This window comes from Cupressus sempervirens, chromosome 5 (genome assembly GCF_028749045.1).
Source record: "Cupressus sempervirens isolate cs-2001-9-10 chromosome 5, ASM2874904v1, whole genome shotgun sequence".
In the NCBI taxonomy this organism is placed as follows: Eukaryota; Viridiplantae; Streptophyta; class Pinopsida; order Cupressales; family Cupressaceae; genus Cupressus; species Cupressus sempervirens.
In genome coordinates, this window is record NC_143122.1 from 211,329,774 (window position 1) to 211,473,952 (window position 144,179).

The window sequence follows — 144,179 nt, forward strand, 5'->3', positions numbered from 1 at the left end:
AAGTAGTGATGAAAAGAAGAGTATCTATATGGTAAATGATTCATCTCACCAAAGTGCATTGGTTTCTAGCCACTGCATCCACCTAGTATATAGAAATAAATATTGAATACATAGCTCACTCCATCAAGACAAGGAAACATGAGAAACAATAGAAGAACCCCCCATAATATATACAAGGGTGAGGTGATATGCGATTAAAAAAGTGGTCCAAAAGAACTGCATGTCAAGGAACCACAATCAACATGTACAAAATAGTACATATGTGTGTATTGAGGTGATCAATCTATCATGAGCCTAATGTCAGGGAAGGGAAACTAACTAGATAAAGGAAGATGGCAAACAAAGGAAAAAAAATTAACTCCCCATGACACTTTAATTAGAGTAGTGCATGTACAATAAGGCATAAGATATGGTGAATCAAAAGAATACAATAATATGTATGAGTGTCCTCAAATAACACTACTCAAATCAAAAGGCAAAACAAGGCAAAAATAACTAAAACAAAAATACAGACGCAATATGATAGTTTATTTCTGTACATTTGAAAGAGTGCATACAAATGATGTCTAAACAAACTATGAGAGACATAAGGCTGATATAGTAGATAGTACAACCCATGAAAAATCATTTAAAACAACAAAATTAATCCTTGGACATGAAATAACCAAGATATCCACTAGAATGCATAAATGGACAAAACTAAATAGAATGTGCCTAGAGCAGAATCTGGGAAAACAACATCTTTGGAAAGAGCTTTAAAAGACCTTTCCAATGATATAAATAATTCTCAAATCGGAGATTTGATGCTCAAGATATGTCTTTTGAAGTGCAAAAGCTAACCCACAAATTTGACAATAGAAAAAATGTTAAAAAAACATCAAAACTAAAAATTACATATACCATTATGACAGGCTTGGAACCATCTTTCTAGCGATATCTTGCTTGTGGAAAGTAGAGTTTTTATACCCAAGATGTGAGGAAAAAACCAAAGTTAGGTCCAAACAAAGCCCAAAGAGGTGATAGGATATGTTGATGCAATGTTGATGTCAGATATCTATTGTTGGTAACAAGACAAAAATGTCTAAAATTATTGATAAAGAGCTGATGCTGAAGAAAAAATCTAGTGGCCAATAAAGATGTATGGAAAAAGCTCACTAGAATATTTGAACACCGCTCATGGAAGGAAAAAATATTTCATGGGAAAAAATACCCATAAAAAACTACTGATTTCAAAAAAGATACAACCAAACCACTTTAAAAGGTATACATCAGCATGTGGGATAAAACAAGTGACTTTAGACATAATGGACCCATAAGAAAAAAATATGCTTCCAAAAAAGCATGGAGTCTCCATAAATTTAGATGCATGATCTAAAACAAAAAATTTTCTGCTCCAAAATTCCTTTGTAAGCAAGGTCAAAGGGAACCTTCTTTCTGTGAGAAATTGCCAAAACAAGCTACATGTTCCATGAAACAAGCATGTGATGGAAAGAACCGGCCAAAATAAATGGAAAATGTTTCACAATAGATGACATGTAAACTAGGCTGAGTGATCAATTTGGGTCCATGCAAGCACATATCAGAACAAAATGTAGAACAAATTGGGTTTTTGTTACCAAAACAAAAGGCCAAGATGAGCTCCAATAACTCTTCACCATCGACATGCATGTCAATTACATGGGGACTATGCTTGAGGTTTGTGCCCAAAATCATGCCCACCAAACAATAACATGAGCATGTTGTAGATAAAAATTTTGAGCTCATGCCTATCAAAAAAATGAGCCATGAGTTCATAGAAAAGAAACTCACAATCCATGTGCTTTGAGCACTTTGGCCTCCCAAAATGGGCTTTCCCAAAGTAAGATCCAAAGTGGAAAACCCAAGCACCATGCACATGTAGAAGGTTTTTTAATGTCCACCAAAGAAAATGTGACATGGCTCCAAAGAACATGGTAAGGGCTAGTTTGGACATGAATGTGGTCCCAAAAAATATCAATCCCCAAAATCCATGGTGTAGTCTCCAAAATCCATGGTGCAGTGTGTGATGAACACAAACTTCAATCTCAAGCATGGAGTCCAAGAAGAATGTAGCATGCCAATAAAGAGGAACAAGCCTAGGGAAAATTGCCAAAAGATTTTATAAGGCTGAAACAACCAAACAAATATTGAAAAATGTTGATCATGGTGTTGAAATCCCAAAAATGCTGTCACAATCCATGTGACATGGTCCAAGGTGATTGTTGGTGGTGTGAATAATAGAAAATAGTGCAAAACACAAGACACTTTGACCTAGCATGCAACACCTTGATTTGCATGTTGAGGTCAAAATGACCTAGGTGCAAAAAAAAGATTCCTTAAATTTCAACAACATCTAAACTAGATGTATTTTATATGAAAATGGGGGTTTCTAGGTGCTCTAAGCTCAACATTGATTTCTATTCGAGATCAAACTGCTCTAAAAATAGGACCTCCATAAATCTAATGCAAAATCCTTTGAAAGCCACATATCTAAAAATGATGCCAAATCTATCACAAATAAAACATGACATGAAGATCTCAGGTTTTGATACCATGTTGAGGTTGATGAAAGATTAACCCCATAGCTCTCAAGGATCACTTGCATGCAAACACTTATCATAGAAAGAGAGAAGCAAAAACTATGGAGGCTAAAATTTCCATATCCATAGACGAGACATTCTTGATGAGGAAAAAAGAGATTTCTATTATCAAATGTGAATGAATGTTATAATTACAAAGAGAGATTGTCCTTATAAAGGAGATCAAAACCCTAATAGGTAACTAACCTAGGTTGCATGATAATAATTTCCCAAAGTTTAGCTTAAGTAAACTAGAGATAATAAGTGACTTAATAATTAATCAAAATGATTTAGTTAATAAGAAAAAACTTTATTACTCTAAAATTAACATGTGAATCTATACAAATGAACACATTTTTAGCTTATCATATTAGTTCAAAAGTGCAAAAATGTTCAATATGACCATTGAATTCCAAATCTGCACCATTACACTTATATTTCAATCAGCTATATAGTCAACACCATTTCGTGATTCCATATGTATACAAGTTAACTAATTATAGTTATTTTCCTATCTTCTAAGTAATAATAATACATTTTTATCCATTATATACATAAGAGTTTAAAAGTGTTCATTTCAAGTCTTGCTTGACACTACTTAAAGATGCACCAATATTTGGGGATTATAAGAACCTCATAAAATTCCACTACTTGAGGAAAAATGTCTACATATTCATAAATTTTTATCAATATTTATACACAAATATTATAGTTAGTAGAGAAAGTCCCCATGTGTCAACTTATTTTGGCTAGTAGTCACTCAAAACTTTTTAGGAGAAAATTGTGGAGCTAATGGCCCCATGACCAATTGCATTTTTCTTCTTTTTTAGTAGCCATTAAATAACTTGTTTGAATGAAATTATTGATAGTAAATTTTAAATTTTAAATTTACAAAAAAATAGTGGGAGAAATAATAAGGAGGAAATCAATTTGTGAAGCCATGTGTGATTTTGTGCTACTTCTTCTCAATCGGAAGCTTCTACTTATTTCAACCTCTCTTTTTTTCCCATTTTATTTTTTGTTTTAAAGTAGTAATTACTCCAATAAAATATGAAAATATCCTAATTTATCATTTTTGACCAATTAAATATTTGTGTGGAAACACTCCTATTACTTAAAATTAATTAGAATTTTCCTTTAAGCAACCATATGGGAACATGAGGTTGCTCAATTGATGGTACAAGTGGGTGATTTTTGGTTCAAGATACAATTATTAATGGGCTTTTAAATACATTTGTTTGATTTCTCTAAATTTATTGATCGGAGAGCTAGGTAAAAAAGAAGTGAATTGTAATTGGAACTTGAGTGGTAGTTGGTGCTCTTCCATTGTATCTTCATGAACTAATTCATATAAGATAGATCTATAGACATTAGGAAGGACTATCAAACACTCTTAATTTTTAATTATCCATATCATTCTTGTTTAATAATCCTCCTCAAATTGATTTAAATGCATATTCTTATTATTCCCTAAAGACATCCACACACATTAGAAAGTCTAGTTGACTTCGATTAAAATTATTATTATCCACATACACACTTTTAAATTATTTACATCTCCTTCAATTAATTTTTATTTCTATTCCCTAGAGAAATCCATACCAACAAGTATTCCCTGGACTTCATAGTATTAAATCATCCATTTTAGGATAATTTTTAGGTATATAAGGCTTGAAGGGGACTCGAAACCTCAAACAAAAAGGAACAAAAGTCAAGACCTAGTTTTATAGGGATCGACAACCTAGAATATCAAAGTAAAATTCAAAGGCTAGTTTTACAAGGACCAACAACCAACATAAGTTAACAAAATAGCAAGGACCAAAAGTCCAGAAAAAACCTAGATAGAAAACTTAGATTAGGTGATTTAAAGCACTAGTAATATAAGTGCCTAAGACAACAAACTCTTTGAGAGAATAATGAATATTCTTCATAGGAAGCTGAAGGTCATCTTTCTTAGTGCTCTACCTAGTTCTTTGGCTTGGACCAATTGTTAGTAATGGAGCATGACTGATCAAATTGGCTTCATCTAGAGAAACTTTCCCAATAGAGGTAGCAACAACTAGGATGGATGAAGTAACATCTTGCATACCCATCTCACTATCCTTAATCAATTTTTTAAGGGAAGCTTCATACTCTTGGAGTTTGGTTGGGATGTTCCCAACCAAAGATTTCCAGCTCCCTCCACTTCTTACATTCCTCATCTAGCTTCACTTGTAAAAAAAGGGACTTTTCCTACAAGGAAGAAATATATAAGTGAGATTTTTTAATTTCATTGTACACCTAGTTGTCCATCTCCAACCTAATATTATCTTTGTCTTTGGCTTTATTTAAAGTGATGTTAATTATCTTATGGTTTGCATTTCATCACAAAGTTTCCTTTATTTGTAAATATTTTTTATTTTCATTAACATTGATATTATTTATTGTACCTTTATTTAACATTTTTACACAAATCATGGTTTTGTAAAACTATTAAAGATGTATGTACTAAATACATTTTTTTTCCTATCACAAAATAGTTTTACAATTCATAAAGGTTGTTTTGTGGATATTTATGTAATTTCATAATGTGAGATATATTTTCTGTTAACAAAATACAAGGGAAATCTCACATTAAAAGCCTATTAGTTAACAATATCTCAAAGCATTGGACAAAAAATATAAATGAATAAAGTTATTCATGCATGCTTAACAATTTCTATGATTTAGTTTTTGTTTCAATTTGGAGAGTTGTTCATTAACCTTTTCTTATATTGTACTAGTATGTTTCTGGATTCGATTGTGTTAAGATTTTTACCATCAACGTTTCGAATCACACTACGTGATCCATCATCAGGATGAAGAGAAAGAGAAGCACAAAAGTATATTGCAGATAATGGATGACTCAAGAAAGATATAAAGGGAATAGGCCAAGAAAGATAGCACACACTCCGAGGTTGAAGAAAGAAAATAAATAAAATATAAATATAAATAAAATAAACATTAAAAAGGGGGGGGGGGGGGAAGGACCGAAGGACAAGGGGGTCAATAAGGGAAGACTCCCGAGGACAGATTAGAAGATAAATAAAGGCGACAAAAGAATAAAGGGAAGAATGATGAGAAAAGACACGGGAAGAAATAAGAATATAGAGGAACCACCAAATATGAAATGACTGAGAGCGTGCCTCAAAATTTTTACTAGGACTCAATATGACGGGAATAAAAAGAAGAGAACAATCAGAATAACATAAGCAAGAGACAAGCAATGGTCGAGGAAGAAATACGCTCTAGCTGATAACTATGCGACAAAATGTATAGAAGAGAGGCCAAACCAATAGGAGTGTGTAAGATTTATTGTGCCAATGTGTGTGTTTGAATATTGAAAGGGTCGAATATATATATATAAACAATGCATTATTATATAACTATGAGTGTGTGCGAAAGAGTATGTGAATATATATACATATACGAGAATCAATATAAAGCAAAAAAATATAAATAAACCAACTAAAAAATATAAATGAGGAATAAATATGTGCGGGAGTGGATATATATATATATATATATATATATATATGGTATCTACGAAAGTAAAAGAATAAACTAAATAAATTAGGTAAGAGATAGGAAAAAAATGTGCAAGCATGGATATATATATAAGACTGCATATATGCAAGTGAACGCCACTATAGACAACAAAACCCAAGCTGAAAAAAGAACCACCACAAAGGGACAAGGACGAGGAAAGAGACCAGGAGGACATGAAAAGAAAGAAACAAGCCAGAAGGGAACACAAACAAAAGAGACCAAGACCCCAGGAGAGTATAGTGATCTCATACTCAGCAAGTCAATATTCAACAAGACAAAAAAATGAGAATTATATTCAACAAGACAAAAAAATGAGAATTATATTCAACAAGTCAATATGAACTACATGTCAAATTTGTTCTCATGTAAGGAATTTCTAAGCACCGGAGCTCTATAAGAATACATCATGTAAGTTCCTTATTATATTCTATTTTAAATTTTGAAATAAAACCTATTAGCTCACTATTGCACCTATGAAAGAGTGCAACTATTAATTTAACCTATGAAGTCATCTTTGCTATAATATGACTATAAGACTAAATGCTTTACATAAGTGAAGCATTTAAAAAAGATCACATATCTATGTACAAACCTAACTAAATTAGACTCAATTATGAATTTTCTTTCAATTTTAAGTCTACTTAACTTGTTACCCTCCTTATATGTTAATAAAAACCTTTTAGATGTGCCAATGTTTTGAGTATAGTGATCTCATTTTGTTTTAATTTTACATTTCATTAGTGCATGCATGAATTCATTTGGATTAATTTTAACCAAGTTCTTAAGGATTCAATTTTTTGGGTTATGAAAATCATATTATTATAATAAATTGTGTTAAATTATACTAGTATTACCCTATTGGATTTACAATTAAATCTTATGAGCTTGTATTCTTAGTGTTTTCCATAAATTGACACTAATTCTAAAATTAATGTCAATTAAAATCTAGGTCTAGTTGTATTATTCTATGATTGTACAGTTCAATTTGGGTAAAAAAATTGTTGAGGATTAAAAAAAAAATCTTATCTTAAAAGTGATTTTGATTTCATCTTTAGTTTGATTGCAAATTAAACTAAAAAATATGGAATTCAATAATTTCTTTCCATTGATTTAAAACCAAAATTTGGATAATGATTTTTTCGGTCTTCCATGTTGTCTAATGTGATGATGCACCATCAACCTTTGAATAAGGTGTACAAAAAGAACAACCTCAACTTTAATTTAACATTCATATCCAACAACCGTAGGTAATGAAACCCTACAAGTTGCAACATATTTTTGATACAAATTTTACAACTTTCATCAAACTAGAAGGATACCAGTCGTACTAGGAATGTTATTAATCACAAGAAAAATGAGAATTATATTCAACAAGTCAATATGAACTACATGTCAAATTTGTTCTCATGTAAGGAATTTCTAAGCACCGGAGCTCTATAAGAAAACATCATGTAAGTTCCTTATTATATTCTATTTTAAATTTTGAAATAAAACCTATTAGCTCACTATTGCACCTATGAAAGAGTGCAACTATTAATTTAACCTATGAAGTCATCTTTGCTATAATATGACTATAAGACTAAATGCTTTACATAAGTGAAGAATTTAAAAAAGATCACATATCTATGTACAAACCTAACTAAATTAGACTTAATTATGAATTTTCTTTCAATTTTAAGTCTACTTAACTTGTTACCCTATCTACAAAATCATCAAGAAATATCATTTTATGAGTCATTCATTATAGATATACTTGAGCCTAGTAATTGATAAGTAGGAGATATTTTCCCATAGTAAGTCAAATTTTTGTATTGATCTCGAGATTCAAATGTGTAGTTTTAAAGTTGAAAACTCATTGACTTGTGTTTTCCAAATGAGGTAGCAAGCTAAGGAGACTTAACTGTGGAGGACACTTCTCGGTGAACCATGCCTAAGTTTGATGCAGGAGTTTTTGGAGTTAATGTTCCAATGGTAGTCAATAATACATGTGCCAAGCCTTGTTGAGTTGCTGGCAACAAAAGTTTAGTTTAGGATTGAGTCAAAGAGTTTTAGTTTGAATAAAGTTCTTACTATAGATGTGTTTGAGTTAGGTGTCCATAAGTTTCAGTTAGTGTCAAGTTTATGTGTGTGTTGTCAATCATGAAGTAGTTTGCTGATAATCTAATTAGCACTCATTTAGGAATATTTTTGAGTCAAGCTATTGTATAAATTGGCACCTATTAATCAATAAAAACAAGCTAGAAGTTATTTCTTTCTCTATTATGTTTCTTTTGTTCTATTTTTCCAATATGGTATTAGAACTATCTTCCTATTAAGTTCTATCTATTAGATAAGTTGTTAAGAAGATGAGGCCAGGAGAAGAACCACCAGATGATTATGATTTAATTGAAGACTTTTTTTATTTTGAAGAGATCAATGCTTTGAAAATAAGGAAAATATGTGGTAGAGTCTATATGAATGCTTGAATAGTTTGAGGTGCTATAGGATCAAAGAAGCTATACCTTTATGAGGGTTATGAGACATTCTACATCGAGATGGTGTATCTAATAGTTCGAGGCATTTTCATATAACAATTCTATCAATAGGACTAATAGTAAATTACCATTCCAAATTGTATATGGAAGTAGTCCTAGAAATGCTTTTGAATTGAGGTAGTTAGAAAAATGAGAGATAAGTAGTGCTGAAGAAGAAGAATTTGCTGAACATTTGAAGAAAATCCATGAGGAGGTGATGAAGCACATTATAAAGATGAATACATAGTATAAGGTTAAGGTAGATGTGAAAAGGAACTATAAGGAATTTTAAATTGGAGATAAAGTCATGGTTCATTTGAGAAAGGAGCATTTTCTAGTGGGTACATAGAATAAGTTGAAGATGAAGAAGTTTGGAGTGTATAAGATAGTGAAAAGGCATGATTCTAGAAATGCTCTTTTTGTGGAGTTTCCTATTGAATTGAATATTTCACCAATATTTAATATTTTAAATTTGACAGAGTATTATGAAGGAGATGATGGAGATGAAGTTGCTGAAGCATAGTGTAGTATTCCAATAGCTAATTTGGGTACAAAGGAGATTGAGGAGATACTTGACAATAGTGTTGGTAAAAGTAAAAGGAACAAAACTTATGAGGTATATTGGTCAAAAAGAAAGGGAGGCCAGTAGAGCATTCATCATGACTAGTAAGGGAGGAAGTTAACCATCTTGGTTTTCCTCTAAACACCTAAGATGTAAAGAGTCACTTCTCAAATTATCGTGAGTGTCTAATGTAGGAGCATCCTAGGTGTAAGAGCAATCTTTCTTCATCCAAAAATATTTTATTTTCAATCTTTTCTATTTTAATAAGGACTAGTAGACAGGGTGGTTATTATTTATGAAAACTTTCTTTTTTTAGTAAGTTTTTCATATAAGCTAAGAATGTTCTCATTTTCTATATGAAGGTTCATTTAAGAATTATAAGCCTACCATAAAAATCTCATTGCTCCAGCTTAAGTATTAGAGAAGTTATTGCAGATTTTTGGTAAAAAAATTTGCAAAAAAAGTTCATGCTCACCACTGGAGGTCTTAGAGTGCACAGATGAGGTCTAAAAACTCAATGAAAGGGAACTTGTGCAGTTCCAAGCCTATAGATTGCACATTGGCATTTTTCAAAAGTGTTACAATAGTCAATCGGAGCAACGGTTTGAGAGTTATGGCCTTTCAAAAATGGGCTACCCAAAATTTCTAAAATAATTGTCAAAGATATATTTGGCTGACTCTATATTTTTTGTTAGGGTCTGTTAACCCTAGATATTAATTTTCAACAACTAGAACCTTCTCGGGTGGCATAAAATTGCATATTTAACAAAAGGCCCAAACATTGTTTGTAGTGCCTGCCCTCATTCACATTTTTCTAGATACATTGTTGCTATCATGGTTGAACTTTATTAGACTAGTTTTATGTTGATGGTTAGTAGCATTATTTTGAGACTATCAGATATTGTGTTACAAATTCAGTTGATGTGTGATGATATTACTTAGACTCTACATTTCATATATGCATGATGATTATTACATTATTTCCATTTATTGATAATGATTAGTTAGATGGTTTATTATCACATGTGTTTTCTCATGGATACTTACCCCATACTTGCATGTGTATGGTGATCATGTTTGTTCTCTATGTATGGCATCTCTGATGTGGTTAAGGAAGGGAGTCATAGTCATCTGCTAGTCAGGATCTACATGATGCACCACTTCCTGCAATTTCTTGTTTAGGTTAGCATATATATATATATATATATATATACATTGTATGTACATGCATGGATTTTATGTAGGTTGCAGGTACCGAGTATTGAATTCCCTGAATTGCCAGGATGAGCATACCCTATTGCACTATCTCAATGGTCAGAGAGGAGAGATAAATTCTCAAGTCCAAGTCCTAAACCCTTAAACCAATTATCCTAGAAAGGTAGGACAACTATCTGAGATATTTTACCTTCCGAATGTGTCGGATGACATAATTCATGATTTTAACCTTTTAGACTAATTTTGTGTGGATTGTTTCTTGATGGGTTTTCATATTTTATTTTGGAAGTCTATGGTGAATTTTTTATTAATTAAGTCTAAAATTAAAAGATTTAATTAATAATTTAATCATTTTGGAGAAAATTAATATAATATCATGATCTTTTGATATTTTGATTTTAATTAATTAAATGGGAATTAATTGAGAAAAGAATCAAATAAAATAAATTAAAATTAATAATAATAAAAATAATAAATAAATAATAATAATAGAAAAGATAAAAGAATAAAAATAAAACTTATAAGTCTACCTAGGATTAAGCACACCTTTGTTATGCACATATGTTAGCACACAAATTAAGCACATGGTGTCTACAACCTTGTGACTCATCTAGAAGGTTGGAAAACTTGTACTTAGTTGTCAATGCTTATCTCATCTTCTAGTTATTTTTAGAGACATTCTAGGTGCTTCCTGAGAGTTCTTTATATTCAAGAACTCCTAGAAGCTCAGGGAGCGTGTGTGGAGGACTTGGGAATGTTGGAGAAGGAAGGAGCTTGCTCTACGGATTCTGAGGAGAAGTGATCTAGCATTAGTGTCCAGGTAGACACTTGTGAATTTTGCATACGATATTTCACTTCTTACACTTCCTATCTTCTTTGTGTCTTCTGAATGCTTTCTGAGGATTTTCATATGTTGAATATTTTGGTTGTTTGCATTTTGTCATGGGTAGTTAAATTCTATAAGAAAAAATTCATATATGTAGATCTAAGGAAACTATGGGGCTAGGGTTTTTAGATGTTTATGGACAAACCTATTTAAAGGGATTAAAAGGTAAATTTAGAGAACAATTATTTTAAAGGGAAATTTTTAACTTATAGAATTGGAAAGCCCTTCTTGTTTAAAAAACATATACAAATATGTTACAAATTTGCATATATATATAAAAAATGTTGTAGTGCTGATTGATAATCTACATATATATACATATACATATATACATATACACATATATATACACAAAAAACACACACACACACACACACAAACATATATATATATATATATATATATATATATATATATATATATATATATATAAATGCTGCTTATTAAATCGCAGAGGAAAAACATTTATAAAAATCTAAATTGTGAATCGCATATGAGAAAAGTGTTTCTTTTTGAAAACTATTTATAAAAAAAATAATTTGATTATATTGGGGAGGGGCAGGATTACCCACCCGGTACCCCCACCATTCATTATAAATGTTATGGCCGGTGGTCACGTGTACTGCTGTCACAGGCCCTATGACAGGGTACTGGGCTGCATGACCCTTTTTAAAAAGGGAGCCGACAGTGATTAAAAAATCACTTTAAAAACTATTTTTAAAAAAGTTGCCTCCATTTTTTATATATATATATTGCGTTGTTTAAAAAATTTAATAAGTTATTATAATATGTACAATCTGCGAACAATACAGACGACGGTACACATACTGAATGCAAGCGATTAGTATAATTCTGTTTAAGGTTATAATATTTGATATTAGAATGTATTAATATATAATATTAATATTATGTTTTATTAAAACATATATGCTATTATTATATATAGATTCTAATAATTTTTTTTTTTAATAATAATTAGTAAAATATTAATATATGTGTATATTTATCATTATGTTTTATTAAAAACATAAATGTGTTATGATTATATAAGTTTTTAATAATAGATTTTAACTAATAATAATTAATTATATCATAATGAATTTTAATTGTTAATAAATTCAATTTAATTAGATTTCAATTGCGTTAAAATTAGGGATAGATTATTATAAGGTTAAATTGTAGTCATGGAACTCGATGGGGAAATATTGTCCAAATACTTATTTATCCTATAGGCACTTTAGAAAACTGAATTCTAAGAGTCATGAGAAAATCTTTAACTTATTAAAACAAATACTTGGGTTAGAGAAGAATGTATAAACATTCCCTCACTTGATATCTAAATTTGAAATGAAAACTGGAAGCCCACATTTAGTTCAACTATGTAATTTTAGAAAACCAAAACATGTGCTTGTATTTTGTGCTTTCTCTATGCTTCTTGTTTTGGGTTTGGGTTGACAAGTTGGTTGACCAATTATATGACATCCACTAGAGGCTTGAGGGTTATGATTATGTGATGGCATGATGATTGATATTGTCTTCAGTCTTCATTGTGTAAGCTATGATATATGTAACCTTTTTATGAGTTATTGATTAGTTGTATTTGGATTACTTTGCAGTCACTTTGATGGAATTGAATTATTTATCTGATCTTGTTGATGTCACGTCATGACATGTTTTGACTCGACCATTTTGGAGTCTCAATCAATATTACTTTGAGATACTTTTTGGTTGCTTGTTGAGAACCAATGGATATTGTGATTATTATTGACATTTTTAGTGGCTAATAAAGAACTGTTGTGGTCATGATTATCTATGGATGCTTTTTAGTTCTCATGGAAATTTGATGCTCTTTTGTGTATTATCTTTTGCTATTTTTCTAGTCGCTTGTGTAGGAATGTGATGATTTTGTGATTTATGCTTCCATGAGCTTAGGGTAGGTTATCTACTTGTAGTATCAGGAAGTGGCTTGCAATGGGGGCCAGGACCCTAAGAGGCTGCCAGGGTAACTCATTGTAAGTTGTTTTCATTACACCTAATACTGACTTAAATGAACCTAATAAGATAATTTTTTGTTCTCTCCCATGCCTTGAGTGCTAGTATAGACTAGGATGGGAGTAGAGAGAATGCTTGGTTGCGAACTTGCACTTTGTAGTATAACTCGTTAGTATGCAAGGATACTAGTGGCCACATAGGGATCACTAGGGGGTTGGGGTCTATTGAGAGACTACCAAGGTAACTCTATCATGATCCGTGTGATGACACTTTCCCTCTTGCATAGTAGGTTCCCTACATGTCTTTGTCATGCCTCTGGGATTAGATGTCAGTTTGTGATTGGAACCTTTGAGTTTGTAAACTTTTAGGATTCCTAGACTTAGAAAGTAATTGTGCTATGTGTTTTGATGACCTGTTTGGAACTTGAGATTAATTCCTCAGCACAGTGGGAGTGGACCATTTAGGTTCCACGTGATCAAGTGGTAGTGCTTTTTCACTCTTATCATTTGAAATCCATCTATGACATCATAGTTGATGCATTCTTTGTTGGCATCTATCTTCATTATGTTCATGGATTATGATGGTGGACACATATCCTTGCAATGATGATTAGTATATTTTAGATGATGTTGTTTACTTATCTTATGCTTTATTTTGCATGATTAGGTTTCTTTCTGCATATGAAGTAGTATGTTTTAGAAGTGACATTCCTACTATGATAATATCGATGATCTCTTTGGTGATTTGGGATGTTATGTACAGAGGGATGGCTAGGGCCCACAATGGTCTAATGATGCTATTTACAGTTGGGAGGAATGGTGCACTTAGTCAATTATGTTTGATGATATATGGTTATCTTTTATGATGGATGTTTATATCTTCTATGATGATGTATCATGTATGACATGTGGTTTCATTTACTTTATTGCACTTGCATCATGGATTAGAATAGGATGATGTACTTTATTTTGCACATGTATATTCTTTTATGTCATTCATACCCTATGGCACATACAATGGATGATTGAGCATCCTAAAATGTAATTTATTAATGGACATTTAGAACCAGGTTTATTGTTTAAGAACATTAGAATTTTCATTATTATTTCATGAGGATGTGATGTTAGATAGAATCATTAATAGTTAATTCAATGTTAAGGAATCCTTGAAGAATGTAACCTGTTATGTATGTTTATGTTTACTTTTAGTTAAATGTTTGTTATTTCTTCCATTACTATATGTATGTTGTGAATGGTTTGACTTTCATGTTTTGAAAAAAAAATGCTACCAAACTTGGTTAAACTTTAGGTTATTTCTTTGGATCCCTTGGTGGGGTGTTACATTTGGTATTAGAGCTTGAGTTTCTACATTGGGAGCTCTGGGTATTTTGGAACAAAACAAGGAATTTGAACTATTATGTGTATCTCCTTCAAGCTTGAAAACTAGGTGAACTGAAACAGAATCTAAAAACCATTACTTGCATATGTATCACACTGCAACACTTAGCTTTCAAAACTAAAAATCCTACTTAAACCTAAAAATAGGAAAAACTAAAAATTGAACTTTGTCTAATTGCAAAACTTGTGCCTTTTATGCTATACAGTAGCATGCCTTATGGTTTTATTAGTACTTTGTATCTTGGATATTGTTGTAGGATCATATCTAGGACAAGGTCTTATATTAGAGGCCATGGTAGAGGACATGGAAAAGGTCATGGATGTGGCAGAGCTATCAGTGTCCATGAGTTTGTCCGTGGAGGGCCTTCTCATGAATAGAGCGGGGGAGAGCACGTTAGTGAGCAACAGGAAGAGACCATAGGGGTGACCAAGCTGAGTCTAAAGAGTTTAACTTAAGATAGATGATGCAGACCATTCTTGATCACCTACCTCCTATTCATGATCAACATAAACCACATTAGTTAGAACATGAACATAGATCTAGGTCTAGGAGCCCCCAAAAGGATCGATAGAGATCCATTATATCTACTCAAATGAAGGACCTTTCAAGATCCAAGGTCAAGCCCTTTAACAGAAAGGGTTCTAGATATGTGGCCGAATAGTGGCTTATTGCCTTTGACAGGATTTTTACCATGCAAGACTTTGATATTAATGTTAGGGAAAGATTTACGATTACCAATCTGGAGAATTTTGGGGCCACTTGGAGGAAAATTGAGGAAAAGAAGCTAGGCATAGATATGAATAGTGTCACTTGGGAGCTATTCTTAGAGAGTTTCTACAAGTGATTCCTACCAGAGGAATGGAAGTAGCAAAGGTCAGATGAGTTCCATAATCTTATGCAGTATTCTATGACTGTGATAGTGTATGAGCGCAAATTCTATGAGCTCATGTCCTTTTTGAGATTTAGTGACAACTTAGCTCAATTGACACAAAACTTTATTAGAGGATTGAACAATCATATAATTTGGGGTGTCAAGGTATTTGAGTGAAAAATGCTCAAGAATGTGGTATGAAAAGCCATCCTTGTAGAACAAAGTGTCAACCTTGGTCAGGGAGGTTTTGTGGGAGTGACTACAACATTAGGATCTAAGGGTAACTACAAATCAGGTGGAAATAGGAAGCCTCCTTTTTCAAAGGGGAAATAGTACCAGTAGCAGTCTTAGTAGATAGAGCAGTAGAAGGAATCATACCCTCAGGATCAAGGTGGTGGTAGAGGTTCTAACTCAAAGAACAACCACAATACTCAACGTAATAAAAGAAATCAACTAGCTCAAAGTAGTCAGTCTTTTGTTAGTAGAGATAGCCATCAGTAGTCAAATGCACCACCTATAGGGAGAAGATCTGGTAGAAGTACAAGATATTTTACATGTGGGAAGGTTGGACATTTTGTATCCCACTATGCACAACAAGCACCTCAATATTTAGGACCTAGGCCAACACATCAGAGCCTATAGTTGGAGATGTAGGTAGAGCTCATAGAGTGTTTGCAGTGGTAGATCACCATCAGGGAATTGTGGCTGAAACCACAGGAGCTATTCAAGGTACACCTCTTTTAGTGTTGCTTGATTTAGGTGCTATAGATTCATTTATTTCTCTATCTATAGTTGTTAAGTGTAAGCTGGATGCGGTGAACCAAGATCTTGGTTGGTGAGTGGAACTAGCCTCAGTCATTAAGGTCTCCACAGATTCAGTAATTCATAAATGTGGGCTTAACTTAGGGGGATTTGGTACTATAGTTGACCTTTGGGTTATTCTTGGTTCCTACGATGTGGTCTTAGGCATGGAATGGCTTGGATCTCATATAGCTAGTATAGATTGTGGGAAGAAGATTATTATGTGTCAGGATCATAGAGGGAATGATGTGAAGATTGTTGGGATACTGAGGCCTATATTTGTACGGATGATTTCTGCTATGCAATTGAAGTGAAGTTTTCGTAAGGTATTTCAGATATTTTCTATCATGGTAAATGAGCTAGATGAGTAAGATCCTATGAGGAAGTCTTTAGATCACCTAATTTAACAAGAGTATGTAGATGTTTTTCTGAGTGAGATTCTGGGAATGCCTCCAAAAAGGGACATCAATTTCAGCATTGACCTCATTCTAGGAGTAGAACCTATCTCTAAAGTTCCTTATCATATGACTACTCAGGAATTTGGTGAGCGGCATCTTTAGCTAGAGGAACTTTTGGTCAAAGAAAGCATTCGACCTAGTGTGTCACCATGGGGAGTTCTAGTGCTCTTTGTGAAAAAGAAAGATGGTTCTTTGTGCCTTTGTACTGATTACAGACAGTTGAATAAGGTGACAATAAAGAACAGGTATCCTCTAGCAAGGATCGATGACTTATTTGATCATATCAAGGGAGCTATAGTATTCTCCAAGATTGACCTTAAGTTAGGATACCACTAGCTACACATTAAGGAAGCTGACATTCACAAGAATGCCTTCCAAACTTGCTATGGGCATTATGAGTTCACAGTGTTACCTTTTGGGCTGACTAATCCTCCATCAATTTTCATGAGTTTAATGAATGGGGTGTTTTGATCTTATCTTGACAGGTTTGTACTTTTGTTTCTTGATGATATATTGATATATTCTCAGTCTCAGAAGGAGCATGAGGAACACCTACGACTGGTTTTGTAGTGCTTGAGAGAAAATTAGCTTTATGACAATGCAACTAAGTGTGAATTCTTCAAATCAGAGATTCGGTATTTAGGGCATGTGATTTTAGGTGATGGTATTTCTATAGACCCTACAGAGATCTAGGCAATAGTAGATTGGCCTACACCAACTAATGTGTCAGAGATTCATAGTTTCATGGGTTTGGCTAGTTATTATCGCAGATTTGTTCAAAAATTCTCTAGAATAGTGCATCCGATCACTTCCCTTTAGAGGAAAGGAAAGAAGTTTATATGGACAAAGAAATACGAGGAAGCATTCGAAAGCTCAAGGAGCTTTTGACTAGTGCACTGATCTTAGTAGTACTTGATCTAGAAGGTGATTTCATGGTGTGTATAGATGCTTCCCTTGAGGGGATTAGAGTGGTTTTGATGCAAAATGGATGGGTGATTGCATATGAATCACACAAGCTCAAGGATCACGAGCTAAATTATCCTACTCATGATCTTGAGTTAGCAGTAGTGGTTCATGCTTTGACAAGGTGGAGACATTTCTTGTTGGGGCACAGATTCAAGCTACATAGTGGTCATCATAGTCTTCAGTACATTTTCACTCAGCCTAATTTGAATGCTTGCCAAAGGCGATGGATGGAATTTTTATGTGAGTCTAACTTTGAGGTAAAGTAAATTCAAGGAAAGGAGAATGTGGTGGTAGACACTTTGAGTCGCAAGAGACATGTGATATCATCTATGACTCTTAGTGTTAATTTGAGGAGTCAAATTCTTCAGGCACTTCCTACAGTTTCTTGGTACCAGGAGGTGTGTAGAGAAATAGATTCAGGAAGGCCTTTGGAGGGTAAGTTTGTAGGCTATGTCCTTGAGCCAAATGGTCTTCTCAGACATTCAGGAAGGATTTATGTACTTCTATAAGATGAGCTTCACACCTTGAACCTAGTAAAGGCCCATTGTGCACCTTACTCGGCACATCTAGGTGTCAAGAAGATGCATGCTGATTTGTGATGCTTATTCTACTAGTCTGAGATGTAGCAAGACATTCTTGATTATGTGGCTAGGTGTCTTGAGTGTCAGAGAGTCAAGGAAGAACATCAACACCCAGTAGGATTCTTGCAACCAAATCTCATTCCTTCATGGAAGTGGGACATCATCTCTATGGACTTCATAGTAGGATTACCTATGACTTCTCATCATCATGATGCTATCATGGTCACCATTGATCAATTGTCTTCATGCGTGACATTTTGAGACTACATGGTATTCACTGAAAGATCATTTCAGATAGGGATCCTGTATTCACATCCATATTTTGGACATCCCTACAACATGAGCTTGGAGAAAAATTGAATTTTAGTTTGACATATCCCCTAGAGACAGATGGTTAGACAAAGAGGGTGAATCAAGTTTTGGAAGATATGTTAAGGATGTATGTGATGGATAGGAAGACACATTGGGAGGACTATCTTTACCCAGTGGAGTTTGGATACAATAATGGGTATCACAGTTCTATTGACATGGCACTATTTTAGGCTTTATATGGATGAACTTGTCATACACCTTTGAGTTGGGATAGTCTTCAAGATTGCATCTTATTGGGTCCTTAGATGCTTCATGATATGGAACAATAGGTAGTGCGTATTTGCGAACACTTGACTACGACACAGGATAGGCAGAAAAAGTACATTGATGCTCATAAGAAACATAAGTATTTTGCTGTGGGAGAAAAGGTATTCTTTAGAGTGCATCTGTGAAAGAGTCCAATCCAATACGAAAAGGGTTTAAAGCTAGCACCTCGCTTTGTGGGACCATTCGAGATTCTTGAGAGGATTGGCCTAGTTTCTTATCGCCTTACTTTACTGCCCAGCCTAGCTTGCATTCATAATGTTTTCCATGTTTCAGTACTTAGGAAGTATATTCCTTATGTAGTACATGTTCTTGATTGGAATGCATTGCAGGTAGAGGATGGGCAGCTGGCTTTGGAGCCAGTTCATATTTTGGAGCAATGAGAGTTGACCCTCAGGGGTCGAATCATAGAGCAAGTAAGGGTCCAATGGATCCTACTAATGACTCTTTAGCTACATGGGAGGATATACCTAGATTACGGGAGTTATATCCCTTCTTATTTGTAGGCTTCTAGGAGTAAGCCTAATCTTGGGGGGTGGATCTAGTGCCTGCCCTCGGTCACATTTTTCTAGATACATTGTTGCTACCATGGTTGAACTTTATTAGACTAGTTTTATGTTGATGGTTAGTAGCATTGTTTTGAGACTATCAAATATTGTGTTATAGATTCAGTTAATGTGTGATGAGATTACTTAGACTCTACATTTCATATATGCATGATGATTATTACATTATTTCTAGTTATTGATGATGATTAGTTAGATGGTTTATTATCACACATGTTTTCTTATGGATACTTACCCCATACTTGCATGTGTATGGTGTGTATGTTTGTTCTCTATGTATGGTGTCTCTGATGTGGTTAAGGAAGAGAGTCCTAGTCACCTGCTAGTCAGGATCTACAAGATGTACCACTTCCTACCATTTCCTATTTAGCTTAGCATATATATATATATATTGTATGTACATGCATGAATTTATGCAGGTTACAGGTATTGGGTATCGACTTCTCTGAATTGCCAGGATGAGTGTACCCTATTGCACTATCTCAAAGTCAAGAGAGGGGAGATATATTCTCAAGTCTGAGTCCTAAACCCTTAAACCAATTTTCCTAGAAAGGTAGGACAAGTATTAAAGATATTTTACCTTCCGAATGTGTCGGATTCATAATTCGCGATTTTAATGTTTTAGACTGATTTTGTGTGGATTGTTTCTTGATGGGTTTTCATATTTTATTTTGGAAGTCTATGGTGAATTTTCTATTAATTAAGTCTAAAATTAAAAGATTTAATTAATAATTTAATCATTTTGGAGAAAATTAATATAATATCATGATCTTTTGATATTTTGATTTTAATTAATTAAATGGGAATTAATTGAGAAAAAGAATCAAATAAAATAAATTAAAATTCATAATAATAAAAATAGTAATAAAATAATAATAAAATAAAAATAATAGAAAAGATAAAAGAATAAAAATAAAAGTTATAAGTCTACCTAGGAGTAAGCGCACCTTAGTTATGCACGTATGTCTACAACACATGAGTTAGCACACAAATTAAGCACATGGTGTCTACAACCTTGTGACTCATCTAGAAGGTTGGAAAAACTCATGCTTAGTTGTTAATGCTTATCTCATCTTTTGGTTGTTTCTAGAGATATTTTAGGTGCTTCCTGAGAGTTCTTTATATTCAGGCACTCCTAGAAGCTCAGGGAGCGTGTTTGGAGGACCCGAGAACATTGGAGAAGGAAGGAAATTGCTTAGCAGATTCTGAGGAGAAGTGATCTAGCATCACTGTCTAGGTAGACACTTGTGAATTTTGCATATGATATTTCACTTCTTGCACTTCCTATCTTCTGAATGCTTTCTGAGCATTTTCATATGTTGAATATTTTGGTTTGCATTTTGTCATGGGTAGTTAAAGTATATAAGAGCAAACCTCATATGCTTAGATCTGAGGAAACTATGGGGCTAGGGTTTTTAGATGTTTATGGACAAACCTATTTGAAGGGATTAATAAGTAAATTTAGAGAACAATTATTTTAAAGGGAAATTTTTAACTTATAGAATTCGAAATCCCTTCTTGTTTAAAAAAAAAAAACATATATACATATATATTTAAAATGTTGTAGTGTTGATTGACAATCTACGTATATATATATATATATATATACACTTATACACACACACAAACACACACACACAGACACACACACACAAACACACACATTAAAACGCTTCTTATTAAATCGCAGAGGAAAAATATTTATAAAAATTTGAATTGTGAATCGCATATGAGAAAATCATTTTTAAAAAAAATGTTTATAAAAAAAAATTTGATTATATTAGGGAGGGGCGGGATTACCCACCTCGTACCCCCACCATTCATTATAAGCTTTACGGCTAGCAGTCACCTGTACCACTATCCTAGGTACTACGACTGCCATTGCAGGCCCTGTGACAAGGTATAGGGTTGCACGACCCTTTTTAAAAGTGAGCCGATAGTGATTAAAAAATCACTTTATTTATTTTTTTTAAAAAGTCGCCTCCATTTTTTAAAAATATATATATATTACGTTGTTTAAAAAATTTAATAAGTTATTATAATATGTATGGTCTGCGAACAATATAGATGATAGTACACATACTGAATGTAGGTGATTAGTATAATTCTGTTTAAGGTTATAATATTTGATATTGGAATGTATTAATATATAATATTAACATTATGTTTTATTAAAACATATATGTTATTATCATATATAGATTCTAATAATTTTTTAAAAATAATAATTAGTAATATATTAATATATGTGTATATTTAAAATTATGTTTTATTGAAAACATAAATGTGTTATGATTATATAAGTTTTTAATAATAGATTTTAACTAATAATAATTAATTATATCATAATGAATTTTAAAATTGAATAAATTCAATTTAATTAGATTTCAATTGTGTTAAAATTAGGGATAGATTATTATAAGGATAAATTGTAGTCATGGAACTCGATGGGGAAATATTGTCCAAATACGTATTTATCCTATAGGCACTTTAGAAAACTGAATTCTAAGAGTCATGGGAAAATTTTTAACTTATTAAAACAAATACTTGGGTTAGAGAAGAATGTATAAATATTCCCTCACTTGATATCTAAATCTGAAATGAAAACTGGAACCCCACATTTAGTTCAACTATGTAATTTTAGCAAACCAAAACATGTGCTTGTATTTTGTGCTTTCTCTATGTTTCTTGTTTTGAGTTTGGGTTGACTAGTTGGTTGACTAGTTATAAGATGTCTACCAAAGGCTTGGGGGTTATGATTGTGATGTCATGATGATGTCTTTTGATCTCGATCTTTTAAACTCAACCATGGTTATGTGATGGCATCCTGATTGATATTGTCTTCAGTCTTCATTGTGTAAGCTGTGATATATGTAACCTTTTTATGAGTTATTGATCAGTTGTATTTGGATTACTTTGCAGTCACTTTGATGGAATTGAATTGTTTATCTAATCTTGTTGATGTCACGTCATTACATGTTTTGACTCGACCATTTTGGAGTCTCGATCAATATTACTTTGAGATACTTTTTGGTTGCTTGTTGAGAACCAATGGATATTGTGATTATCATTGACATTTTTAGTTGCCAATAGAGAACTGTTGTGGTCATGATTATCTATGGATACTTTTCAGTTGCTCATGGAGATTTGATACTCTTTTGTGGATTATCTTTTGCTATTTTTCCAGTCGCTTGTGTAGGAATGTGATGATTTTGTGATTTATGCTTCCATGAACTTAGGGTAGGTTATCTACTTGTTGTATCGGGAAGTGGCTTGCAATGTTGGCCAGGACCCTAAGAGGCTACCAGGGTAACTCATTGTAAGTTGTTTTAATCAGTGAAAACATTACACCTAATACTGACTTAAATGAACCTAATAAGATAATTGTTTGTTCTTGCCCATGCCTCGAGTGCTTGTACAAACTAGAATGGGAGTAGAGAGAATTCTTGGTTGCAACCTTGCACTCTGTAGTATGCTTTGTCAGTATGAGAGGATACTAGTGGCCACATAGGGATCACTAGGGGGCTGGGGTATATTGAGAGACTACTAGGGTAACTCTAGCATGATCCGTGTGATGACACTTTCCCGCTCGCATAGTAGGTTCCCTACATGTCTTTGTTGTGCCTCTGGGATTAGATATTAGTTTGTGATTGGAACCTTTGAGTTAGTAAACTTTTAGGATTCCTGGACTTAGAAAGTAATTGTGCTATGTGTTTTTATAACATATTTGGGACTTGAGATTATCTCCTCAGCATAGTGGGAGTGGACCATTTAGGTTCCACGTAGTTAGGTGGTAGTGCTTTTTCACTCTTACCATTTGAGATCCGTCTGTGACACTACAGTTGATGCATTCTTTGTTGGCATCTATCATCATTTTGTTCATGGATTATGATGGTGGACACGTATCCTTATATTGATGATTAGTATATGATAGATGATGTTGTTTACTTATCTTATGCTTTATTTTGCATGATTAGATTTCTTTTTGCATATGAAGTAGTATGTTTTAGAAGTGACATTCCTACTATGATAATACTGATGATCTCTTCGATGACTTGGGATGTTATGCATAGAGGGATGGCTAGGGCCCATGATGGTCTAATGATGCTATTTATGATTGGGAGGAACTGTGCACTTAGTCAATTATGTTTGATGATATATGGTTATCTTTTTTGATGGATGTTTATATCTTCTTGTGAGGTCCCTCCTCGCACGTATTTTTTAAATATGAATTTCTCTGTCAAATCTGTTGTAGGAGATTTGAATGGATATGGAGTAATGTTGTAGGTTTTTAGATTTCCTAATGAAAATTGAGAACAAAAGATACATCCATGCTTAAATACTTAAAGATTAGAGAATGACTATGTTGTCTCGACTGTTTAAACATTAAATTTGCACTAACAATAATACAAGGTGTTTCACTTAACGATGATGTTATTGATTTTGTTACCTCAATGATTATTCTTGTATTTAATCTGAATTAATGAATAAGTTATATGTCACATTGATTATGTAATGAATTAAATAGTTAAGTAATTGAAGCATTATGTTCTGAGTTTGCCCTGATCCATCGTAGCATAGTGATACATTACTATTATTTTGATACTCATGACTCGAGATGTTGAGACATTATATGTTGCTAGAACATATCATATTATTTCATGTTGTGTGATGTTATTTTCAGAGATTTGATGTCCATCATTTAATGCTTTTTGTATATGTATGTTGATGAATTAAGTAAAATGTAAGATTTACACATTTATTTTGGAATCTTTATGATTAAGGATATAAGTAGGATGCAAGAAATCCTGATTGATGTATGTTTCAATTTATGTGAATTTCTAACACGTATATATGTACATGTGATTTTCAAGACTACTAATGTGTGCAATGAGTGTGCAGATATTTTAGCCGAGAAAATCGACGGAGGAACAGAACTGATCTCTATGTGTTAATTTTGAAAACCTTGTTGTTCATAATTCAAGTATTTTAACTGTGAGATGTATGTATGTATCTGTAGACACCTAAAAATCCTTTAGAAAATAAAGTATTTTTATTTTCTGAAAAATTCCCGATGACATCATCATTTATTAATTAATTAATTAATTAATTTTTATGCCATTAAATCCTTTTATCTTAATTAAAAATATTTAATTAAGGAATCCCTCCCAAAAATGTTTAAATCTTATTTAAACATTATTTCCTTATTTATTAATTATTTAATTAATAAATTGACCAAAAATCCTAAAATAAATAAAAAATTTATTTTTTTCCCAAAAGTTGGCCAATTTCCTTATGACCAATAACCTCTTCCAAAATCTTCTAATCCTTCTTTAATTTTGATTAAAGGTTAATCCCATCATTTCCTACCCCTAATCCCAACTCAAAATATTTAATTAAAATTAAATATTAATCCTCATGTTTATTAAAAAAGTTTTAATAAATATCTCCTCAACCCAAACCCTTGAAATAAATAAAACTTTATTTATTTCCTAAAAATCTAATTTATCCTCATCCTAAGAAGTTCTAGACTCTTCTAGAAAGTCTTCATCCTCATCCTAGGAAATTCTAGACTATTCTAGAAAGTCTTTATCCTCCTCCAAAATCTAGACTCTTCTAGAAGATGTCTTTAAACCTAATCCTAATCCCCTCCTAACCTTGTCACATTCCCTAAACATGGGTTAAGACTTACTAACCCAAGCCAAAGTTAACAAATATCTCCTCCTTCACCCACCCTCATTAAATGCCATCCACTTGCCTATCCCTAAGCTAATCCTAAACCATCCTAATCCATCCTCTAATCATTTGCACAAGCCTAAGCAAGCTTAAAACCTTCCTAATCAAGTCCAAGTCGAATTTTCTCTCATCACCCTCAAAATATCTCAACCATAAAACTTTATGAAGTCCACTAGGTCATAAATGACTCTTACAAGCCCTTTTATTGCTCTTACAAGTCATTATGAGGGTCTTTATGAAGATTTTATCTCTTGAGCCTCCTTTGTTGACTCATCCTTGCCCTTTCCTCCATCCTCTCACCATGTGACATGTGTCACTCCTTGATTGGCTATAAGGAAGCACAATCCATGTGCTCTCCTCTCATGCAATCTGAGCCTTCCATAAGCTTTTTCCCATCCTTGCATCTTAGCCCTCAATCCCTCAAGCCTCTTGCCTATAAATTGGATCCTTCCCCTTTACAAAATAACACAATCCATGAAGTAAAGTTATAATGCTATTTTGAGAGCCAAATCCATACTAAAGCCATCTATCCACACCAAAAATCCACAATCATCCATTGAAGCCTTTGGAAGCATATTGAGCATACATCCTATCCATTTAGATAAAGCTACTCAACAAGAGAGCTTCTTATTGAGAGAGTCCATTAATGGCTCATATTCTCAATTGAGAGCTCATCTTAGTCTATCTTGAAGTTTATGAATTTTGTTTAGTTTGTAGAAGCTTTATTTAAATTTGGTTTCTATTAGCATACTAACATTTTCTCATATACATTTTGGCACGCCCGATGGGACCCCGCATGGGTCATCTTCATTAGCTTTTTTAGTCAAGTTTTGTATGTTATTTGCTGATTTTGGCTAATTTTTCTTGTTTTTTTGATTGGTAGGATTGTATAAATTGGTTTTGTAGGTCCACATGAGCATGAAGAAGACAAAGGAACTCATAATCTATCTCATAGTGTTTGCAGATTTTTCAAGCTTATAGGTGGACAAAGAACTTGAAATTCTTCTTCCTCTTCTTGTCTATATTCTTCTTATTCCATCTATTTCTTCTTCTTCTTCTTGTGGGAGATCTTGGCCATTTTTTTTTTAAGGAAGCAAAATCATTAACACTTCTTTTTAGTGCTTAAAATGAACCCCCAAATCATACTTAAATCCATTGAAAAATTAAAAATTTGCAAGAAAGAAAAAATCTTTTAACAAGTGAAACTAAACCAATCTAATCATTTGAATCCTTGCAACATCAAGGTTTTAGATGAATTCATGCAAAATTAGGAACACTTAATTTTTGGGAATTTAAAAAGAACTTCAAGTTTCCATTTCAAAAGGTTCAAAATCAACACTAAGTGCACACTAAAGTTCTTTAAAAAAATCTCATGAAAACTAGGAGTCCTAAATGGTTGCTAAAAATTGTCCTAAAAACTTTGTTATTTGTTCCAAACAAATGTCTTGTTGCAAAATCTTGAATGTTTCTTAGGTTTTTTATGCATCAAAACAATCTAGGAATATCGTTTTTGGGCTTAAAACATGCAAACTAGAACACAAAATCTTGAATGAAAAGCAAATTCCAAAGAGTCATTTTCACTTTTGAGTCCAAAAACAATCTTGAATGATCTAAGGTTAAAACAAAGCACTTCAAAGTTCTTAAAACAACACACAAAATCTCAATCTTGAATGCTCAAAGGAAAAAACTTGAATGTTTAATCACTTGTCTTTGAATGCATGTTGCTAAAATCAAACTCCACTCACTTGGGTTTTTAGTGGTTTTTCTAAGTTAGAAAATTCCTTGAATGCGCATTAATCTCACTCACACTTCATTTGGGCATAAAAATTGGACAAATCTTGACATGGAGGGCCTTCGGGCGCGCGCTTGAAATCGAATCTCACACATCTTTATTTTGGTCTTAAAATAAACTCACACTCAATCTTGAATGCCTAAAAATCAATGAACATCGTATGGTTTTGACGCATTTTCAATGGCGCTCGCATTTCTTATGTTGATGATCTCTCGACTTTCATTATGCTAATGATGCTGTCAAATTGGAATGAACATTGTATGCCATAATCACAAGTGTCTTCAATCATAGCTTACAAAATTTAAATCATCAATTGGAATGAACGCGTGTCTTTTAAAGCCCAAGATCATGTGTGTGGTCTTGTTTTACACTTTTTAGGAGACCTTCTTGGGGATTTCATCACCCCTTGGGACGACCTCAACTCCAGCGTTCCGGCGGAGTATAAAGATTGGGAGGTGAATCCAAAGACACCTCTCTTGGGATCAAAATTTTGTCACTCGGGCTAAGCCTCAAGGAACTTTATACCCTTGAGAAGTGAAAGAGGAGAAGTGGGTTACCGCTCCTCTCGGCTGTGTGACATCTTTTTGGTCTCATCTACGGATTTGGGCCTCACGTACCTTGGGTATATCGAGGACTCCTTAGCTAAACCAACTGTCAGCCTTGTAGACAACCATCTATGATGTTAATGTGTTTGAGGTGACTGATCGAAACATTTGTAGAACATACACACTCCTTGGCGCAAGTATCACTTTCTGAGAATCAAAAACTTCTATCTGGTTGTTTCTATCTATTGCTTGATCTTTTATTTGTTGAATGAATGTTTGCCAAACTTGGTCAATCCTAGCTTAGGGCATACTTAGCGTAGTCACTACCTATTCCAGAAGTTGAATGAGTTGAAGCAAAACAACCAAGATCTCTCAAAGCCAAGCAAATTCAGAAATTGATGTCAGAGCAACCCAAACCCAAACAGAAGTTCCACAAAGTTAAACTCAAACCATCTCTAGCATACCAAGAACTTTCAGCCAAGAGAAAAGAAATAACACCAAGCCCATGAATTGCCAAACTCCACAAAGTAGAGGCAAAAGCTACCGACGAAGCACTTCAAGAGGCCTGGTTAGAGCACACCATCAAATTTAGCCAACATCCAGGAGTTAATCCTGCTTATGCCTTACCAACTAGGCATGATTTCTATGATTAGACACCCTTGTTTCTCCACATCTTCTTGGATAAGCTTCACTTTAGTGTCATTTTTGTAGAAAAGCCAGCCATCTTAGGTTATCCCCTTAAGCATTATTAGCTCATCCATCTCATTTAGAATCAAACCATCTAGCCAGCAATCAAAACCTCACATCCAAGCCTTCACAATTGTTGTCACTTTTGCCAAAAGTTTGCCACTCCTAAAATCTTCCAAATCCATCAATCTCACCAAGGTTATCCCTTTGACAGAGCTTTGTCTAGGGTGATCCAGCTTTGTCACTTGTTATCCCTCATCACCTTGAGCTAAAGGTTGGGATCCACAAGTGGTCAATCTCGTGTTCTTCCTAAAGGATCATCAGTCTATCCTTAAGTTGACACAATCACCACCAAGCTTACACATAGGAAAGCAGACCTTTTGTGCTTTGGCAACATATCTTTGAAGTTAGAATCTCCAACCCAATCCTCCTTAGGTTTTTTCGTATAGCTTTGCCTTAACCTAGGAAATCATTTGCATAGAGAAGCCTTCCCCCTTTTGCATCCATCAGCATTATTGCATCTCATCCCTAAGAGCATTTTTCATGCCACCCGTCACTCGCTTAGCCAAGAAGAAAGAAACAATGGAGCCCTATCATTTGGATCGAACAGCCTCACCCCCCTTGAGCACTCAGCCATCCTTCAGCGCAGAGAAAGCTATGCCATCACGTACTGACATTGAAGCTTTCATGAACCAACCAGGAAATGCAGTATTGGTAAATGCCATTATAGACAAGAACAAAGAGACAATCATGGCTAATTTTCGAAGGGAAAATGTAGGAACCTTTGACTTTGGAAGACCCCCTCCATTATCAGATCCATCTCACCCATTGTTTGGGCAGCTACCACCACCCATAGGCTCTTATGATCCAAATTATCCTCAATATATGCCAAAAGAAGAGCCTCCAGCCAATCCATATGATCCAATAGACCCAAACATACCATCATCCACCCAAGTTGAAATCTCCATGCCACAAGCCAACCCAGCCACCACCACTCCATCCTTGGTTCATACCTCTCCGCTCCAAACCCCCTTTACCCAAAACAGCTCACCGTTCACCCCCTTCACTATTGCTGCTACTGCTCCCCAACCCAGCCTTCCAAATCCACCCATCTCCCAAATCAGTGCTAGCATCTTTGGCCAACCTCAGCAATATACAACAGGGATGCCACCCATGGGGCCAAGTAATCAACCTTTCATCACCCCCAGCTTGTTCACTGCAGCCCAACACACAATCCCATCATTTCCATTAGGTCTTGGGAGCTCAATACCATTAACCACAAATCTACAAGCTACTACCCTCACTCTACAAAGCTATCAAATCCCACAAGCTACTACCAATTTTCTACCAAGCTCCCAAGTGACCCCAGCCCCTGCCACCACTCTACCAAGCTTCCAAATCCAACCACAAAGCTATCAAACCCCATCAGTTCCATTCCCAAGCTTTCAATTCCCACCACCTCCACCACCAACTAATCCATTACCTCCAATTACCAACTACTTTTCAATGCCACTTCTAGGAGGTAATCCACCACCCCAGCCAACCACCAATTATTTGCAGATACCATCCCAAATGGGGGCACAACCCACATATATTGGTCAAACCCCACAAGCCCCCCGATCCTTTCCCCAAGCCTCTCAACCATCTTATACCTTACCTCCACAAAGCAATCCATTTATCCCACAACCAACTTATGTTCCTCAATCCCAACCTCAAATCCCATATCAACAGCAAGCCTCGCAGCACATGCAGCAATATGCGCCACCTCTCCCTCAGCAACCTGTCATCCACCATGTAGCTGCCCAAACAATGTACAATCCCTATCAGAAAATCCCTCATAGCCATCCATATTTAGTGGCCCCATCCAGTACATACCTACCTCAAGGCACTCCTACATTGGGGGCACCCCAGCCATCACCTATCAATTCAGAATGGGAGAAAATGAAGATAGCTCTGAAAGCCATCCAAGAAGGGAATGATCCGAAGACATTCAAGTTTGAGAATGTGTGTCCTTACCCATTTAACAGAGCCATTACCATGACACCATTTCCAAAACACTTTGAGGTACCCAAATTTGACAAATTCAGAGGAAAAGGAGACCCTGTCACACATATCAAAGAATTTTACATGCACTGCCAGGATGTAGCATACAATGATGTCTTCCTCTTGCGCCTTTTTCCCAAAAGCTTAGCTGGACCAGCTCTTGAATGGTTTTATAGAATCCCCTATGGTACAATTAAAAACTTTGCTGAATTATCTGAGGCATTTGTAGCCCAATATGCCCATCTTGTTGAAACAGAGCTATCAATAGTTGATCTTGTCCACACCAAGCAAAAAGGTGGAGAAAGCCTTGCCGAATACCTGCAAAGATGGCAAACCCTTACCACCCGCATATCCTGCACCTTGCCAGAATGCCATGTTGTGAAAATGTTTATTGATAATGCCCATCCTAGCTTGGCTCACCACATGACCATGAACTGTTTGCAAACCTACAAAGATATCAAAGAGAAAGGAATGATCCTTGAGTAAGGACTCATTAAAGATGGTGTGGTCAAGCTTTACAAGGAAGCCAACCAAAATCAATCACATTCCAATGACAAGTCTAGGTATTGGAACAAAAATAAGCACGTTACAATAGATGGCGTCACTGACACCAGTCATGTGAATATTGTTGGTCCTTCTCACAACCAGTCCAACCCACCATATCAACCAAAAAATCAACAAGCTATCAACTACCAACAACAGAATAACCAAAGCTATCAAAACCACACTCCAAGACCCAACTTTCAAGGGTCTAGCAATCAAGCTAATGCCATCAATGTAGCTGCAGGACAAAAGCCTAGATTCCAACCTACACCTAGAAACTATACACCCCTTGGTGAGCCATTGGATGTCATTTTTGAGAAATTAGTCAAAGAAAACCTCATCAAGTTTCCTCCTACCCAGCAAATTGACCCAAGCCAATCCAAAGCTGCATGGTACAAAGATAATGAGTACTGCAAATTTCATAGGGTAAAAGGTCACACTACCCTCAGATGCATGAAACTGAAAGACTATGTGCAGGACCTCATTGATCGGAAGGAAATCACTGTTGGTGCCCAAACCTCTCCCAATGCAGGCTTACAGATCTATCAAAATGCTTTTCCTCCACACCACAACCAAAATCCTGGAAAAGCACCTATCCAAACCAACAACAACAACACCAACAACCGTCAGCCAAACCAACAGCATGGGAAGAACAATGACCACACTTCATCCTATATAGACTATGGTAGCCTTATAGGTTGTATATCCGAGAAAGAGCCTTCTATCAATGTTATCAATATCCAAGGACCAAACAATGAGTGTGCAGTCACCACTCGAAGAGCGCGATTTAACATCGCAGGCCCACCTATTACACCAACACCATCAGCTCCATCAAAAAGCCAGTACAATATCTTGGAACACCTTGGGAACATGCCAACCCAAATCTCCATTTTAGACCTTCTTCGCACTAGTCCTGTGTACAAGAACATCCTTGATAGTGCTCTCATAGAATCTCGTGTCCCTTCTGATATCAATGCTACTGATTTTCGTAATCTTGTTGGACACCTCTCATCCTCATGTGCCCTATCGTTCAAATCCACCGACATACCCGTGGTCGACCCAGATCACACCCTTCCGCTTTGCATAGCCATCATGGTATCCAACTTTGCTGTAAAAAGAGTAATGATAGATAATGGATCAGCCCTGAATATTTGCACCCTAAAATTCATAAAACAAGCTGGGTATACTGAGGCAGATATCATCAGTGAGGTTATCACCATCAAAGCTTATGACAACTTGGAAAGAACCACAGAAGGAACTATTTTGCTGCCAATCAAGGTTGGGCCAGTCATCCAAGAGACACTCTGCCATGTTATTGATCTAAACCTACCATTTAACATCCTCCTCGGTCGCCCATGGATTCATGCCATGAAAGCCGTTCCATCCACTTACCATCAGTGCATCAAATTTCTGCATCAAGGCACTGAGGTAACCATCCATGCCGATCCAGAACCCTTTGCTTACTGCAATGCGGTTGAAGCTTCATATACAAACCATTTCCCTGGAATTGATATCGGCACATCCATCACCAGCTCATCCCACACTTATAATGACCGAGAAACCATCCTTGCCTCTACCCTGTCTACCGTGAAGATCAATAACAAAGGTTGTGGAGAGTATAGTCTGTCAGATGCATTTTCTGTCGGGGCACTCCCACTTGATCCACATGCCCATGGACGACCGACATATCACAAAGCTAAGGAAATTCCACCTCCTCGATACAAACAGTTTGGCCCAACAACCTTTGTATCCTCGAAAATCCCTCTTCATGAGGAGCTCACTCCAAATATCAACAAATGGTTACATAAGGATGCACCTCAAAGAAATCAAGCACGCCTTGATCACTTCAGCCAAAAGTATCCCCAAGAACATAAGCTCATCACTGACAAATGGAACTATCAAGGTGGTGGTCTAGGACTAGAAGAAAGAGGCATGCAGTGCCCCATCGACGCACACAAGTGGGAATCGAAGTCAGGTCTTGGCTTTGGCATACCCACAATTGGGGGCACCAATGAGAACGGTCATGCTTTTTCAAATATTCACCGCAACCTTGTTGAAATTGAAGACATTCTCGAGGAAGTTGAAAAGAGAGCCTACGACGATATCCTAGACCAAATCTCCCTCGGAGACTCTGTTCTCCAAGAACTATCCATCCACCTCATTGACCTACCACTCGCCCATCCACAACTCATAGATTGGGACCAACCAAGTGTCATACACATCAATGAGTTCACATCAGAGGAGGCACTTCTAAGATTCATGGGAGCTGAAACTCCTCACAAGAAAACAAAGCCAGATTCTGCCTATATCTACAAGATAGATCCCAAGGGGTATTTTGGAGAAAATCCTCAACCTAGTTCCGATACACCCAAAACTGGAACTAAGGTGAATCTGAGACTAGCTAAGGCAACAAAGAGAACCCCTCAGCAAGAAAATCCAGAGCCACAAGAAGAACATGAGGATTTAGCATTGCCTCCTAAAGATAATCGACCAGAGGTGTCTTCTATTCTAATTGAGGATACTCGAGAAGTCAACATTGGTTCTTCAAAGATCCCCAGACTTGTTCACATTGCTGCATCCCTATCACAAGACCAAGCTGACCTCCTCTTTGAGGTCTTAAGAGAGAATATTGGCTGATTTGCATGGTCATATCAGGACATGCCAGGACTTGATCCAAAGCTTGTAGTTCATCATCTTGCAGTTGATCCAAAGATCAAGCCCGCCAGACAAAAGCTTAGAAAAATGCACCCCAAGGTGGCATTATTGGTCAAAGCTGAATTAGAAAGAATGTTAGCTGCTAAGGTTATCCGACCTATCGACTACTCAGAGTGGATCTCCAACATGGTCCCTGTCACTAAACCTTCCGGTGACATCAGAATCTGCACTGATTTTAGAGATCTTAACAAAGCTTGTCCAAAAGATGATTTTCCCTTGCCCAACATAGATATGATTGTAGATCTTACAGCTGGACATGAAATTTTGTCCCTCATGGATGTATTTTCTGGGTATAATCAAATCAAGATTGCATAAGAGGATCAGCATAAGACAACATTCACTACCCCTTGGGGAACCTTTTGCTACAACATGATGCCTTTTGGCCTAAAGAATGCTGGGGCTACCTATCAAAGAGCTATGACAACCATTTTTCATGATATCATCCATAGCATTTTGGAGGATTATGTGGATGATATCTTGGTCAAGTCTCATACCTTCATGGATCATCTTGCTGACTTGGAGAAAGTCTTTGATAGGTTAGCCAAATATCATCTCATGCTGAATCCCAAGAAATGTGTCTTTGGGGTCACATCTGGCAAGCTTCTAGGCTTCATAGTTTCTAAAAGAGGTATAGAGATCGACCCCAAGAAGGTCAAGGCTATCTTAGACATGCCTCCTCCCCAGACACTACGACAACTTCGCTCTCTTCAAGGAAAGCTCCAATCTGTTCGGCGCTTCATCTCCCAGCTTGCAGATAAGTGTACACCATTCTCACATTTACTAAAGAAGGATGAGAACTTCAAGTGGGATCCTTTATGTCAGCGCAGCTTCGACCATCTCAAGCAGTATCTCATCAATCCCCCTATCTTGGTTCCACCAATTCCTGGTCGTCCCCTAATTTTGTACATATCAGCAACACCTACTGCTCTAGGGGCACTTCTAGCACAGCTTGATGACTACAAAAGAGAAAGAGCCATCTACTACATCAGTAGAACCCTAGTTGGTTATGAACTCAATTACACTCCTATGGAAAAAGCTTGTTTGGCAGTTGTCTTCTCAACTCAAAAGCTTCGCCATTACATGCTAAGTCATACCATCCAACTAGTCTCCAAGATTGACCCTCTCAAGTATATGCTCTCTAGAACAGCACTTACAGGCCGTTTAGCCAAATGGGTTATGCTCCTTAGTGAATTTGACATCCAGTATGTGGATAGAAAGGAAATCAAAGGGCAAGCTATAGCAGATCACCTAGCTGATGCACCTCTAATAGATGCTTATCCGTTGATCACAGAATTTCCAGATGAGCATATCTGTCTAATTGAAGAACAACCCCCATGGAAACTTTATTTTGATGGCTCATACACATCTCATGGATCAGGGGCAGGAATATTGTTGGTCACACCTCAAGGAGATTACATTCCAAAAGCCTTCAAGCTACAATTCCCTAGCACCAACAATATAGCTGAATATGAGGCCCTCATAGCAGGATTAAAGATAGCTGTAGAATGGAACATTGTTGAGCTACAAATCTTTGGCGATTCTCAGCTCATCATCAAGCAAGCCCTAAATGAATATCAAACCAAAGATGAAAAGCTATTACCCTACAAAGAGCTAGTTGATCAGCTAACCCAACATTTTACAAAGCTTCAGTTTACACAAGTGCCTCGAATACAGAACAAAGTGGTAGATGCTATGGCTACTATAGGCTCGCTCTTGGAAATTCCCCAAGCAGCTACACAGTATGAGTTTTTAGTGGAGTAGCTCCTCACACCTGCCTATGCGAATGAGGATTCAAACCGTGTTTGTATCTTGGTTGGTTCCCAATCCCCTTGGTACCATGAGTTTCATGCTTACCTTAACGATGGTATCATATCCCCTCACCTCACACGTACCCAACGCCAGAACCTCATTCGAAAATCATCCCGCTATGTTATCATAGCCAATACCCTATATCGTCGGGGTTATCACGATACTCTCTCTCGATGTTTAGACCAAAATGAGGCCGCGATGGTGTTAAAGGAAGTACACTCTGGACTTTGCAGTGCCCACACGAGTGGTATTGTCCTAGCGCGACAAATCCTTAGAGCAGGCTACTATTGGCCTACCATTGAAGAAGACTCCTGTGACTTTCTCAGAAAGTGTCTCCCATGTCAGCAACATGCAAATCTTGTGCACGCTCCAGCACAGGATCTACAACCTATTGCACCACCTTGGCCTTTCGCTTGTTGGGGCCTTGATCTAGTTGGAACTATCACACCCCTCTCATTTGATGGACATAAATGGATAATAACAGCTACAGACTATTTCACTAAATGGGTGGAAGCAGTCCCCCTAGTCTCAGCTACAGGAGTTTAGGTCTCCAAGTTCATCTTGTACCACATTGTTTGCCGCTTCGACATCCCATCCACCATCTTCACTGACCACGGAGGTAACTTTGAAAATCTCAACATGGAAGAATTATGCACTTCCCTCCGCATCCATCACCGCTTTTCTAGCCCATATTTCCCACAAGGTAACGGCCAGGCAGAGGCAACTAACAAAACCCTCCTCAAAATTCTAAAGAAAGTTGTCAATGATTCCGGCCGTGATTGGCACCTACAAATAAATCCAGCCCTATGGGCCTATCGAACTTCCTTCCGTACATCCACAGGCACAACTCCATACTCCCTAGTCTATGGTGCCGAAGCAGTACTACCTATAGAGGTTGAACTTCCCTCCTTGTGCATATCTTTGCAAGGGCAAATATCAGATGAAGAATATAGAGTAGCTCGGCTCACCCAGCTAGATCTCTTAGACGAGAAGCGACAACAAGCCTATGATCATCTCACAGTCTATCAAACTCGTCTCAAAAGGAATTTCAACAAGAAGGTGCTTCCATGACACTTTCAGCCAGGTGACATGGTCCTTAAAGAAAACATGAAAGTCCAAGCAGATTGAGAAAAGAAAGGCAAGTTTGAACCTACATGGCTTGGTCCTTATGTTGTCACTGCTTCCTTTGGCTCTGGAGCTTATCAGCTATCTACACCAGAAGGAGAACTCTTGAATGATCCTACTAACATCATTCATCTCAAGAAGTTCTATGCTTGAAGATCCTTGGTATACCAGGCTTTTGAAAAATACAAAAAAAAAAAAAAAAAAAAAAAAAAAAAAAAAATAGTAAAGAGAAACAAGCGTCCAATGGTGAAAACTTGGCAATTCAAGCACCTTGGATAGGTACCTTGGTGAAAACCTGGTAATTCAGGCGCCTTGTGTACTAAAGACTAATCCATTATCTATCACTATCCTATCCCTCATCCATTTACCCACCATCCCATAAGACACACTTGCTTGTTCCCTTGGTGTTTCAACCAAATATCCAAAATCTGATGAAGCTTGTAAATACCTCCTGTACAGCTTGTAAATCTTGTACCAAAGCTTGTATTATACCTTGTAAATCTTGTACCATACCTTGTATATCCAAATCTTGTCCAAAGCTTGTACCATACTCCAAATTGTAGATAATCTTGTATCCTAGCTTGTATCCTATCACATGCACCCAAAGAATTCCATTTTCCTTAAGCTTTTCGCAAACCATCTACCTATCCACCTATCACCTATTATAGACATCCCATCCTTCACAAACATTTCCATCTCACAAAAACCAAAACATGAACAAACTTGTACATTTGTAACATATCTTGGTCCATCAGCTTGTACATCCTCTTTAACTTAGTACCATTGTATCTATCCAGCATTCATGTCAGTTCGTCCTTGATCAGCATCTTACACCCATCACACATCTTGGTTAGCTATTCCAACGCATCCTTTAGCTAGATTTCCTGTCACCAAAGTGTTATCTTTGTTAGTTCAGCTTGCCAGATGCATCACTCATCCAAATCCACCAGCTTCGGTGCTCTCCAATAGGTCCTTGCAGGATATAGCTTTCCTCATGTCTGATCTTGGTCCGTTAGTGCCTTGTCCTACCCATCTCGTTGGCAAACGACTCTCTTGGATTTTCACTTTCTTTTGATTTGGGATCTTCCCTTTTGGGTCTTGAAGTGTCTTTTCCAAGCAATCTCCTTGTTCCCTCCTCAAGGTTGCCACGATCTTCCATATCATGGTATGCTGCGAATGGGGCAATTAGAGCGTAAGGTCTTGATCAGGTCTTTCGTTTGTTTTTCTTTTCTGCTTGTGGGTTCTCCAGTGTCGTTTCCACGCTGCTTCCTCTAGGATTCATGTGTGATGCTGGGGCAATCCTTGTGTGTTTGTTTTGAGTTAGTTTGTCAGTCCTTTGGACGGTTGGTGAAAAGGCCTTGATGTTCTTGGTAACCTTGGCAATTAACCAATAGTCCTATAGCAAATCTAGTGCTCAACTACATGGTGGTACGTCTCTTTGAAGTATCCCCCCGCTCAAAAAGCTTCAATGGTTTTCCTTCATCTCCATTATCCCCCATCCATATCCAGCATCCGTCTCTCCTACCCCAGCTGATGCATCAGTATCTCTTTGAATCACTCATCACTCTTAGCTTTATTGATCCACAATCCTAGTCTTAGGGATCCACCAATCCAAATCAACCCACCAAGCCTCATCTTTCGAGATCCACAATCCTAGTCCTAGGGATCTCTGAAACCCATCTTCCACCAATCTAACTCTTTGAAATCCTATTGCATCAGCTTTATAATCCCCTCATCCATCTCCCTATCCTGGATTCTTTTTTATAGCGCTCCGCTCCTTCATCCTCTACAATCCCTAAGATCTTAAGCTTTCTTCCTCTTGTGCCTCTGATTCTCCCTTTATCATTCTCTCATAGTAAGAGTTTGAGCTAACTAAACCTCTTCTCTTAATCCAATTTGAGTCTCCTTGCTCATCCCAGATTCTTGTATTTTTCAAGAAGCCACCAAGCCTCGCTTTCTCTCCCCGTTGCCTTCTTGAGGGGGCATCTCATAGTCCATTCTCTCCTCTTCTGCTCCAGCCTTGGGCATCTTATTTTCTTATCTTTGATGTCATGCCACTTGCGGCATCACATCAAAGAGGGGCAAAATGTAGACACCTAAAAATCCTTTAGAAAATAAAGTATTTTTATTTTCTGAAAAATTCCCGATGACATCATCATTAATTAATTAATTAATTAATTAATTTTTATGCCATTAAATCCTTTTATCTTAATTAAAAATATTTAATTAAGGAATCCCTCCCAAAAATGTTTAAATCTTATTTAAACATTATTTCCTTATTTATTAATTATTTAATTAATAAATTGACCAAAAATCCTAAAATAAATAAAAAATTTATTTTTTTTCCAAAAGTTGGCCAATTTCCTTATGACCAATAACCTCTTCCAAAATCTTCTAATCCTTCTTTAATTTTGATTAAAGGTTAATCCCATCATTTCCTACCCCTAATCCCAACTCAAAATATTTAATTAAAATTAAATATTAATCCTCATGTTTATTAAAAAAGTTTTAATAAATATCTCCTCAACCCAAACCCTTGAAATAAATAAAACTTTATTTATTTCCTAAAAATCTAATTTATCCTCATCCTAAGAAGTTCTAGACTCTTCTAGAAAGTCTTCATCCTCATCCTAGGAAATTCTAGACTATTCTAGAAAGTCTTTATCCTCCTCCAAAATCTAGACTCTTCTAGAAGATGTCTTTAAACCTAATCCTAATCCCCTCCTAACCTTGTCACATTCCCTAAACATGGGTTAAGACTTACTAACCCAAGCCAAAGTTAACAAATATCTCCTCCTTCACCCACCCTCATTAAATGCCATCCACTTGCCTATCCTTAAGCTAATCCTAAACCATCCTAATCCATCCTCTAATCATTTGCACAAGCCTAAGCAAGCTTAAAACCTTCCTAATCAAGTCCAAGTCGAATTTGCTCTCATCACCCTCAAAATATCTCAACCATAAAACTTTATGAAGTCCACTAGGTCATAAATGACTCTTACAAGCCCTTTTATTGCTCTTACAAGTCATTATGAGGGTCTTTATGAAGATTTTATCTCTTGAGCCTCCTTTGTTGACTCATCCTTGCCCTTTCCTCCATCCTCTCACCATGTGACATGTGTCACTCCTTGATTGGCTATAAGGAAGCACAATCCATGTGCTCTCCTCTCATGCAATCTGAGCCTTCCATAAGCTTTTTCCCATCCTTGCATCTTAGCCCTCAATCCCTCAAGCCTCTTGCCTATAAATTGGATCCTTCCCCTTTACAAAATAACACAATCCATGAAGTAAAGTTATAATGCTATTTTGAGAGCCAAATCCATACTAAAGCCATCTATCCACACCAAAAATCCACAATCATCCATTGAAGCCTTTGGAAGCATATTGAGCATACATCCTATCCATTTAGATAAAGCTACTCAACAAGAGAGCTTCTTATTGAGAGAGTCCATTAATGGCTCATATTCTCAATTGAGAGCTCATCTTAGTCTATCTTGAAGTTTATGAATTTTGTTTAGTTTGTAGAAGCTTTATTTAAATTTGGTTTCTATTAGCATACTAACATTTTCTCATATACAGTATCCTTATGTGATCAGTAAATGTTAATGTTCGTGACTGTGTTCTTGTGGTGTCGCTTGACACTCGTGAATTGTTTATGTTCTTCAGTGTGCTGATTAGGATAAGCTGTGTAACCTTTGGACCTATGTTGGTTTAAGTTAGTGTCAGTTGCTAATTGGGTTCTTAATCAAGTTTAGTCACCCTTAATTTGGATTAGTGCTTAATCTGCATTTTAGAGTTGTTAGTTGGTCCTAATTATTTCCTAGGTTTTGTTTGGTTCCAAACCTATTTCTAAGGCTTTAAAACACGAAATAATTATGCCCAAGGGGTATGGGTATGGGTTGCGGGTCTTTTCCAACCCCTAAGCCCCTTTTGTTGACTTTGGAGATCACTCAAAAAGTCTCATTTTACCTTTGTGCGAAAATTGCAAGTGGCTATCTTGAGTTACCTCACCTCACCTCCACTTAGTGTTTAACCATGGTGTGGGTTGAGTTAGGAGCTTCTAGATTTGTAGGTGGGTGGGTGTAGTTATTGTTCCTTTTGGGTGGTTGAGTTTGAGGCTTATTTAGAGGCCTTCCTTGGACTAGTGGAGGTTGTTACCCAATCTCTACATTTAGAGAGGAGTTCTTGAAGATTGAAGCAAGGAAAGGGAAACTCTACTCAAACTTGTTCATGACCATTACCTCTTTGTGAAGGTTGGAATTCTCATCTCTCTTGTTCAGATTTCATCCTTGTTTCATGCTTATGCTACCTTGTTGTTGTTTCAATGGTTATATGTTTGTGGGTATGTTGGGAAGCTTTGAAAACTATGTTATTTTTTGGATGATTTCCTTTCATGTTTATGTTGCAATTTTGAGATTTTTCTTGCATGGGTGTTTTGGTATTACTCACCCTTGGAGAGGGCAGAAGTGACCAATTTTTAGAAAGGTCTGTTTAGTCGGACTCCAACCAGTGTAGAGTCTCTTCTCAGGATGAGAAGAGGGAGAAAGGGTAGGGTGTTATGTGCCCCTACCTATCAACACAAACCTTGTATGATTATGGTATGTTGAAATGGAAGAATGGAAGTTCTTGGTATATAGCCCCGATTGGGCATCTATTTGGTATTGTGCTTGACTTCTCCTGGTTGGAAGAATCCACCTTTCCCTAGTTTTGATTCATTGTGAATCCTATTGTGTAAACCATGTATGAATATGCATGTTTGATTGTCTCTTGGTTATGCTTGGTTGTCACCTGATCAGATTTTGTTCTCTCCACGGTTTTTAGAAATGTGTTGCAGAAAATGATGTTGATCCCTTGATAAGGGACTTGAAGGAAATTTATTTGATTGTTGTAAATTTTGGGATTGGAATCCTATGTAATTTGTATTTCAAAACCTTGTTGTAATGGCAATGACACCAGGATTTCTTCCTGGTTCTTTCCCGACTGAGCCTTTGAATCAGGTTTGCCAATAAAATGGTGTTTGAGTATATATTCTTGCATTGAGTCTTATAGATTTGTTTTTAATTTTTCATATGTAAATTAAAAAAATTAGATGTAATGGTGTTACCTTACTACACATTTTTATGATTGGTAATCACATTCGTTTAAATTAGATTAATCAGATAACATGTTGATATATACTTAGCTATGCAATTTTAAGTTTAAAATATGTTAAGAAAATTTGCATTTGAGTTGTGCTTCAATTTTATAATTATACATGTGCATGAGGAAGTTAAGTGAATTTATTTGAATACTTGTTTATTACATTTAATCCTATTATCACTTTTAAATATTAAAACATAACTGGTTGGTGTTTTGGGCATGACACTTCTATGATGATGTATCATTTATGACATGTGGTTTGGATTAGAATAGGATGATGTACTTTATTTTGCACATGTATATTCTTTTATGTCTTTCATACCCTGTGGCATGTACAATGGATGATTGGGCATCCTAAAATGTAATTTATTAATGGATATTTGGAACCAGGTTTATTGGTTAAGAACATTAGACTTTTCATTATTATTTCACGAGGATGTGATGTTAGATAAAATCATTAATAGTTAATTCAATGTTAAGGGATTCTTGAAGAATGTAACCTGTAATGTATGTTAATGTTTACTTTTAGTTGAATGTTTGTTATTTTTTCCGTTACTATATGTATGTTGTGAATGGTTTAACTTTCATGTTTAAAAAAAAAATGCTGCCAAACTTAGTGAAAATTTAGGTTAATTCTTTAGATCCCTTGGTGGGGCACTACATTTTGTATCAGAGCCCAAGTTTCTACATTGGGAGCTCTGGGTATTTCAGAACAAAACAAGGACTTTGAACTATTATGTGTATCTCTTTCAAACTTGAAAACTAGGTGAACCGAAAGAGAATCTAAAAATTGTTATTTGCATATGTATCACACTGCAACACTTAGCTTTCAAAACTGAAAATCCTACTTAAACCTAAACATAGGCAAAATTGAAAATTGAACTTAGTCCAATTGTAAAACTTGTGCCTTTTATGCTATATAATAGCATGCCTTATGGTTGTACTATTACTTTGTATGTTGGATATTGTTGTAGGATTGTATCTGGGACAAGGTCTTCTGTTAGAGGTCGTGGTAGAGGCCATGGAAAAGGCTGTGGACATTGTAGAGCTATTAGTGTCCATGAGTCTATCCATGGAGGGCCTACTCATTAAGAGAGCGGGGGAGAGCATGTTAGTGAGAAGCAAGAAGAGAGCCATAGGAGTGACCAAGCTGAGTTTGAAGAGGTTAACTTGAGACAAATGATGCAGACCATTCTTGATTGCCTACCTCCTATTCATTATCAACATAAAGCACATCAGTCAGAACATGAGCATAGATCTAGGTCTAGGAGCCCTCGAAAGGATCAACAGAGATCCATTTTATCTACTCAAATGAAGGACCTTTCGAGATCCAAGGTCAAGCCCTTTAATAGATAGGGTTCTGGATATGTGGCCAAATAGTGGCTTATTGCCCTTCACGAGATTTTTTCCATGCAAGACTTTGATAGTAATGTTAAGGCAAGATTTGCAATTACCAATTTGGAGAATTTTTGGGCCACTTGGAGGATAATTGAGGAAAATAAGCTGGGCATAGATATGAATAGTGTCACTTGAGAGCTATTCTTAAAGAGTTTTTCTGAGCGATTCCTACTAGAGGAATGGAAGCAGCAAAGGGTAGATGAGTTCCATAATCTCAGGTAGTATTCTATGACTATGACAGAGTATGAGTGCAAATTCTATGAACTCATGTCCTTTTCGAGATTCAGTAACAACTTGGCTCAGTTGACACAACACTTTACTAGAGTATTGAACAATCGTATAATTGGGTGTATCAAGGTATTTGAGCTAAAAACCCTCAAGGATGTAGTACAACAAGCCATACTTGTAGAACAAAGTGTTAACCTTGGTCAGGGAGGTTTTGTGGGAGTGCCTACAACATCAGGATCTAAGGGCAACTACAACACAGGTGGAAACATGAAGCCTCTTTTTGCTAAGGGGAAATAGTACTACCAACAATCTCAACAAGCATAGTAGTAGAAGGGATCGTACCCTCAGGCTCAAGGTGGTTGCAGAGGTTCTAACTCTAAGAAGAATTGCAATACTCGACACAATAAATGAAATCAGCCAACTCAGAGTAGTCAGTCTTTTGTTATAAGAGATACCATCAGCAGTCAAATGCACCACCTATAAGGAGAGGATCTGGAAAAAGTATAGGATGTTTTACATGTGGGCAGGTTGGACATTTTGCAGCCCACCATCCATAGGAAGAACCTCAGTATTCAGGACCTAGCCCAATAGCATTAGAGCCTACAGTTGGAGATGTAGGTAGAGCTCATAGAGTGTTTACAATGGTAGATCACTGTCAAGTAGACCATGAGGGAATAGTGGTTGAAACCACATGAGCTTTTTGTGGTACACCTTTTTTAGGGTTGTTTGATTTAGGTGCTATAGATTCATTTATTTCTCTGTGTATAGTTGTCAAGTGTAAGCTAGATGCGGTGAAGCAAGATCTTGGTTTGCAAGTGGAACTAGCTTCAGGCATTAAGATCTCCATAGATTCTGTAGTTCATAAGTGTGGGCTTAACTTAGGAGGATTTGATACTGCAGTTGACCGTTGGGTTATATCTCTTGGTTCCTATGATGTGGTTTTAGGCATGGACTGGCTTGGATCTCATAGAGCTAGTATAGACTGCAAGAAGAAGATTATTGTGTCTGGATGATCAAGGGAATGATGTGAAGATTGTTGGGATATCAAGGCCTATATCTCTATGGATGATTTTTGCTATGCAATTGAAGCAGAGTTTCTGTAAGGGATGTCATATATTTTTTGTCATGGTAAATGGGATAGATGAGGAAGATCCTGTGAGGAAGCCTTTAGATCACCCAATTTTATAGGAGTATGCAAATGTTTTTTCGAGTGAGATTTTGAGCATGCCTCCAAAAAGGGACATCCATTTCAGCATTGACCTCATTTGAGGAGCAGAGCCTATCTCTAAAGCTCGTTATCATATGACTACTCAAGAATTGGGTGAGTTGCGTCTTTAGCTAGAGGAAATTTTGGCCAAAGGAAGCATTCGACCTAGTGTGTCACCATGGGGAGATCTAGTGCTCTTTGCAAAAAAGAAAGATGGTTCTTTGCACCTTTGTATTGATTACAGATAGTTGAATAAGGTGACAATAAAGAACAAGTATCCTCTACCAAGGATCGATGACTTATTTGATCAGAACAAGGGAGCTATAGTATTCTCCAAGATCAACCTTAAGTCAGGATACCACCAGCTTTGCGTTAAGTAAGCTGACATTGACAAGACCGCCTTTCAAACTCACTATGTGCATTATAAATTCATAGTGTTACCTTTTGGGCTGACTAATGCTACATTAGTTTTCATGAGTTTGATGAATGGGGTGTTTTGATCTTATCTTGATAGGTTTGTACTTGTGTTTCTTGATGATATATTGATATATTCTAAGTCTTAGGAGCATGAAGAATACCTATGACTGGTTTTATAGTGCTTGAGAGACAGTCAACTTTGTGCCAATGCAGCTAAGTGTGAATTCTTCAAATTAGAGATTCAATATTTAGGGCATATCATTTTAGGTGATGGTATTTTTATGGATGCTGCGAAGATCCAGACAATAGTAGATTGGCCTACACCGACTAATGTGCCAGAGATTCATAGTTTCATGGGTCTGGTTGGTTATTATTGCAAATTTGTCCAAAAATTCTCCAGAATAGTGCATCCTATCACTTCCCTTCAGAGGAAAGGAAAGAAGTTTATATGGATAGACAAATGCAAGGAAGCATTTCGGAAGCTCAAGGAGCTTTTTACTAGTGCATCAATCTTAGCAATACTTGATCTAGAAGGTGATTTCATGGTGTGTACAGATGCTTCCCTTGAGGGGATTGGAGCAATTTTGATACAAAATGGATGGGTCATTGCATATGAATCATGCAAGCTCAAGGATCATGAGCTAAATTATCCTACTCATAATCTTGAGTTAAGAGCAGTGGTTCATGCTTTGACACGGTGGAGACATTTCTTGTTGGGGCACAGATTTGAGCTACATAGTGATCATCACAGTCTTCAATACATTTTCACTCAGCCTAATTTGAATGCTCACCAAAGGTGATGGATGGAATTTTTATGTGAGTATGACTTTGAGGTAAAGTAAATTCAAGGAAAGGAGAATGTGGTGGTAGATGCTTTGAGTCATAGGAGACATGTGATATCATTTATGAGTCTTAGTGTTGATTTGAGGAGTATATTCCTGATGTAGTACATGTTCTTGATTGGAATGCATTGCAAGTAGAGGATGAGCAGCTAGATTTGGAGCCATTTCATATTCTGGAGTGAGAGAGTTGACACTCAAGTATTGAGCCATAGAGCAGGTAAGGGTCCAATGGGATCCTACTGATGACTCTTCAGCTACATGGGTGGATACAGCTAGATTATGGGAGTTATATCCCTACTTGTTTTTAGGCTTCCAAGAGTAAGCCTAATGCTAGGGGGGGTGGATGTACTACCTTCCCTCTTTCACATTTTTCTAAATACATTGTTGCTGTCATGTTGAAACTTTATTATACTAGTTTTATTTTGATGGTTAGTAGCATTTTTTTGAGACTATCAGATATTCTATTACAGATTCAGTTGATGTGTGATGAGATTACTTAGACTCTACATTTCATATATGCATGATAATTATTACATTATTTCTAGTTATTGATGATGATTAGTTAGATGGTTTATTATCACATGTTTTCTTATGGATACTTACCCCATACTTGCATGTGTATGGTGTGCGTGTTTGTTCTCTATGTATGGCATCTCTGATGTGGTTAAGGAAGGGAGTCATAGTCACTTGCTAGTCAAGATCTACACAATGCATCACTTTCTACCATTGCCTATTTAGCTTAGCCTAAAGCTTCAACTGTGTGAGAATTTTGTAGATGCAATATGTGTTAAGTGATCCATTCATCTACTCACACTCATGAAACATGATCCAATTATCTTAAATCAAAAATTGCATAGTCAAATTTTGATAATAATATCACAACTTAACTTTCTATTAAAAATATTTCTTATCAATTCAAAATATATATAAAAAATTTGTTAGATATTAAATTAAAATTATTATAAATTATTTTTAAATTTAATTCACTATTATATATAAATATATAGAAAATAAAAATTTATGTCTTGATTCCTCCTACTTGAACTCTACTAAAAATAATATTTGAAAAAAAAGTTAAGATTTTTCTATTAAACTATTTTTTTTTATAAAGGTGGCAAAGCCACTTGATATATATATATATATATATATATATATATATATATATATATATATATATATATATAGACACACGCGCGCACGCGCGCGCGTGCACACACACACACACACACACACACAAATACACTAATTCTAACATAAGGATCTCCTGAAGAAAAGAACTAGGAAGAAAAATGCATTCTTTACCCCATCAAGAAAAAGCATAAAAGAAATGAAGGACTACTAATGCAAGTAATAAAAAATCCCAAGATTAGTTCCTCCAATCTATAACTGATAGAAGAAAGAAGAGAAGAAACCTAACACTACCAATTTAATAAACTATAAAAATATCCCAATAAAAACATTTCCCCATACTTTGTCTCCTAGTACATATTATATCTAGATATGAAACCATAAAGCTGCATAAAAAGGAAGATACTGCAAAAATAATGATTATCCTTCATCATTGACTAGATCCAAATGCTAAAGAAATCCCACATGGTAACCTGCGCATATAAAAAAAATAAAAACATGCATAGGAAAAATCCATAGCATAATAAAATGCCTTTTTCCCCCATAAAACCTACTGTAGGATCTAATTGTCCAAGCTTAAGGGTAAGATCGAGAATGGGAAGGGGAGGGGCTGAAATTTGTTGGGATATGGGTGCCTAAGAATAGTCATGCTCTAAGAGATCCAAGATGGAAAAAACAATTTGATGTACACTGTTAACACAATCTCTTAACAAATGCACACCATATTGTTACAAAGCATCCTTAACTTGTCGAAAGTACTACCTCTCGAGATCCTTTTTAATACTGTCAAAAACCACATAAACGCCATGATTTTTGAGAAGTGCATGATGGTGAAATAAACCACCTATGAGAGTGGCACCACTCCAAAGACCATATTTCTAACAAGCTTTTACAAGCTTACCTCCCTACAAAAAACTAGGCTTGATAAATCTTCCAACTATCAATTCAAGATGAAATGGAGATTGCAACAAGTCTAAAGCATTTGACAAGAAAACCGATAAAATATGAGAAGTGTAAATTATTCTTTTTCCTAGAGGGAAAAGAATGTCATGCCCAATGATTCTTTTTATTCCTCTTCAAATATGCAGACATTCGTAGAAGAATATAGTTGCCAACATATGATCTTTGATACAACCCATAAGTGGTAGCTCCTAGTCTTCAATTTCCAAATAGACTATGTAGTTTCTAGGATAATAATCCATGTGTAATGCTAAATAGATTGAGCAGAGCTCAATTGGATAATTAAACCCTACCAAAGAGCTAGGATGGCCTAACACAGTGTTGACCACAAAGAAGACTAGAACACAAAACCATGGACAATACCCTCAATAATTCAAAGTAATAAAACATCAAACCTACAATACCAAAGCTAATCCTACTCATGACACTATAAAATGTCGAGCTTGCAATGATAACCTTTATCAAAAAAAGATATGAAATCTGTCACATAATATGAAAAAAGTAGAATGCACATATGAAATATGTTAACATAAATGAAGAGTAATACTATCATAATTTTGCATAAATGACTACATTTAGAGTACCTGATGACACTCTAAAATAATACAAGAATCTGTGCTACAGGAAGAAAATCACAATCCAACAATCTGATGAAAATTGTTAATTTCCTCTATATAATTATTCCAAATAAAATGATAAGCCTTCTGATCACTATCAATAAAGATACATGAGCCTAAATTACAGAAAAGGAAACAAAATACAAACATTAGATGAAAATTGTTGGATGCCACCACATAAGCATACCAAGTAAATTTAATAGGCCCACTCTGATTTAATGTTAAATCCACTAGCCACTAAGCCCATCAACATCTCATCTTAAACTATCCACTAGCCATCAACTACTTATCCTATATTACCATGCCTAGTTCTCTCAAATTAACATCATGTAGGGCATACTTATAACCATATCTGCTTATACATATAGACTATATAATCAGATATGCATAAATATAACACAGAATGGCATTAAACATACTAACATAAAATTGGCATCTCATAGCTAGCAAAACAAAGATGACTCATACTTAATGATTGAAATAATGGAAGGGAATTTTTCTAACAAAGTAGAAGAAGAGTGAGAGTCTAGAGTAACTCTATCACATCCAAAATTTACTAAACAATCTGCCAAAAAATTACCTTCCCTAAAGACATGAGATAAAATATATCTATCCATAGAGCCAATGGGTACCCAAGTTCTTTGGAGAACATAGCAAAGATGCCAATTATTTCTCTTCCTATGGATGCAAGTATTAATAACAAGAGAAGAATCATCCTCAATATGCAAGCAATAAAATGACATTCTCTTAGCCAGAATTAAACCTTCTAGAAAAGTAGTAGCTTCTACCATATTATTAGTACCAAGACTAATATGAACTACATAAAAAGCCAACACTTTACCAAGACTATTTCTTAGACAAACCCCAATACCTAACTCACTAGGATTCCCTCTGGATAAACCATCAAAATTTAGCTTGAAAAAAAAGGAATTAGGAGACTTCCATTTTATTGAATCTCTACTTATTGGGATATTTTTGATACATGGAAACATAGGAGAAGAGGGAAGTGAGATAAGCTTCCAAGATTGGACTATTAAACTATACCAAGATGGGAAAATTCCATTCCCATTAAAATTCCTAGAAGCATAATTATTCACTAGTTCAAAAATAAGATGCTCAATTGTGGTAATTACTATATTCACATTTGCCACATCTTTTCTAAAAATTATCTTATTATGCTCCCACCAAATAGACTAGATAATTAATGATGGAACAATAATCCATAAACATGCAAAAATTGAATAAGTAAACAATAGGGGCTTGGTCTAGAACAAATCCCATAAGGATTTGGGAAGAGGGAAAGAGATAGATAATTTTCCCATGATATAATACTAGCATTGCATAGAGAATTCACAATGCACAAAAAGATGATCAAATGATTCCTCACATAGTCCACACAAAATACATTTAAAGGGATCAACTATATGAAGTTTTCCTATCCTGTCACTAGTTAGGATTTTGCTTTGAATAACCAAATAGGAGAAAACTCTAGCTTTTGGAAGGATGGACTTATCCCAACAAAAAAATAAAGGCTTGATGGCAGATATGCTGCTCAACCATACATTGAACGAGCTCATACTTAGACTTAACATAATACAAGCCAGTTTGGTAGGGAACCAAATTAATTTATTACATCCTTTGGATAAAAAAATCAACCTATTTGCCATAATATTGGCTAGTTTCCTTGCCAAGTTTCTTCCTATAGGGAGAGAAAAATGATCTTTCCAATATACCTTATGCATCACAATGCCAATGTAATCCACATAATCCACTAAAAGATCCTCCCAAATTAAATATGACACCCCCATAACCTTCTTTAGTTTAGTATTAAGACATAATTGAGGGCACCCATTCCAGGAGTCCTTCCAAAAGGAGACATTAAAACTACTGTGAACATGCCAAGATAGGAACTTGGTGAAAACTGCTCTAGAAGACATCATAAAATTCCAAGTAGATGACCCAGAGGGGGCTTATAAATAGTAAATATTCTATGAGAGCAAGTAGAGTCTAGATATTTGGATTGCATAATTTGGCACCATAATGATGTTGGAATAATTTTAGAATAACTAGTAGGGGGTGACAGGGTGGGGGGGGGGGGGGGGGGGGGTTTGGTGGTGTTTGAATCAATTATCCAAAATCCAAATGTATAAACAATTTTTTTCACAGATTAGTGAACCCATAAAAAATTCTTCATGCATGCATCCATAAGATTATGCAATCACTTAAAACTTTTAGGTTACTATCAAATCAACTTGCAAAATGTAAAGATGAAACATAATAGATTCATCAACACACTTGACACACAATGATTTACATGGAAACCCAATTTGGAAAAAAAAACATTAGTAACATGCTACTCTTTTTCACTCTTCTCAAGTGATGCCTTGTGAAAGGCCAACCCTATTAAAGGTTACAATACACACTATTAAATGTGACCCTATTAAAGGATTTCAATCATCCTATTACGAGTGAGCCTTATTAGAGGACTTTAGACCATTCACTTGGAATGTCACTTAGTTAAAGGATTAACAAATGACTGTTAGGTCAACCTTAATCCAAAGGATTTGCTCTAGACTAATACAATTGTTAGAGAGTAAAGGTAAGGCTTGATATGATAACAACTTACAACTTCATTTGTAGATTACTGACCATTGTTTTAGTTCTCCTTTCTATTTGGCCTTCATATGTTTTAGCTCTGATAGCTTGTTCACCCTTCAAGCATTCAATTACTTAAGCCTTCTTGCTTAACATGCCAATGCAGTCTCTTTTCTCAGGTCAATTGATGAAGCAAAAACCTTGACTCCTTGTCTTCCTTGAGTTCTCACACTTAATTCCCTTTTTTTCTTCTAACCATCCATTCCTATAAATAAGAAATTAAGACCTTTTCCCACTCAAAATCCATCATCCAATATTAGGGTTAGGATGGATTAGGTAGGATACAATGAATCTATCCTACATTCCATATCTCTTCTAGAAAATTCTCCTAGAATCCTCTTTGAATTCATCTAAAAATGGTTTACCTTGAATTCTATGCCACTAGCTCATCAATCTTATCTTCCACCTGGTTCACAAATTCCAAGAAAATAAACTTGTTGGTTTAGATTCATCAATTTCATGATCTTTTAAATAATTTATCCACTAGGCATTATATGGCTTTTGATGCTTAGTACACACTGCATATCTTGACATCCTCTATCAAATTACTTAACATGAACTAAAGTTTACTGGTGCTTGGCATCAACTAAAATTTACTTGACATCTATTGTTTTTCTTGGTATACACTAGAGTAAACTTTTACTTAGCTCCAATTGATCTTTTTCTTGGCACCTACTATCCATTTGGTCAAGCTTTGTAGGCAAACTTTGCGTACCTGGTTCTTCTAAACTTTCTTAGAGTAACCAGCCTTTGTAACCTTTAAGTAGATTATCAATGCATTATGTTATCAATTTCTTAACTGATTCTTGTACCTCTTTATATAATCATAACTCAACCTTCCCTCTAGGTGCTATTGTTACATATTTTGATCAAATCCTCTTCATCAATCAAATAAGTGATAGTACTTAAATTTGACTTATAAAGTTGAGGATAAAATTGATAAAATTGAATCAAGGGTTGAAGTTAATAGGTATTGCCCCCTCGTGATTGAAATCAAAATGAGATAGAGGAGAAACAACAAATTGATAAATTTGATCAAATCGAATAAAAGATAAAGTTCTTGATGTAAGATGAAAGCTATAAGAATCGCAAAACCAAGGTAGATCATCAAGCACGAAATGTTAAGCCCCAAAGGTGAATTAGAAGAAAAGAAGTGGGGTGAAAGTGAATGGAAGATAGAAATTTGGAACATCTAGAAAGAAACAAAAAGAAGAAAATAATTTTTTTGTAAGAAAAATAAAGCCCCAAAATCAATCAACTATTTAAGATAGAAATTTTGATTGAGATCATGAAGAAGATAAGGAAATGAAGATCAAAACATGACCATAGTTGATTAAAAGTCTACAATAAAGATGAAGGGAAAACCTTCTCAAACTCATAATGTGGCCTAAAAATCCAAACTAACATGAATTCTAAAAATACAAGCTACATACAAATGCAAAGGTGTACTTGCAATAGAGCAACTATAACATACGTGTACACACTATAGTCACATATTAATGAAACATTAATGTAGAATTAAGATAGACTGATGACAAACTAGATTAAACCCAAGATATCATCATCAAAATGTAATCTCTTTGAGCATCTCATGTTTCCCTAACTACAACTGCAAAAATAGCTCTTAGGCCAACATCTTAGTGACAATTCTAGAATGGGAGTATGCTTAGAATGTAGATCTACAAGAATGCATGCAAAATCTATGACTACAATTTAGATTATGTGTAGGAAAAAACTCTTAGAATGCTCTTAAAATGATCTTGAAATGAACTTAAAAAACATTGAATGATGCTAAATAACATAAGAAAAATGCTAAAATGCTATGACCTTGCTAAAATTATAATGCTAAAATGATGAATTAAAATGAGCCTATAGTGAAAATGGCTAAATCTTGGGTCCTTTTAATTTCTTTTCTTCTTTTCGAGGAATTCTTTAGTTCTTCTCTTGCTTCATCCAGTTGATGTAGAATGAGTTGTATCTCAATTCCCTAATTCTCAATAATCTTTCCCAATTTGAAGAATTCCATTTCAATATCTTTCCTCAAAGCTGCAAAGCTTCTCTTTCAAAGAACAAAGTGCTGATTGGCAGGTGGGATGGGGGGGGTGGTGAATCAATAGTTTAAACTTGGACTCTTAAAAATTTCACTACACATCTATTTCATGCATTCAATGAGTAAACTGAAATAACATGTACATTTAAGATATGTAAACATATAAGAAATCACACACATATGACACCTGATATGATTACCCAAAAACCCTCCAAATGAAAAGGTAAAAATGGGCTGGGAATGACACCCAAAAATCTTCACTACTACAATAATAAAGTGTATCCAATGAAGGTTACAATGTTTTGACCATGAAACATAATCTACCCTATCAAAGATCTACCCTATTAAAGGCTTACAAAGAATGTTAGGTCTCACCTTGTTAGAGGATTTCAAAATCCTATTAGAAGTGTGCTTGGTTAAAGGACTTTAACTTACAACTAAGTAAGCACCCTATTAAAGGATTTCATACAACATGTTAGGACTACTCTGTTAAGATATTTTGACCGAAATCACCTATTAGAACATCTCGTCTTTGATCCTATAGTTAGTACTTTCTTTCCTGATAATAGATCACCTCTAAACTAATGTATCTTTGATCCTTCTTGATCACATGTCTCTTTTTTGTGTCCTTTTCTTTTCCTTTGTTCTACTCTAACTAATTCTCCAATGCATCTTACTTCATAACTTCTAAATCACCATGAATGCTTTGTTTGTGCATGCAAACTATCCTCTTTCCTTCTTCAACACTCATAGAAATTTTAGGGTTTGTCCTCCTTAAGAAGACTTTGGTGACTTAGGGTTAGGTATGAATCTATGAATGAGATTCATCAAATTTTCCACCTAATCCTTCCTATTTTTTGATTGGCTACATGAAATTGCATAGGAAATCCAACTTGAGATTCATCCTTATCTCCAAAATATCTTAATTCATCCTTAAGTTCGCTTAAAAATAGTTTACAAAAAAATAATCAAAACTATTTCACTGGGCATCTAAAGTCTTTGATGCTCAACATGCACTAATCTTTATACTGTGACTCGACATCTATAGTGCTCAGCATCCACTATTTACTCAACACCTCAATTACTTGACATAGTCTATTTGCTCTTCATTTGAGTGACTTAGCACATGAGTGGCTCAAGACTCACTATGACTCAACATGTTTTGATATATTCATATTGTGCTTGGCATGTACTATTTATTTGGCATTAACTAAGTAGATAATTTAAGTGTGTTGACACTCGTCAAAACCAATATGAGATTAACACAACACTTGTATACTTCATTGGCATTGAGTGTACCTATAGGAAATAGACAATTCAGTAGTGAAAATTAAACCTGTAACTAAACTTTACATGGTATCAGAGCTTGGCTAAGGAAAGATCACACTAAGTTTATTGAATTATATTTTTACTTTAAGACAAACAATCCTCTATCCCTATAAAATGACAAACACAATGAGATTCAAACATCACCTTGGAAGTGCTAATAACTTTGAATCTTGGAAACTTTGAATAATTATGTTATTAAAGGAAAAAAAATTGGAATCATTTTAAAAAGAGGATAAAGAGGAACCTAAAGATGATCATAAGAAATTAGAGTGGATTGAGAAAAGTGAAAAGACAATGAAGATAATTGTAGATACTATTCAAGGCCACATAGTACCTATTGTGGCAAAACATACCACATCATATTGTATGTTTCAAGCTCTTCAAAATACATTTATAATCAATAATACAAGTAGAAAAATTTCTCTTAAAAGGTAGATGAATAGTGTAAGAACAAATAAAGGGGGAACCATAAATTCTTTCTTAATGAGAATCATGAACTTAAGAGATCAATTACCTACACTTGGTTATGAGATTGAAAATTAAGAGTTATATTTAATAGCATTTGGAGGACTTCCAAACTCATGGGAATCATTTGTATAATGCATAAGTACTAGGTCAAGAAGAATCTAGATTAACAATAAAGAGAAAACACAAAACCCTAGATGAAGATGTTCAAGTTCTTAATACAAATGCTCATAAGAAAGGAAAGAAGAAAAACAACAAAGGAAAATAAATTTTCATGGAAAAGGAAAATCCAAATAGAAGAAAGATTTGTCCAATATCCAATGCTTCAAATGTCATATATATGGAGATTATGCAATAAATTTTCCCAATAGATCTAAACCTCAAGCATCTTTTGCAAAATCTGAGAAGTCAAATGAAGGAAATGAACATGAGAAATATGCTTTCTATTCTGCATTATCCAACCAAATATCAAAAAAAATGATTACATGGATAGTTGACACCGGATCTTTCAAACACATCACTAGATATCAAAATAAACTAGAAAGCATCAAAATAGGAACAAATGAAGAAGTTATAATTGATGATGAATCTATGCACTCAGTAAAATGAATTGGGACTTGCACCATAAAATTGAAATTTAGAAATTCTATTAAACTTTTTGGATTTCTCTATGTACTAAGTACTAAGAGGAATTTAATGTCTATATCCACTCTTGAAAATGATGGTTATAAAATTGCTTTCATGGAAGAGAAAGTACTAGCATGGCCTAAAAATTTAACCATTAAAAGGGCTCTAACAATAGGAGTACAACAAGGACTCTTATATGAGCTATGTGCTCTTGCACATGTACATGAGACCTCCGATTCAAATGAAATATGGCATAGATGATGTAGGAGAATTGAACTTAGATTTTGGTGGAGTTATGATTTTCATGGTTATGATGTGTTGGAGGAATATTGGAGAACCTTTCCTCATGATTGAATAGAGATTGGATGGATTGAGTTGAAGTTTGAGTCGTTTTACCTTACTTATAGAGATCTATTATTTTGGAGCCTATTCCAGGCCATGTAACTAATTTTCCACAATGAGATAAAGCATGAAAATTTTTGGGATTGAAGAAGACCTATATTTCTACCTATGGTTAAAAGCACAAGTTTCAATTAAATTGGAGCTAGGAGATATCATAATTTTACTGAAACGTCAATTTTGAGGATTTAATTGTTGTTGTAGGCCGACTTATGGCATTTAATTTATGTATTTGTATTTGATTTGTGTTGTAGGATGACTTGTGGCTTAGATTGGTATAATTAGTGGTTGTGGTGGAGTCTTTTATATATTCATGGATGGAGTGATTCATTTATTCAAAGGAGGAGTGAGTGTGGAGAGTAGCCGAAGAGTGAGTTTTCTTGAGTCTGTAAATAGAGTGCCGAATGTGAGGCAATTTACAGTAGGATTGTGATGGAGTTGTGAATGTTTGGATAGAGTGCCGAATGTGAGGTAGTTTACACTTGAATCTTGGATGAAGTTGGAGCAGAGCTAGTAGTTGTGGCTTGGAAAACAAGGAGATTTTTTGGTGGGCTTGTGAGCACAAGTTGAGATCTTCCTTGGGGGTTTCTGCCAAAGTGTGGATCTAGAATAGCTAGTGTTTGGATTGGATCTTGAGGGATGTCATACAAATATTACTTTATTTGTATTTGGCTATAACTGGGAAGGCCTTACAACCCAACACATTACATGTAATAAGTTATAAATATATATGAATAAAGAGTTATTATTTGGTATCAGATCTTGTGTTGTTTCTTATTATTGTTGTCTTTCCACTACATGGTTATTTTTTGGGGGCTAGGACATCTCTTTTGGGGATATTCCTACCTTGTGCTACATCAAGTGGTATCAGAGAGAAGGTTGTTCCTAAGCATGTAGACAGATTGCCAAAGTTATAGTAGTTTGCACCAGGACTTGGGTTGGAGAAGTAGATCTAAGTTGATCTTGATTTGCTGGCGGATTTTCTTTCTAGAGTCCTATATATCTTGGTTTTGAGGTAGTTGATCATGGTTAGGGATGTGTTGGAGATACATTGAATAACCTTTCCTCATGATAGCATAGAGATTGGATGGACTGAGTTGAAGTTTGAGTCATTTTACCCTACTTTTGGAGATATATTATTTTGGTGCCTATTGCATGCCATGTAAATAATATTCCACAATGTGTTATAGGATGAAAATTTCAAGGATTGAAGAGAACCTAGATATCTACCTCTATTTTGAAGCAAAAGTTCTAATTCAATTAGAGCTAGGAGATATCACAATTTTACTCAGACAACAATTTTGTGCATTTAATTATTGTTGCAGGCTGACTTGTGGCATTTAATTTATGTATCTATATTTAATTTATGTTCTGGGCCAACTTGTAGTTTAGATTGGTATAAGTAGGGGTTTTGGGGAAGTCTTTAGTCATTATTCATCCATCATGGGGAAGAGCTACTAGCTGCAGCTTGGAAAACAAGGAGATTGCTTGGTGAGCTTGTGAGCACAAGTTTAGATTTTCCTTGGGGGTTTCTACCAGAGGGTGGATCTAGACTAGCTAGGGTTTGATTTGGATCTTGAGGTATCTTGCAAAACTATTACTTGCTTTGTATTTGGTCATAATTGGGAAGGCCTTATATCCAAACACATTTCATGTAATCAATTATATTTTATGAATGTATTATTGTAATTTGGTATTAGATCTTGCATTGTTGCTTCTTGCTATTGTGTTTTTGTTGCATGGTTATTTGTCAGGGGCTAGAACATCTCCTTCAGGGATACTCTTGCCTTGCACTATGTTATGTGGTATCAGAGTGAAGGTTGTTCCTCAGCATGTAGACAAATCAATGAAGTTGAGGTAGTTTGCACGAGGACTTGGGTTGGAGAAGTAGATTCAATTTGATCTTGATTTGTTGGTGCATTTTATTTCTAGAGTCCTAGATCTCATGGTTGTGAGGTAGCAAATCATGGTTCTAACTTGCAATTATAGAGGGCTTGTAGATGGATTGATGGATGCAATGATAGAAGATTGAACTTGTTGAGGAATGATTGTAGAGTGTTTGTGGATTGTAGATCCATGGTCCTAGACTTGTGATGTGGCTCTTGATTGTTTGTGTGAAGTGGCAGGTTTTGATCTAACTTGCAAACAATTCAAGGTTGTCACAAGGAGCATATGAAGGATTTTTTGCAGAAGGTTTATGAAGATCTTGGAAGATGGCTCCGAGAGGATTAGACCCTGAGATGATTGTAAATCTTGGTGATGTAGTGCAGAGGAGGTTTTCTGAGATGTTTTCTTAGTTTGAAGCTAGCTTGGTTGATCAAGTTAAGGATGGGGTGGGGAAGGAATCCCATAGATGTTTGTGGAGCTGGAGTCTACTGATCTAAAAGAGAATTGTTTGGTTGGTTAAGAGACTTGTTCATGAAAGAAGATGGCATACACAGGTCAAGGGGGAAGAAGTTAGTTTTGTTGATTAGTTTGTGAAGTTTGATATAGAACTTGTAGAGTAGTTGGAGGTTGTTGCTGAGGATATTCCTAATCTTGTTGATGCCAGTATGGCCATTGGTTTTCATGATTAGTTAATTGGGTCTGACATGGAAACTACAAAGCACTTGGTCATGGATGATTTGGTTGCTGTTGGTGATGAGTTGTCTATTGCAGAGCATCTTGTTGTGAGCAATGAGACCATTGGTGTTGTGAGTTTGGAATATGTTGTTGAGGAGATACATATTGTTGTTGATATGGAGTGTTATTTTGCTAGTGTGGATTCACTAGTTGCTACTATAGATAAGGATATTATGTTGAAGCATTATGTTCAGTTTATTCCTTGGAGTGAGCATTCTAATTAGATGGTTGGGATTTTAGTGTTTTAAAGAGTGATGGAGATGTAGATAATGAGAAAATTGGTTTTCTTGTCCCTATTGGAGTGGAAGCCTTTGTTGAAGATGAAGATGGTTGTTGCTCTTTCTTTGGGCATCAAGGTGTGGGACACACTTTTCTATTTACTTGGGGAGTCTGAAGTAGGAGCATTGTGCTTGGATTTTGGTGGATTTATGATTTTCATGGTTAGGTATGTGTTGGGGACACACTGGATAACCTTTCCTCGTGATTGCATAGAGATTGGATGGATTGAGTTGAAGTTTGAGTCATTTAACCTTGCTTCTAGAGATATATTATTTTGGTGCTTGTTGCATGCCATGTAAGTAATTTTCCACAATGTGTTATAGGATGAAATATGTAGAGATTGTAGGGGACCTAGATATCTACCTATGGCTCAAAGAATGAGTTCTAATTCAATTGGAGCTAGGAGATATTGCAATTTTACTCATACATGAATTTTGTGCATTTAATTGTTGTTGTAGGTTGACTTGTGGAATTTGATTTATGTATCTATATTTAATTTGTTTTATGGGATGACTTGTGGCTTAAATTGGTGTAAGTAAAGGTTGTGGGGAATTCTTTAGTCATTATTCATCCATCATGGAGAAGAGCTAGTAGCTGTAGCTTTTAAAGAAAGGAGATTGCTTGGTGAGCTTGCGAGCACAAGTTCAAATTTTCCTTCGGGGTTTCTACCAATGGGTGAATCTAGACTAGCTAGGGTTTGATTTGGATCTTGAGGTATCTTGTAGAATTATTACTTGCTTTGTATTTGGTCATAGTTGGGAAGGCCTTATATCCCAACACATTTCATGTAATTAGTTATATTTTATGAATGTATTATTGTAATTTGGTATCAAATCTTGCATTGTTGCTTCTTGCTGTTGTGTTTCTGTTGCATGGTTATTTGTTGGGGGCTAGAACATCTCCTTTAGGGATACTCCTACCTTGCACTATGTTAGGTGGTATCAGAGTGAAGGTTGTTCCTAAGTGTGTAGACAAATCATTGAAGTTGAGACAGTTTGCACGAGGACTTGGGTTGGAGAAGTAGATTCAATTTGATCTTGATTTGTTGGTGCATTTTCTTTCTAGAGTCCTAGATCTCATGGTTGTGAGGTAGAAGATCATGGTTCTAACTTGCAATTATAGAGGGCTTGCAGATGGATCAATGGATGCAAAGATAGAAGATTGAACTTGTTGAGGAATGATTTTAGAGTGTTTGTGGATTGTACATCCATGGTCCTAGACTTGTGATGTGGCTCTTGATTGTTTGTGTGAAGTGGTAGGTTCTGATCTAACTTGCAAACAATTCAAGGTTGTCACAAGGAGAATACGAAGGATTTTTTGCAGAAGGTTTACGAAGATCTTGGAAGATGGCTCTGAGAGGATTAGACCCTGAGATGATTGTGAATCTTGGTGATGTAGTGCAGAGGAGGTTTTCTGAGATGTCTACTTAGTTTGAAGCTAGGTTGGCTGATCAAGTTAAGGATAGGGTGAGGAAGGAATTTTGTAGATGTTTTTGGAGCTAGAGTCTATTGATCTGAAAGAGAATTTTTTGGTTGGTTAAGAGACTTGTTCATGAAAGAAGATGGCATTACAATGTCAAGGGGGGAGAAGTTAGTTTTGTTGATTAGTTTGTGAAGTCTAATATAGAACTTGCAAAGTAGCTAGAGGTTTTCTTTGAGGATATTCCTAACCCTGTTGATGCTGGGATGGACATTGGTTTTCATCATCAGTCGATTGGGTCTGACATGGAAACTGCAAAGCACTTGGTCATGGATGATCTAGTTGCTACTGGTGATGAGTTGTTTTTTGTAGAGAATCTTGTTGTGAGCAATGAGACCATTGGTGTTGTGAGTTTGGTATATGTTGTTGAGGAGTTACATATTGTTGTTGATATGGAGTTTTTTGTGGCTAGTGTGGATTCACTAGTTGCTACTGTGGATGAGGATATTATGTTGAAGCATTGTGTTTAGTTTGTTCTTGGGAGTGAGCATGCTGATTGGATGGTTGAGATTTTAGTGTTTTAAAGAGTGATGGAGATGTGAATGATAAGAAAATTGGTTTTCTTGTCCCTATTGGAGTGGAAGCCTTTGGTGAAGATGAAGATGGTTGTTTCTCTTTCTTTGGGCATCAAGGTGTGGGACACACTTTTCTATTTACCTGAGGAGTCTGGTGTAGGGGCATTGTGCTTGGATTTTGGTAGATTTATTCTTTTCATGGTTAGGTATGTTTTGGGGACACATTGGATAACCTTTCCTCATGATTGCTTAGAGATTGGATGGACTGAGTTGAAGTTTGAGTCATTTTACCTTGCTTTTGGAGATATATTATTTTTGTGCATGTTGCATGCCATGTAACTAATTTTACACAATGATTTAGTAGATAAAATTTTTAGGGATTGTAGAGAGCCTAGATATCTACCTATGGCTCAAAGAATGAGTTCTAATTCAATTGGATCTAGGAGATATTGCAATTTTACTTAGACATTGATTTTGTGCATTTAATTGTTGTTGCAGGCTGACTTGTGGCATTTGATTTATGTATCTATATTTAATTTTTGTTATGGGCTGACTTGTGGCTTAGATTTTTATAAGTAGGGGTTGTGGGGAAGTCTTTAGTCATTATTCATCCATCATGGAGAAGAGCTAGTAGCTGCAGCTTTTAAAACAAGGAGATTGCTTGGTGAGCTTGCAAGCACAAGTTTAAATTTTCTTTGGGGGTTTCTACTAGAGGGTGGATCTAGCCTAGCTAGAATTTTATTTGGATCTAGAGGGATCTTGTAGAACTATTACTTGCTTTGTATTTGGATGTAACTAGGAAGGCCTTACAACCTAGCATATTGGATGTAATCAGTTATATTTTATGAATATATTATTGTAATTTAGTATCAGATCTTGCATTGTTGCTTCTTGCTATTGTTTTTTTGCTATGTGGCTATTTTATAGGACGTAGGAAATCTCCTTTGGGAATACCCCTACCTTGCATTTCATTAGATGTCAGTAGAGCATAGTTGTTCTTAAGTGTTCGATAGATCATCGAAGTTGTGGTAGTTTGCATGAGGACTTGGGTTGGAGAAGTAGATTTGAGTTGATCTTGATCTGGTGGTGGATTTTCTTTCTAGAGTCCTAGATCTCTTGGTTGCAAGGTGGAGGATCATGGTTCTAACTTGCAATTACATAGCACTTATAGATGGATTGATGGATGTGAAGATGGAAGACTGATCTTGTTGATGCATGATCGTAGAGAGTTTGTGGATTGTAGATCCATGGTCTTGGACTTGTTATGTGTTTCATGATTGTTCATTTGAGGTAGCAGGTGGTCCACCTCACAATAGGTGTATCATAGTCATGCTCTAGCCATGCTTAGGAATAATATATTCAAACTAAGAATTATTTTTCCCACTATGAGGTGCATTTAGTCTTGTCAGCCCAGGGACATACACTTGAAATGGTCGGCACAATATGTGGACTAGGTATCTTAATGAGTCACTAGGATTATGCTATAGGGAGGTAAAATTGCAAGGAAAAGAACCTACACTATTGCTATATGAAATGAACATACTTGATTGAAACAAATTCTGAAAATGAAATGAAAAGTTAACATCTATTCCAATTCAGTTCATCTACTATAACTATTCTTATAGATGTTGCAGGAGCATTCATGAAGTATGATGCTATAGGAAGGAATTTACAACTTCTAATTGCAAAACTATAAATGCTTGGAAATAAATCTATACTAACCTAATCTAACCCACCTCCCAAGTGGGCCCCCTTGGTTAGCTTCTTCTAATCTACTAACACAAGATAGAAGCCAAAAACTATCTCATTATGTTTCAAAAATTCATTACATGGGAACGATACATAGAAACTGTAGAAATACAACTGTAAAAGTTAATAGTTCCTTCTTCTTACTTCCTACTAACTTCAAAACTTACACACAACTAGTTTGATCCCTATATATATGAAATTGACACTTATTCTAAAAATAGAAAAACTAAATAACTAACTACAAATTTGCAGGCAAGAAAGAAGGAAGAGTAATGGCTCAAGGCTAGAAGAATAAAGTCTAAACAAAAACTGCTTGATATAAATGCATAGAATATAGCAAGTCTTCAAAATTCCACCATTCTCACAACCATGTCCTTTGGTACTAGTATGATTCTTCTCCACTATGGCTTAAACTTCAACATTCTTTCTCCTTTTGAATGCTATTAACTGTATTCAATGTTCATCTTTTAATTTGCCCAATCATCTTCAGCTTCATCAGTAAGAGGTTAGTTATTATGTAGAGACATGTTTGCAAATAAGCATTTATCAAATTAAATTCAAATATAAGAACACACATTCTGCTAATTATATGAAATACTGAATAATATATATAATACTAGCAAAAGATGGCATAGTATCTACCCATAGGTTTATCATAAGTTTTGATAAACATACGTCCACAAATTTTTTGATGAAAATAAAATAGAGTATCAACATAGTGTTTAAAACTATCATGAAATAAAGGCAATATTTGGCCTCATCATATGCCCCATGCTAAACTAATGCTTGTGCTCAAGCATTGCACTTTCTTGTTAATGATCTAAACTCTCCAATCTTAGTCCTTCTTTTCCTACTACTCTTGAAGGTATAGTAAAATCCTCTTTTTCTTTCCTGCACTTCCCTTCTATGATCTTCTTGTAGCTTGTCGAGTCTATTGACATTAATGTCATATAAAGGCCACAGGAGCATTGGAGGTTGCATGGTTAATGGACACCACAATTTTGGTTTGGCCTTCTTCCCTAACTCTAGATACTTTGGAACCCTATGAAGTGCTACCTCCAAGTTGATGGGACTATGTGGTTATGACCTTTTAAGTGACTCAGGAAATCTAGCCCATCTACTTCTAACACTAGTCATAGCTCTCTAGAAGGAAAAATAGGGTAATTTTTCATAATCAGCATATGCTTTGGTTCTTGCACCAAATATTCTATCCCTTACTTTTGGATTCTTCTTTCCATAAGTTAATCTGAACCAATCCATGAGAACTTCATCTAGCTTGCTACTCTTAGCTCTTAAAGATAAGGGTTCTATCATTTCCTCATCTCTGTAATTATTCAGTTGTCTATCATAATTTGCTTCATTAGACATCTAGGACATGAGGGTTGTTAAATGTATGTCTCCTATATAGAGAAAGGGATTCCATTGGGTCTCTAAAGGGATAACAAAATTAGGAACATATAATTCAAAAAGAAAATTATGTTGCCATGATGGTAGAGTCTTATATAATCCATAAATTTTTTTGGCTGATTTGAACTCTGCATCAATATCCTTAAGAGTTAACATTAGTTCAAAAAAAAGAAATTGTTCTTTTAAATAGAGAGCATAAACTCTTGGGGGTGGTCTACAAGAAAGTGCCTAATGGGCCAACTTGAGGGCATGATCCATCCATTGCTTTTGACTTGCTAATTGTTCTTTTAAATCTGCAATTTCTTCACCTTGAGATGCTATGACTTTATTCATCTTTTTCTTCTCTTCTTCCCATAAGGCCTCGACAAACATATGCCATCCAAACAACTGAAAAAGGAGTTTCTACAGTGTAATAGAACCACTGTCTTCTTCATGATTTATTTTCCTCTTTCTCTATTCCTTCCATAATAGTTCTAAAAAACCTAGTAATCCATGCTGATTTATGGAGAACTAGGGTAGTGTTGGGATCAATTTATTCTGAAATGGTTTCATCTCCATAGCTCGAAGTACCTAGCTGGTCTACTGGGGTATCATTTGGATTTTCCTTGATTTCATCCCTACATTCCTCATTAAAACTTTCAAGAATGTTTTTAATTTAAGGATGGGGAGGAGAGTGATCAAAGACAATTTGCATAGGGGATTCTTTAGTAGATGTTTTGGACAAAGTAGAATCTTTAGAAACTAGCCCTCTGACCCTAGGGCTTCTCCTTATAGGGGTTTCTTCTTATATCACAACCTTTTTCCTACCTTTCCTTTTGCGTGTCTCTGCTATAGGTGTAGTTGTTGTAGGACTTTTCTTAGTTCTCTTTTGTTTCACAACTATAGGGTTTGGCTCTTCCTTTTCCTAAAAAAAGATTTCTTCTTGCAATTTTTGTGTCCTCTTTACTCTGCTAGAAGTAGGGTTTTGGGTTTCTTGAATAGGTAAAGGTATAGTCTCTTGAACAGGGATAGTTTCTTGAACATTTTCTTGGGTATTTCCTTTAGCAGGCTCATTAGTGGGAGCTACATTTTCCTCACTAGGTTGTTCACCAGGGGTAGCTTGGGGTTGCAAAGTTTTTTCTTGTACAAATTCATCCCATTTCATGGGAGACACATCCCTAAGTGACCTTTCTATCAATAATTTAATTAGGGCATGATGGGTAACAAAATTATCTTTTCCTTTTTGAGTTTCTTCTACACTAATACAGAGCATATTGTAAAAGAAATTTGGAATGTTTACTGAAAGATTATGCCTTATACAACTAAGTAATTTGAAATGATGTGCATGTAAATATGAGAATTACCCTTTTCATGTAAGGTACCTAATAATGTGAATGGCTAATTTATTGTTTGGTGGCAGCACTGACATTCTATTGCAACCTTGCTTTGTAAAATCCATTTGAGGATCAGTTGGTCTAGTAAATTGAGCTCTTGCTAACCTTGCATCATGTGTGCTGGGATAATGTTCTCCAATTGTAGGCAACCCAATCACTTCAGCAATGTGTTCCTCTATTGTAATCACTATTAAATCCTAAATGGAAGCTTCACTTTCATCAAATGTCCTTGTAAATTCTACATTTGCCTCCTCATCAAATGGAGTCAAATTTAGAAAATACCCTAACCATCTGCATGTATTAAACCTTCTTATAGCCTCCACATCTAAGAGAAGCATCGTATGTTCCACTAGTTCTCTCCTCTATAACTGTCCAACCATTTTTCTTAACACTTTCTCTATCTACTCTGTTTCCCCCCTTATGAATTCAAGCTACTTTGTGAAACCCAAAATCAACTCACTTTTCTTTGTTTTAAGAGGTAATTAATGTCATAATGAATTTTTATGCACAATAATATGGCTTTAATGAAGGTAAATCATAAATATGTGTAAGAGTCATCCAAAAATAGGGTTCAAATCACATAAAATTTAAACACAAGTCACATCATAGCCTAACAATAAAATAATTCAAAAAATAAGTAGTATGACACCTCACTTGTGTGCTTATGGCAATTAAATTCAATGAATGAAGGAAATACAAAGATTTAGAAAAATCTTTATGGATAATTAGAAATACCATTGGATATTAGTGACCTTTCCTACCCTCTACTAAATTTGGACAAGTTTCCACACTTGTTAGACCTAGTATGGGTAAGGGACTAACATAACACCGCCATCATATACAAAATGTAGTATTAAATATAATTAACAAAATTTGCATACTATAAGTGAATAATAACTTGAAAATGTTATTCTTATCACTAATCATCGCACGTACCTAAAAAGGTGGTGGAAGTTTCATCATCAATGATAGCATCCATCAGCATGTTGCGATGTTTATTGAAAACATGAGAAATTGATGATGTGGAAAGTGGGTGGATGGAAGGTAAAGAAATGAGATGAGGTGGAAGGTAAAGAGATGAGATGGAATAAGACAGTGAATGGGAAAGTGAACTTTATGTGGACATAAAGTTTTTGTTATGAACATGCACAAAGGAATTAATGTTGAAGAGCAGCAGTTAGAAGGTTAACACCTTCGACTATAGGAAGAGTTACTTGATTTTTATTTGAATCTAGCCCCTAAAACTGCTATAAGAAGTCCTTTTTTGTTTAGGGCCATTTATAAAATTTCAATTTGTGACCATTGACTAATAGTTTGAAAGGTATTGGATCAATGGTATTTAATTAGACAACTCTATTGTCAAAGACACGAGTAACTTTGTATGGTCCCAATCATCTTGTCTATAGCTTTCCTGGCATATTTTAAAATCTGGAATCATATAGTAGTGCCTAGTCACCAATTTGAATTTTTTTACTAATAATATGAGATTCATGCCATTTTTTTCTTTGTCTCTATATAATTTTAGTGTACTCCAAAGTAGTTTTGCGCATCTTATCCAAAGATTTAAGATGTAGAAAACATTCCCTCTATGCTATAGGAAGTTCAATATCCAATTCTAGTGCTGTCCTTAAAGTTTTATGTTCAAAATCAATTAGAAACATTGCTACTTTACCATATAAGAGCTCAAATGGTGTGAATCCTATAGTAGTCTTCCATGTTGTTCTGTAAGCCCAAACAATTTCTTGTAATCTATTGGTCCAATGCCTACGGTGCAAATGGACTAATTTTTTAGGATGTTCTCTAGCTTATGGTTTGTGACCTCTACTTGTCCATTAGCTTGAGTGTGATAAGGATTTGATTTCTAGTGCCTAATGTTATACTATTTCATCAACTCTGAGATCAGATTAGAGGTGAATTACACACCTTGGTCAGTGACTAGCTCTTTGGATACACCATAACGGGTAAAAATTTCTTCATACAAAAATTTAGCAACTTTTTCATCATGAGCATGCTTGATAGCCTTAACTTCAACCCATTTTGTTAGATAATTAGTGCACACAAGAATATAGGATTTCCCATTGGATGGAGGATCAATTGGACCAATGAAGTCCATGCCATTTGTTAAATTGTGCTAACACCATTTGTGGGTTAAGAGGCATTTCAGCTATTCTTGTTGATTGACGCATCCTTTGACACTTATCACACTTTTGTGTATAGTTGACTTCATCCTTGTGAAGTGTAGCCCAATAGTAACTAGTTGTCAAGATTTTGAAAGCCATTCTTTTTGCTACAAAGTGTCCTCTACATGGTTCATTATGACATGCATGTAGAATGTCATGTATTTCATCTTCTCTCACACATCTTCTCATGATTTGATCAAGCCCAGTGTAAAACAAGAGATTATCTATCTAGTAGAAATAGAAACTTTTCTCTACAAGTAGCTTCCTTTCCTTGTAAGAAAAATGTGCTAGAATTTTTTTGGCTGCAATATAGTTAGCAATGTCTGCATACCATGGAGTTTGAACAGTACTATGAAATAAATCCTCATCTGGAAATGTATCATCTACCAAAGTAGAGTTAGTATCATCATGATGGATTCTTGACAAATAATCAACTACAAAATTGGCTTTTCCAAGCTTATCAACAATAGTTATATCAAATTCTTGCAACAACAGTAACCATCTTGCTAACCTACCTGTTATAGTAGGTTTGTTCATAAGATATTTAATTCCTGCATGATTAGTATGAACAAATATGGGGTATCTAATGATGTAATGATGGAACTTGTTCAAGGCATAAACTACTACTAACAATTCTTTTTCAGTCACATTGTAGTTTAGCTCTAGTCCATGAAGGCTCTTGATAATATAATATATTGCATTTTCAAGATTTTGGGATTGTTGTGTTGTAGTTTGAAGTTTATCAAGCTATAGGAAGGCTTCATCACATTCAGATGTCCAACTAAATTTAGCTTCTTTTGTGAGTAACTTATACGAGGGACTAGCTATTTTGCTAAAATATTTTATGAAACATCTATAATATCCAACATGACCTAGAAAATATCTTACATCTCTTGATTTTGTAGGTATGGGCAATGTTTGAATTACCTCTATCTTAGCTAGATCCACTTATATTCTTGCAGCTGATATGAAATGACCAAGTACCATGCCTTCCTGCATGAGCATGAAACACTTTTCACTATTAAGTACCAAATTATGTTCTTGACATCTTATGAAAACCTTTTAAAGATTCACCATTGTTTCCTCAAAAGTGACTCCAAATGTTGTGAAGTCATCCATGTATATTTCCATACAATCATGTAATATATCAACGAAGATGTTATTAACAGCTCATTAGAACATTACAAGAGCATTAGATAGACCAAATGGTAAAATAGAGTATGCAAAAGTACCCCATGGACATGTAAATTTGGTTTTGTGTTGATCTTTTGGAGCAATACCAGAGCAATACCGATTTGATTATAACCACTATACCCATCTAGAAAATAGAAATACTTCTTTCTAGCTAGAGTGTCCAAAACTTGGTCTATAAATGGTAAAGGAAAATGATCCTTCTTGGTAGCTTTTTTCAACTCTCTGTAATCTACGCAAATTCTCCATTTTCCTCCCTTTTTAGGCACTATGACTAGGGGTGACACCCATCTACAATCAGATATAGGATAAATAAAACCGCCATTAAGCAATTTTTACAGTTTAGTTTTAACTATTTCTCTAAGGCTGGGATTTATCCTTCTCTGAGGTTGACAGAGTGGTAAACAACCTTCATTGATGTATATCCTATGGGTGCATAGTGTAGGACTCAACCCGTTTATATCACTATAGTCCCATGCAAAGGCCTTTTCATGCCTTTGAAGAAACTCTTTTAACTATTCCCTCTGTGTGGGTATTAATTTGGGATTAACATGAAGATTATGACCTTTACTCAGTTCAATAGTAGTGGTGGAATCTATCATAGTAGCTTCAGAGATTGGAGTTGATTTTAATTAACATGGTAAGAGTGGATAAAGAATATTAGGTTCTTTGAGAAAGTAAAATTCTTATCACATTCTTCATATGTGATTAATTCCAACATAGAACTTTCAAATACATCTTTTTCTACCACACAACTGTTAGTGAGGATACTCTGGAGTACTAAATCTTCCTCTTGTAGTTTTAGAAAAAAAATGTCTATGCAACATCATGAGTTGTACTATAGAATTTAACTCTTCTTCTTCATCCCCTAAATTTGGCCAAATAGATGTGCTGAAATCCGATAATGGTTGTGCTGGAGGATATAAATCAAATTTCTTTGTTGCTTGGCCATTTAATATCGTCATATTCCTTGATCTACAACTTATATTTGAATCAACTATGGCTAACCATGGTCAACCTAGGATGATAGGGTAACCAGATAGATTAACTTTAGGGGATAAAATCATGAAGTCTGCAGGATACTCTAGAGAATCTAAGGTTACAACTATGTTTTCTATCATCCCATCAGGGGTGATAGTAGAACTATTTGCAAGTTGTAGAATTATTGGTGTAGCTCTTAACCCGTGTATTTCTAGCTTCTTCATAGTGTCTTTGGTCATGACATTTATAGCAGTGCCAAGATCTATTAAAGCATTTTTAACACACTAACTATTTATATTGACATTCATTACTGGACTTCCTAGATCAAAATATTTTGGTGTGATTAATGTCCCTAATATGATGTCAACCAATTTTTCCACAACATGGACTATGGTGGGGTATTTTTTCTTCCTTCCAAGTGTCTTCAGAAAAGCATCTCTAATGGCTTTTTCATAAACTAGAACATCTTTAATGGCTTGAAATAGGGATATTTGGACATGCATGTTCTTTAACTTATCAACAATATCAAAAGGTTGTTCCTTTATTTGTATTGGTTTCTTTTGTATAAGCTTTTCTGGAAAAGGAGGTTCTACTATTGGTTGAGCTTGGGTTGACATGGTAACATTAGTTGGGTCAACTATTTCAGCAACTAAGGGTTCTGATGTTGTAGGAGAGTCTGCTATTTCAATTATAAGAGGTAATTTAGGTGTTGGTAAAGTTGTACCAGATCTCAAGTGTAGTGCCTCTCCCATTTGACTTTTGCAAGTCATCCTAATGGATGCAACCTTGTTGATCTTTTGTTGTGATGGATCATGATTGTGACCCTGAGTGGTCTACACCGTCGAGGTTTTTGGATTTATGTTTCTATAATAGTTGCTTTGATTGTGCTTTAACTGATATTTGAGATTATGATGTGATTTTTGGTCCACTGAGGTTTGTGCCAGTGGTTACCAGGATCGATGTGGTATCATGAGGTTGTTCCGTGATTACCCTGAGATGTGTGCAGAGATTTTTAATGTGTACTATTACTATGCTACATGGGACTAGGTTCCTGTAGTAGTGCTTGGTCATGTTTTTTACTATGTTCGCTTATGTGTTTAAGTGCCTTATTAAATGCTTAAGTAATTAGTATGGATTGTTCTTGTTGGATTATTTGGTTATGTTTTGTGGACTTTTACCTTGTTTTATTTTGATCTAAGAGATATTTGTTCTTATGTGATGTTTTACATTTGAGATGACCTGAGGGTCAGATGTTACTCTTTGATTCCAGTATCATAGATATTAGACTACTATGCTATTTAGTTAATCATATTGCATGATGATGCCATTTTGAGATGACAGTGTGTTTTATGATGATATCTGGTTATCTGGTATTTGGACATACCTCTGATTATGTTATGTGATGGATTTAATGCGATGGTTATTTACTTCATTCCTACGTTGTTATGTTTTATGCAAACATGAGTGATGTAAATATATTATTTTAATATAATTAAATAAATGGTTAAATTAGGTGATTTAATGCATTTATTGCTTTGACTATGTTATTATATGCAATTGCACTTGATCATGTTGTTTAGTGTGCAGGATTTATATCCCTAGTAGTGGCACATGGAGTTAGTGATTCAACCATTCATATTTTACCAATGTCATCCTTGCATGGTCGATGTATCCTTAATTAAATGTTTAATTTAAACCTTTCAGTGATTATTAAATCCGAACTCATTTGCATTATGTAATTAGACCAGTAACCGTCTTTGTGCATTTAGAGGTTCGCACTGTCGCGAAAGTTATTAAGTAGATTTATGTGTTTTTGGGTTTTCGGACTTTTTAATTGTTTTATTTTAATTTCTAGCAATTTTTCCATACATGAATTCCTATTTATAAGAATAGCCTATTTTCATTTGGGTTGATTTGGGGTTTAACTAGATTGGCTAGTTAAATGCCCTAATTGATTATTTACCCGAAAAGTGAATAAGTATCCAAAGAGGAATTTAATTCTTCACTTCTCACTTTCAAATTGGAAAGTTGGAGAGTAAAACCCAAAATCCTCTTCATGAGGATTTTCTATTTTGTTCATTGTGGGAGCTACAAGTGTGGGATCGTCGCGAGGTTGAGCTCATTGGATCCAACTCGAGAAAACCTTGAATTGGCACAATTTTCAGCCACTTCTGCGAGTGTTTTATTTTATGGTTCAGATTCTCATTTAGCCCTTTTGGCTGTGAGGTAGGGCTTTCCTATTTTATTGTTTCTACTCCATTTCTGCTTATATTTTTTGTAGCCATTTGGTTGGAGGCTGAGAACTAGTGTTCCCCTCCATTTCTGTATGTTAGTTCTACCCGGTTGGGCGGGTATGAACATTTCCTTATTTTTTGTTATGAGAGTTTGGAATTTTATGCCATTATGCTGGCCATTTTTTCATACAGTGTCTGATTCCATTTATTTTTGGATTTTTGAGGTTTTTGAACCCAAAGGCCAAATGGGTTTTAATTTTGGAGTTTTTCCAAATTTTGGGGTTTTTACCTCATTTTTCATGCCACCCTATTTTCTTGGATTTTCTTGGCACAATGTGGGTCGTGGACTTGGATGATCCATTTGGATATCAGTCAAAACACTATTGTACTTTTTGTTTCTTTGAGATGTGTGTCACACTCGTACTCTCAACTTTGTGTTTGGTTCAGTGATTTTATACCTGTTGTTATTGTTTCTTTTAGACTTTTGCTTTTATTTTGTGAACGCTAGGATTCGTGTAGAATCCATACTCTCAGATTGAGGCTGGTTGAGTAAGTTCATGATGTTTGGTCTTGTCACATCATTGGAATTCATGTAGAATCCATACTCTCAGATTGAGGCTGGTTGAGTGGTTTTATGATGTATAGTTTATTGGCTTTGGAGATTTGTGTAGAATCTGTCCTTCCCGTGTTGCTTTTAGTTGGGTGTTTAATTCGCATTGTGTTCTCATTCCTGTCCTTGTGTTATGATCTTTGTGATGGTGGTGTGCCACACACGAGTACATTCAAGGACATTTGTCGAGTGACTTGTGAGGCTCGATCTTCCATGGTACTTTCAGAAGTTATGATCATTGGGGTTGGGATGGGAGTATGCATGCCAATGGGAACTTGTCATAGGATGAACATGGGTAGGGTAGGTTAGCATATGGAGGGGGTTTCTACCTCGCAACCTAGTGACCTTAGTCCCATATGGTTGGTGGAGGATAGGAAGTTTTAAAGAAGTGATAACTAAATAAAATGTCTGATTGGTAATAAAACTTAAGATAATAAAATGGTACTTTTGTGTATTGGCCTCCCATTGAGGGAGTTGAGCTACGCGGTGTATTGGCCTTTCATTGAGGGAGTTGAGCTACATAGATCCAAGCTTGGGCTTTTCGATGCCAAGCGACTCTCCATGATGTCAGCCCCTACTTAGTAGCCTTTTGAGTGTCTGACCAGGACTTGTACTCCTTGCATTGTCTTAGGTTCTTGGTTGCAGCCATCATACTGTCTAGCGTGAGTGTTAGCCATGGATGTTGTTTTGTGTGTTTGTGGTTGGATCATTATCTCCATCAGAATGATGGGTGTGGACCTACAAGTGCCATGTGGTTGGGAGGCATAGCTACCTTCACCACTGCTAGGGACTGGTGTACAGAGATGGTCTCTTATCCTAGTGCGATCATTGCTGAATGTTTTCACTTGGTACTTTGAGTTTGGGAGTATGCTTTCTTGTCATTTATGCTTTAATTGGAATGCTTGGATATCATGTTTAGATGATGTTAGTTTACTTGGCGCATTCCCTTATCATGATGTTTAGTATATGATTAGATGATGTTATTTGATTTAGTAGTATATTTGTTGCTTACTGATGTTTAGCATGTGATAGATGATGTTATCTACTGTAGGATTATCTTATGCTTTACTACTAGCATGTTAGATTTCCTTATGCTTATATTGTTGCATGTTTTAGTAGTGACATCCCTATTATGACATTACTGATGATTTGGTCAGTGGCTTGGGATGTTACGCGTGGGGGATGGCTAGGACCCACAATGGTCTTATGATGCTATTGACGGTTGGGAGGAACCACATTCTTAGTTTGTTTGTTCAGTTCATTGCAATGTTGCCTTTGTTCTCTTTGATGTTCTTCATTTTGTGTTGTTCTTTCACTTAAGTGTTCATTCCTTGAGCCTTTGTGGATCCGGTACTCCTTGGTGTGGAGGTCCTTTGGTCTATTCTTTTCCTTTTTGAGTTTTGGTAGTGTTTTTGTTTTCTATGGGTGACATTTGTTCAGCATGGTGTGACACTTTAAAAAGTATTGCACGCCCATGCAAACTATGTCGTACAACACTATAAAGTATCATATACCTTCTTAAGAAATGTTGTACAACACTGTAAGAGTGTCACACGCCTTCATGAGAAATGTCGTACGATGCTGAAAAGTGTCGCATGCCTTCTTGAGAAATGTCGTACAACACTAGAAGAGTGTCACATGCCTTAAGGAGAAGTGTTGCACGGTTTTTGTGAAAAACCTGCACGTTCCATCAGTGAGCACTTTTTTTCGTTATCCAATTTTTTTGAGAGTTGTTTTGTGAAATGTCCCTTTTCTGATTTTACATGATATTTCCAACCTTTAATCAGATATTTAAGATCAAACAACTAATATCACAAAGATCCTCCAAATTTCTCAAGAAACCCCAAATCGGGTATGCCAGAAATTGTGCCAAAAGCTTCACAGCTTCACCAATTATTAATAAATCTGAAAGTGGAAATTTTTACAGAAATTTCAGCAGCATAACAGCCTAAAAAATAGCATTTCTAGATCCGTATAACCTTTACACAACAGTTCTCAAATGTAGGACAAAAACTATGCTCATCGGGCTCCCGAAATTAACACAAAAATGCCCGGAAACACCACACAACACTAATAAACTATCTCAGAAGTTTAATCACGTCCCAATAAATATATCTAGCTCTATTTCAATAGCTTAAAGTCTGAAATACAGAAGCAACCAAAACTGATATGAAATGCTCAACTGAAAACACCAAACTCATGCAAAAAACACACCCAAAAACTCACAAATCTACACTGTTCAGCACAAAGGCAAACTCTGTATGAGCATGCACATGGAATGGCTTCAAACTCCCATCCTTAGCCTTCCTGGAAACCTACAAAATCCCATTCTTGGGTCTCCCTGGAAACCTGCAAACTCCCGTTCTTGGGTCTCCTTCTCCACAGGTTTGGCAGCCTCTGAAGAATAACAAAGAATGAGCAAAAATCAAGTTCTCCAATCAACCCAAAATGCCTCCAAACCCCTTAAAAGAGGGAATAACTGTAACTCATGTCTAAGAGAGGTTAATGAAACATATTTTAATAATAATTTTCATTAATTAGTCCAACGATTTCCAAAGATTAACCCCCTTTTTCCAAAACTTCACTTTCTTGGGCCTGCCCGCCTTAGCAAAGATTATTATTTTTTTAATTATTTGAAAAGGGGACATGACAAGTCCTCCCCTCCCAAACATTGCTTGTCCTCAAACAATGGTTGAACAATAAACCAATCAATCCACTTGGATCCCAAATGTAGTCATGAACTATACTACTACCAATTAACACAGGCTCCTGCAATATCCTCTGCAATATGACCAAGAGGAATCCATAATCAAACTGACAATTATAGCTCAACCAAACTCCGAAATCACCACTACCACAATAAAAAACCCATGAGGCACAAAATATTAGAACATCAGAACCCAAGCAAAGTGGACAAATCAAACTACCAACACAGTAAATACCATCAACGCATCCCACTGGCCTATACGGAATGCACAATCCAACTCTGCAACAATGGTGAATGCTCTCGAATGAAATTGTACCAAGTATGGAGAATCCACACACTGTACAACTCCTACAGTCAACACAACTTTGCAAATCACTGACCACTATCTCATAACCATAACTACCATGCACCCCATATGGTGAAAAGCCATCACAAGATAAATAGAAAGAATTGGAACCCAAACCAAATCTTCCTGCCATCAACTCCTCAACACAAGGATCAAATGCTAACTGATGTACATACCTTGCAATATAATGTTGATAAAAAAAACCAACCTTAGTCAACAACTCACCATGAACAAGTGATACAAACCACTATGACTGATCACCAACTAAGTCTGGAGATGTCATAGCCAAAGGAGTAGAATCAATAACAACACCCGCTGAAGCATCACTCTGAAACTCCTGCTCTAAGTCATGTATTATCAAGCTGTCAACTATAGAACCTATCACCATGTCATGCCCATCACAACTCTCATCTTGAGGCATCAAATTGTCCCATAACTGATGATAAGCACTAGGAACCAAAGTACATCTCTGTATCATTATCTCATCAACATGGTCATCAAAGGTAAATTGATGAGCATGCCTCACAGTGTAATGCCGATAGAATGCACCAATCTCAGTCAGTGGCTCAGACTGTAATCCAGATGAAACTAACTGTAATTGATCATTAGCCATGTTGGAACTAACTACTACCTTCAAAGATATCACCAAGGGAGTAGTGTTACTAGTAGGAACCATGCCAACTGCCGACTCACCAACATCACACATGATCTTTGATAAATCTCTAGTCTCTGTGCTATCAATACTAGAGGCCACCACCATGTAAGGCATACAAAAATATGCTACAATACCCAACTCAACTGAACCTAACTCTAGTGGGAATGAACCTGATATTCCAATGTTAGTATCAAGAATGGATGCATCCCCATCTCCACTGTCTCTGACAATCTCGGCCATGGACATCCTCGGATCACCAAACACCACTGCTTGTGACTGTATAGAATTAGGTGAAGACTGTAGTCGCTCTAACTCCATGGTCACCTTAGCCAAATGAAACTGTGACTCCTTGAAAGCCAACTGTGTACTCTCAAGAATCTCAGAAGTCACCACAAGCTGCTCAGTAAGCTCACTCACCTCATCTTCCTTGGCCAACAATGCATCATATGCTGTACTGCCCCACTTCATAAGATAATCTCTGTTGGCTACCAACTGCATATAATCCTGTCTCAGAATCTGGATAGCCTCCCATAAAGAGTGGAACTCTGTCAAGGAAAGATAACTGCCTCCCTGCTCATCACTAGTAGGAGAACCCCATCCATAAACTACTAACAACTGACGAGCAGCATCAAAATGCTGGCAAGTGATAGCAATGTCTTGGTCACTAACTCTCAACTAATTAGACACATGATGGCACTAGCTTGACTGTCTCCTACAAACCTCCTCTGATGCACTGTCTAAAGGAGTATCCTCAAAGTTACTAGTCTCTAGAGTATTACCATCCATATCCTGTGAATAAAATCTAAAACTCATATCAACATACAGAGTATCAAAAACATTAGCATTGCTGTCCAACTCCTCTATACCCAAGGAAACTAAGTCTTCAAAATTGCCCCACTACATCCTCCTGGATGTCATCAATGCCAATACGATCCTGGGACTCATCTATACACACTGCCAAATATGAAATATCATCAACACATTCTAGCAAGTATGGTCGACTGGATATATGAACAAAGCCCAACATCGGTGTATAAAAACTAATACCAACATTGCACAAGCTGCTAGCACAAGAAAAGATAACACTGTGCAATCTGCTAATCAAATCCATGATAGCACCCAAACAAACATTGCTACCAAAAAGTGTTAAAGATCTCCTGTCAACTGAATCCCAAATGCCAATATAACAATCTTGAGTCCATATCTGTAAACTTGAATCAGCTGGTAACTCAAGAAAAATCCTCACTTGAGTAATATGACCAATACCAACTAACTCCACATACCTATCATGATGAGATAATGAAGTCAAAATACTATCTTCACTCACCTTCAGCTGGCGGGATAAATCATGTGAAGTACTACCTGCCTCAACCTCATGTGATGAAGCATCTAACTGTGCCTGGTACTCTTTCTCAGAAAAGTCATGAATGCTCAATGTTTGCTCATCTCTACCAGGTATCTCACCATCTTGCACAACAACATCCTCATAATCATCATCTGAACCCACTACACTGTAGTCACTGCCTGTTGTAACTATACCATCCTGAATACATGTGGCATCACCCTTTGACAACCTATAAACAATTGTCTCAATTTGAGTATCAAGTTGACCGTTACTATCAATTTGTGTAATATCCTTTCCCACCACCTCCTGTGGCAGAGTAGAATCTGAGACCTCTACCTGGCTATCAGCTAGTTTCTCAAACTCCTCATGCAAGTTCTTGGGAATTGTGTCATCTGTCCTGTGAGAAAATCTACCAAATAGAAATCCAATCAACTTATCCACCTTAGCTGGGTCAGATAACATGTCATTCATTATACGGTGGTGCTCAACCAACTGTTTAGACATGTCATGGCTTATTTTCATAAGTTTATCTTGAATGTCTAAAGAACCATCCTTTCTACTATTTTGACTCTGGCTATCAATTGTCCAAGATTGTTCCCTCTGAGACTCTATACTATACCTGTCCATTCTGGATAAAGTAGAGTGTAACCCCAATATGATATAACTTCTTCAAACACCAAGAACTAACATGAAAATTATTAGAAGTAGCATGCAACCATAGATTTGGACATGCAACTGATTAGAAACAACATGCAACCACCAAATTATGACATGCAAGATCTGGGTAGTTGTCAAAACTGACATGCAAGATCTGGGTAGTTGTCAAAACTGACATGCAAACTTCTACAACCACCAAATTCACCAAGAACTAACATGAAAATGATTAGAAGTAGCATGAAACCATATATTTGGACATGCAACTGATTAGAAGCAACATGCAACCACCAAATTATGACATGCAAGATCTGGGTAGTTGTCAAAACTGACATGCAAGATCTGGGTACTTGTCAAAACTGAAATGCAAACTTCTACAACCACCAAATTCACCAAGAACTAACATGAAAATGATTAGAAGTAGCATTCAACCATAAATTTTGACATGCAGCTGATTAGAAGCAACATGCAATCATAAATTATGACATGCAAGATTTGGGTAGTTCTCAAAACTGAAATGCAAGATTTGGGTAGTTGTCAAAATTGACCTGCAAACTTCTACAAACCCTCAGGCTGGCAAGATCATGGCTCTGATACCACTGAAATGTCCCTTTTCTGATTTTACATGATATTTCCAACCTTTAATTAGATCTTTAAGATCAAACAACTAATATCACAAAGATCCTCCAAATTTCTCAAGAAACCCCAAATCGGGTATGCCAGAAATTGTGCCAAAAGCTTCACAGCTTCACCAATTATTAATAAATCTGAAAGTGGAAATTTTTACAAAAATTTCAGCAGCATAACAGCCTATAAAATGACATTTCCAGAACTGTATAACCTTTACACAACAATTCTCAAATGTAGGACAAAAACTATGCTCATCGGGCTCCCGAAATTAACACAAAAATGCTCGGAAACACCACACAACACTAATAAACTATCTCAAAAGTTTAATCATGTCCCAACACATATATTCTGCTATATTTTAACAGCTTAAAGTCTGAAACACAGAAGCAACCAAAACTGATATGAAATGCTCAACTGAAAACACCAAACTCATGCAAAAAACACACCCAAAAACCCACAAATCTACACTGTTCAGCAGAAAGGCAAACTCTGTATGAGCATGCACATGGAATGGCTTCAAACTCCCATCCTTAGCCTTCCTAGAAACTTGCAAACTCCCATTCTTGGGTCTCCCTGGAAACCTATAAACTCCCGCTCTTGGGTCTCCTTCTCCACAGGTTTGGCAACCTCTGAAGAATAACAAAGAATGAGCAAAAATCAAGTTCTCCAATCAGCCCAAAATGCCTCCAACCCCCTTAAAAGAGGGCATAACTATAACTCACATCCAAGAGAGGTTAATGAAACATATTTTAATAAAAAATTTCATTTATTAGTCCAACGGTTTCCAAAGATTAACCCCCTTTTTCTGAAACTTCACTTTCTTGGCCCTGCCTGCCTTAGCAAAGATTATTATTTTTTTAATTATTTGAAAAGGGGACATGACATTTTGGATACCCTTTTGGGAATTCTTCGACCCTATGTTGTTGCATTTTGCATTCTGTTGGTTTCTCTTGAATGCAGTTTTTTGTGTTTTGTTGTTGTCTCTTGGGGTTTAAAATATATCATTTAAGTTGACGTATATTAAATTCCTTATACTTAAGATATATTTTAATATATGTGATGAATCTTTTGAGATAGGTTTCAGACCTCTCGGAGATAAGTTATGGATTCTAGGAAATTTCAGGGCTTTAGAAATCTAGACTTAGCCAATTTTCAGGGCTTCAGGATTTCAAGCTTAGCCAAATTTTAGGATTTTGCATTTTACCCCAGCTTGGTGTTTTGTTGATGAGTGGTCATTTCTTGTGCCCTCATCTTTTTGTGGTGGTTGTTGGCTTTGGTTTGTGTGTGTCAGTTTGGTAGTGGCATTTGAAGATCTGTTGGTTGTCGGGATTGTGGTGAAGTCTTCCATTGCAATTTTTGTGATCCCTGTATGATGTTGTCATATGCATTCATACTTGTAAAAAAAAAATATCTTGGCTTGATTTGAATCCTTGTTTCCAAGGATCTCCGGGCAAGGCATTACATCAAGTGTATATCTGCAACATTCAAAGTGTAAGTAGGATACTACTAAGCATCAACACTATACATATGTTGCTATGGCTATTGGCTATTTGGGTTTGGCTAAGGTTGTGCAAGTAACTGCATCTACTTTTGAGGTCCAAGATTTGTAGGTGGTGGCATTAGAGCATGTTGTTGAACTGGAGGGGGTAATTATGGAGTATTAGTATTTTGGTTAGGCCACTATTGAGATCCCCTCCATTGGTTTGTAGGCTACCAATTCCCTTGGGGTGGTTGCCATTGGTTTTGCTGGTTTTACCAATAGTTTTGCTAGTTTTTCCATTGGTTATTCTGTTGGTTAGGCCAAGGTGGTTGGGAATTCCAAGGCCATTGGGATTGTTGCAGGTTGTTTTGCGTAGAATTATTCCAATAAGATTGATATTGTGGAGGACCTTGGGGATTACAATTTTGCCATTAATTACCATATGAATTTGAATTTTGCAAAGGGCCCTAAGGCATACCTTGACATTGGGCCCATGGTCAGCATTGAGCAATAAAAAATACTTGCTCATCATCTCCATCTATTTTGAGGTACTTAGTTGGAAGATGTTGGTTCTCCATGCTTGCATTTAATTTACATTGGCAATCCTTCTTTTGCTCTTGGCAATGAGGGCAGTATGTAGCTAGTGTTAATTCAACTTCTGCATGCTTCTTCTTTGCAATCATTGTGTCAATATGTGTAGCAACATCATTGATAATGTCTTGTTTGAAATCTAACAATAGGTTAGATATCTCAAGCTTTGAAATACCTTGGCTGATTCCTTTAGTGACTATGGAATGAGGTCCTCAACCTTTCTTCATTATTGACCTTGAATAGTTCTGATAGATCTTCTTGAGGTAATCCTAGGAAGCTTGATATACATCACCACCAACCATTAGGTCCAATTCTTCTAGATAGTGATCATTCACATCTCTCAGAAAGATTCAGACAATGTATGTTGAGGGTTCTTCTACATTGTATATAAGAAATGTGAAACATAGTCTTCTCGTGTTTCTTCCTCCTTTTGTGATATCCTAAAGACATCATCTCCTCTTGAACTATATGCTTTGCAATATTCTTTATACTTATCTAGAAATAGAGTTTGCATTTCATCCCAAGTTCCTACTGCATTAGCTCCTAAGCCCATGAACCATCGTAGAGCAGACTCTTTCAATGTTGTTGGAAATAATTTGAGGTTGTTAGAATTAGTGTTATAGTAAAAAATATGACAAATTATATCAAACTCAAACAAGAAAGTATTAAGGTCTTCATTTGTAAAGCCATAGAACTTTGGAAGAGTAGTGGGAAGTATGTTTTTAAGATTAGCACTGGTTACAAGACTTGGAAGAGGGAATGGAAAGGTAGGTTGTGCCATTACTAGAGGTATTAGATTTTGAGGTTGCTACTAAAAAGGAACATTGGGTATTGGGATATTAACAATTGGTGGATTCATGGTGGTATCATCAAGTAAATTGGCCAAAATTTTAGAAAAAGGTCGAATACCACTTTTACTCAGACATCAATGCTAGGCATTTAATTATTGTTGCAAGCCAAATTATGGCATTTAATTTGTGTTCTAGGATGACTCGTGGCTTAGATTGGTATAATTAGAGGTTGTAGAGAAGTCTTTAGCAATTATTGATCCATTGTGGAGAAGAGGAGTAGTCGAAGAGCGAGTTTTCCTGAGTCTATGAATAGAGCACCGAACGTGAGGCAGTTTACAAATTGTGATGGAGTTGTGAATGTGTGGGTAGAGCATTAAATGTGAGGCAATTTACACTTGGATCTTGGATCTTGGAGAAGAGCTAATAGCTATTGCTTGAAAAACAAGGAGATTTCTTGGTGGGCTTGTGAGCACAAGTTGAGATCTTCCTTGGAGGTTTCTACTAGAGTGTAGATGTGGACTAGCTAGGCTTTGATTTGGATCTTGAGGGATCTTGTAGAACTATTACTTGCTTTGTATTTGGCCATAACTAGGAAGACCTTACAGCCTGAAACATTGTATGTAATAAGTTATATTCTATGAATAAATTATTATAATTTGGTATCAAATCTTGAATTATTTTTTCTTGTTGTTATGTTTCCACTATGTGGTTATATAGCTAGGGGCTGGGACATCTCCTTTGGGGATTCTCTTGCCTTGCACTACTAGCTTGGCTAATCGAGTTAAGGACAACGTGAGGAAGGAATTCCATAGATGTTTGTGGAGTTGGAGTATACCAATCTAGAAGAGAGTTGTTTGGCTTGTTAAGAGACTTGTTCATGAGAGAAGATGGCATAGGAAGGTTGAGTTTGGTTTTGTTGATCAGATTGTGGAGTTTGATATAGAAGTTGCAAAGTAGCTAGAGGTTTTTGTTGAAGATATACCTATCCTTGTTGATGCTAGGATAGGGGTTGGTTTTCATGATTAGTTAGCTGAGTTTGACATGGAAATTATAGAGCACTTGGTCATGGATGATCTGGTTGTTGTTGATGGTGAGTTCTGTATTACATAGCATCTTGTTATGAGAAATGAGATTGCTGGTGTTGTGAGTTTAGCATGTGTTGATGGAAATCTACATGTTGTTGCTGATGTGGATGAGGATTTATTGATGAAGCATTATGTTTAGTTTGTTCTTGGGTGTGAGCATGTTGATTGGATGATTGAGATTTTAGTGTTTGATAGAGTGATGCAAATTTGGATGATGAGCAGATTGGTTTTCTTGTCCCTGTTGGAGTGGAAGCCTTTGGTGAAGGTAAAGATGGTTGTTGATCTTTCTTTGGGCATCAAAGTATGGGACACACTTTTCTATTTACCTAGGGAGTATGATGTAGGAGAATTGAACTTATATTTGAGTGGAGTTATGTTTTTCATCATTAGGGATGTGTTGGAGAAACATTGGAGAACCTGTCCTCATGATTGCATAGAGATTATATGGATTGAGTTGAAGTTTGAGTTGTTTTACCTTGCTTCTAGAGATATATTATTTTGGTTCCTATTGCAAGCCGTGTAACTAATTTTCCACAATGTGTTAGAGGATGAAATTTTTTGGGATCGAAGAGGACTTAGATTTCTATCTATGATTTGAAGCGTGAGTCTTAATTCTATCAGAGCTAGGAGATATCACAATTTTACTAAAACATCAATTTGGGCATCTAATTGTTGTTGCAAGCCAACTCATGGCAATTAATTTATGTAATTGTATTCAATTTGTGTTCTAGGCCAACTTGTGGCTTAGATTGGTATAAGTAGGGGCTGTGGTGGAGTGTTTTATTCATTCATTAATGAAGTCATTCATTTAGAGGAGGAGGAGTGAGTGTGGAGGGTAGCTGAAGAGTGAGTTTTCCTAAGTCTATGAAAAAAGACCCAAATGTGAGGTAGTTTACACTTGGATGAAGTTGGAGTAGAGCTAGTAGTTGTGGCTTGGAAAACAAGGAGATTTCTTGGTGGGCTTGTGAGCACAAGTTGAGATCTTCCTTGGGAGTTTCTACTAGAGTGTCGATCAGGACTAGCTAGTGTTTGGATTGGATCTTGAGGGATCTTGTAGAACTATTACTTGGTTGTAACTAGGAAGGCCTTATAGCCTACCACATTGCATGCAATTAGTTATATATATCTATATATATATATATATATATATATATATATATATATATATATATATATATATATATATATATATATATATATATATATATATATATATATATATATAAGATCTTGTGTTATTTTTTCTTGTTGTTTTGTTTTAGTTGTGTGGTTATTTGCTAGGGGCTAGGACATCTCTTTTGGGGATACTCTTGCCTTACACTACATCAATAGAAGACTAGGTCATATCAACTTCCATGCCCTAACATCAATGGAGAAGGTAGTAATTGGATTTCCCAAGTTATTCACAATGAATCATGTAAAGGTTGTGCCTTAGGGAAAAACACTAAAAATCCATTTCCCCATAGTTTGAGAAAAACTAAAGAAGTGTTGGAACTAGTACATTCTGATCTATGTGGGTCCATTTCTATACCATCTATAGGAGGATTCTTGTAGTATTTAATATTTTTTGATGATTTTTCAAGGAATACATGGATATACTTCTTTAAATTCAAAGAATTTGAAGATATTCTCTCTAAATTTAAAGAATTCAAAAACTATCATTGAGAACTTGTTCGATAAACAACATTAAAATTCTATGAATAGATAATGGGAAGGAGTATACTTCTAAAATATTTAAAGAATTCTACAAACTCACTAAGATTAAGAGGGAGTTCACAGTCCCTTACAATCCTTAACAAAATAGGGTTGCTGAAAGAAAGAACAAAACTTTTGTAGAAGCTGCTCGGGCCATGATTTTTGATCAAAACTTGAGTATGTCCTTCTGGGCTGAAGCATCCAACACAATAGTCTATATCAAAATAGATGTCCTCACTCAAATTTGGACAATAAGACTCTTGAAGAAGTATTTTTTGGAAAGAAACCTGACATCATTCACCTAAGGATATTTGGATATCCTATATATGTTCATGTACCTAAGGAGAAAAGGACTAGGATAGAACCTTTTGGAAGAAAGGGCATTCTCAGTAGTTTTAGTGAAATAGTAAAAGGATACAAAGTCTACATTCGTAGATAGAAAAAAATAGAACTAAGAAAAGATATCATCTTTGAGGAAGACATTGCTTTTAGAAGAGCCAAAAACCATGAACAAGATACATTTAATGTATCTCCAGGAAGACTCTTACTCCTAAGAGTCAAAGGGAGTTTCTTGAAGAGACTACAACTAAAGCTAAAATCCTTCTAGAGACTCAAGAAGAGAGTCTTGATCACTCTAAAAGCCCACTTTGGGAAAGGAAAATAATACAAGGAGATGGATTTGCAACCCCTTCAAGAACCATCTAAGAAAGAAAGAGACCTGGAAAATTGACATATAATGCCTCCGTATGTGAGAGCTTGAATGCTAAACCTTCTAACACTTCTAAATCACTTAAGAATCAAATTTGGAAAGATGCCATGGTGGAAAAATACCAGTCTATACTAAAAAATGATGTTTGGGACATAGTTCCAAGACCCAAGGAAAAATCTGTTGTGTCTTCAAAATGGCTCTTCAAATTCAAGTATGTTGCAAATGATAGCAATAAAAAACATATCGCTCATTTTGTGGCTAGAGGTTTTTCTCAAAAGGAAGGAATTGATTTTGAAGAGACTTTTGCACCAGTTGCTAGGTACACTTCTATTAGAGATATAATAGCCATTGCAACAACCAAAGATCATCAAATGGATGTAAAAATGATTTTTCTTAATGGAAAGATAAAGGAAGAAGTATAACTGGAACAACTAGAAGGACTTGTAACTCATGATGATGCTTCTTATGTGTCTAAATTGAAGAAGGCTCTACATGGACTTAAACAAGCTCCTTGAGCTTAGTATGAAAGGATTGACAAATACCTCTTAAGACTTGGATTCACCAAGAATGTGGCTGATCCAAATATCTACTTCAAAGTAACTAAAGGTGATATGTTAATTATAATTCTTTATGCTGATGATCTCCTGATTATAGGGGAAGAACACCTTATTGATCAATGTAAGAAAGATTTGGCTTTTAAATTTTAAATGAAGGATTTAGGATTTCTCCATTACTTTTTTGTTTGCAAGTATATCAGAAGTATGGTAATATTTTTCTACATCAAAAGAAGTACACTATTGACATTTTGAAAAAATATGGAATGTCAAACTGTCAACCCATGTCTACACCTATGGAAACCAATCTTCACAAGCTAAAGGAAGTAAGTGTTGAATCCAAACTAGTTGATCCCACCTTATATAGATAGATAATTTGGTCCTTGAAGTATCTAGTAAATACTCAACCTAATATTTTCTATGTAGTGAATGCATTAAGTTAGTTCATGTGTGAACCTCATGAGATTCCTCTTGTAGCCTTGAAGCACATATTGACGTATCTTCAAGGTACTATTGCGTATGAACTTAAAAATGAGAATACCATATTCAAATTACATGGATTTACTGATTCTATTTGGGCCAAAAGTGTAAAAGATAAAAAAAGCACATTAGGATGTTGGTTCATTTTAGGATCAGCCATGATCTCCTAGATATGCAGAAAGAAAGCTTTTTTTGCTCAAAGTTCTAATAAGGAAAAGTATATTATAGCAAGGATGTGAACTTGAGAAGAAGTGTTGCTTCAAAAGTTGCTTTCAAACTTGTTTGGTGAACCTTTGAAACCTACTATAATTCATTTTGATAATTAAAGTTGTATTAAGTTATCTGTGAATCCTATATTTCATTATAGATCTAGACATATAGAGATTCCTTACCATTACGTGAGAGACATGGTTGAAAGAAGATCTATTCAATTAGAATATATTAATACAGGTGATCAAACTACTGATATTCTCACCAAGGCTCTCCCTAAAGTGAAAGTTGATCATTTGAGAAATAGGCTTGGCTTGATTGAAATGCAAGTTTATGAGATTGAGTCTCAACATTCTAAAATTTGTTCAATCAATTAAATATGTATAAAGTTTAAACTCTTTTGTCATATGTGTGACTCTATGACTCATGAACCTACCTTATGTTTATTATTTAAGGAGATAATATTTTATAATGGAATATTGATTCTGATAATATAAGGTGAAAACTTTATTATTATTAGATTACTATCATAATGAATATCACATTACTTGATATTCAAGGAAATATTATGTTATTTAAAAGACCATCTTGACTTGATATCTGTTGAAGATCAATATGTTCAAATTCATGGTGGATATTATGTGACTTAATATCTATGGATATACCATGAATTGGTATGGTGTATATCATGTGGCTTGATATATTTATACTTATAGTAACTAATAAAAATATCATGAGACTTGATTTACTTGTATATATCTTGAGGATATTACTTCTTATAATGAGAATATTCATATGCACTTTGTCTTCCCTAACTAAGAGGGATTGTTGAGGCAAATAGCTTTGGTTCAAAAAATTGCACTGATCTGATGAGACCTACTCATGCATGTTTACATGTTGATATGAAAAATATCAATATTTATATGTATATGAATATCATCTAAATATTGTAATAAAGATCACAATATTTAGAGCTACCGATGCATGTTATTATTGAAGTAATATCTTAGATTTGAATTTTGGAAACAATCATGTTTACACTGATTGTTATCAATTGTGAATAGACTTAGTTAAAGTCTTAAATGGAATTAGTTCTTATTATGACTAATCATTAGGTGTGACCATTCCATTGATTAGGCTCATTGGTGAATGGACATGTCTCCAATATTGATCTCAGATTGGTTTTGACAATTGAGTGTCAACACACTTAAGTCATTTACTTAGTTCATGCCAAACTAGTAATGCATGTCGAGTACAAAATTTAAAAATTAGACCATGCCAAGTTGCAATGAGTGTTGAGTCACTCATGTGTCGAGTCACTTAAGTGCTAGGAACATAGATCATGTCGAGTAATTCAAGTGTTGAGTAAACTATTTATGTTGAGTAGTTCAAGTATCGAGTCAAAAGTAGAATTACAATGTACACCAAGTGTCAATAACTTCATATGTCGAGTGACATAGTTTTGACATATTTTTTTGTAATGACACAAACAACTATGTAAACCATTTTCTAACCAACTTAAGGATAGATCTTGATCTTTTGGAGATAAGGACGAATCTATATTTGGATTCCCTATGCGATTATATACAGCCAATTAAAAATGGGAAGGTTTAAGAGGCAATATGGATGAATCTTAGTCGTAGATTCATACCTAACCCTAAGCCACCATAGTCTTCTTAAGGAGAACAAAGCCCTACAAATTTTCAATGAGTATACAAGGGGTGAATGAAGGAATCAAAGAAGCGAACAAGGTAGTTTGAAAAATTTTCAAGGTGAATTAGTAACAAGATTATATTGTAGAATTAGTTTGAGAAGAACAGAGGATAGTGAAGTATACAACATTGTTACATCTAATCATGAAGGATCAAGAAGAACATTGTGTAGAGTTGATATGTTATTAGGAAATAAGTGCCAATCACAAGATCTATGCTGAGACATTCTAATAGGTGATTTCAGTCAAATCTCCTAGGAAGAGTAGTCCTTATAGGCTATACTAAATCCTTTAACAAGGTGGCATTCCAAGTGAATGACCTAAAGTCCTTTAAATAGGAACACTTCTAATAGGGTGTTGAAATCCTCTAATAATGTGATACTTAATAGTCTTTTTAAGCCTTTAACAGGGCAAGCCTTTCACAGGGTAGATCATGTTTCATGGTGAAACCATTGTAACCTTAACTGGCTACAGTTTATTACTACAAGAGTAAAGATTTGTGGGCATCATCCCTGACCTAGTCTTACCTTCTCACTTGGAGGGTTTCTAGGTAATCATATCTGGTGTTATATGTGTGTTTGTTACATGTTTTAGATTTATTTACTTTACATGTTATTTTTAGTTTATATATTGAATGCATCTAATGAATGGTGAAAGTTTTATGGGTCAAAGTTTAAACTCCTGATTCAACCCTACTCCGCTTCTCAAAAGTTTATCTTTCCTACTTGTAATTCCAACATCCAAATGGAGACATTCCCATTAACCCATGCATCCATCCACATCACATATAGCCACCTGATGTTACAACATAGTAATTGATTAACATGTGTAGATTGAAGGCATCTTAGACACCAATCTCAAATAATATTTATCATTATTTTGCATTGAATTTTTATATATATTGTACAACACTTGTATAGTTCATTGGCATTAACTGTGCTTGCAAGAAATAGACATAATTTAGTACTAAAAAGGAAATCTATAACTAAACTTTACAATAGTGATCCTATCTCTGATAAATAAGAAACTAATTAACAATTTATATGTGAATATACATAGAAAAGAGAGAGGAGATGAGAGAGTATCTCATACACACAAAATTCCACTATTTATTTTATATTTATATCAAAATATTCTTCTCAAAATTAACAAAAAATTAGATAAACATAAAACAACACAATAAGAGCTAAAATAATTCCTTTCGAGGATGGAATGAGACTTGAGTGACATAATTTATCAATTATATATAAATTATTCAGATTTTGAATTTTTTTTTTTTTGAAAATTAGATTAAGAAGATCTTATAATTATTAACTTGTTGCCACCAATACAAAAGAACAACTGTGTATTTATGTGTCTATGTATAAACACACACACTACTAGGGGAAGATACCCAAAAATGGCTATAGCTAACTTTTCTCAAACACACACACACACACACACACACACAAACACACACAACAACAACAACAACAACTACTGCTACTAGGGGAAGATACCCAACAATGGCTATAGCTAACTTTTCTTGTTTAGTCGAGGTAACTAATGATGTCAAAATTGTTTGGTTTTTTTTAGTTGTTCTCTTATTTGACTTAACTACTTAAAGCTAAGATTTCAGCTTCTCACCAATAATGGTCCACTAAAATATACTATCCTTAATTTTAGAAAAGAAATTGCTTCCTTAAATACTCTGTGAAAAAATTATTTTCTAATGAAAAAGCCATATAAAGATCTTAAAAATAAAATAAAATAAGGAAATAAAAATATTGATGTTAAAACAACTAGAACTCTTAATTACATTGTGAAGAGATCTACAATACTATATACCAAAAAATGTTTAAGTATATCTTATATTATTACTAAAATATTTCAATGATAGGCTATAATAGAGTTGGAATACTAGATAAAATTGAAATGTAGTATGCCTATTATGTGACTTTGTAAAACATTGAAGAAGAGGAAAATATAAAGTGAAGGCTTGAAAGGAATTCTTAGATGTGTTGGTCACTCATACAAATCAACATGTTTCGTGTTTCCTATTAGAAAGAAAGACAACCAAGAGATGAATAATTATTCAAAGACTATACTAGGTAAGAAATGGATGACTGTTGGAAGAATATAGCATGGTATTGGCTACTTAGTTCCATTTATAAATCTGTATAAAACATAAGCTTGGAAAAAGCTCCATTTATTTTTACAATTTTTTGTTTATCTAAATTAGAGAAATGGATCAAGATAAATTTGAAGTCAAAAAATATTAAATTAAAATTGGAAAAAAACCATCAAACTCCTATAGAATTTTTGAGTGACCAATACTATACCGATCTAGCTAGAAAGATAGAAACCAAAATTGTAGGTAAAAAATAGTAAAGAATATAAAAGCTCAATTCAAGAATAAAATTTCATCTCTGATTGATTGATATAAAATATGAATGATAATATACCTTTTATACAAAATTGAAGCAATACTATTATATCATAGAAAATGCATATATGATGAACACAACTTGAACTAGACCAAATGAATGGTGAAATTAGAAATCACCACTAAAGCATCCATGAATTATGGATCCTATTAAGAGGTATCATAAAGCTAGATTTAACACGAACATGCTCCTTTAGTTCTAAATAAGAAAACTAGTTATCTAATGAAGAAAAGAGGAAAGATGGAAAACCTAGTGGGAACTTAACTCCCCCTCAAAATCTACAAAGAGAGAATCTTGTGACATGAAAATTTGTAGACATCTATAAGATCATAATTTTCAAGGTGATGAATTAAGAACCTCCTCTGAAACCAAGATGAAGATCAGGACCAATCTACTCAAGTGCCCCAAACAAAACTACTCAAAGAATACAAATGGAAAATATAGAAAAAACATTTGTCAATCAAAGATACATAAGATAATAATCTGCATGTGTGCTCCAAAATAATGAATAAATGGGAAACATAGGAAAAATATCTATCAGTCAAGGATGTAGATGACATATGATTCTATATGAGTGACCCTAATATCACTACTCAACCATACAAGAAAAAATTTATAATTGAAGATATACATGCTAATCATCTATAAATATGATCAACTACAGCACCAAGAAAGCATTCTCACAAATAGGTGTGACAAATATAAAAAACAAAATGCATTATTAGAGAGAAAAAGAAGAAAATGCTTGTGCAAAGAGAGCATGAACTTGGCCTATCTCAATGAGTTGCATTTCTTCTCTAGAACTAAGCATGTAATTCTTTATAGAGTGGATGTAACTATATGTGGATCAAATGCCTATTAATCAGAAAGGGAATATTAATATGCAAAAAGATGTGATTGTAATCATTTTTAGCTGAGCCTGCATGTTGCCATTGCTATTCTTAGGGTTCTCTTGTGCTAGATAAAGTCTATCCTCCCTATCTATTGTCTTGTAGCATGTAAGACTAGCAAATTTGTTCTGATCCCTAATATGATGAAGAAAAATTTCCCTAAGACTCTTGAGTAGAAGATGTATAGCATAAATGAGGCTGATAAAATTTATAGGAGTTACTATCCTAGGCCACATTGTATGTTATTTAAAATTCATAGTGAATGAGGATACATTGGATCCAAATTTGAACATAGAACGTGTGTATTAATTTAGTTCAACTAATGCCATCAAGTAAACCTGTTTGTATGTTAGAGTTCTTTACTTTTTTTTCAATTCAATTATTCATGAATCATAGTTCTAAGATAGTTTGTTGTTTATTAAACTAATTTAGTTAGAGGGTAGAAAACATAGTATAATGAGATAGTTTCATATAAATTACACATTGATGAGTTTCTTGTTGACTATCTATGCTAAAGCTTTCATCTTGTTAGTTGTGTCATCAATGGTCTCATACATATTCTAAGCAATAGGAAAATTTGTATTCCCATATTTGGTGATGGTAAAGATAGAGTATGCAAAGGGCGCATGGTACCTCACTTGTCCAAAACTAATCATGTATTCCTCCACCAATTTTGCATTGCTCTATTCCATGATATTGATTGTTAAGGTTTTCAAGTTGAGAACCTCTCCAATATAATAAAATAAGATGCCAATAGGACATATGTAGGTACATGATACCCAAAGAGAAGAAACAATAGGTCCAAATTTCCCAAAGAGACAAGAATGCAACATTCTAACATTTTCTTTGATAAAAAGTTAGAACAATTTAGGATAGATGTGGAGGGGCTACCAAAGCCTCTCCTTCAAATGCCCATAGCACACTGCTCAAAAGACTAAATCATATCTTAATAAGATTCATAAGTGAAATTTTCATATGCTAGACTGTTTTCATTTATTCATATTATTTTTACAAAATCTTATAAAATAGGTTAGCCTTAAAGTGATTGTTCTCCATTTGATAGCTTCTCATTCATTAGCTTGGCTTTAGTCTCATACTTCCTATTACATAGGGTGATATGTATGACACTCACAAATTTCTAAACATTGCTTTTGGAGGGATGATGATAAAAAATAGTGATGTTGAGGGTTTCAAGAAATTTTTTTGGTGATTTAAGCCTCCTCTCTTACTTGTAATAATAGAAATGAGACTTGGATTTGGATTGGACTTTCCAAGGGTTACTCAACTTAGGACTTGGTACTTGGCAAGTGAAAAACCCAAGAAACTTGGGTATTTTTAAGGATTTAAAACTTGTTTCATGTACTCCTTTTTAAGTAAACATTAAAGAAAAAATAACACCATCAAGTAGAAGATAGTTTGATTACATACACAAGTATACATTGATGACATAACTATAAACACAAATTGTAGTTGAAGGAAATAAAAATCTTAGATAGATAAATATTTTCAAATGTATAAAAATTGGTGGAACATAAAATCCATGACATTAAATGTTCTAGACAAATATCAAAACTAAAACTACAAGTCTATGGCTTAGAGGATATTACATCCCTCCTATGAAGGCATGTAAGGAGGGGTCGTGGATGAATCAACAACCATAGTCTTTGCATTTGAATTGCTACATTCACAAACACAGTTGTGTGCCTTGTATTCTTATGCTCTATCCTCCTCTACCATGGCTATATCCTCAATGAATCTATTAGCTCCATTGATACACTTAAGGTTTTCATCACTACAGATAAAATATGTAGCTTTAATGATCATTATATATTTTAGATCGACCTCATCTATAGCTTAACTTTGGTGGTGTTAGTATCTAAAATTTGTCATTGTGTAAAAGGGTTGTAATGAAAAAATATGAGATCATTAAACCTCTCTAAAAATAATATATTGTGTCTCTTAGAGTGTATGCTCTCACAACATGAAGCCCTACATGATTGGTTCAATATGCAAATGGTAATCCTTTGAAGGTTTGGTGTTTTAGGACCAAACATTTTCCACCATCTATTTGAGATATGAAAAAGACTAAAAAGTGTTTCATTTCCAACTTAAGACTAAGTTATAAAATCAATTTATGCACTTAAAATATATTTTTACCTAGCTTCAATTCTATTTGAGCAATTTGCAAAATTTGAGAAGAGAAGAGCTCCCTTTGTGCATTATTGAAGACATCTATCTCATGGATTTTAGTGTTGATATTAGTAATTTTTTTTTGAAAATACTACAAGTTGAATGCAATAAAAATATTGTGAAACATTAATAGCTAATTGTAATTGAATATAAGAAAAATTGCAAACAACATAAAAGTATGAATTAGAAGTAAAACATAGTGTAGAATTTATAAAAAATTCACTTGCACAATATTTCCACAAGGAACCCAAATGCCCAACTCATAAAAAATGGAATCTTTAATGTTAATCCCTACAATGGTAATAACATAGAATGAGGAAGTCCACTCACCAACATACATGCACTTCAAAGTTGCCATCGATTGAATTAGAAATTGTAATGTAATGAAATTGGTGGTGAATATTTTGATTTCAAGATGATAGAACTCCTACCTCATGTATTGTCTCATTATGCTAAGGACACATCTATGATCATACATAAATTTGAAAATTTTTTTGCATTATCTATGCATGTCTTGACCCATTGAGGTTTTCCAATAGCCTTCATCATGAGATCAATGCAGTCGGCAACATATGAAGACCAAACTATGCTAGTGCATCTCTCCATCAAAAACTTAACCCACAACAACATAAATTGTTGCATTGTCAGTCTCTGTTTGAAATTATTTTTCTTTACCCATCTCACCTATGGTTTTTTTCCTTAGTTATCGATGTGGACATCTTTGAGTTGGAGGTGGGAGAGGATGCATGTAGAAGCTGATTTGGAAGTGGATTCCTTATGGTTGCCATCCATACGCACTCCCTAGGCATTTTGATATGTGCGGATGCCTTCTAGATGCATCTACAAGCATCTAAGCACATCTAGATGCCTAAGGAGAGCATCCCAATGGCACTCACAAAGCATCCAAGAGCTTCTTGATGCCTTTGTGGGCCTAGGCCCAAAAAATATCAAAATGAAGACTTTTTAGTTTTACCACTTAAACTTTAATTTAACATGCAAAAGTATGAGTTCTTAATTCTAAATTTTTTCTCCTAAACCCTAAAATGGCCCTAGAAGAGGTCATTCAACCATTTTTTATCTTTTTTTGTTTGCAACTAGACTCTCTTCTCATTTGGCCTTCATTTTAGCATTTTGAAGAGAAGGTGATTATTTTGGAAGAGGTTCATTCATAGGGCAAGAGATAGCTTCCTCAAAGTATTTTAAGCATATAAGGTATGCATTTGATCCCATTCTTGAGTCTTTTAGTGATTTTATTTGAAGATTTGATGATTTTTTTTAGTTTGTGAAAAAAAAAATTAAAGTTTTTTTTTAAAAAAATTTCAAAAATGAAGAAACAAGTTTTAGCTATCTATTTGAGTAGTTTTATATATTTTTTGCACTTGTATGCTTGATGTGTATTTTTTTTTTCTAATTTAAATTTATTTAATTTCTTATTATAGCAATAAATTAGATTGGATTCTATAAAAATGACAACCACTGGTACCCAAAGTTTAGTGGGAGGGCAAGGAGCCGATAGTTTTCAAAATTGATTTAGGATCTCCTTTATAGAGACATACCACAAGAGTATCATAGGTTGCAAGAGGTGGCTCATATCTTTGGAAGTGTAATTATTTTCAAAGTAACAAATGCAAACAAATCAATAGTTCATATTCTTGGGTTTCATTTTGTGTGCCCTCTTGGTAAAGGATTTGGAATGTGAAAAGGCATAGGTGGGAAGGAGATGTCTAATGCACAAATAGCTTTATTTGTAAAAGAATAGGAAGTTGCTGATAATTTTTTTATAAGATCAATTTTTTTTTATCAACCTCCATCCACAAAGAAAACAATGTATTCACCCACAAAATCAATTGTATCCTACTAACATCTATTCTTAGAAGTACATGTATGGGGAGTTGAAGAGGAAGAAGTAGAAAGTATCACTTGCAAAAGAGGTTGATTGGACACCAAAATTTAAAAGAGGCAAGAGACTTTGTTGATCAAGTTGTTGAATATTTCCTCTTATGCCAATGGTCTTCCTTTAACTTCATGAGATCACTATATTGGAAGGAAACACTGGAAGCCATCAATTAAGCATCGACTAGTTACATAAACCTCAGGTATGTAAAGGTACATTCTACTCTATTTGAAAAAGCTAGGTTACCGATTCGTGTTTGATTTAGAGTTTGAATTTAAAGAACTAGTTTTTTTTTGAAAGGAGTTTGGGTTCTTTTGCATTTGTTTGTACAAAAACATATAAAAATTACATGCATGCATGCATACATATATATCTATACATATTAATGAAGCCTAGAAGCTTGAGTTAAATTTAAATTAGAATGTCACATAGCATCATAGAATCATATGATTTAAACAAAAAAAATACCTTGAACTTTAATACTTGTAATTATAGCATCATGAATTGTGATCACACCATCATATATTTTAAGTTTAACATCAAAGATTCAAAACTTTAAAATTAATTCATAATTGCAAGTTCAACTATCATTGGTTCAAGTTCAACTAATGGATTAAAAGTTGCAACATTTTCATGTTAGAGTTGTGTTTTTGGTAGTAAGTTGAGGAGTTGGAAATAATCTAAGTTTTTGATCCAATTTTAGGGATGGGTTTGGATTTGGGTATAGGTTTGTGGGTTCAGGAAAAAAATTTATTCCCATTTGGGTTCATGGGGGGCTTTGTGTGTGTGTGTGTGTGTGTATGAGTTGTACCATAATAAAAAAGAAGTTCTTTTGTGTTTCTAACATAATTTTTGGCCTCATGGGATGTGGGTCCTTACGGATCCTCGAGGGTTTGGATAGTGGCCTTTAGGGTTCTCCCTAGTCCCTGAGGGTTCATAGTGGGTCTAGGAAAGGTCTGCACCATGACATGTGGGTCCTTATGGGTTTGTAGACTCACAAACCCACAAGGAGCAATAGTCTATCACACAAATGATGTCCAAACCTAGTTGATAAGGTCTGACTTGGAATCCTACAACTCCAATAATGATTGTAAATGCATAAATATGTAGTCTAACTTGAATGCAAGGTTGGAGAAGAAAGAAATAGCTTTTTAGGCCTCTTATCACTATTTTTTTCACACATTGGAGTATGATTTATTGCTTTTTTACTAATTGTACCTTCGTGTAATGTTTTGCATGTGTTTGAGGATGTCACAATAGTGAATTAACTTTCCATTATGTTTGGTCTCATTTGATTCAAAATTACCTAATTGTACACCACAAATGAGAGTTAGAAGCCAACATAAGCCTTTCACTTACACTTTTTAGGGTTAAGGATGTGAAAACATTATAAAACTTGCAAAAAAGTCAATTTTTGGCTATCTACAAGGCCCAATTCAATTTTGGTTTGATTTGGGTCAGACAAGTTCACTCGAGTCCATCCATCAGGAAACAAGTTCAAACTTGGGTCCAATAATTTGAACCCTGATCAAACTAAGTAGTGAACTATACTTTGACCAGGTACCAGTTCATACCTAGGCATGGTCTAGAGGGGTATGGACATACCAAAGTAAGTTAATAAAAAAGAGAAGGCTTGTGTAGGGAAATATATTAAATGAATTACAAATTCATGTAAAACTTTAGGTGTTTCTATTATTTTAGATGGATGGAAAGGTAAGAAAAATTGACTAATGTTTAATGTGATTGTAGTGTCACCCAAAGGCGCAACATTTTTCAAGGAAGTTGATTGTGAAGGGGAAGTGAAAGATTCATACTTCATTTCCAAAACTCTCATTGAGGCCATTTAGATGGTGGGTGGTGAGAATGTGCTCCAACTTCCAAGTGATTAGATATAATGCCAAAAATTGTAGGGGTACAAATGCTTTGGTTGAGGGTTGATATGACCATATTTTTTGGATGCCATTCACCATACACTCCCTAAACCTAGTCATGAAACAAATTGACACTGAAATATATTGGGTAAAACAAATTTACCTAGATGGGGAGGAGATACAAATGTTTGTGATAGACCATCATGTTACAATTGATATTTATATCACTCTCCAAATTAGCATTGAAGGTAAATTGTAATTACTAAATTTAGTTTATTTAATTAATTTTAATAAATTTAATGCCATGTTCAATTATCAAAGTGTATATAACATGCTTAATTTTTATTGACATATTGTTATGATTAACTTACTTAAGTGGTTGAAACCTGATTCACATCTCATACTATTGTTATGAATGAGTTGTCAAGGTGCAAGGGGTATTAAGCCAGATGGTTATATCTAGCCCATGGGCTATATGAAATACTTCAAATTTAGAGAGGGCACAAAAGATCAAGGCATTGATCTTAGATGATACTTGGTCATAGACCCTATCATCACTATGCTTCACTATGTTGATATAGATCAACCTTGGTTGGGGGATATCTATGATGACATGGAAACTATGATAGAGAATGTAAAAATTTCTATACAAACACATGAGAATCACCCACACAATGTGAAACCTTTGGCAATCAGCCAAAAATAATTATTCATCATTGTTCGGCAAAGATGACTAGCTCATTGCACCTCCTTGTATATGCCTTATCTTCAAGGTTCTATGGTGAGGGAGTACTTTCTATGCTAAATAGAGTAGAATCATATGCAAATCAAAACTCTAAATGTTGTTGTAGAGCATTTGATATATCTATTTAAAATAATCAACAAAACTCTTTTCTATTTAGGAAAATTAGATAGTTGATAAGATTTAAGAAGTCTTCAATATAAATTTATTTGTTTTTTTTTGTTCTCAACTATGAAAATCCAACTGCCTTCTACTGACATGACCTTATCTTTTATATTTTCCTTTAAAACACATTCAATTCTCTCTTTACAGCTAGAAAAATCTGATTTTGTGCATATTTGATCTAATCTTGATTGCATTTGATTAGAAAACATCAAATATGACCTTTTAAATAGAGGATGCCCAAAAATCATAAAACCTCTTGTAGCTACTTCCAGTGAAGATCTGTGTAAAAATCAATTGCAAAAATGGATAGTTTATCTCTTGTCAATTCCAATGGTATATTATAGTGCATATTTTGGATATAAATCATGCCATTTAGGCCCATTCAAAATTCAAGCCCCAAGCCATGAACTAAGTTTTAAAATAAAAAAATTAAAATATTACATAGTTAAAACTATGTAAAATCTTAAAATCAATTAAATTTTTCATTCTTTGAAATTCTGATGCATTCAATATGTTTGGATTTTATTTTATCTTATTCACTTTCCATTCCCTTATCTCTCCAATCCACTAGTGCCATTTTCACTTGAGGAAATATACCCAAGTGGACCCCACACACTTATGCATTTGAAATATTTTAAGTTTTACCCTATGATGCTACAATAATATGATACTATGATAATAGGTGATCTTACGATTCCCATAGCATCGAGACTTTGTAATTTTTCCTTTGTCGTCATATGACAATGAGCCCCATCATTGCATCTTATACCTTGTTTCTTATCTCCCTGATGACACAACGACTTCATTTTTTGTAAGATGATAATTTTGTGAAATTTGTTCCACAATCTTACGAATTTCATAGGATCATAAGCCTCCAAATTTTAAGTCCCAATCTCATGATTCACCATAACATGAAAACCCTCATTCCTTCATGTCCCAACACTAAGATGGGCCTCCTCCACTTTTTGATTTATGATCTTAGGACAAACTTTATGGAATAATGTCATGTGGCATCTTGGAACAAGTGTGCATGGTCAAAATAAGCCTTGGGCCACATCTAGATGGCTAGATGGGCCCCTCCATGTAAGGTTCATGTTGTCTTTTTAAAGGATATAAGATAACTTCCACACCTTTAATGTGGGATATCTCCAATCATATCCTCTAAAAAAATTTGGGCCTCTATAGTAGATATGTCTTTTCATCAATGTGGATGCTTTGCTTGTACTATGGAGCTTTGTTGTCTCCCTCTTGCTATGGGCTTCTTGTAGGCCGTGGTTTTCCTTGCCTCCTTCCAATGACTTCTCCTAGCACACGAAGCTATTCAAAAGCCACAATTTTCTCTTCCTTTGCATGGGAATCCTCGCTATAGGCTGCCCTTCCTCCTCATAGGTTGCAACCTCTTCACCAAACACTCTACACCCTTTACCTTGAGTAAGGATGTCCAACATTCCTTCCACATTACTTGGAGATGTTTTGCTCCCTTGTCACATCTATTCTATTTCCTGAGTTCAAGGTGTGGGAGTTATCTTTTTCTTGGATGCACCTCCATGTTGGTGGATGTTACATACTACACCCTCCTCACATGTTGTGGAATATAGCTCCTGCCAAAAACATGGACTAGTCTTTGAAAACTTTTCATACTCTTTCCTTGATGTGGGGTGTTTTCTCCAACTATCATCTCCATAATAGGAGATCTCTTCCTCTTGCTTCCATCATGTTATTTCTCCTTTGGAACCTTGAATATGACTGATGCCTTGCCCCTCTCACTTTGGACTATAGCCCATCTATTGTGGGCTACATGTGGACTACTATTTCAATGTGGTAGGTTTTGTAGAGTGACTTCCATAAGCCACTTAATTGAATGGAAATTGATAGACTCAAAGACATTAATGCCAAAATCACCCATAGAAATGGCCTCCTCAAAGCTGCTAAAATCTTTCAAAGCCTCTTTAACTTTTCCCCTTGCAAGATATACAACACTTCTCCAGTAATATCCCTTGGTATATTTGAGATCAATTTCAAAGAAAAAAAAACTTTGTGGCATCTACAATAGCACATCTATACTCTTCCAATTGTGTGTGTGCAAAAAAGAATAAAAATGATTTGCTAGATATAATGCATTCTGAGTGTTCAAATCTATAGCTTGAGTATAAAGCTCTATCGCTTGTGAAAACTTGTGTGCTTGAAAATTTGTATTAGTAAGGTCCTTTATTTCCTCTGCTCTGATATAACCATCTATGCCTATTGATTCTCTCTCTGGAGAATGAAACCTCCCATAATCTAGAGAATTATAAGATATCCACAATCTATAATATCATCTTTAGCAAAGAATGACAATTAAGAAAAAAAGGCTTAAGAGTTGAGGGAAAATATCACAATTGAGTCTCAAAAACTCTATGATGTGGTAGTCTGGATGGCACACCATTATCCACTTAGAAAATTATCCTTAGTATTTTCATAGATAGATTTAACATTAACTTAGTTAGCCTAAACATATTTGTACATTCATTTCGAATATCCCACTTGATCTCAAAATACTTGTCATACACATTTAACTATCATATCACTATCAGCTTTGAGAACTATAACATTTTCCATCCCATTATCTTGATGATTTGATGAAAATATTTAGGCTCCGGGTTGGCTAAATTTTTTTTGAACTAAAACAACTTACCCTTCAAATTATTCCACTAAGACCTTGGTATTGACTAGAATCAAATTCAAACCCCTAAATAAATCTTTAAAACACATTTCACCCCTTCCTACAACCTATGGTTCACTAATAAGAAGGCCTATGGGATAGCCTTAAAAACTAACCAAAATAGGTAACCAAGCTCTAAAAAATGGTATGTTGATACTTTGTTGCACATTATTGCATCCTACCAAATCTTGTGTTATGAAAAAATTTGGGTCGAAAGATATTAACATTAAAAATTGCCTAGTTAAAATTGCCAGCAAACAAACATATTAGAAAATAGTGAGATGTATTTGGTATTGGCTTCTAAAATAGGGAAAATGTATACTTGAAGGCTTGAAAATTGGGAAATTAGTTCATTTCTGTGAGGAGAATATAATTCTATTATTTGGCCTCATGAAAAATAACGGGGAGAGTTTGGTAAGCATGTGAAGTTAGGTACTCAGAATTGGAAATGAAATAGGCCTAGGAAAGTGTGTAGATAGATTTGTCAAGGTATACAAGTTGGCACACTTGAAGTATTTTTGGAGTAGAATGTAGTGGTACAAACCATTTGATCTTATATATCATGGATTTATATTTGTAACACCTCGAGAAGGGGTACTGATCAATCTACATTTTATGACATCAATAAAAAGTTATAAATTGCATTCAGAATCCCATTTGAAAACTAATCAAATGGATTCATCACAAGATAAAATCTAGATCGCAGAAGGTATGTGACCTCTAGAATATAATGCAAGAGGAATTTTTTTAGTGGGGCCAACTGGTTCAAAGTTGTAATCAGTCAAATAGGGCTTCCTAGATATCTAAGAAATATGCATTAGCATGATAGAGATAAATAACCAACTTTGAGGGATTCAAAACCTAGTCAAAAAATATCAAAATGAAAAAAATTGAAACATAGGTTTATTGATATGCATACTAAATAATCTCAAAGTAGTGAGTCATGAAACAATACCAGGCACAAAATATTCAAATTCAAACAAGGCCTCCTGTCGCTATTTGACACTTAGGCAAAAATGCAGAATTGAACACTGCTCAAAACATAACTCTACAAAATGATTCAAAATGTTAGTTTATCAATATAGGATGCATAGAAATACTAAATGCAAGGTGTTAGAAATATAAAGCACCTCTTAGGCCTCAATATGATAGTCAGGTACACAAGCAAGAAAATGTACATATATGGCTCAAAGTGACTCAAAATTTTGGAATGGTACTCAAAATAGGGAATGCAAATTTGAGTCCCATCATGTCCAATATTAAATGTGGGGTTAATAGGTTAGGTAGAAAATGGTATTTTTGAAAACAGATTGATAAAAGTATGATAATTGTGTTTCAATCATTGTTTTATCATTGATGTCAAACTTGCTATTTTCTAGTAAGACAATTTCTTATATGATTTGAGTACTATCATTTGTTTGATTGATGAAGATGATTTGATAAAATGAGGTAACAATAGAATGTAGAGGAAAGGTTGAGTTATGATATGGAAAAGGAGTACAAGGATCAATTAAGACAATGATATTATAGTGCATTGATAATCTACTTAAGGTTGCAAAGGATGGTTACACTTATTAAGTTTAGAAGAACAAGCTAAATGAAGTATGTCTGCCAAGCTTAACATTATGCATAGTAGGTGACCAGAAAATTTGTGTAAGCCAAGGAAAAAATTAGTTAGAGCCGAGAAAAGTAAATTTTAGTTTAAGCCAAGTGATACAGTGTAAGCCAAGTAAAGTTTAGTTGATGCCAAGCACCAGTAAAATTTAGTTTGTGCTGAGTGATTTGATAGAGGATGCCAAGCAACATAATATGTGTCGAGCATTAGAACCAAGTTAATGTCAAGTGTCAAAATTATGAGAAAGATTGAGAATTTGATGAATCTAAGTTGACAACTTTGATTTCTTGAATTGTGTGAACTATGTGGAAGATAAGCTTGATGAACTGGTGACATAGAATTCATGATGAACCATTTTGATGAAATTCAAAGAAAATTGAAGGAGAATTTTCTAGAAGGGAATGAAATGAAATAATGGGTAGATTTGTTGAATCTTACATAATATAACCTAACCCTAAAATGGACAATGGAGGATGAATAGAAAAATATTTTATTTTTCTTTTTATAGAGATGGTTGGTCAGAAGAAAAGGTTGTCATGTGCAAGAACCTAAGGAAGACAAGGAGTCTAGGGTGTTTCTTCATTCAATGATCTAAGAGAAGAGACTGCATTGGAAACCAACGAAAGAAAGATTAAGGGTATGGATGCTTGAAGGGTGAACAAGCTATTAGAGTTGAAGTGTGTGAAAGAAAAGCATAATGGAGGACTAAAAAAAAAGATCTGTAATCTGCAAGTGTGTTGTACATTGTTATTAGATCAAGCCATACTGTTACTATTGTGGTTTTGCAATGCATGCTCCATTTTTCCTAAGAAATGGGGACCCCCCCTAGTAATTTTTTCTTTTCTAGACCCCTAGTCTAGGGTTTGAGTCTTTTTAGGACCCTATATGGTGTTTGAGTCTAGCCTAGGCCTCTGCTTGAGAAACCAAATCCTACAAATTGAAATTTCTAGAGGAAAGTGTGATTTTTAGTGTTAAGGGGCACACTAGCACACCTAGCACATCCCTCAAGGTGTGCTACTGCACTAGCTACACTAGTGCAGAGAACTTCATCTTGGAAGTGTGCACCTATGCATATGCATAGGTGCACACCTTTGAAAGGTGCACTCCATCCTAGGCCTATAAAATCCTAAGATCCCCTTCCCCCTTATGCATTTTCTTCTCCAAACCTTTGGCAGTGCACCTTCACAACTAGCAAGGTGCACTACTTCCTTCAAATAACTGCACACACACACACACACACACACACACACACACACATAAATATATCTAAGCATTAAGGTGTGCACCTTGTGCACCTATCCAAGGTGCAAAAGGGGTACACCTTTATTCACCAAAAAAAAAAAAAAACCTAACAAAAATGCCTAATCTTCAATGATGTACACATGTACACCTACACAAGGAGTGTATATGTGCACCTTCCAAGATGTAAAACTCTAGAGATATAAGAAAATGATGTGCTATTGTGCACCTTCAAAGGTGTGCAAAAACACACCATTTTAAACAGTTAAGACTCTAAATTAAGGGCAAATCATGTGCTGGTGCACACCTTTTCAAGGTGTGCAGTCGCACACTATTTTGTTGAAAATCTCATCTTAGTATTATTAGGGTGCACATATTGCACACCCTGCAAGGTGCACACCTTATTATTCATATACTAAGAGTTTTTCCATTATAAGGGTGCACACATGCGTACCCCACAAGGTGTGCATCTAGACACCCTTGTTCTATAAAGAACATGCATTAAGGATAGGGCACACCTAGTGTACCAAAAACTTGTGTAACAAGAGCTAAAAAATAGGGTTGTAAGGTGTTTTCTGAGTTTTATTTTTCTCTAATTAGGGTTGGTTTATGATTGATTTTTCCACCTTCTAGACTAATTTTCTTCTATTTTGTGTAGATATAATGACTTATTCTTCATCCTCCCTTGCAAAAAATATTGCTCCTAAGCCAATGGTTTTCAAGTTTCAAGGTGTACCATCCAAATCCCATTTCTAGGATGCACATTTAGAGATCTAAGGTAGAGAAATAAGTCACACTGATTGGAATGCATTCCTAGTTCTCTACAACAAACCAAACAAGAGGTCTCTAATGGTTTTTGCACTCATCAAATTGGGATTAGTAAAGGCACCTTCATACCCTGTTTTAGTACGATCTTTCTAGTTGATCATGGCTTTGGCCAAGAATTATGTTTTAGAAGAGAGGGTGGTCAAAAGAATAATAGGAGAGATCATTCTTGATCTAAGACCTAATAACATTGATAAATTATTCCATCTTCTAAGGGTAGACCAGTTTATAAGATTGACATACCATCAAATAGAAAGGTAGGATAGAGATCATGAACAAGAAGCTTTAAAAATTATTCAATCATCATATTTGATTGATAGGAAACTTGTGGGAAAAAAATCTAGAAAAGTAGATATGACAAGAGGTTACATGAAGGATTAAATGAGATATTCTATAGTTCTCTTGAGCAATATCATGGGATTAGTAGCAGTAGGACACTTAATCATATGGATGGTACACTTCATCAAAGCCATTAGAATGACAAAGATGCCAATTGACTGGGCTACAATGCTTAGTGAGAATTTGGATGAATAGCTGGTGGCCATCCAAACTGATCCAATATTTTATATGACCTCATACTTGGTATATTTGTTAGCAGAAAGGACTACTAATTACCCAAGGCCATTTAAGAGGGGAAGTATGCAAGATGTTAATGCTGGTGAAGAGTGAGGAAACACCTAATAGGTATCCATCTGATAGACTTATTTGTCTAGAAATAGCAAGGCAACTCACATTTGAGTTTGGAAGAGTGAGGAAAAATCATAAGAAGACCTGGGTATGGCCCATCACTATATGTTCTTTTGGGGTTAAGAAAAGTAGAATATAATGACTTTTGATTTAGAAAGGGATCAATATCCCTTGGAGGATTATAACTCCCCTCATTTATGTTTTGACAATATTAGTAGAGTCCAATATTTGGCAAGAGAACAATTTGATCATGAGGATGGCATAGAGGATCATTGGATGAATGTGATAGACAACTACAATATCTAGATCAGGGATTATTGTAGGATGACTCTTTATCTAGAAAAGAAGGTATTGAAGGTTAAGGTCCAAGACACATAAGATGTCTTGGATCCTTTGTACATTCAAGATAAGATATTTGATTGATTGGTCATGAATGCAAAGATTAATGGGGAGGAGAACATAGATATCAATTATAGGGCAAGATATATTATTCAATTAACCAAAGATTGGATCAAGAAGCCCTTCAAGCTAGACTTAATTTCACAAGTAGTAGTTTTCTAAGCTATAGTCTGCCTAATGAAAGTTAGAGGGGTAAAGGTTACAATACCAATGTTCACATCCCAATCTCTAATTAGGCCAGAAATAGTATATTAGCATGATAGGGAAGTTTGGTACTTAAAAGAAGACAAGAGGAAGAATAAGAGAAAGAGGGATTCTCTTTAATAAGCTAAGACTAAAGCTCAAGGGACTCAAGCCCAAGAAGAAAATCAAGCCCTTGAGAATCAAGAGCCAGGAAATGTAGAAGTTACTCAAGTCCAAGATAGTCCACAAGGACCACCATCAAAATAAGGGAAAAAATTAGAAGAAAGAGCACAAGAAGTTTCTCCAATTGACCAAGAAGAAGCACAAGAAGTGTGTTTGCCTAGTTAAGAGGCTTCCCCATCAGTAGCTAAGAAGAAAAAAGACTGCAGTATGAAGAACTAGGAGACAAAAGGTGATAAGAAGGGTTATTCTTATTCCCTTAGTTCCATAAACCATCCCGAAAGAGGATGACCTTTCCTTGAGTCAAAGGACTCATATTACTAGTGCCATTGAGGAAGAGTGGAGAAGGAGCTCCATTATAATGCTGTCATCCATTCCTACACAACCTATTCAGGTTACTACTTCAAAGGATGAGCTATAGAAATGGATTGAAGATCATGATAATCAAGGAAATGATGAATTTAATATTCTCATATTTTGACTTCATGCCTATGGGTATTGAAGTTTTTGGTGATAAGATAATGGATACACTAACAAATCAACCTTTGGAAGGGAATTGGAGTCAATAGCCACCTCAACCACAAGGACTTCAAGGTGCCCTACCATCACCAAGTCAAGATCTATCTTTCTTAGATAAAGGTTTAGCCACTCCTCTCCCTCTGGTCAATGAAGAATAGGTACAACTAGTGCAAGAAGAAGTAACAAAAAAGAGACCCATCGGTGAAGTATCATAAGAGGGACACATATATGAAGAACTTGAACAAACTTCCCAAGATACAAAGGCAACAACTATGGACTCAACAGACACAAAGATGCCTAATGTAGATCCTTCATAGAAAGAAAGGACTCCATAAAGTAGTGTAGAAAAAACCCCCTCTTCATCTAACTATAATTCTCTGATGGAAACTACACCAAGATGGTTGAATAAAGAGGTGATGGTTAGGCATAAAAGAAAATTTTATTATAGTGAGGTGGAGGGAATGAAAGAATTAGTTGAAGCCCTCAAGAAACTTGAGTTACCTAAAGGTGATACATGCAGATTGCCCTTTATTATGAAGAACCAAAATCAAGACTTGTTCACTTACATTTCCATCCCTCCTCTACATGCAAATACTAAAGATCTAACCACAAAACATTCATAGATTAAAGAGGTCTTGCTGGGAAAGCCAACTATGGACATAACTAAATTGATGATCACCATAGGAATAAAAGAAGTGTTTAACCACTTGGAAAAAGATTAGTCTAAATTATTGAGGCTCTACAAAAAAGAATGAGCTTCTAAGAGGTTGTTTGCATGAAGTGGTTGGTATTATTGACCTAAATAATCTAGATGCCACCCTTGAAGTAGCTTTAGAAAAGAGAGATAAAGAGAGGGTAGTTATATAGGTGGGTCCATTTTTGAAAGCTTGTTAGTTATTGGAAGAAATATTTGAGGAAAATAGTGTGCAGATAATACAAGGGAACCTTAAGTTACTACACCATATGTAGAATAATGCAGAGAAACTAGTTTCTATTTTAAACTAGTATTTTGGATTGATAGACAAGGTACATACCTGGGGAAATGATCTTTGACCATTGCAACCAATAAAAGGTCAAAGGTATCGTATACTGATGGATGTATATATAGGGGATGAGTTAGATAAGATAGATGAATGGATTGAGAAGATTGAAAATGGTAATAAAGTAATGGATACATTACATATGGATATTCATAAGCTCAAGTATCAAACCCAAGAGAAAATTTTGGAAGAAGAAAAGAATTATAGTGATGCATGCCTTGGCATTTTTGAAGAAGTCAAGAGATAAAATCCTACCAGTGTAAACAATTGTCAATTTTTTTTGAAAGATCTTTGAAGAAACTTTGATTGATGAAGACATTAGACAAGCATTTAAGATAGAGGAGGCATTGCTAGAATTGGATGTAAAGCTCAAAGACTTTGCAGAGACTCTTCTAGAAGTGGGAAACTATTGAAAAATAGTTAAAGATAATTATGATGCTTTGGATTTTTTGGATGAAACCCAAGTGAAGGAGATAATAGATAAATCCAAGAGAAAACATCAAGACATAGCTCTAGTATGAAGAGGAACAAAATCTAGAAGCTAGAATATCAGTTTTGACACTTGGGAAAATTTTGGTTTTTTAGAACTATCACTAAGATGTGCCTCTCCAAAGGTGTGCTGAAAGTTTTTGAAAAATCCCAAGGTGCACTAATTGTTAACTACCAATTCTAAATTTAGAGCTTTCCATGCACTAGAAATGCATTCTAATGGTAGCTCAACTCCTACAAACATCTAGAGAAGGTAGACATTCTATTTTTGGCATCTCCAGAGACCCCTACATCATCTAACAACTTTCTTCTTCTTATTTTCTCATGCTTTCTTTTTTTTAATACATGCAAAGGCTTGTGCACCCATTAAAAGATATAAACAAGGGTGGAGTCCTACTTAGCACCTCCTAGAGAGTTATTTTGTATATATTTAGATTTGTTTTATTAGTTTTAAGCATATATTTGAATAAAGGAATCTCTCACTCTCAACAAAAATTGAAGAGATAATTTCCTATAAATTGAGGAATTAAATATGTATTCCAGGCCATTATTTTAATGCAATAATATATGCTATTGGTCCTCTCATTTTGAGTATAGTTATTCTTGCAAAAGTGTTTTGTTTTTGTGGATTCTTGTTCATGATAATAATGGAGCCAATAGTTTTGTTTTTTTGATTTGATTGTGTGATCTTTAAATTCTTGTTTTTGCCACATATTTACAAATTCTACTAACATATTAGTTGGAGAGGACATTGCCTATTGTTCATACATAGCTTTTTGTATTGCATGAACACACTTTTTGTGGCCTTGCAATTTGATGAAAATTGAAACATCTTATGGTTATTGAATTCCCATTAATGATTGCATCAGTAGAATTAAGGAAGCGTTGCTTCTATTTTCATTAGTTACCTATCAATCTTTTCATAGGCTTAACTCGAAGGTGTGTTAATTTAATGGCTTATGTCCATTAGGGATTTATTTTTCAAGTCATTTGCTTAAACTTCTTGTTACCTTACCTTCATTATTTTCTTTACAAACACTTGGTTAATTTAGGAATTCATATAGTTACATAGTTAAAATTACATTCATTATGAGTAGAAAAATAGAAAAATATATTCCTGCTTGTGTGGTTATTCTTTTGAGATAGCAAGAAGATTCAATATCTTATCTGAAATTGGTCAAACCAATAGTGGCCTTGTCATGAACACTCACATTTATCTTCTATTGAGTAGATTCTAATAGGTCACAAGATTGTCCAAAACCTTGGAGTTGATTCTAGATTAGCTTTTCAAGAGAGGAGTCTAAAAGGATTCTCGTCATTAAGCACCATGGAAAATGACAACTCAATAGTTATTTTCTAATCATTGTACCAGTCTAGGGTAAATTCTTTTGATTGAGGTTGACTTAAAAGTCATTTGTAAATCCTTTAACCAGGTGACATTCAAAGTGAATGATCTAAAGTCCTCTAACAAGGCTCACTCCTAATAGGGCGATTGAAATCCTTTAACCATGTCACATTTAATAGTGTGCACTGTAACCTTTAATAGGGTTGGCCTTTCACAGAGCATCACTTTAGAAGAGTGAGAATGAGTAGCATGTTACTAGTGGTTTTTACCAAATTGAGTTTCCATGTTAAATCATTGTATCAAATGTGTTATTGAATCTATTGTGTTTCATGCTTACATTTCAACAAAGTGGATTTGATGGTAACCTACTAGTTTAAGTGATTGTATGATCTAATGGATGCATGCTTGATGAATTTTTTTTTATGGATATGGGTTCACTAAGTTGTGAAAAGTTTTAATTGTACATATGGACCTTGGATAACTGATTCACCCCCCCACTTATTTTAAAGAATTCCAATAGGTTTTAGCTCATGGTTTATGTAATACCACTTGGTGGTTTTATGGGACTTGATACTATATAAGAAACCACAAGGGTAGTTGTAGAGACAAGACAAAAGGGGAAAAGACAAGAGTTGAGCAAGACAAGGCTTAATAGGTTAGCCAAGGGAGCATTTGTTAAGGTTGGAAGCATGGCATGAGATGTGTGTATTTTGTCTTGTTCACATGGATTTATTGGTTATGATTATGACTTTGAAGGCTTCCATGGTCATATTGCAATTGTATTTTAGTTGAATAATAGCTGGTGATGGATTCTTTTGGAGGCTAGGTTTTTTCCTCAATGAGGGCTTCCCAAGGTATATATTGTGCCACTTTTTTGTGGGTATGTTGTCTATTTTCTTGCATGTGGATTTTAATTACATATTTATTTCAGATCTATTATGAGTTATGTGGAAATGATTATATTCCTTGTTGCAAGTTTTCTTAAAAATCTTTGATATTCTAGTAAAATATACCTCTTATAGCTCAATCCTGCAACATCTTAGCATCTTGAAATAAACAAATCCAACTCTATAATATATCCTTCTTAACATGTTTATCACCCTCAAATGTACTTTGTAAAGAATTCTATATCTTGTTAGCAAGTCTTAAATTTTTTTACCTTTCTATTTTTATTTTCAAGAATAGTTGGGAGTACTTCTCTAGCAAGCATATTCTACATGAATACATTTTTCTCAATTTCCTTATAACCTTCAAGCTTGTCTTCTTCAATCACAACTTTAGTTTTCATAGTAACTAGCCAAAATTATGGACCCATGTATAACAAGTATGTCTTCATATTTTCTTTCGAGCTATCATAGTTAATTTCATAAAACTTTGGACTATCTTTCTTGAAATATGTCATAGATATCCTCAAGCTATTAAGATTTTTCTTCAAGGACCTAATGCTCAAATACCAATTTTTAGAAAGTAAAGTCCACCAAGATAACTAGGGGGAGGAATGAATTAGTTATACTCTGAAAACAACTCTTACTATCTTTTTTTAGTTTGACACATGTAAATCGTAGATGTAACAACCATATAAATATAACCATGCACAATAACACTAGATATGTTTACTAGGGAAACCCTTGATAACAAGGAAAATATTAGTGGGGATTTTATCCATAGAATGATTTACTAATATAAATGTTTCTTGTTCAAGGATAAACCCTATTGGGATTAAATGAATTACAATTAGTAGATATGAGTCCCCATTAGGAGACATTGAATCCTTGTTAGGAGATTCTAACCCTGTTAGGAGTTGTGCTAACCCTATTAGGAGTTGAAAGGATTAGGGAAACTAAATGCACATTCCAAATAGCCTTAGTACTATTACTTATGAATAATAAAAGTATGAAACAACAAGTATCCAAACAAAAAATTTTCTTGCCAAATATAGTTCATTGTAAGTTCATTGTGTATCAATCACAATAAACTTTTCTCTGATCATCACAAGTTCGTATATCAAGTTTATACAATACATATTAAGGTATAAATACATACCATTACATTACATCCAAGGAAAAAATATTTCCTTTATAACAAGAACTAAAACAAGTTATTGAGTTAGCCTTTGGGATTTCACAATTTACAATAATCATATAGGACCATCTTAAGATATTACAATACATGTTTAATTATAATTTACAGTTAATCCAAGATTACAAATAAAATGATTGCCTCATAGTATTTATAACTTTTCACTTGATGATATTGATATTATTCTCTCTTAACCAAGAAACCACTAATATGTCTTCAACCTCTATCTCGATCTTCTTAAGATAGTTCCATCCCTATGAGGAGATAGTATCAAAACAATAGTACCCACTTTCCATAAATATTATTTGAAAGATGCTTTCACTATAATCCTAATAACTTTGTATGATATTCATATTTCTATGCAAACTCTTAACTATATCATCTAGGAATATTTTATAACATAACCTCTAGTGTGCATTAGTGGATCTTCAATCCTCGAATCACACCAAAGACTTGTACCTCTATAACTCTACCAGTATTCACAAAATAACCAATATATTGACATGAATGAAAGCATAGTCATGAATACCAAAATATAATATTTGAATCATATCTCCAACAATGATAATATAATCCCCCATAGGAATATCATTAGCATTCATGGTAATAACCTATACTAGAGAAGTTGTGGTAGGATTTTTCTTGGTTTACCAAGGGCTTAGTGAGGGAATGTTTCAATTTCTATATTTGTAAATAGGTTTTCAAAGATGACACATTTTATTCCCTGAAATAAGACTAGTGACATTGTTCATGTGAAAGAGTTATTTTTCAGAGAAGTGGTGAGACTGCATGGTCTTCCAAAGAGCATAGTTTTAGATCAGGATACCAAGTTTGTTGGTTATTTTTTGGCATACATTGTGGAAGAAGTTGAAGAAAAATTTGAAGTTAAGTTAATCACATCATCAATAGACTAATGGATAGACCAAGGTTTTAAATTAGATTTTAGTGATCTTTCTAAGATGTTTGATTGGAGATAAGCCAAAAGGATGTGATTTGATTTACTATAGGTAGAATTTGCATATAATAATTCTGTCAAAAGGAGTACTAGTAAATCACCATTCTAATTTTTATATGGGGGCAGTCCCAAAAATGCTTCAGGATTGAGGTAACTAGATAAATTAAAGATAACTAGTGTTGAATTAGAGGATTTTGATGAACACTTTATGAGTATCCATGAGGAGGTGAGGAAGCTCATTATAAAGATGAATACACAATACAAGGCTGAGACAAATGTGAAAATGAGGTATAAGGAATTTCAAATTGGATATGAAGTCATGGTTCATTTTAGGAAGGAGATATTTCTAGTGGGCACATTTAATAAGCTAAAAATGAAGTAGTTTGGCCATGCAAAGTAGTGAAAAGGCTTGATTCTTGAAATATCTATGAGGTAAAGTTGCCTAGTGACCTGAATAGTTCACTAGTATTTAACATTTCAAATTTGAAAGAGTATCATGAAGGAGGTGATGGAGATGAAGTTACAAAAGTATTGTGGAGTATTCCAATAGCTACTTTAGCAATGAAGGACATTGAGGAGATACTTGACAATATTATTAGAAGGAGAACAAGGAACATAACATATAAAAAGTATGTGGTCAAATGGAAAGGCAGACTAGTAGAAGATTCATCATGATTATGAAGGTAAGAGGTTATCTATCTTGGTTTTCCTCTAACTACTTGAGACATGAAAAGATCACTTCTCAAATTACCTTGGGTGTTTGATGCAAGAGCATCCTAGGTGTAATAGAAATCTTGCATCACATAAAAATATTTTCTTTAATTTTCTTGAATAAGGGTTGTCTCTATCTAGAGTTTTTTTTTGAGGATTTATACTTAGTAAGTTAGTCATACGAGCTTAGAATTTCCTTATTTAAGAGGTAGAGGTTCAGCTTGGCAATATCAATCTATGAATTGAGGCTTAGTGCCATATAATGAGTATTCATGAAGTTATTACATATTTATGGAGTGTAATTTTGCTATAAAATACCAAATATTAGTTTCAAATGCTTTAGATGCCCCATATGGGTTCTAAAATAGGATCAATTAGATCTTGCACATGTCAAGCTTTGTAGATTAGAAGCCCAAGATTCTAAAATGAGGTTATAATAGCCAATTAGATCAATAGTTGACAAGTTATGGTCTTCCAAAGTTAGGCCAACCAAAATTTCCAAAGTAAATGTAATAATTGATTTTCAAGTAGCCTCTATATGTAAATTTAGGGTTGGTTGGCCTTCAGGGTTAGGGTTTGATGTCTAGAAACTTCTTGAGAACTATAAAATTTCCTATATAAGGAAGGCCCATAGATTGTCTAGGATAACTCTAAGTGATACTTCATAGCTCTATATTGTAGGTTATTATAAGGAAGGCACCCTTATGGTATGATCGAAGCATTTTAATAAGATGTAGACTCCCACTTTATGGAGTCACTAAGCTATTGAAATATATGTGTGAGGGAAAGAGGGGAATTTCCAAGTATGATTCCACTTATGATCCAAATTATATTAGGTATGACCCAAAGGAAGAATGGATCTAATAATAAATCCAAATTATAAAGATGAGTGCATACAAGGAAACGTAATCTCTTAGGGCCTTAATAGGATAGTGTGAATGTGAATTTTAATTAATTGCTTAAATAATTTAAATCTAGATGTTATGTAAACACAATTATCCCATTTAAGATGTAAATATAGGGTAAATATACATGAAATAAAATCAAATATAAATTTTCACCTTGAAATGAGTAGAGCAAGATGTACTTTAGCTCCAAAACTTGCAAATCAAAATTGTATCTAAATATATGTCCATGGATCTTAGAATGAGACAACAAAAGGAATGAAACCCATAAATATCCTTTGAACTGAGACTGAAGGACTAGGTCAACTTGGGAGGATGTCCTACAACCAAGTTGACATAGTCTAATAATCTATAATTGGTATCGCCATAAATATTGCAAATAATAGGTTCCAGATTTGTAATATTTTTCACTCTCAACTTGCAAATCAACACATAAAAAAAAGGTTCAAGGTTGGGGTTTGATGAGGGCTTTCCTCTGTCAAGCCTTAGGTTGAGGAATTAACCATAATTGAGAAATATAAATGTAAATGACTAAAGGAAAAGATAAATATTAGGATCTACCTTGATTGTATGTATGTAAATGTAATGTAGATCTTGATTTAGAAATGCAGGCTATCTCCACTCTTTGTAATAGATCTACCATAGTCCCATCATGGTGCCATAGATATAAAAGTGAATCAATGAAGAAGATTATAAATACTTTATTGTATATCTTCTCCCTTGATTTCCAACAGAAAGCTAGATCTTGAAGAGGAAATTTTTTCAAATGAATATTGAATGCTATATAGAAATATCCTTTCCTAAATACTTGAAATAATTGAATACTTGAACTCCTTGAATGAAGAAGACATAAATATTCACTTGAGAGAAAGAGATTGAGTGCATAAATGAATGAGGTGCTTGATAATTACAAGAAATGAAAATGAAGTCTCCAAGTCTCCTTAGATATGAGATTTTGGGTGGAAAAAAAATACAAGACAAGTAGATAATGGTATAAAACTAATTAAACTCCTAAGGCATTTCGAGCCCCGAGCTCCAAAAATTTCAAGGAAGGATCAACCTAGGAGGACTAGGTCTATCTGAGTCAGTTTGATCTTTGAGATCAAGTCTTGGGTGCCACATAAAGAAGGGGTAGGTGCAATAAATAATAGGGAAAAAAAGAGGAAGATGATAGTAGAAAAAGGAGATGAAGCACATGCATATCCATGGTTTAAAAGGGGAATTATGAAGAGGGAGAAAAAAGGCTTTAAAAGGAAAGTGCATTCATTTTAAGATGGTACATCTTACTGTCACTTTACTGGGAATATGAGTTTCCTCAAACTCACAGTAAAGTAGAGAAAGAAAAAAAGAGAAAATCTTATCATGATTTAGGAGGAAAATAAATCATAAGCCCCTCATAGACTTGGATATTTGTCACATCTAGAATCATAATAAGAGAGATAAGTTCTATGAAAAAAGGTGTAGTTACTTGCCCAATAAGGTTTTGTGTGCCTTATTATGAACCACACAAGAAAAATAAAAAGGGGGAAAGGTCCCCACAAAAGAAAAGGAGATGGCTTAAAATGGTCTAGCAAGTGTGTGTAACATGCTATTCAACCCATAAAAGATGAAATAAATGGTCTAGCAAGTGCATAATGGCATGTTAGTCAGTCCGTCAGGGGATTCAACTTAAAGGGAACTCCATGTGCCAAAACGAAGACTAAAAAAGGTGACCCAGGCATAAGAATGTCTGTGTCATTAAGGGATAAAAACAAGAGCAAGCTTGCAAGACAATGAATACTCAAAAGAAGGGTCTTAACAAGGACCAATCCTCCCAAACTATCAATAATTTAGAGAGAGATCCAAAAAGAATGAGACCAAGCCATCAAGATTGATTTCTAGAAACTAGAAAGAAAAAGAAAGAGCGGGGATAAACATGAAATTGTTGACCCCTAATCCATGTTGTCTATTAGTGTCAAACACTTAGTCATTCACAACCTAAGATTATTTAATCATCACTTCAATGAGTCATACTATATAGGACAAGCTAAGGAATGAAGACTTGTACATATTCCAAGAAATCATGTGTCGAGCAATAGTTACTATCAACAAAGCTAATGGTCACCAAGTACTCCAACGATTGTCGAGATTATAAAAGATAAAAATGATTGCTAAGTTAGTCAAAGTTAATAGTGGATGTCAATTGATATAGACGTTGAGTTATTTAGTTTATGTTGAGCATAGTTAAGGCCAAGGGAAACCATGAATAAATAGTTTATGCTGAGTATTAGTGTAATGTAAGTGTCAAGTAACATATTTCAAATATTTTTTGTAATAACACTAAATCCTATGTTAACCATTTTTGTGGAGCTAGAAGTGTGTTTGAAGATTGAGGAGGTAATCAAGGAGGTGATTACACATTCAAAGGGGGATCATTGATCACTAGGCAAGGCAATCTTCCAATTATAAAAATGCAAGGACCAACGACACAAGTATTGATTCTAGATCGTTGATTTGGATCTAGAAGGTCCACCCATTCATCTATGACCTAATTCATGATGGATGAGATATATGCATGTGAATAGGTGAAGAGAAAAGTTTTGGAGGTGAATCAAAGTGTAGAGATTGAGCAGTACAATGAAGGTTTTGGAGTAGAGATAGAGGATATCTATCACAAATAGATGATATTTTTTTGCATAGAGGAGATTTGTTATCAAGCATTAAAGTGCTAACCAAAGGATCATGTGATGAACATTTTAATATTTTTTTTAGGGTTTAAATATCTTAACAAATTATCTTTAATAGGATTATGCAAATATCCTAGTAAATTAATCCCTTTATTCTAATGTAAAATTCCTTTAACCAAAACAAAACCTAGTAGTTCTTTTAGCCTTTAATAGGACAAACTATCAAAAATGATCAAATCATTGTAGCCTTTATAAGCACAACTTTATTTATATAGTAGTGAATATTTTGTGGGTGTCATCCCCACCATAGTTTTACCTTCACATTGGAGGATTTTTGCATTACCAAATCTATGTGTTAATGTGTTATGTGTTTATGAGTTTACATTTATGTAGTTAAAAGGTAGATATGATAATATGTTGATGTGAATGATTTCATTGATATGAGATAAATTTTTAAATGATATTTTTATGTGGTAATATCAAATTAGTTTCATGCTGATGTGAAGGAAGTTTTATAGATCATGATTAACCCATCCTCTTAGTATAATAATTTCCCTATTAGATTTCCAACAATTCATATCAGATAAGTGTACTCTTGATAGAAGTCTAACTACTTGGGAGTAAAATATCTTGATTATGGAAGCCTACAAATTGGGAAAGATCACTGAGAACCAAAATATTGATATTCAACTTGCATATAAACAAGTGAAGGCTGCAAAGGAATCATTGAGGAAATTCTTGAAGAGAAGGATAGAGATGGCTATAAAAAAAGTGACACCCAATACCAAGAAGAGATTGTTGAAGAACTATTTGATGAAGGAAGTTCCAATGAAAATGATGCAATAATTGTAGATCTATTTGAAAGGAACAATACCCTGAATGAAGAAGTTAGAGTATTGAAAAGAGAACATGAAATTCAAGAAATGCTCAATCATAAGAGAACACATAATTGGTTTGATATGCTCAATCATTTACTAAGTGGAAACATGAGATTGCAAGAAAGGAGTTGGTGATAAAAAATCTAAAATATGAGAATGATAGACTGACAAATGAGTTGAAATCTAAAAATAATTTTTTTGAGAGGTTGAATAAACTTAAAGAGGCTATGAGATTTCTGAATGAACAAATGAATGGACCAAGGAGACCCCAGACACCTCTAGACTAGGATATGCCAAGTTCCTATTTGGTGCCAAGCAAGGGGAATCATTGAAATAAGGAGAACAAAGGAAGGAAAATAAAAAGTAAAATAAAATGAATCCTATATGCTATAATTATGGAGAACCATGCCATACAATTTTTTTTATAGGACCAAGAATGGTAAGTCCAACTCTAAACCAAAATTCAATTGTCATTGCTTTTCTTGAAACAAACAAGGTCATCAAGAAAATGATGTAGATCAAAGGTCAATAAGGCACCAACTACTTCTTGATTTGAAGGTTATTGTTATACATGTTAGAAGTATGGTCATAAGTCACAAGATTTTAGATCTAAGGCAAAAACAAATTGGACACCTAAAGGTCAAGGAAAACCACTTAAGCAAGGTAATAACATAAATTGGGATTACAATGCTTTGGTAAATTGTCAATATTTTGGAAAGTATAGACACATTACAAATAATTGTGCTTGAATACATCTTGGAGGAAGATTTGGTAACTAGAGAATTTTTTTCTAGTGTGATTTAATTCTCAAAAGGTAATTCATCTAAGTAAGGACTATATGAATCGAGCATCAACACCAAATGTTGAGGTAAATGGAAATGCAAAGGTCAATACTTAAAAAGTAAGCAGTGAAATGAATCAAGCATGGAAAAAGTGTTAGCATGAATACTAATGGTATTCATTTGGGGGAGTATCCTAAGCATTGGAGAGACTATGTACATAATTGACATGTTCCATCCATGACTATGTTTGTTATTGATGTCAACATAGTATTGTTTCTATAAAGAGCAACATAGTAGTAGATAGAGAATGAGGTCATGCAGATTTTGTATTAATAATTAGGTCAAGAATGATTAAGGATGTATCCAACATTGTGTCTAGATGAAGTGGACAAGTGTGCATATAGAGAGTCAAAGAAATGAAAAATTTATTCATGAATTATATGAAATAGTAAGAAGATAGAGTACTTGCTAAGTGGTTTCTAATGTTTAGATTGTATCTCTTTAAAGGTATAGAATCATGATGAGTGTAGTTAGATAGTGACAATAGAAAACTTGATTATGACATCAGTAAGTGCACAAGGTCAATGGGTGCACATGTGAGAATTTGTGAAGAATGTGAGCCCACTGTGTTGTGTAATTGTAAAATAATTATAATATCTTAATGAGGTCCTATTGTAATTCATTGGGAAAGCCTCAAGGAAGACTCAATAAATTATTTTGAGGATATGGTATAAAGGAAGTTTATTTTGTCATAGTAAGAAGACAAGCGATGGACTTATATACATAGAGGTGATAAAAAAAAGTGTAAAAATTGAGACATGTGAACAAAGAACATAAAGACAAAGCCATTGAGAGGTGAATACAAAGCTATAGAATGAGTAGAGAAAAAGAGATCTGAAAGGAAAGGAGTGTGGGAGATCAACCATTTCAGCTTATTGATACCTAATAATTTCAATGAGGACAATCCCTTAAATGGGTGGACCTTAACCTATTGCATTTCTATAAACCCTTTAATTGGATGAACTCTCAAAAGGAGTTCTACAATCCTCTAACTAAGGTAGATCCAAACAGATCTCATTGTACTCATAATAGAGTGCAAAACATTCATAATAGGGTGAACCCTCCAAAAGGGTCTTTGTAAGCTTCTAGCAAGGAATTTTTTGACTATAGTGAAAGACTTGTGGGTATCATCCCCATTGTGTTTTTTAACCTTTTAACAAGGGTTCTCTACAATACCAAAATAATAGTGTTATATGTTATGCATCGTGATTAATATGTGATCCAAGTTTAGTTATTACAATAATTAATTTGGTTGAAAGTAAATTTTAACCGATGGCTTGAATTAGTAGTTTACCTATTGCACTAATTCACCCCTCCCCTTTCATTATCATTCATACCAACATTCTTTGGTTTTATCACAAAAATATTTGTAGAGGCACCCTAGTAATCTATCATATCTGACTTACTTTTTAAAGTTTTTTTCTGAAATTTTTATTTAAAACAATGCTTATACTTGTATTTCCTTAAAGGGAGAAAAATTATAGAGACCCAAAAATGGTAAATGCTTGCCCCCCTTTTAAGTATGTCTCTATTATTATACATTCACTTACTGTAATACACTCCCCTTTTTTATCAATGTATATTTTTTTATTAAATTATATAATTCTTTTTATAAATATATTAGTTTCTTAGTTATATTTTGAATGCAATGCTTTGATAATTAGAGTAGTTAGTTTTTTCATGTCAGTGAATAGTGGTGATTATCTTCTTACAATGATGATGCTTTATATGCTCTTGATTAATAATTAGAGTTATGTCGATCAATACTAAATGATTTTAGTTGATGGTTACAATTATCTTCATGATGATAAATGATGTTATTCATATTGATAGACTATTAGTTTTTCTAACCCTGTACTTGCATGTGTATGATCTGCATGTTAATTTTACATTTATGTTTTATGTACTTGATGCAGTTTGATGGGAGGGAGTTTTAGTCACTTGTGAGTTAGAATCTACATGATATACATGTTGGAAATATAGGATAGGCTATGTCACTAAGAGGGGATGGGTGAATCAGGAACTAATAAAACTTAATCTTAGTTCACCAAGTAATCCTTCATTTGCATTATGATCTAATTGCATGCATGAAAACTAAAAGCATTAAACCATTCATAACACTTTGACACAAGATATGGTGACCCAAAAACCTTCCAAATATAAATTAAAACTAGGGTGGGGATGATACCCACAAGCTTTATTACTATAGTATAAAGTTGGTCAATTAAGGCTTATAATTGATCACTTCTAATGATCTACCATGTTAGGATTAATAAGGATTGCTAGGTCCACTTTGTAAAAGGATTTACAAAACATAAAATGAAGCATGAACTTAGTAAAGATATTTTTAAAAGAATGTTAAGTCTACCTTGTGAAAGGATTTAACTATTCCACTTGTTAGGATGAACCAATGGCTGATCTTTGATCTAGAACTCTAATTTTCTGGTTGAGATTCCTTTGGACTATAAAGATCACCTTGTTGTGGTAGATAAATCTTTGATGCTCCTTATATTTCTTGTAACCTTCTTATTTCACACTTCTCTTATTACATTGACATCATATGTTCTTCTATATTCTCCATTTGGATGTGATACAATACAAGTTTCACCAAAATACACAAAGTCGGCCCATCTGTTGGTACTTGGGTTTTGAAGACAAACTTGATGAGGTTCTAATACTTGGCAACCATTATCAACACTCAACATCATTATGCCCTCAGTAAACATAGAATCTTGGTTCATACTAATCACTTCCAAGTAGTCTAAACTCAGTCAACACTGGTAACTTGGTGAACACTACGAAACTTGAGATATAAATTGAACCACTTGGTTGACACACCCTGGCTCAGTCAACACTAGATTCACATTACTGATGCTATGAACTCAGTAAACACTAGAGACCATAGTTTTCACTATGCAACTCAATAAATACTATAAAGCTAAGTTTGCACTGATATTCATCAACTCAGTTTATACTGCTCGGTCTAAACTAAATACTAATTTTGGAGCTTGGTAGCAACTGTAGAACTCGGTAGAACCTAAATTACTTAATTAACACTGTAAACTACAAGATAAGCTCGGTAGCTGCTAACCATTTGATTAAGTGTGAGTCACTAATAAACAAACTTGACCATAATTTCAACAATACAATCCCTATAATTACCTATTTAGTTAGATATTATTAGCACCTGCTCATCTTTTATGCAAGTTTGTAGGTACCAGATTAACTTCCCTAAAGTACTAGGATGAGTGTTCCCTATCACAATATCTTAATGGTAAGATAGGGGAGGTAATGTTCAGGTCCAAATCCCAACTTAAGCCTATTATTATCTGCCCAAACATTTGACTAACTACCCATTTGGATTTGTTAAGGTGACAAGAATTGATGAACTTAGCCCTTGGGTGTGTTTGGAATTTGGAATTTTGTTAGTTTTCTTGTTGCATGTGTGTCATGTGTTCAATTGTGGTATGCATATTACATCAACCAAGAAATTAATTAAGACCAATTAATTAATAAAATTATTATATGGTTGATTCCATCTTTTTGGTACGAAGATTATTGTTCTATTGGGTGTAACTGTTTGTTGATTTTGAACCGATGATGGGGATCACAATTAGATTCTAATTTTTGATGACTATTCAGTCATATGGATAGTTTATCAATCTGTGTAGGTGTTCGATATTGACCTTTGTATATATTTTCATACCATTTTGTTCTTATGTTTCTCATAGATATGCTTCCTTCTATTTTTCATCTAAGTTGTTTTTTATGATCCCAACATGAACTACACGGTTGTTATGCCACTTTTTAATATGTACTTCAAACTTTTATTAATAAATATATATAAATGCTCTGATCTCTTGTTTATAAAAAAATTACAATTAGTAGAAAAAGGAAATATATTCAAATACAATTGCATTTAATTAATTAGAAATTAATTAAATATATCTATTTAATTCAAATACCTAAAATAAAAGTCTAAATATGGAAGTTGAGAAAGAAATTTAGTATTAAATCTAATTTGTACTTTATGCATAATTATTTGATATAATAATAAATTAAGATTTGCATATAACTAGTGTGCTACAAACAATAAATATTGATTCAAATAATCATTATGCTATTAAAAAGTGTATTGTATAAATAAATAAAGTGAGAATAGAAATAAACTAATAAATTAACAAAAGTGCTTTAAGTGTGCATGAGAAAATAAGTAAATTAAAATATTTAATCTTTAATTTGAGTTTTTTTTTAATTTATAAAATTGCAAATAGAAACGCTATTATAGGCTAGGTTTTCTTTATTACAACTTTTTTAGGTCATTTATCAAACATACTATTTTGGAGATTAAATTGGTGGATTGAAGTTAAAGAGTTAGAGCATTTGGATCGCATGATATAACTAGGTTGTTCTAGAAATCAACTAGTGGTTTTGTGAGGTAGGGTTTGAGAATTCATGTAAAAAAAAATCTTTTGAAAAACTTATCCACCTTGTGTTTATTAGGTTGGTTGAAATTGTTTGTCAGAATATGGTTGGAATGAATTATAGATCTAAGAACATTTTTGTGCAAACTTGAGGGTTTAATTTAGTTATGGTATTTTCTTTTTCACCTAAAAATTCTAAGATAGAAAACTTAGTTGAACATGGTTGTAAAAAAATGAGATGAAATCAACAAATCTGGGAAAACTTGTAGATAAATTTAGAAAATTATCAATTTTACATGTATTTGAAAACCCTATTTTATTAATTAAAAATTATAATAATTTTTAAGAGTATATATTTTACATATTAAATTGAGTTTTAATTAAAATAAATTTTGATTATTAAATTTTTTAGTTTGTATTAGTGATTTAAAATAGATTAATTTATAGTACTTTATAATTGTTAATAATTAATAATAACATTATTAAAGCTAATAATTAAGTTATTAAAGCTAATAATTTGTACTTAGTGTTTAAACTTAAGAGCGTTATTAAACTTTATTAAAAATTTCAAAACCTAGAATATTTGGTGATGATTGTCCTCATGATAGGTCAATAAATTTGAAATGAAAACTTTCATGATGACAACTAAATGACCTAAATGTATTATTTTTTATACACACTTCCATATTGCCAAATTGAACTCTTGGAAAAGATTAAATTAAATTATATAGTTGAAAACTTATGTTTTGTAAATGGTTGATTGTAGAAATTTGTGATGTTTACTTCATGATGGTTACTGGGATAATAAGTTGGCCAATTAGGATTGAGCATTAGAGTTTGAGAGCTTGGTTATTGTCATTGTTATAAATGTCAAGATGTGTCATACATTTTTTGAATCTCGAAATACAACTTAAATGTGAAAGCTCATATTATGTGATTGCATGATGAATCTTTTATGATATTGTGGTTTAAGAACCAATGTAGGTTCTAGTTTCCTCTTATGGAACTGAGATTGATTATTGTTCATTTTGTGAGTTATAAAATCTATTGGGATTTGTGAGCTTAGGGGAGATTTTATTAGTACATTGTAAGGGAGTGACTTACAATAGGGGCTTCGGGGTCCAAAGTGGGCATTTATAGGGTAACCTATCATAAAATAGGTAAAAAGTGATAACTTAGTGACTAGAACTTTGGGATAAAATATTTAAAAAGATAAATAATGATTTTCCTTACTCATGCCTCAAGTTATTTTTTAGGGTAAGGATGGGAATGTGATAATACCTAGTGATAGGTATGGCTAATTTTCATCATCTTCATGAAAGGGTATTTTAGCTTTGCATGGGTCACACTGAGGGTTTAAGGTCCAGAGTGACCAATCCAAGGTAACTCGATCCTTGAGGGCTGAAGGTCTAGTGAGAGACTAGTCCAAGGTAACTAAATTAGTTGACCATGTGATGACACTCCTTAATATGTAACCTAAATATCCTCCATAGATTTTGCATTTTCCTTTGATAGGTGTTATTCTTTGGTGATTGGTATTTGATTTGGAAGTTGATATTGGTGGTTTTTTTTTCATTAGTATTGGTACTTATTTTGGAGATTGGTATTTGGTTGCTAATTTTGGTATATGGTGTTGGTATTGGTCGATCATTATTATTTTGACCTTTTTTTATCTTTCCCTGACATTAATTTGTGGCAACCTTGAGGTAGAGAGCTTTCAAGATCTTTTGCCTAAAAATTATTTGATGGTTTCATATTCATGTGTAGAATGTATGTACCAACAATAAAATTTCATCATTGTCTACACTTTCATCACAATCAAATGTCTTTACCTCATGATGCACCTCATTACCCCTAAATATACTTAGACTATTATTTGGAACAATTTCTATACTAATAAATCTTTAGATAAAGCAAAATAATCTATTACATAATATGAACCATACTGATCAAATCCCCATGTGTTCTCCTAATGGCTAAATGCAACATAATAGTCAATGTCATCAAGAAAAAATCATCAATCGATGAGATATGTCAAAAGGAATACATTAAGCTTCATTAGTCAAAGGGAAATTATATATGTCTTTTTGATACAAGTTATTAGCTAAGAAAAGCTCTATTGAAGAAACACCATACCTTGAAGATATCCTTCAAAAGTTTGCTCAATAGTGCATTGGACATGGAACAGACAATACACCACATCATTGATAAGAGAAGTCCTAACTCTCTTCTATAATGAATTTCTACACAAGGAACCATTGAAGAGACATGATAGACTGAAGTAATTATCAACAACATTTCCTAAGGCACTATCTCTCTTTGACATAATAAGTCATAAGTTGAGCAAGAGGGTCCCATCATTAAAGAGTTTTCTTTACTAAAGTTCATAAACTTTCTTTATGTCTTGCCAATCATGATGAATAAGGTTGTTGATGTTAAAATGAAAAATAAATCATCATAATGAGGCTTTTTTTATCTCTTTGAGGAAAAGGGCATATCATCAAAATGTTACTTGTAACATTAAAATGAAAGCATCTCATTGATAAAGGGAAACATAGCTTATATTTATCAAAGAGACATTAAGGACCAAAAGATAGCCAAAAGGTCTCTAATCAAAATAAGAAGTTAACATTGAAATATTGTTATCAAGAAGACAATGTTATTTATCCTGCCTAATTAGGTAGAGAATATTGTTTATAATTGAATAAATTTTCGTATTAACCTTCTTCAATAAATGTGCATTGCTAAAAACTTAAACATAATTTGTAATGATTACACACCTTTGATTTTTATTTTAAGTTTTTTAACAATATTTCTTTTTATTGATTGGTTGTTTATGATTTTGCTAGGGTCTAAAATATTTTTCTTTTTCAGAATTTTAATTTTTTTGTCTAATCAGCATGACAAAATATTTTATTAATTGTTTTATTATTTTATTAAATTTTCTCTAGAAACTTCTTTCTCTTGAAGCTTCCTGTGAATAGTGGTTAAACTCTTTTTCCCTACCAAATTTGTTATTTTTCCTATTAACATTTGAGAAACAATTATGAATATTTTTTGAACAAATTCTACTCTATTTTCTCATAGATATTTTAGGAGAATAGAGTTTGTTATTTTTGTTGACTAGTGTTTCAAGTGTACACAATATCTATCCTCCATTACTTTTCCTTATTTTTAATTTTAGACATTAAATTTCTATTTTGAAGTTTTCATTGTCCTATTTTAAATACTCGTAGTCAACTATATTAAGAAATTTGTTGTCCAACAATATATAAGTTGTGGTTGGATTAAATAAGATTTGAGTGGAATCAAAAGGTTGGTATTTTGTGGGATGGTTCGTTCTTTATTACATTGTCATGCTTGGCTCTCTTTCTAAATTTTCTAAGACATTGTGTTTCTAGAAATTTTAAAGGTTTAGAGGTCTATCTTTCTACCTAATATGTTGGTTTAGTTTTGTCCATGGATGAAACAAAAAAAAAGACCAAGAAGAGGCAATAATGAAGAAAGTACATAGAAGAGGAGGCCATAACAAAGGAATGAGATCATACAAAGTTTTTGTCCTTTCAAGTAATCTATGACTATTTAGTTTAATATATAAATCAATTAAATTTTTTATTCTACATTCTTTTTAGTGTCATAAAATCACATTAGTCGAGTTGTTAGAAGTTGCATACCATCTAAAAGTTTATTTTTTCAAATTATATAGACAACTACAACCATTGTCACTACCTCGAGAGTATTCCAATTTCCAAATAGTTGTGTACTAGTTCCTTCAAAGTCATTTACAATCTCCTTTTTATTTAAATTTAAAATGCATATAATAAACTTCTTATAGCTGCAATGAATGAGTTCCAATAGATGTCAATGCCAATGAAACAACTATCAATTAGTAGCAACAAAAAGATTTTTAAATTTTTTTAAATTTTTTTTAAAATCCCTCTCTGTTTGAGAAGACATTGCTTGATATATCTAGCTATAAGACATGTTTTTAAAACTCCATGACTTAGTTCTCGTGATGTTGAAGCCAAGGTTACAAAGCAACGAAGTTCCTGCCAAGTTTATAATCAGGATAAAAAATTAATAATCTATAATATGTATTTTTAATTAGAATAAACAACATAATAATATTTTTTATTTAAATATGAATTATCATTTTAATAAAAATATATTTAATTTAATATATGATATTATGATATACTATTAAAATTTTATAATATGCATTTGTGATTTACATAAAATAATAATATAGTACAAATGTATTAATAGATGTAAATTTTTTTTATTAAAATATATTATATATATTGTAAATTATATCATATTTTATAAATATTGTAGTAAAGTGACTATGAAATGCACATTTTTCTTTGTAGGTTTTAAACATTATGACATTCTAAAGAATATTATCTGTCTATAAAAAGGGCTCATATCGCTCAAAATTTTTTACCCAAAAAAATAGTAGAAATATATTTTTGTGACATCTCTATTAAACTAACTTTAATATTTTTGTAATATGAAACAAAACACACATGCCATTGGTTTGAAAAATAACTATTAATAAGAAGTTAAGCTCAACTGATTTCTATAGTTCTATGCCTACAATAGGGACTAAAAAATGACAAATTTTTTTTGATAAATATCTCACATAAAAAATTGCACCTTAATGAAAGTATGTTTACAAGGAAAAAAAATTGAACTCTCGTTGACATGTGATATAATAGATTAATGACATTTTAAGGGCAAGATGTTGCCATAAACTGTTACTAGCAGTTGCACACTTTTGTGCTTGCAACAATAAGCCAATAGGTGCCCCATCAATGGTTAAAAGTGAAGATTTAAAATACAATATTATGTGAACAAATTAGATTATTGATAATTTCAATTTAAATAACCTAATATTAATTATTTTTTAAAAAATATATTATAAATATTATTTATTTAAATTCAATTTATCAAATATGAAAAAATAATCATTTAAAAAAACCCTCTCTTAAAAATATTCTACAGACTAAATAAATTATAGAAAATTAAAAAATAATATTTGAAAAAAATAAATTAATATAAAAAATAAATTAAAATAATTTTAAAACTAAAATCTAAATCAATTATAAAAACCAAAAGTTAAATAAATAGAGATCACAACATGAGGTAATGTGGAGATCACAAGTAATTAATTTTTTAAATAATTAGAAAAAGAAAAACAATAGTTAAAATTAAAGAAAACAACTAATAAATATCAAAACAAGAGTTAAAACTAGAGTGAAATAAAAAATCGTTAGTAAATAATCAATGGAGAGGATTTGCAATTTTCTAGCTAATCTGACAGATTTTCCAGCCAACAGACAACTTTTCTATCAAAAATTCAAATTTTGGAAACAAAGTTTCTATTGGCTAAAATATTAATAAAAGCAATGATAAACATGGACATGAAAAGCTATGATTGATCTCCATTTTTACCCACTAAGCCTCCACGTAACAACAACCTCTACATGAATGTGTCTTGCAAACAACCTCCCACCTTGTAAACATGCTACACTCCCCATGTTTTCTCCAATCCAGGTATCATGTGACTTTAGGGAAACACATTAATTTATTAGCATATAAGGGAGGCATTTTATTATTTTTTGAACTATTTTTATTTGGGTCTTCAAATCATTACCTTCTCTATATTCGTATCTATGAAAGTATCTTGCAAATAGTATTGGGTAGGTGTGTCTACTAGGTTGTTAGAGTGTGAGGACTCACCCCTACCCATCAAAGCATAGTTGATACATTATTATTTTGATACTCATGACTCAATATGTTGAGACAGTGTCAGATACATTAAACATTATTATGTTATCTTATTTTGTGTGATGTTTTACTTTTAGATGTTTAATTATGTTATTTAATATTTTATGAACATGTATACTGATGAAGTAGTGTAGAAAGTGAATGCAAAATTAACACTTTGATTATGCAATTTTAATGGTTAAGAATATGAGTAGAAATAAGATAAACAACTAGTTATTTGAAAGATGGATGTTTTAATTTATGTGATTTTCCCAATAAGTTATGTGTGTGTGTGTGATTTTTTTGAGCTATTGATGTGTGCAATGAGTGTATAAGATATTTTAGTCGATAAATCTAACCGAGAATCAAAACTGAACCCTATGTATCATTTGTGGAAACTAGGGTTGAGTCTAATAAAAGATGCAAACTCTATTGTCTATATTTTATTTGTATCCTGGGTTGAATGAATGTATCATTTTGTAATCAATAAGTGTTAATATTTTGTAATAGTGATTTTATAGTGTTCCTTGGCACTCATGATTTGTATATGCATTTTAGCATGATAGTTAGGATTAACCGAGTAACCTAAAGATCTAAGTTGAACTAGGTTAGTGACCTTTTTACTAATCAGTTAGAAATTAAGATTAATTACCCTAATTAGGATTACTGAGTAATTTTCATTTTGAAGGTTATTAGAAAGTCCAAAATTTTTTAAGCTTTTTTAAGGTCCCTTAATAGTCCTAGAAGACAAAATCATGAAAACTAAGTACCTAAGGGGTATGAGTATGGGTTGGAGGCATTTTCCACCCCTCTAGCCCCTTTTGTTGACTTTTATGGTCACCTAAATACCCCATTTTTGCTTTATTGCAAAAATTGAATGTTTCACCATGAGTTGGATAAGTTAAACTCTACCTTGAGGTTATCCTTATGACAAGTTGAGTTAGAAGTCTCTAGAACCTTAGGCATGTGAGGGAGTTATTGCATTTTGGAAGGTGGTTGAGTTAGTATCTTATTTATAGGAAAATTTCAAAGAGATTGAGTGTTCCCCCAACCTCTAGTTTTAAAGAGAAATTTAAGATTGAAGAAGAAGGAATAAGGAAGGGAAGCTCATCTCAAATTGTTCAGTTGTAATAATCTTATTGTGAAAGTAGGAATCCCTCAAACTCATTTTGTTCATGTTGTATTTCATGCTTAAGTAGTTTCTTGCATATGTATGTTCATGTGTTTGTTGAATATGTTTGGGAGGGATTGAAATGGGTTTTTTTCTTAAATGTTTTTCATTAGTATTTGGCTTTGATTTTCAAAAGGATTTTATGGGTTGTATTGGCATTACTCACCCTCAAATAGGATAGAAGTGGGCATGTATGGGAGGAGGTCTTTAGTTGGACTCCAACAGTGCAGAGTCTTTTCTTAGGATGAGGAGAGGGAGAGAGAGTAGGGTGTTATAGGCCCCTACTCATCAACACAAACCATATTTTGAGTTTTGAAATTTAAGAAATGGAAGAATGAAAGTTCTTGAGTTTATAGCCCCAAAAGGGCACTTGTTATGGTGTTGTGACTGACATTTCCTGTTGGAAAAATTAACATTCTCCCTAGTCTAGTTCAATGACAAACCTATTGTGCAAACTTGGATGGGAGTGAATGTTTGAAATTGTCTTCATGTTAATATTGGTTATCTCTCGGTCAGTTTTTGTTCTCTCCATGATCATCTTGATGTGTTACAGACTTCGTAATGGTTTCCCTATTGTGAAGCCAAGAAGAAAATTTAGAATTGTTATTGAAATTCAATTATGTTGGAAAATTTTCTCCTTCGGGTAGTAATCTTTTGTAAAAATGTTATTTTAAACTTATTATGGAAATGGTTACAATGTTGGGTTTTCTCTTTGGCTCTTTCCTGGTGGAGCCTTTGAATCAAGTAGTTCAATAATAAAAAAATGAGTACTATTGTTTCATATGAGTTTCTTCTTGTAATTTAGTTATATGCATCTGTGTATCAAAAAATGGATAAAATGATGTTACAATCTTCCTGCAACATTCTTATGTTTTGTAATCATATTCATTTGATTTAGATTAATTAGATAAAATGATGATATGTAATTAAGCAATTTAAATTCAAATTATGTCCAATAAATTTGAAGTTACATGAACAAAAATCACATCTCGCATTTTTGTATTTGATTGAATGGAAATTAAGCCTACATTATTGTACCAACAACACATTTTAATCCTATCTTATAATCCAATGAAAAAAAAACCCCCTTGGTTAAATAGTTATGTTTTGCTCAAATCCAACACTCAGAAAAAAAGAAAAAAAAAAATTCATATAATTTCTCTTAGCATGAAAATATTTTTGGCTTGGAAAATCTATACTTAGACCAAAAAACAGGACTTGGAAAAAAAAAAGTATCCCTTTGAGCAAATATGTTCTGTGGATTTTGTATGAGGCAAAAATTTAATCCCTTTGAGATAATAGGGAATATTCCCTTTAAGATCATCCTTTAAAATTATTTGTTTAAATCTAATTAATCTTAAAAATAAAATAAACCAAAAAAAATGCATAAAATATCATTCTAAGTATCCTAACCACTAAACTTTATCATAACTATCTTCTTTCCCCCTTGGCGTAGACATCCTTGACTTGGGCATGCATTAATTTTTTTGTGCTATTTAAAAAGGGGCGGTCTTGGTTTAAAATAAATGATGTGACAGGGCCTTTAAACCCCTCATATTCCCCCACACAATTATTTGCCCAACAACATATTTGCTAACTTTGAGGACCACGTACATCACTCTCCACTTGGATATGCACTTGGGAATGCACCCAAGTTGGGGAAGTGGAATCCCACATGGGGTAGGGAGGTGGGGAAAGGGGAGTTAGTGGGGTAGGTGGTTAGGGTGGGTAGGGTTAGAGTAGTATAGGGGTTAGTTTAGTAAGTTTTTTGAATAAAGTAATTTAATTTAGTTTAGTTTTAGTTTAAGTGTATTTTAGTTAGTTTTTTTTTTTGGTAATATTAATTAATATGTTTTTAAGTGTTAGTAAATTTAAAGTATTTCCTAAATTAAATTTAGTAGTAGAGATTAATTAATTAGTTTATTTTAATGTTAATGATTATATTGTGTTTAAATTGTAAGTTAGGATTATTTTATTTTAAAATATTTTTAGATCAGTAGAGGTTATAAAGTTAAGTTAGATTTATGACTTGTTTTAATATGTAGGTTTAAGTTATGTTAGTTAATTTATTTAAATTTAAAATAAATAGATTATAGATTTTAATATAATTAGTTTAGAATAAAGTTTAAATAATTTGTATCTTAGATGTGACATTTTTAGTTGGAGAGTTCTTTATATTTCTATGTTTCAAATAATTAGAGTTACAATTATTTAAATTTTTATTAGAATAATTAAATTATATTGTTATTAATATTTTGATTAAATAATGTTATAACGTTCATATTAATAGTACTTTAAGGTAGTTGTAGATTATGTTTACTAGTAGGTTTGATATACTGTAATATTTTAAAAGTAAATAAAAGTAATAATGTGTTAGATCTTTTAATTAATTGAGTTTGGATTTTTTAGTTTAATTAATCGATTTAATAATGAAAGTTTAATTTAATGACCTATTTCTATGCAATAATTATAAACCTAAATGGAATGTTAGGACATTGTTAGGAGAACTTGTGTCTGTCATACATTATACCTATACTTTAACTTGTGATGACAAACATATCAAACTTAGTGGTGTTATTAATCTTTAGAAAAAAAATTACATGTGTTTTTTCCCTATATTTTGCGCATGACATTTTACTATCAGAGCCCATGTTTCAACACTAGGAACCTATAACCATTACACTTCAACTTAATCTAAACTTTAATTTTTTGTTGGATGCCTCCCATTACATGAAGCAATTGATGAGGCTGAGGTCATAGGGTGAGAGGTGGTAGAGCAGAATAGGCGGATGGACCACCACCTCTACCACCACCACCACCACCACCACCACCAAACTCAAATTACAATATTTTGGATGCCCTTCAGACACTAATTGGAGTAGTTTAGCAGATACTACCACCCATAGTACAACTAGGGTAGTAGATTCTCAAAGAGGAAGCATAGGGACTTGGAGGAGGTGGGCCCAGTGGTAGAGAGAGGAGTAGGAGTCCCCCATTGAGGTAGGTAGAGGGACATGGATAGCATGAGGGTGAGTTGATACATCAAAGAGGACCACCACTCAATAGAACTCCTAGACATGTATGTCATGCCCAAACTACGAGGGCAAAAACACACAATTTTTTTTTTAAAATTAATAATTAAAATGCTCTAAGTTATAATCTGATCTCTTGCAAGTGAAGTGAAGGTTCACTACAATACATCTTAAATTTAAAGATCTAGAGGATGATTACATCATTAAGATTTTGAAACTTTCATTATTAGATTTATATCGATAAAATTATGATATTACATTAACTTATAACATATCAACTACTAAGAAAAAAAAACATTTAAATTAAATAAATTGTACACTACTCCAAATAAACAATATAATGTTAACATCGTTCTTCTTTTTATATAACAATTTCTATTTAAAATTTCATTTGACTAAATTAAATTTACATCCAATAATAATAATAACTTATAACTTTTTGACTAATAAATCAAACAAGCCATTTTCTACATATTACTCTAATAATATTAATAAATCTAATATTAAAACTAACCAACTAAATAAATATTATCTAACAACGAGTCTTATCTAAAATCAAATACTAATAAAATAAATCTTTTTAATTTATATTCAAACTAACATATGAACAACGTATCAAAATTTACTATTTAAAAAGATCATAATAATTAAATATATAAACAAAGATAAAAAATAAAATCCCAAACTAACTAACTAATATTAACTAATCATTAATTTAAAACTTTCTAAAATAATAAAACAACTAAATTAATTTAAAACTAAACTAACTAACCACTAACATCATACTTATAAACTAATACTAATACTATTAAAAACAAACTTTATACACCTAAAAACTTTAAAAGATACAAACTATACTAAAACTAATCCTAACATAATTAATGACTAACTTAAAAACTTTAATAAATTAAACTAACATCAAATAAACTAAAACCAATCTAAACTTAATTTAATCCTAACTTAAATCTAACACAAAACTTAATTCAAACTTTTAACAATAAAATAACAATCCTAACCAAATAGCTACCCTACACCCACGTCCCATCTCCCTCTCAAACAACTTGCCTCAACCTCCCTACACACACGTCACAACTTCCTTACAAACTAATGCGCTTTACCTTGCCAAACTTGGGGCTCTGTGCCCGAGGTTCCTTCCCAAACGTTGACAAAGACTACAACCTCATCGACCCCTCCAATGCAATAGCGACCAAGATAAAGCATGGTGTGATTTTCCAAGCACAGATTTCAAAGGGGAATAGGTATAGCACGTGGCCCAAGGTCTTATCAAGTGGATTGGCCCAAAAAATGCGTAGGCAAGGGAAGAGAATGGGATTTAACCCCAAGACAAAAACAAGTCTTAAATATTACATCCCCCTGTGCCCTACACAAGACATAACAAGAGTTAATGCAAGGATCAGCCTAAAAAGGCCACACCAGATATGGCAGAGAGGAGGAGACATAAAGGTTGGCAGCTAGACTAGGATAGCGCAATGGGAGTAGGTATGAAGTAAAGTGTAGAAGATGAGGTTCCTAGGATATTTTTTTTGTTAATTAGAAATTAATATTTATTGCTTTATTTTAGAGTATTCATATATACAAAGCTATTTTAGTTATTTAATCCAAGGAGAATATCTAGGAGATGCCTTTAAGATCCTCTGTTATGAGGGAAATTTTTAATTTTGTTTCCCATACAAAAACCAGAGAGTTTTTACTCTCTTGGGACATTTTTTTTCTTTATTTTTCTAAGTGTAATTTTGAAGTTGATTTTTTTTACCAAGAGGGGTCATATATATTTTTTCAAAGTAAATCTATTAGGGCTAGTTATAAATTAAATATACCAAGAATTTAAAAGTTCCATTTTAACAACAATGCAAGAATTATTTTGTTTTCAATACTCACAACACTGAACCTACGTTCATAACATAGTTTTCATTTCAACATATATGAAACTTGAATTTTGCCTACTTGAATCATCATCATTTCATCTTAATTTTTGATGTGCATCCATATAGCTGAAAATTACGATTAAATCTCATGAGAAGCAATAATACTCAACCATTATTTTATTGGCAAACCTGATTCAAAGGCTCAGTTGGGAAAGAACCAAGAAGAAAACTCGGCTTCATTGCCATTTACAAAAAAATTTAAAATAAAAATTACATAGGATATCAATCCCAAATTACAACAATTTAATTGAATTTTCTTCATGACCCTCATCAAGGGATTTATAACATTTTCTGCAACACATTTCTAGAACCATGGAGGGAACATAATCTGACCAGGTGACCAAAAGCATGACCAAGAACAATTCAAACATGCATATCCATACAAGGTTTTCACAATATGATTCACAATGAATCAACACTAGGGAAAGGTGGATTCTTCCAACAGAAGAATTCAAGCACAACACTAAATCAGATGCCCAATTGGGACTATTAACCAAGAACTTTTGTTCTTCCATTTAAACATGCCATAGTCATACGAGGTTTGTGCTGACGGGTAGGGCCCCATAACACCCTACCCTCTCTCCTTCTTCTCACCCTGAGAAGAGAATCTACAATGGTTGGAGTCCAACTAAAAAAACCTTTCCCAAAATTGGTCACTTCTGCCCTATCCAAGGGTGAGTAATACCAAAACACCCATGCAAGAAAAATTTCAAAATTGCAAACATAAACATGAAAGGAAATCATCGAAAATAACATGATTTTCAAATCTTCCCAATATACCCACAATCATACAAACATTCTCATAACAAAAAGGTAGCATAAGCATGAAACAAACATGAAAATCTGCACAAGGAAGATGAGAATTCCTACCTTCACAAAGAGGTAATGGCAATGAACAAGTTTGAGTAGAGCTTTTCCCTTCCTTGCTCCAATCTTCCAAGACTCCTCTCTAAATGTAGAGATTGGGTAACAACCTCCACTAGTCCAAGAAGGGCCTCTAAATAAGCCTCAAACTCAACCACCAAAGGGATCAATAACTTCACCCACCCACCTACAAATCTAGAAGCTCCTAACTCAACCCACATTATGGTTAAACACTAAATGGAGGTGAGGTGAGGCAACTCATGGTGGTCATATTCAATTTTCGCACAAAGGAAAAATGAGACTTTTTGAGTGGCCTCAAAAGTCAATAAAAGGGGCTTAGGGGTTGGAAAAGACCCCTAACCCATACCCATACCCCTTGGGTATAAATATTTCATGTTTTAAAGCCTTAGGAATAGGTTTAGAGCCAAAAAAATGCTAAGAAAATAATTAGGACCAACTAACAACTCTAAAATGCAGATTAAGCACTAATTCAGATTAGGGATGACTAAACTTGATTAAGAACCCAATTAGCAAACTAACACTAACTTAAATCGACTTAGGTCCAAAAGTTACATAGCTAACCCTAATTATCACACTGAAGAACATAAACAATTCACGAGTGTCAAGCGACACTAAAAGAACACAGTTATGAACATTAACATTCACTGAACACAGAAGGATACATAAATACATCTTAATTTAATTATGAACAGCAACATTTCCAAAATTAGCACATAAGGATCAGTTCTGTTCCTCCGTTGGTTATCTCAGCTAAAATATCTGCACACTCATTGCACACATTAGTAGTCCCAAAAATCACATGTACATATGTATATATACGTATCAGAAATCACATAAATTAAAACATCCATCTATAACAAAAATCAAAGTTCCTCTCATCCTATTCAATTCTTAACCATTTAAAATATCTTAAACAAAAATGTTAATCCTACCTTTTTCTTAATTCATCAACATACATATACATAAAACATTAAATGACAACCATCAAACATCTAAAAATAACATCACACAACATGAAATAATATAGTATGTTCTAGCATCAGATAATGTCTCGACATCTCAAGTCATGAGTATCAAAATGATAAAGTAACATCTAAGGCTACGAAGGGTCGGGGAGAGGCCTCACAATGTAGGAGATGATATTAGGGAATTGATACAACTCCAGCCACCATACTATGTTGGTTCCACTAACAAAAAAATAGTAGAGGCCTAGTTATAGAGTCTACAATGGTGCTTTAGATCACGTCCTTATGGGAGTAATCTAAAGGAACATCTAGCAGTCCATCAGATGAGGGGAGATGCATCCAATTGGTGGCATCAAGAGGAGATTTTAGGAGGAGTGAGGATGGATACCCTCACATGGGAGTCATTCTTGTGAGATTATGGGAGAGGTACCTATTTGAGCACTTTAAATAGAAGTAGAATTTCATTCTCTATATTAGAGGGGTCTCATAGTAGCTCAGTATGAGAGTAGGCTTCTTGAGCTCTTTCCATATGTTGAATACATGAAGGATGAGAAACTGCAAGCACATCGCTTCATCATGGGACTACATTTCTCACTCTAGGGTGCAGTCCATTTGGCCTTGCCTACCACCTTTAGATAGGTAGTTGAGATAGAACTAGTTGTCGAGGATACTTGGGGTAGATAGGAGTCACGTGATCAGTCTAAGAACCAAAACTCTACCTAGTAGAAACCCCCTTTGAAAGGGAATCAAAACTATATAATAAGGTCCTCTAAGGGCTAATAGTCTTAGCAGTAGAAACCACAACAAAATCAATAGAAACCTTTGCAAGATTATCAAGGCTCCAAACCTACATAGTGGTAGTCATAGGGTCCCAAATAGGATCAAAACATATAGGCCCCATAGTCACGGTCAGTGAAGGCTCAATAGTCTTCCAAGGGTGGATACAATGGATCAAGCAAGTCAGGAGGCCCACAACAATCTAGATCATAGGGTGTATGGTCTTATACCCAAGGACTATGCTGCACTTGTGCTAGCATGGGTCATATAGCTAGAGAGTGTCTGTAGGGATAATCATCCAGTGGTTAGAGAGGGGCTATTTCAAAGTAGATAGTTGGTGATATGGGCATATCCCATGGAGCTTTTAAAGTGGTTGACAACTGCCAGGATGAGCATCAAGCCACAATTATCAAAGCCATAGGTATAATACATGGTAGTATGGTTGCTATTTTATTTGATTCTAGAGCTACTAACTCTTTTATATCTCCATATGTAGTGGAGCATTGCGGGCTAGTGGCAGTTAGATAGGATGTCAGTTCAGAAGTAGAGTTAGCCTAAAAAATGAGAGTTTTAGTTAGTTCCATGGTGCATAATTTCCAGATTCAGATTGGAGACATGAACATGATGTATAATCTATGCATTACCCCTCTAGGTCCTTATTATATTTTCCTTGGCATGGATTGGCTTTATGCCCAGAGTGCCAAGATGGATTGTCGACAGAAGAGGGTGGAATGTGTATACGACTATGGGATCTCTAGAGTGATTTTTGGGGTAAAGAGACTAGTATCCCTTCATATGATTTCTCCTATGCATCTTAGATGGTGCATTAGTGAAAAAGAGGAATATTCAAAGGGAGAGCCATCCCTCGATGATTTTCCAATCCTGTAGGAGTTTGTAGATTTGTTTCCTTTAAAGCTCTATGCCTCCACCTAGAGCAGTGAACTTTCACATAGATCTTGTGCTAAGAGCTAAGCTAGTATCAAGAGTACTGTATAGGATGACTACTCATAAGCTCAGTGAACTAAAGACTTAGTTAGAGGAACTCTTAGAGAAAAGGCATATTTGACCTAGTGTGTCACCTTGGGGTGCACTAGTGATCTTCGTAAAGAAGAAGGATGGATCACTTAGGTTGTGTATTGATTATCGATAATTGAACAAAGTAACCATCAAGTACTGATACCCATTCCCAAAATTGATGATCTCTTTGATCAGTTACAGGGTGCTCGGGTATTTCCAAAGATTGATCTAAGGTCAGGTTATCATTAGTTGAGAATTGTGGATAGTGATATCCCCAAGATTGCATTCCATACGAGGTATGGTCACTATGAGTTCACTATGGTACCATTTGGCCTCATGAATGGAGCATTTCATACATTTTTGGATAAGTTTGGGGTCATTTTCCTTGATGAAATTATAATATATTCTCATGATGAAATGGAGCATGAAGAGCACCTGAGACAAGTATTGCAAAAGTTAAGAGAGAATTAGTTGTATGGCAGGTTGTCAAAGTGTGTGTTCTATAGACTTGAGATACATTATTTGGGTTATGTCATATTAGGAAATGGAGTCTTAATAGACCCATCAAAGATTAGGGCCATAATGGATTGGCTAGCACCCACCAGTGTCACTGAAGTGAGGAACTTTATGGGACTAGCAGGATATTGCTGATGCTTTATTGTAGAATTTTCTAGATTAACACACCCAATCACATCTCTTCAAAAAAGGGGTAAGAAGTAGAATTAGACAGAGAAGTTTGATAGAGCTTTTTAAGAGCTCAAGAGAGTCCTCACAAGTGCACCAATTTTTACACTACTAGATCCTTCTGCAAAAATTTTGGTGTGTATAGATGCACCTTTGGATGGTATAGAGGTAATCCTTATGCATGAGGGATGACCTATTTCCTTCGAGTCTAGGAAGTTGAAGACTCATGAACTCAATTACCCAAATCATGACCTAGAACTTGTAGCAGTGGTTCATGCTTTAGTGAGGTGGTGACACTTCCTTCTACATCATAGATTCAAGCTTTATTTTGACCACCAAAGCTTGTGGTACATATTTACGTAGCTGAACCTTAATGCTAGACAAAGAAGGTGGATGGAGTTCCTTTGTGAGTACAATTTTGATGTTCATTACATTAAGGGAAAGGATAATTTGGTTGTATATGCCTTAAGTAGAAGGCACCATGAGATTTCATCTGTGACTACTTGCATTGACTTGAGAGAGTGGATCCTACATCACTTGCTAGCAAATGAACTTTATGTAGAAGTTAGTCAGATGGTGAATTCTCAGAGACCCTTGGAAGTGAAGTATTTAGAGTATTCTTTGGAGTCTAATGCACTCTTGCATCATAGAGGACATATCTATGTACCTTCCATTGAGGGTTTGTGTGAGTTCATTATACTTGAAGCTCACAAAGAACCTTATATAGCACACCCCAGTGTTAAGAAGTTACATGCAGATTTGAGATAGTTGTTTCACTAGCCAAGCATAAGAGTATAGATTGATAATATTGTTGTGAGATGCCTCAAGTGTCAAAGGGTGAAGGCAGAGAATTATCATCCTAGTGGGCTTCTTCAGCCTCATGACATTGCAGAGTGGAAGTGGGATGCTATATCTATGGATTTTATTGTTGGTCTCCCCATGTCATCTCACTGCCATGATGTCGTTTTGGTGATAGTTGACATGTCGTCCAAAGTTACCCATTTCTAACCTATGCATACTACATACAGAGAATGAGACATAGCTTGAGTGTTTTTGTGGTACATTGTCAAACTTCATGACATTCCTCATAAGATCATCTTCAATAGAGACTCACTATTCACTTCATCTTTTTGGAGAGAGTTACAAGTAGCATTGGGCACTAGGCTCAATTTTAGTATATCATACCATCCTCAAACTGATGGTCAAACTGAGTGAGTGAATCAAGTTTTGGAGGACATGTTATGTATGTATGTGATGGACCATCAGGTCAAATGGGAGGAATAATTGCATATTGTCGAGTTTTTCTGTAAAAATGGGCACCATTCCTCCATAAGTATGTCACCTTATGAAGCCTTGTATGAAAGACATTGTAGAACACCCTTGAGTTGGGATAGGATCGAGGATCGAGTATCTATTGGCCCAAATTTAGTCAAAGAGATGGAGCACCAAGTGACCTTGATTATATAGTGCTTGAGAGAGGCATAGAATAGGTAGAAGAAGTATGCTAATGCAAAGAGGATAGTTTGAGAGTATCAAGTTGGAGATAGAGTTTTCTTGAGGGTGGGACTACACAAGAGTCCAATTTGATTTGGAAAGGGCTCTAAGTTGGCACCTTAGTTCGTTGGACTATTTAAGATCCTAGAGAAGATAGGACCAGTTACATACTATCTAGCTTTTCCACTTAGCCTATCACACATCCACAATGTGTTTCAATTTTAGTATCTAGAGAATATATTTATGAAAAGTCTCACATTATAGATCAAAATGCCTTGTAGGTAGAGTCAGACAGGCAGTTAGTGATGGAGCCTATCTGTATTATTGCTTGATGGACCCTGTCTCTTTGAGGCTAAGAGCTGGACATAGTTAGGGTCCAATGGGATTGTTATGATGAGGTCACAACTTCATGGAATGATGCAATACCGATGCATTCTACGTACCCATATCTTTTTGATGAACTCTAGGAGGAAGTTCATGCCTAGTGGGGGAGGATGTGAGACATCAACCTGACCCATCATAGCATAGTTGATACATTATTATTTTGATACTTATGACTCGATATGTCAAGAAACTATTGGATACATTGAACATTATTCTATTATCTTATGTTGTGTGATATTTTACTTCCAGATGTTTAATTATGCTATTTAATATTTTATGAACATGTATACTAATGAAGTAGTGTAGAAAGTGAATGTAGAACTAACACTTTGATTATGCAATTTTAATGGTTAAGAATATGAGCAGAAACAAGATAAACAACTAATTATTTGAAAGATGGATGTTTTAATTTATCTAATTTCCCTCATAAGTTGTATATATGCATGTGATTTTCTTGAGCTACTAATGTGTGCAATGAGTGTGTAGGATATTTTAGCCAGAAAATCTAACAGAGAATCAGAACTGAACCCTATGTATTGTTTGTGAAAACCAAGGTTGAGTCTAACAAAAGATGCAAACCCCATTGTTTTTATTTTATTTGTATTGTGAGTTGAATGAATATATCATTCTATAATCAATAAGTGTTAATGTTTCATAATAGTAATTTTATAGTGTTGCTTGACACTCATGATAGTTGGGATTAACCAAGTAACCTAAAGATCTGAGTTTGACTAGGTTAGTGACCTTTTTACTAATTAGTTAGTAATCAAGATTAATTACCCTAATTAGGATTAGTGATTAATTTTCATTTTTGAAGGTTGTTAGAAAGTTCAAAAATTTCCAAGCTTTTGTTAGGTCTGTTAATAATCCTAGAAGCCAAAAATCATAAAAACTAAGTATCTAAGGGGTATGGGTATGGGTTGGGGGCATTTTCCACCCCTCTAGCCCCTTTTGTTGACTGTTATGGTCACCCAAATATCCCATTTTTGCTTTATTTCGAAAATTGAATATTTCACCATAAGTTGGATAAGTTAAACTCCACCTTGGGGTTAGTCTTATAACAAATTGAGTTAGAAGTCTCTAGAACCTTAGGAAAGTGGGGGAATTATTGCATTTTGGAAGGTGGATGAGTTAGTATCTTATTTAGAGGCAAATTTTAGAGAGAATGAGTGCTCACCCAACCTCTAGTTTTAGAGAGCAATTTAGGATTGAAAGAGAAGGAATAAGGAAGGGAAGCTAATCTCAAATTGTTCAATTTCCATAACTTTATTGTGAAGGAAGGAATCCCTCAAGCTCATTTTGTTCATGTTGTGTTTCATGCTTAAGTAGTTTCTTGCCTATGTATGTTCATGCATTAGTTGAATATGATTGGGAGGGATTGAAATGAGTTTTTTTCTTAAATGTTTTTCCTTAGTATTTTTCTTTGATTTTTGAAGGGACTGTATGGGTTGTATTGGCATTACTCACCATCAGATAGGGTAGAAGTGGCCATGTACCAGAGGAGGTCTTTAGTTGGACTTTGATAGTGTAGAGTCTCTTCTCAAGATGAGGTGAGGGAGAGAGAGTAGGTTGTTATGGGCCCCTACTCATCATTACAAACTATGTTTTGAGTTTTGAAATTTAAGAAATGGAAGAATGGAAGTTCTTGAGTTTATAGCCTTGAAAGGGCACCTGTTATGGTGTTGTGAATGACATCTCCTGTTGGAAAAATCCATCTTCTCCCTAGTCTGGTTCAATGACGAACCTGTTGTGCAAACTTAGATGGGAGTGAATGTTTGAAATTGTCTTCATTTTAATATTGGTTATCTCCCAGTCAGTTTTTGTTCTCTCCATGATCATCTTGATGTGTTTCAAACTTCGTAATGGTTTCCCTATTGTGAAGCCAAGAAGAAAATTCAAAAAATTTATTGAAATTCAATTATGTTGGGAGATTTTCTCCTCAGGATAGTAATCTCGTGTAAAAATGTTATTTTAAACTTATTGTAGAAATGGTTATGATGTTGGATTTTCTTTCTCGTTCTTTCTCGGCAGAGCTTTTGAATTAGGTAGTTCAATAAAAAAAAATAGTATTCTTTCATGAGTTTCTTCTTGTAATTCAGTTATATGCATGTGGGTATCAAAAAATGGATAAAATGATGTTTCACTCTTCTTGCAGCATTCTTATGTTTCATAATCATATTCATTGAATTTAGATTAATTACATAAAATGATGATGTGTAATTAAGCAATTTAAATTTGAATTATGTCAAGTAAATTTGGAGTTACATGAATGAAAATCACATCTCGCATTTTTGTGTTTGATTGAATGGAAATTAAGCCTATGTTATTGTACCAACAACACATTTTAATCCTATCTTATAATCCAATGAAGAAAATTATAACCCCCTCGGTTAAATAGTTATGTTCTTCTCAAATCCAACACTTAGAAAAAAAAAGTATTCTTATAATTTCCCTTAGCATGAAAATATTTTTGGCTTTGAAAATCTATACTTACACAAAATAAAGAACTTGAGAAAAACAAAAAGTATCCCCTTGAGCAAATATGCTCTATGGATTTTGTATGAGGGAAAAATTTAATCCCTTTGAGATAATAGGGAATATTTCCTTTAAGATCCCCCTTTAAAATCATTTGTTTATACCTAATTAATCTTAAAAATAAAATAAACCAAAAAAAATTCATAAAATATAATTCTAAATATCCTAACCACTAAACTTTATCATGACTATCTTCTATCCCCCTTGGTGCAGACATCCTTGACCTGGGCATGCATTAAATTTTGTATTGTTTAAAAAGGGGGGGCCTTGGTTTAAAATAAATGATGTGATAGGGCCTTTGAACTCGTCATTTCCCCCATGCGATTTTTGCC